General features: G+C 43.1%; 1 protein-coding gene across 1 annotated transcript; it reads left to right on the top strand.

The window, feature by feature from the left end:
• The first annotated feature begins 23885 nt into the window (after window positions 1-23885).
• Window positions 23886-143022, top strand: LOC147722999 (uncharacterized). Its single transcript, XM_086967420.1, has 2 exons — window positions 23886-25304; window positions 140878-143022. Exons 1-2 carry the CDS (start codon window positions 23886-23888, stop codon window positions 143020-143022), a joined length of 3564 nt encoding a protein of 1187 aa, XP_086823546.1.
• Window positions 143023-144179: the final 1157 nt, after the last annotated feature.

Below are 144179 nucleotides of genomic sequence, written 5' to 3'. Positions count from 1 at the left end.
ACTCCAAGCAACTCTTCAGCATCATCCAGGACTTCCCCGAGCCCTCTAGTGAAACCACAAACATTACCCCTTCCCAGGACCTCTGCCACAGGCCCTGATCCTACTTCCATATGAAAATCAAAGCACCCTATGACAACTTCAATGACCAGACACCTCACTCGGAAACCACATCCAGCAATGCCATCTAGCCCACCATCTCCTCCTGGACCCCAGTCACCACTGAAGACACCACTTTGACCATGAAAGGCATCCACTCAGGGGCCCCCATGGACCCCTGACCTCTGCACATCTTCCACAGAGCCACCACTTTCATCGCTCCCAACTATGACACACCATCAACACCACCTTCAAGACCGGCATCTTTCCTGACGACTGCAAATGCGCAGAAATCAGACACCCCTGCACAAGAAGCCCTTAGCAGACTGTGGTATCTCCCACTCATTATGCCCCCCCTTCCACAGGGATGCGCGTAGTGGAACACCCCGTGGTGACATCATTCAGAATGTCACCACTCTGAAGGTTCCAAGGCGAGCACCGTGGTGAGTTGTTGACAGGCTGTTTACCGGTACGCCCAGCGAGCTGTGGCTGAGGTAGTGCGTTGTGTTCTTTTACCTGCAAACTCATTAAATACCTTATTTACCCCTACCACCGCCTCTCTCCTCATTCGAGAACCACTACACTGGCGACGAGGGTCAACTAAGGACAACAACGACCTCAACGCGCAAGAAAAAGAAGATAAGTAATTGAAAGATACTGTCGAGCAATCAATGGACAGTAAACACAAGAAGTAATGGAAAGTGAAAGCTTGCGAATAACTGCGAGAAAGGGACAGCAGCGATGTCAAGGTGAAGAGTATGGAGTAAAATTTATGAACCAGTGAAGACATCATCGGAGAGGTCGCGAAGGAGTGTGGGGCAGAGCTCAGTACATGTGAAGAATCAGAGTCCCATGGTGAGTCGATGTGTAAAGAGATTGTCAAAAGACTGTGTTGGCGCTGTACATGGGAAAGGGGTGCGAGAGGGAGCTGCAGGCTGCGTAAAGTAAAGCAAGTGAGAAGAGAAAGTGGTTTTGGAGGACTTTGATCTGGCCGTGGCAACTGCTGACGGCTAATAAATATGCCAAAATGAGGAATGGCAATAGAGTAAAGTAAGGAAGCGGCGTAAAGCGTGACAAGGAGCAGGAGAAAGTAGTTGAGGCTTGGTGTGACAGCTGAGGAAGCCAGCAACAGAGGAAAGTGACGCGCAGCGTGAGGAGGTGTCGCACCTCATCGTTAGTGAGCAGGAGCGGGAAAGGAGGTGACCGGCATCACGGCCTCATGCGCTGTTGTGATTTGTGAAAACGAACCTCTTGCACAGACCAGCCTCGGCGAGGAGAAAACTGGAGGCGCCCTCATCTTCCTGTAGAACTCACAGTTGTCCTGTGACAAGGGAAGCACTGACGTATTTACAAGTGCATGTCCTCTGACTGAAAGCTGACTCAGGCGCCACATCGCCATCTATTGAGCTCCGGGCGTACTTTTTCAACTACCAGTCATAAGAGAAAATGTTCCTCAAGTGTAAAGAGCAGACTTTGTAGTACTGGATGCAGCTTACTCTGTGTGTTTGAGAGTGTTTTGTTAAAGTGATAACTCAGTTGAATACTCTTAGGAAGCCAAAGTTGGTGTGTGTCAGACTCAGGGAAGAGCAAACAAAACAGGTGATGGACAGAATGTGGATCAATGTCACACATTCACCCCAGTCCAAAGATCTGGGCCCAAATCCATCGTTTTTTTGCACTCCACACCACCCTGGGTTAGACAATGGCGATATGCAAATCAGCTCTGACCCTGTGCCCCATGGGAACAGTCCAGTCCGAACTACAAAAGCCATGTCCTTCCCAGAACGGAATCAAGCATCCGAGGACCGGACCGGTTTCGAGGTAACACCTCTCATCAGCCCGGCTAGCTTGCCTCCATGGCTTTTGTAGTTCGGACTGGACTGTTCCCATGGGGCATAGGGTCAGAGCTGATTTGCATATCGCCATTGTCTAACCCAGGGTGGTGTGGAGTGCAAAAAAACGATGGATTTGGGCCCAGATCTTTGGACTGGGGTGAATGTGTGACATTGATCCACATTCTGTCCATCACCTGTTTTGTTTGCAATTACCGCCATAAGTGCGCTGGGGATACTCAGACGTGGGTCCCAGGCACTCCACACCACTGGAGTCAAGCTAGCCAGGCTGATGAGAGGTGTTACCTCGAACCCGGTCCGGTCCTCGGATGCTTCATTCCGTTCTGGGAAGAACATGGCTTTTGTAGTTCAGACTGGACTGTTCCCATGGGGCACAGGGTCAGAGCTGATTTGCATATCGCCATTGTCTAACCCAGGGTGGTGTGGAGTGCCTTAAAACGATGGATTTGGGCCCAGATCTTTGGACTGGGGTGAATGTGTGACATTGATCCACATTCTGTCCATCACCTGTTTTGATTGCAAAGACTCAGGGAAGAGGCATAATCAGACAAGATGCAAAACGTGACAAGACCACCTTTCTTTCTTTCAAGCCCTGGAGAGCCTGCAATGCAGTGGAAAAAATGGAAAAAGGTGTTTTTGAACTATGCGGTCCTAATCTGGGAGTTAGAAAGGAAAGTAGCCTTATTGTTGTATTATTTAGGGGCAGAGGAGGAAGAGGTTTTGGAGCATGTTCCAGACCTAGGTGCACAAGAGGCGAGAGGTATGAATGAGTTGGAAATAAGCTTAAAGAAACTAGATTTATATTTCCTTCCTAAAACTAGCATCATTATGGAACGATACCATTTTGGGAAAAGGGGACAGAAGGAAGGGGAATCTGTAGAAGATTTTGTATCTGATTTATGAAAACTAGCTGCGACATGCAAGTTTGGAGGCGCATGCGAAGAGAGAATCAGGGACCAGTTTGTGCTGGCGTGTAGGACGGAACGTGTACATGAGTAGTTGTTGAAAGATGATCCGCCACTGAGGGAAGTACTTATAGTTGCCAAGCAAGTGGAACACATGATGCAGTGTGTTAGCAAAATTAAACAGGCCAGTGATGGCCTCTCAAAACCTGGTTATTCAGCAAAACCTCTGTTTAAAACCAAACCTAGCCTCCCTCTTCCTACCCCTCTGGATTAGCTCAAGTTCCCTACAGCGCTGGGACGCCCCTGGGTAGCCATCGCGCTCTACAAATCCTCATTCTATTCCATTCCATTCCATTCCATGGGAAGAGCAGCGAGGACAGGGTCAAAGTAAGCGACGTTGTGACTGAATGCAAAGATGTGTTAAAAGTCAAAGGTCAGAAGATGGTACACAAAGAGCAGAAAGAAAACAAAACAGGATGGGTGTTCAAAGGCAACTGCTATAGGTGCGGGAAACAAGGGCACATGGCTAATGACAAGGAGTGCCCTGCACTTAAATTCACGTGCAACAAGTGTGGCAGGAGATGTCATTTTAGGCAGTACTGTAGGAGTGGCCAGTGGTTTAGGAAGCAGGGAAAGGACAGTACCAACAGAGTGTGTGACGAAATAGTCCTCCAAGTACAGGGTGGTCAAGTCAGTAATACTAAAGATACCATAAAAATTGAAGACACAGATGTAGAAGCCATGTTTGATTCGTGTTCCAAACTGACGATCATTAACACCAAGGAATTTGCACGGGTGTCCAAGGGGAAGGTTAGATTGAATAGGATGGATGTAAGGCCCGGGGGCTATGGAGGTCGTCCTATTAGTATGAAGGGCTATTTCTAGGGCACAGTGGAGTATAGAAATAGAGTGACGGTGTCAAAAGTCTATGTGTCCACGGTGGGTGACAACATCCTGGGGTGGCAGGCACAGAAAGAGTTAGGGGTCTACCTCAATCCTAACAAAACCCCACACATTCTGATACAAGAAGTGCAAGAAACGTGGGAGGACATTGAAACAGAGTTCAAAAAGGTATTCAGTGATGAACTTGGTTGCTTGAAGAACTACTCCCACAGATCAAACTTAAAGAAAACGCAGTGCCTGTTGTAGCCAAAGTAAGGAAACTATCCATAGCAATCCAGGAGGCGGTTAAAGTTGAACTTGAGAAACTATGCAGCGCAGGGGTCATTGAACCAGTGGAAGCCACAGAATGGTTGGTGTCGATCGTAGCAGTGAGGAAAAAAGATGGGTCGGTTCGTTTGTGCATCGACCTCAGGTCTTTGAACAAGGAGGTTGTGGTTAACAGATTCCCACTGCCAACCATCACACAAATGATGAGCATGCTAGAAGGTGCAAAAGTGTTTTCAACACTCGATCTCACCTCGGCCTACTCCCAAATCAAGCTACATGAGGAGTCGCAAGACCTTACAGCGTTCGTGACACCCATGGGTGCGTTCAAATTCAAGAGGATGCCCTTCGGGCTAGTATCATCCACAGCTGTGTTCCAGAGACTGGAGGGATGAAGTATGGAAACGGCTGGAAGCCTACAGATTGACTCCTCACCAGACGACGGGAGTTAGCCCCTTTTAAATTGCTCAGAGCAAGAATACCTAACACAAAACTATCACCGAGCTGGATGGGGTGGCACAAAGGATGGTCAGACCACTCCAAGGAATCGAAAGGGCTAGTGAGACAAAACAAGGCTATATTAGAGAGAATAGAAAGGTTTGATAGACTACACTCCACACAAGAGGCTGGGTTCAAGGTAGGAGATGACATTAAAATCAAAACACCCACAGGCAGGGCGAGTTGGTCGGAGTACAGCAGGCCCACAAAGATTATCAAATTATTCAGGAATGCTGTCAAAACCCAGGAGGGGAAGATTTCAAGTGGATACTCACCGAATCAAGGAAGGCCGTCACATACACTCATAACCAGCAGGCTGGACTACGGAAACGCCCTCTATGCCGTGATCAACAAATCACTGCTCCGCAAGCTCCAGAACATTGCATCCAGACTTGTCCTTGGAATTCCTCGACATGAACACACCTCCCAACACCTATGGAACCTACACTGACTCCCCGTTGAGAAGAGAGTCACTTTTCAAGATACTCACCCACTTCTACAAATGCCTCCACAACACCGGACCCCAATACCTCAAGGTGAAAATGTCCTTCCACATCCCCTGGAGAAACCTCTGATCTGCCGACCTCGCCCTCGCCTAAACACCATGCATCCCCAGAGTCAGTACAGGTGGAAGAACCTTCTCCTACATCGCAGCCAAGTCCTAGAACTAGCTCCCACACAATATCAGACGTGCCCCCTCCCTGAACATCTTCAGGAAGACACTCAAGAACTGGCTTTATGACTGATAGGGAGCGGCTCGCCCTTCCCCCTCCAGCACCTTGAGACCCTCTTGGGTGAGTAGCACGCTTACAATAGATTGATTGATAAATTCATAGTGATGGGTGCAGCTTGAAAGAGAGGTGGTATCTTTCACCCTTTTTACAGCTGCAAACCGCCCGCTCAGGTGTGAAAAATTAACCACCATGGTTATACCGGTATTAACCTACATTGTGATTGGGCAAGTAAAGTTGGGTCAGACATGTCGCCATCAGCTGGTTTTCAACAGAAACTCTGCTGATGGAGTGGTCTGCATGCAACTGAGATTGAAGGGAATGCACAGAATTTCGTTTGTCAAACCGCCTACATATATATCAGGTGTATGACAGCTTTGATGTTTTGACAGTCCTCACGCATGTACAAACATATAAATCAGGTCCTAAATCTTCTCCAGGAAATCTTGTAAATGTTTTCTGCGTCCCAAGGTAAATGTTTAGCTGTGGCAAACTTGGTGACTGTATCCAGGACGCACAACATTGCTGTGAGCCTTAGCCTGTGAGCTTGATCCAGTCTTGTGCAGCCATATGCACTCCCGTGGAGCTTATTTTCTTTTAGAGTGTTATTTTTCAATGCTAACTTGAAAGATTGATAACTCAGGATCAAATGATGTCATTATTATAGTTTTGGTGTTATTCTATTTCTATTGGTATCGTAGCGCTGAATATCGAATTGCATTTTCTTTAATTTAGCCATTTTCAGTCATTCCTGACAAGCGCCCAGCTCCCTGCGTAGCGCTCCGCATTTGCGTAGTCAATTACAGTGATTGTATCCTACGTTCATTGCGCTGTAACTGCAGCTGTCCCTTTCAGGCTTGTTATTAATTGTTGCTGATCTGTATGTATAGCGCTGCTACTTCTAAACCTTGCATTTGTATTTAGCTTGCCCTCGCATAGTGTCCTGTTGTTTGATTGTAAGCCCACCATTTTGTTGTGCCTGCAGACCGTCCCTCCCCCTTCGCTAACGCCTCCCAGCTCACCCTCCCACGCTCCGCCCCCTCCTCTGTCCATTAATGTCAGATGGTCCCACGCGCAGCGTCCACGCGCTACGTACATGCCGAAGGTGCGCCAAAGGTAAGCCCGTCTACGCCCGTCCGCGCCTGGACCGCACCCAGCGCCAGACCCCCTGCCCCTCGCGCTGCCCAGCCCTCCCGCATTACCTACGATGCCGCCACCCTCCTAGCCCTTAACCCCGGTCGTGCCCCCAACTGCGTCCAAGCCGCTCCTGGACACACCCATGGACCTTTCTCTTGCTACTCCTGCAAATTCATCGGCACCGACAACATCTCAGCTACGACCACACCACAGATTCCCGACCCCAATCACCTACAATGCATCCTTCTCAACACCCGATCGGTCCACAGGCATGCCATCGACCTATGGAATCTACTAGACACCATCTCTCCAGACGTCGCCTTCCTAACAGAAACATGGATGAACGCTTCCTCCGCCCCAGACATCACCATTGCCATCCCTGAAGATTATAAGATCACACGCAAGGACCGTACCGGCCACACAGGAGGAGGAATCGCTATCGTCCATAAAAAATCAATCCGCATCTCAACCAGCTCTGACGCCAACCTCGCCAACTCCGAACACCTTCACTTCCAGATCCACATCGACCCCAAGACCACACTCAGAGGCACCCTCCTCTACAGACCACCAGGACCCCGCGCAAAATTCAGTGAAGACATCACGGACTTCATCACTCCACACGCGCTCCCCTCCAAAGACTACATCCTTCTGGGAGACCTCAACTTTCACCTTGAAAAGATCAACGACCGCAACACCACCACCCTCTTGGACAACCTCGCCAACCTCGGACTTAAACAACTGGTCACTTCCCCCACCCACATCACAGGTCACACACTCGACCCCATCTTCACCTCCAGCAATCATGTCTCCTTCAGCCACACTACGGATCTCCTCTGGACTGATCACAGCTGCGTTCACTTCACCTACAACAAGCCAAAACCCATCAACCACCTCCAACCAACTCTGCAAAGAAACTGGAACAAAATCACCATCGACCAGATCTCCTCATCGCTCCTTCTAAACACCCCAGCCCACTCTTCCAACCCAGACCAAGCCACCGCCAACTTCACCCTATGGTTATCCAACACCGCCGACACCTTAGCACCACTGAAAAAACGTCAAAGCAAACCTGGCAGCAAAAAGGCCTCATGGTTCAACGATGATCTTAAGAAGTCCAAGAAACTCTGCCGCTCCCTTGAAAAGGCCTGGAAAAAAGACCCAACCACTAGCACCAAGGACGCCTTCAAAAACGCCACCCGCACACACCACCAACTAATCCGAAAGGCCAAGAAAACAGCATTCAAGGATCGACTTGACAACAACGCCCACAACAGCAAGGAACTTTTCAACATCGTCAAGGAATTTACCAATCCCTCGGCCAACTCCAACGACATCACCCCCTCTCAAGCCCTCTGCGACTCCCTAGCCTCATTCTTCCACAACAAAATTGCAGACATCCACAACAGCTTCGACAACCAACCCGGAGACCAACCCACCCAACCATCTGCTGGACCTTCACCCCCCTCAAACACCCTTAACGACTGGAACCCAATCTCCACTGAGGACACCATCCGCCTGATGAACTCCATCCACTCAGGATCCCCCACAGACCCATGTCCTCACCACATCTTCAACAAAGCAGACTCCGTCATAGCACCGCACCTCCGAGACGTCATCAACTGCTCCTTCAACTCTGCCACCTTCCCGGAAAGCTGGAAACACGCTGAACTCACCGCCCTTCTGAAAAAACCCACAGCGGACCCCACCGAACTCAAAAATTACCGCCCCATTTCGCTCCTTCCATTCCCGGCCAAAGTAATCGAGAAAGCTGTCAACAACCAGCTCGCCGCTTTCCTCGAAGCCAACAAATCCCTTGACTCCTCACACTCTGGCTTCCGAGCAAAACACAGCACTGAGACCGCCCTCATCGCAGCAACAGCCGACATTCGAACTCTACTGGACAATGGAGACACAGTCGCCCTCATCCTCCTCGACCTCTCTGCAGCCTTCGACACAGTCTGCCACAGCACCCTTTTACAACATCTCAGAAACATCGGAATACAAGGAAAAGCACTTGAATGGATCACCTCGTTCCTCACCGGAAGAACCCAGAGAGTCCGCCTTCCACCATTCAAGTCCGAGGCCACTGAAGTCATCTGTGGCGTACCACAAGGATCTTCACTAAGTCCCACCCTCTTCAACATATACATGAGCCCCCTCACGGCCATCGCCCGCCAACACAACCTCAACATCATCTCTTACGCGGACGACACTCAAATGATCCTTTCTCTCACCAATGACCCCAGCACCGCCAAAACTAACCTACACGAAGGAATGAAAGAAGTTGCCGAATGGATGAAACACAGCCGTCTGAAACTGAACTCAGATAAAACAGAAGTCCTCATCCTAGGTACATCCCCCTCTGCATGGGACGACTCTTGGTGGCCGGAAGCCCTTGGAAAAGCACCCATCCCGACAGACCACGCACGGAACCTAGGCGTTATCCTGGATTCTTCACTCTCAATGAACAGACAAGTCAGCGCCGTATCCTCATCCTGCTTCAACATTCTTCGCATGCTCAAAAAAGCATTTCGCTGGATCCCCACCGAAACCAGAAAAACAGTCACCCATGCTCTGGTCACGAGCCGACTGGACTACGGAAATACCCTCTACGCAGGCACTACCGCTAAACTCCAGAAGAAACTCCAACGAATCCAAAACGCCTCAGCCAGGATCATATTAAACATCCCGCGCAACGAACACATCTCTGGTCACCTGAAAGACCTCCACTGGCTACCCGTCAATAAGAGGATCACTTTCCGACTGCTAACCCACGCACACAAATCACTCTACGACATCGGACCAGAATGCCTCAACTCACGACTGTCCTTCTACACCCCCTCCCGCCAACTACGCTCTTCCAGCCAAGCACTCGCCACTGTACCTCGCATCAACAAGACCACCATGGGAGGCAGATCCTTCTCATACCTGGCTGCTAAAACATGGAACTCACTCCCCACTTACCTTCGCCTTACCCAGAACCACCTAGCATTCAGAAAGCAACTTAAAACGTGGATATTTGACAAGTAACCCTCCTCCCCTCCCTAAGCGCCTTGAGACCCTCTGGGTATGTAGTGCGCTATATAAATTCTTTGACTTGACTTGACTTGACTATTTATTAAAATGTACTCCACTTTTCAAAAATGATGTTTCTTTTTCTAGTATTGTGTTTTCACTTTATTAATGTTTGTGTGCGTCATAAATAGTTTACACATTGGCTCTAAGTAAAGCTTTACTGCCTGTGTGTCATGGCCTCAGAGAGTTTAAGCACAGGATAATTTAGTGACATTTTGTGGTTAACCTTGATGAGGACTGTGGCTGTTATTTGAGATAGGCTTACACCCCTATCAACTAATAAACCAATTTCTTACAGGCATTAGTTACATTGAACATATTTCTTATGTCAGGCTACGTTAACAACTACTAGCATGTCCTGCAGCATGTCCAACAGCCCAGTTACAATTAGGCACACAATGGAGTATTGTCTGGGCACTGGTAAACTAATTTGTGGACACCTTGTAGATCCACCCTTTGTCCAGTACCCTTGTTGGGGGACTAAAGTTGACTACATGGGCCAACAATCCAACTTTTCCCAGCTAAAATGTGGTGTAATATTAGCATCATTAAAGTGTGCAAACCACAAACAATATTCTATATATCTTTGAAGATGAGCAATATGGATTTCTGTTCTTGTGAGATGGTGAGTGAGACAGGACACATATTTGAATGTACATAAGTCTTCAATGACATTTTAGAAATGGATTTTGAAATATTACACTTGTTAGAGTAAAGAGTACTATCTTGAGTATTAATCATATGACGCCTTTATTGTGCTTGTAAACAAATCAGTTTATTGTCACCGACAATTTTGCTTGTAATATACACTCGCCCCACTTGTTGCTGCACACTTGCCTTTAGCTCCCCATCCACTTGTGGGTAGGCCAACACCAATTGTGGGTGGGCTAGTAATGGAGTTAGAGTGCACTGCAGCTGCTTCATCTCCCGGGAGGGCTTGCTGAACTGGATCTCTGCTGGTATTTTGGTCCAGCGTTGCAGTCCTCTTAGCGTTTGTGGTTGTGCAGACTGCACCACTTGTGGACCCACAGGGTCCCACATTTTCCTACCGATGGCCCACCAGATTTGTTTTTGATGGGGCAGACCTGTTAAAAGCATGACATTAAAAAAGGGAAAAATCTTGAGTGTAAAATGTCAAGTCCTACATTGGTAATGTTATGTTCAGTACTAAGTTCTAAAAAAAATTATAGTAATATAGACTTATCATTTCTCTACTTGTATAAATATTATTGTTGCACGTTATCGTGTTTTAACACTTATGTAAATATTGTTTTAATAAATGTTAATATATTGTGGAATAATCATTCCATAATAAATATATATGTTCTGTTTTTGTTTAATGTAAAAAAAGTTATTTGTACACAATATAGTTCAGTAATGCTTTTCAAAAGAGAACTACTTGAAAAATAATAATGAAAACGAATTTGCCTAATGTGCAGTTGATAAATGTAGGTACATCTAATTGAACTCAGTTTTAACATATATGGTTCTCTATTTTCTTCTTTCTCACTCTCTCTTTCTCTGTGTCTAATGTTCTCTCTTTGTCTCTTTCTCTTGATATGAACAGAGAAAAAAAAACTATGATATGCTTTATTTATTGGTCAACATATATATAACTGTGTTATTAAATGAGTCATATATTTAATATATATGCAACGATTTATTGTTGTTTATTAGATATTAGTATATACCTATCTAATTTATTTGTATTATCCAAAAATGTACAAAGTTGATGAAATAGTATCGATATGTTTTTAAACAATATTGTTCCAAATAGAAGACACACATATTGTCCTCCATCATGTTTAGAAATGTTAAAACATTGAATGGAGTACTTCGAGAAAAAGAAATTATAATGTGCAATCACTTAAAGGCATTTCTATTTTAACATAGGATTTTTGCAAGTGTGTTGTGACAACATGTAGAAATTATGGCCCACATGCATCAAGCACTTTTTCATTCGCAAACGGTGCGATTCCTTAAAATCGGCCGTTTGCGAATGCAAAAGTGCTTTTTGGGATGCATGAAGCAATTTTAGAATTCGTAACATGTTTGCGAATTCTAAAATTGCGGGTGCTTTTAAGAAGTCGCAGATGTGCGATTTCTTAAAAGCAATGCATCATTATTTTAAAAAGTGAAAATTCGCAAATAGGGTGCCAAATTTACCGAGTGGTTGAACCACTCGGTAAATTTGGAAAAAGTGTTTAAAATGATGAAAATGCTTTTTTTTCAACATTCATGTTACGGACACACATGTCCTTAGGACATGTGTGTGTGCAACATGATGCGAAAAATACATTTCAGGGGTGCATGGGGGGGTCCCCCCCTGCACCCATGAAATTTTCTAAGTGCCACTCGCAATTTGCATTGACTCCTATGGGCCTTTTGGCACATGTTTACGTGAAGTAAAGCTTTAAAGATAAAAATATATGTGTGCTACACTTATCTAAATTTTAAATGGGATACTAACAAATGGCATTCTTACCTGCTGCTCTGGAGAGCCACATAACTGTTTATCTTGGGACAGGGCCTCTTCAGTCAACCTCTCAACTTCCTCTTTAATGAAGTTGGGCTCCCTGTCTCCAGAACTGTCAGCCATTTCAGCTTTGCAGAGGTGGTGGGACAGCAATCTCTGAGAATATGTGCACAGTTTGAAGGTTAGGAGGCAAGAAATATCTAGTTACAAATGCACGTACATCACACTGACGTATGCTTACATCAACGAATGCTTATAAAAATCCTCAAATTTTTAAAAACTAATCAGCAATGGCAACCAATTGGTGTTCATGTTGTTGATGGACGGATGTCGCAGTTTGTTCTGTTTGTCTGACTCACATGACTGAGAAGTCAGGGATCGGCCATTTTAGGAAAGCCACGTGTATTGTTCTGGAAAGTTTGATAGTGATGGATAAAGTGGTGGAATACCATCAATATGATGTGTGTACAGTGTTCCATCTGTCAAGTATAGTTTGGCAACACACAAGTTACAAATGAGAATTTTAAATAGACATTCAGATTTACATTGTAGGTAGTGTAATTTAAATCTCCATTAACGGGTGAAAAACATCTTGATAACAACTTCAGCATACACAAACCTCCTTAAACTCTCCACCCACTTCCTTGCCTCTTGCTGACATGATTCCTTATCCTCCCTGCTCACCTCGGCTCATCATGCCCCTTTGCTCTCTCGATGTGCCAGACCACTGAGCCCTTCAGCTCCATTGAACGTGTCTACCATGAGGCCATTGTACTTATGTGATGTTACCTATGCATTGTATACAACTGATGTCATGCTTCTACCTACAGACCATGGTACTTGTGTAATGTTACCTATGCATTGTATGCGACTGTTCTGCTTGACCCACAACCACCTATAACCAAACCACCATTGTTACTGCACCCATTATTGGTTTCTTGATTTGCATACTGTACTTGATTGTTTTACTTTACTTATGTTCTGTTTGGAAACAACCAATAAAAACTTTTGAAATCGAAAAACATTTTTGGGGTAAAATGAATAGAATGAAAAAGTTCTTAGAGAGTTTCCAGAAAAGTTACATATCTCTCAATATAAATTGATCAAAATCCAAATCAGGAACCTGCTAGTTTCATTTCCCTTTTATGGAGCACATTAACTACAGGCGCAACAGATGGCCCCCAGCCAGAGCCAGAAGACAGCAGTCCAGAGTTTTCAGGTCATTTCCTGACCTGGTCACCATGCAGGCAAGAGAAATCATCAAAAAGTATCGACAGGACTGGCAGACATTATTGATCTTGTCATATCACCTCTCACCCGATCTTCTGCCACTAAACAGGAACCCCACTGAAAAATCACCACCTGTGAAAACAATTGTGTGCTGCATTTCACGGAGATTGGATCCTTACAATACACCGTTGGGGATTATAAAGGAATGTCCAAGCTACATTCTTATGGGTGTGCCATAGCATTTTCTGAATGTGATGGCTAGTCAAAAAAAAAGAATTCATACAATTTCCAACTGATGCAGGTACTCTGAAAAATATTGAGGGTGTATTTTTTTATTTGGGAGCATCTCACGTGCTATTGATGCCATTGATTGGACCCCTATTGCTTTGATTCCACGACATGACCAGGAGCAAGTATACAGAAACAGAGAACATTTCCATTCAATCAATGTGCAGGTTGTCTGCTTTCTGGTACTGTACATCACCAGTGTATGTGAAAACGTCCCAGGATCCACATATGATTTGTTAGTGCTATGTAATAATATCATACAACAGAAGATGGCACACCTTTACCATATCAGGGCCTGGCTTGTTGGTAAGTGTTGTAGTAAAATGTAAAAATAAAACTATATACTTGACTACAATCATATTACATTAATGTAACATTACTTGATGTGTTTGCAATATGTAAAATAAATTCAAGAGACTCAGCTTATCACCTCTGTGCATACCAACAGCGCCTGGGGAGGTCTGATACCTTGTAGTACATGGCAGAACAAGGAGGCATGTGAAATGAGCTTTTGGCTCCTGAAAGGGGAATTCTGTTGCATGGAAAGGTCTGGCGGAGGCCTCCTCTACTCACTTGACAAGGTGTGCCAAATTATAGCTATCTGTTATGTACTGCACATTGCTTTGCCTAGGAACACACCATTTATCCCTGATAAATAGCAGGGTGATGTAGGAGAATTGCAGCATAAAGATGACAGTGGGTAAGAAGAAGGTATTGACCTGTGGTATTTGTATATCCCCAACATAGCCACAAATACAGCAGAGTGCTGTACATGGTCAAGGCAAGCATGCAATTAATAAGCAGTAGGAGTGTTAGGTTCTTACTGTTCTGATACTTATTGGGATACAGTGTTCTTTAAAGAGGTGTGTCTTCTACTCTTTCTTAAATTGGAGCAGTGATGAGGCAGTTTTTATGAACTCTTGTTCCACATCCCGGGTGCATAGATGGAAAAGGCCTGCTGTTTTGCTTTTCCTTTTTCACTTCTTAAAGTCTAATTTAAAGTATGGTGGGCATTTCCCCAACAGCCAAAGTATTGGAGGTCGTTACTGCCAACACCCTGACCATACCCCAACACATCATTTTGAGAGATCATTTCAGCCTAGCAATGATCTCTGTGCCTTCACAGGAGCACCAACATAGTGGATCCTGTGAAGGCAGAAATATTTGGTGCGTGTCTGCAACAATTCTGTTGGGAATTCGTTTCTGGCAAACAAACAGCTGATTCCCCCTTGCCCAAAGACATTTTTCCAGGGCATGGGGATCATTATTTGTTTGTTGTTCGTGACCATCAGAAGAAAAACAAATGACATCAGTCTGTCTGCTCTAAACACGATGGATAGTCTGATGCTTTTTACTCCACCGGGCCCCTACTGTATCTGGCCTCAGAGTAATTTTTATGGGAGAGAATATGGGGGCACCAATGTGGGAAATCTGATGAAATTCCTGATTCATAATTGAGCAGGTGGCTTTATTGTTTGGTGTTCAGGGTACTCCATCACATTGGTTGTTGGAGTACCGTGTTCACCAATATCTAAATCATGCCCTTAGCGGTTTTACCAATGCCCATCAAGGTACAGAGAATATTGCGCATGCACTCAACTGGACAGAGGGCTATCATATTTAGATATCACTCGTGCACCCAGGGATAATCTCTGTGCATCCACAGGAGCTGCCACCACACTGTCATGTGTGAATGCACTGACCTCTTGGTGCATGGCTGCCGTCTTTGAAGCAGCGTTGCTCCAAACCTTTTTGCTTTTCAAAAACAACACAAACTCCCATAGGGGAATTTGTTTTTGAAAAACATATAAATAATGACCCTGACACCTATGTAGGTTTTTATCATGGCATGGGAGTAATTTTTTTTCTGTTTGCGACCACCAGGTTTTCACTGGTCTATGGCAGACAAGAAAACAAGAAAACCACAACATCCTGTCTAAATGGACGCAGAATATGGAGTACAGACCAAGATTTTGATTGATAGGACACTTGGTTATGTTTGTGACAGTGTACCCTGTCCACCAAATTCTAAATCAGGCCTTAGTCTCTTGTTTGAAATGACCTATATATATAGGTGTTGTAAGAGCCACCAGAGATGGTGAGCTTCTACACAGGAAAAGTGTGGTTGCTGGTCATGATAGCTCTGTAAATGATGCAGCTGGTTTTCAAGATGTAGTGGGGTAGCAAGGAGAGACACTAGAATTTGTCAGAATGGGTGTAACATGATCATGTATCTTCCAGTCCTGGTTGAGACATGCTGGGGCATGCTAGATGCCCTTAAGGAGTGCCACTTTGAAGTCTGGTAGGCCATGAATCAAGATGTTACCACCGTCCAGATGCAAGATACAAGGGCTTAAACAGCAGTTCCAACCTTGTATTCTGGAGAAATGTTTTTTAAATTTATTTAGAAGAGAATGCTGAGGCAGGTATCTTTGTTTATTTGGCCAAGAGTTCATTGAGGGTGAGGTTTGTGTCTAAAGTAAGTCCAAGTAACTTGGCATTCAATTCAAGTTGAGGTTCGAATCTATCAAGGTTCACATCATTGAACCAGGTGTGTACTGTTTCTTTCTGGTTGTTCTTGGCTGAAACAGGAATTCTGTGTTGATTGGTCAGAGTCTCAAGTAGGTATTCTAGCCGCCAAGGTCTGTATGAGACGCAGGCAATGTTTGAAGCATTCGATGTCTGGAACAGAAGAAACATTTAGGTGGAGTTTTCTTCGGTTTTTTTTTATTCTCTTGATTGACATTTGAGATAGACATTAAAAAAACAATATGCATAGTCTCAGGATCATACAATTAGGAGCATCAAAACTTGTGTTCACAGGATTAAGAGGACAAGGTACATTTATGCACATGCATTAACCCATTAATACAGATTTAGTCCCTCCTTCATGGATTCTGCTCTTACTGCACTTCGTCTCAAAGGGTTTTATACTTTGACCTATATCTCCGAGACTTTGAAAACAAACCTATACTGAAAATCTCAACTTCCCTTACCCCCACCCACAACTAAAAAATACCCTCCTGCCATATCTGGTGTACATCTCCATACTGTAACTCCCAACTCCCCCCTGATGGTCCACGTTGGTGCACAATCTACTGTATCTTGATCAAGAGCCTTCCCCTTCTCCTTGTTATCATCTAGCCCACTACCAGTCATTGCGTTCCCCGCGACCTCTTCTCGTGTTTCAATTATCGCCCCTTCATTTGTCAACTCCCCCATCATCGCTATCCATGCCTTTAGGTCATCCTCTAACTTTTCGTCTCGTCTGGTTTGCTGCATATGAATCACTGCGGCTGTCGCCCATTCTTTCATGTCTTGGACCCATTGCAGCATTTTAGGTGGCCTGCGGCTGAGCCACAGAATGGCTATCCGGTGTTTTGCTAGTACCAATCCCAGGAGCACAAATTTCCTACTTAAATTTGTATTCTTAGGTCAAGTCAATAGAACCAGCATCACCACCCGGAGTTCCCCTTTTATGTCCCACCCCATCACTCCCCGTAAGGCATTCAAGACGTCAATCCAGTATTATTGAATTTCTGGACAGAGCCAGTCCATGTGGATAAATGTAGCCTCTGCTTCTCCGCATCTAGTGCACTGCCCTGAACTCTCCGTATAACCCCGGTGTAACATCTTGGAAGTCAGGCATATCTGGTGTACATAATTAAACTGGATCAGCTGGAATCTTGTATTTGTGCTTACCTGCTTAACCCCTTCATGGATTCTAGTCCAGTCCCTCTCTGTGATGGGATCACCCGTCAGTACCTCCCACTTTGCCTGGATTGGTTGTACCTTGACTGCCCTGTCATCCCGTTTTGCCTGGCATAAGTGTGAAATTAATCTGCGTCCCTTGGCCATCATGATCAGAGTCTGCAACACAATAGAGATAGGGGGTTCTTCTGGGAACAGGGACCACAGCTCTCTAGCCACCTGGGCTATTTTTGCGTATTGTAGGAACTGTCCAGGGACTAGTGCAACATTTTCCATTAGCTGCTGGCGCATGACACACTGCTTGTTCTCATATAAGTCCCCCATCTAGCCATTTGTGCACTGACATAGATGCGGAAATCTGGTGAAAGGATCACACCACCCACAGGGGCATATCAGGGGTGTAAGGAGATCTTCTAAGCACTCTAAGGGACTACAATTTCTCATGTCTCTGCCGCATGTCAGACAATATAGGGGCTTGTCAAGAGTATCTGCCCTCCAAGCATTCATAATTGAGGTAGTGCCCTGTCTCCAAAGGTCCCCACTAGCAGGGCCTCCTCCGTCACCATCCAGCCAATGTACCGGATGTTGAAGCTGTGAAAACGCATAATACAATTCCAGACATGGAACCTTCAACTGTCCATTCTGTCAGGTTCTCTGAAGACTGACCAATCCGAACCATTTGCGTTTGGGTCCCCATAATAAATCTGTCAATAGCCTTTCTAACGTAATAAAGAAGTATCACTGAATCCAGAAAAGGGAGTGCTGCATTGCTTAAAGGCATCTGAGTAGGACCACCATTTTAGTCAAGCAATCCTCCCCATGAGGGACAGAGGCAGCTATCGCCAGAAGCGCACCTACCCCCGTAATCCATCAATTACTTTCCGATGTTAAGCACCAGCTATTCCATGGCCGTCTCCTCCAATCTAACCCTAGATACCGCAGTGTGGTCCTTACCCCTGGGAGCCCCACCTCTGGCAATCCCAGGCCTGTGAGGGCAGCTAGTCTACCCACCTTTTAAGTAGGGTTGTATACAATTGCATTTGGGTGAATCTTGATGCTGGTATCTGAGAGCAGAGCCCAAAGTGGCTGTTTGCGCTTGTTTGGGTGTATTTTCATACCACAGCTCTGTCCATTGTGCTTCACATGGAAGGATGGTGCCCAGGGAGGTCAGGCAATTTTCTGGCACCTTATCAACAGTCATACGCTTTTCTTGACAGTTTATTTCAAAACCTAGCATGGTGTTAATCAATGTACCATTTTCAGAATGACCTGATGTGTGTTCATGTCTCAAATCTCAATCTGCAAGTGCAGAAGCCATTTTCATAAGGCTAGATTGCGAACCCTATATTTTGTAACCTGGAAATGGAAACTATCAATAAAAATGTTAACTCAGACACAAATATTACATACAAACATAACATCTGAGCTAATTATGTACAAAGCCCACCAAATGTGGGATCGGTTTTAAACCCATATATGCAAGAAATATCTTGTTTACCAGCTGCAGAACCTGAAGTTGTTACGCAAGAGAGAGAGAGAGAAGAGAGAGAGAGAGAGAGAGAGAGAGAGAGAGAGAGAGAGAGAGAGAGAGCGCGAGAGTAGTCATGGTATAAGAATATAGATTTACATATATACTTTTGCAAGTCTAATGAATTTTGCGTTTTTCCATTGATTAAGCAATAGCCCAAAGACTAATTATGATGGTTATGATCATTATGGAGTGTCTGAGTTTATCTCCTGTGTGTTACTGGACAAGTCACCAAGCGCGTAAACACCCATTGGACTCGAAGGGCTTCAGCGCCCCCTCGTGTGTGTGGTAGATAAAGTGAGCAACCCAGTAAACCTTTGGGGGCTTGGGTAAAAACGTAAGAGGATGGGTAAAATTGCCTCCAAAGGAGTTTGTTGTATTAAAGAAGTTGATTTAGTTATATAACTGAATTGAGTGCAGGTAACTTAATTATCCTGGGTAAGATTAATTATAATAGCTTCACTGAACATTTATATACTTAGCTGGACATAACAACACTTAACATTAAAGCAACAACAAATAGACATGTGTATAGACAAAAAAATGAATTTTATCAAAATTAAATCATCAAGGGAAAAATACAAAGCATAAAGAATGTGCAATACAGGAATACAGGATAAATGTCACGAAACAAATCAAGAATCACTGTAAAGCCTGTGGGCGGCCTATCCAAAAAAGATTTAAAGAAATTATCCTTTGGATAAAGCTGATAGTCGACGTTTCGGTCTTTATGGGTAACTCTTCAAGACCATCATCAGGACAGTGGATAAATAATATTGTAAATCCCTAATAAAAATAGAATAGAACAATATAACTATGACATCATAACTGAATTAGACATTCAATATTGCGCTATACACATATATAGAAACAGAAAACAACTGACCAGGCTAAAATATAGTCATTATAATATATGACCTATACTAAAATACTCAACTAAGTAGTGACAATTAGACAATGAAGACAATGATGACAAAACAGTGAGACAATTCTGTACAAAAATAGTAATGAGAATTATTTACAATGGATCCACTCATTGCGACATGTAATTTATCTTGCGCCTGGAAATAAGCTAAAATCAAAGGAATTGCCAAAAATTCATAACAATTTAACAAATCAAGCAATTCTCCACCACGCGGAGTTAAAGTTATCAATTTAAGGCACCAACTTAATCGTAGCCACTAAGATACATTCGTATGCGATAACAAGAATGCCCTATGAGTTCTAGGCACCTGGTATCTTCTCTATGTGTGTCCGCATTTTATAAATTGTTGTATCATAGGTCAATTGCTTGATTTGTTAAATTGTCTGCCCTGTTCCCATGATGCACTGGGCCAGGGACAGACTGATTTGCATATAGCCAGGTTCTGAGCTGGGATGGTGCAGTGAGATAAATAACGGTGATGGATCAAGCCCTGATCTTTGGACTGGGTAAGATTGGTCTGCTTAATTCAGACACTCTGTTCATCACCACCCCCTTTTCTGAATCGTTTTTGGCCACTATAGGTGTGGCAGGGTATACTCAGACATGAGTCCCTTTCTCACTGCACCATCAGGATTCAAGCAAGCCGGGCCGAAGACGGCTGAAATGCCAGAAACCGGTCCCCAGTAGCTTGTCTCCTTTCTGGTGAAGAATTGGCTTGGTAGTTTAGTCTGCCCTGTTCCCATGATGCACTGGGCCAGGGACAGACTGATTTGCATATAGCCAGGTTCTGAGCTGGGATGGTGCAGTGAGATAAATAACGGTGGTGGATCAAGCCCTGATCTTTGGACTGGGTAAGAGTGGTCTGCTTAATTCAGACACTCTGTTCATCACCACCCCCTTTTCTGAATCGTTTTTGGCCACTATAGGTGTGGCAGGGTATACTCAGACATGAGTCCCTTTCTCACTGCACCATCAGGATTCAAGCAAGCCGGGCCGAAGACGGCTGAAATGCCAGAAACCGGTCCCCGGTTGCTTGTCTCCTTTCTGGTGAAGAATTGGCTTGGTAGTTTAGTCTGCCCTGTTCCCATGATGCACTGGGCCAGGGACAGACTGATTTGCATATAGCCAGGTTCTGAGCTGGGATGGTGCAGTGAGATAAATAAAGGTGATGGATCAAGCCCTGATCTTTGGACTGGGTAAGAGTGGTCTGCTTAATTCAGACACTCTGTTCATCACCACCCCCTTTTCTGAATCATTTTTGGCCACTATAGGTGTGGCAGGGTATACTCGGACATGAGTCCCTTTCTCACTGCACCATCAGGATTCAAGCAAGCCGGGCCGAAAACGGCTGAAATGCCAGAAACCGGTCCCCGGTAGCTTGTCTCCTTTCTGGTGAAGAATTGGCTTGGTAGATTAGTCTGCCCTGTTCCCATGATGCACTGGGCCAGGGACAGACTGATTTGCATATAGCCAGGTTCTGAGCTGGGATGGTGCAGTGAGATAAATAACGGTGATGGATCAAGCCCTGATCTTTGGACTGGGTAAGAGTGGTCTGCTTAATTCAGACACTCTGTTCATCACCACCCCCTTTTCTGAATTGTTTTTGGCCACTATAGGTGTGGCAGGGTATACTCAGACATGAGTCCCTTTCTCACTGCATCATCAGGATTCAAGCAAGCCGGGCCGAAGACGGCTGAAATGCCAGAAACCGGTCCCCGGTAGCTTGTCTCCTTTCTGGTGAAGAATTGGCTTGGTAGTTTAGTCTGCCCTGTTCCCATGATGCACTGGGCCAGGGACAGACAGATTTGCATATAGCCAGGTTCTGAGCTAAGGTGATGGATCAAGCCCTGATCTTTGGAATGGGTAAGAGTGGTCTGCTTAATTCAGACACTCTGTTCATCACCACCCCCTTTTCTGAATAGCTCTCATTGGGAGCGTTTTTTACAGAGACAGAACTTACCCGCTACAGCTGCCATGAGGGGAACGGCTCAACAGGCCCACCTTGGGGTTGCCATTAGTCCGACCAGCAACATCGCCGCCGTGAGGGCAGGGAGCTCCAATTCCCAGGTGCCCCGGTGGTTGGGGCACGCGAAAGACACCAGCAGAGCGCCCGGAGGCGCGTTAAAAGAGTGGAACGCATCTCGCCCCGCGAGTCGCGCGCGGGAGCGCCCGGGCAAAAGCCCGGGCCAAGGGCGGGCCCGTTTAAGCCCGTTCAAGACCAGAGAAGGCCAAGTCGGGCCACCCCCTTTCCATCAACCGCTCAGCTCTTCCCTGTGAGTACCTTGCCTATGTACATTGTAGTAGCTCATTGGGAATTCTGCCATGCCTCCTAAGGAGGTTAAGGGGAGAACGGATGCTGCCAACTTCACGGGAGCAATGGACCAGTTCATAACGAGAATGAATAGCGTTGTTGATGAGGGAATTATTATAATGGAGCGACAGGTCTCTCAGGAGCTGGCTATTGCAAGAAGGTCTTCGATGGGACACATTGTCAATGTGCAGACTCCTGTTAACCTAAATGCTAATAGTGGTTTAAGTGCTTCCCCTATTTTAGAACTCCCCATCCCACAGCTCCCCACTTGCAATTTGTCACAGGCTTCACTTAGCAGTCAGTCCACGGCCTCAGAATCATTATTGTTATCCCCCCATAGGTTTCCTTCTGTGCCTTACATAGTTAAGGTGCATAATACTAGGCAACAGTGTGGGAGAGATCTGGGGGCAATCCCAAAAAACAAGCAAGGATTAGTAAATAACACTGGTGGGAGAAAAAGGAAAGCCCGAAAAGCCACGAAAGAAAATCCACTTACCCTGGAGCAGCCTGCTGCAAATCCTGTCCCAGGCTCAGTTGATTCTTCCCTGCCACGCAGGGTGAGCGAGACAACAGGTGGTTTGCTTAGCCAAGGGGAACGGGAGGGGGTGGTGGAGGTTGAGTCAAACACCATCTATGAGACTCTCAGGCTCCTCTTAGTTCCATTAGAGGAAAGGCTGAGCAAGATTTAGGTCCATTTAGAAAGGATTGAGCGTGACCTCAAGGGAATTGCAGAATCCACCATAAGGGAAAATCCCTCTACAGCCACTAAACCATTGGCTAAAACCCGCAAGGAAAAGGCACCAGCCACCCATAAAGAAGCAATAGCATCAAACACAGCCCATCTGGCTCTACCTGTACCTGCAGTCACCCCCCTTATTAACGACTCAGTCCCTGTCATTTTAAATAGTTCAAGCAAGCAAAAAGATAATTCACCACAGGATGTGACAAGTGGGGAGGTCCCTACTACTCAACCTAATATGGGGAAAAAAATCTTAAACTTACCCCCGGAGGTTTGTCCAGTCGTGGTAGTCATAGCTGGGGTACCAAAGCTGGGCAAAGATGAGGTGGAAAGTCCTACAAAACTTTGGAATAGGGTTATACATTGGCTAAATACGAACAGACCCCTGCCCCCGCACCTTGTTGGCAAAATACTTATGATTCAGAGGGTACCATGGGTTGGTCATTTGGCTAAAAATATAAGGGGCGATTGCATCTTGATCAATTTCTATAATACTAGAAATGTTGATTATATTTGCAACTGCAGATACCCTAGTACAGGTACGACTATTCATTCTCTACCACTGACCTACTTTTATCCCCCAGGTTATTTTACCCCACAGTTAGATGGTTGGACATTGGTACAGCGGAGCAGGAGGGGACCACCCCAGGGAGTATGGCTTATGCCCTCCCTTCATATGGACACTTTTTTCAACCGCAACCGCTTTGATTGTCTAGAGGCTGTTGATTGACCCGATGTTGGAGCAAGAGAACTGAATAATCCCCCTTCCCCCCGGGTGGTTGTTCTCCAGACTCACCTACATTACGACAGCCCGTGGGGCTCGAGCTCCCAAATCTAGCCCAGGACACTCTGAGTACCTCTAATATAGCCACCAGCCAGGTCTCAGGTGAAACTTCATGTGTCCCAATTTCCAACAAGGTTCATATTAACAATCTTAAACTTGTTTCATGGAATGTGGCAGGTCTGCAAAACAAGCTTTTACTACCAGATTGAAATAATTGTATTGATGGGTATGACATATGTATGTTTCAGGAGACATGGAGCCTTGAACCTCTATATAAGCAGGGATTTTCTTGTTTTCATATACCTGCTACTACGGTCGGGCGTGGTCGTCCTTCTGGAGGGCTTATGGTATGGGTACGGGTTGATCTTAATCTTAAGATTATTCACCATACTTACTCATCTCTGGATGTTATGAGACTTTCTATTGGGGGTATGAGTGGGGTCCCCACTTGGGAATTCTTTAATGTATACGCTAGAGGAACACAAGGGGGGGCAAAATCCTCTACTATTGACATTTTATCTGATCTGTTTCAATTGTGTTCTCCTGACTCTCTTATCCTGGTTGCTGGGGACCTTAACTGCTCGTTTGAACCTTTGGCAGTAGATGACATCCTTGGGGTGCACGAGGACGATGCCCAATGTGGCGTTCCGCCCCTTTCCCTCACGCCTGTGAGGAGATGGTCTCCAGTAGTCATTCAACTGAATGCTCTGATGATTGAAACAGGTTTAAGAGCTGCAAATGGCTGTACCATCTCCGATGCTCAGGGGGCAAACACATACAATAGAGTATCGTGTGAGAGTAGGATTGATTATATAATGGTAGACAGGAGAGCTTGGAAGTCAGTGGTAGATATGGTCATTATTCCATCAGTGGGGAGTGACCATAACCCCCTGTCCCTCACACTGGTGGACCCGTGGCAGAGAAGGGAACTTACTTTATCAAATAGTGAGAGGTTAATAACTAAGCAAATTATACCATCCAATTGCAATAGATTCCTCAAGTGGCCTAAGTTTAGTGTGGACGAAACCAGACTGAATACGCTGGATGGAATCCTTAGTGAGCAATCCTTAAGGCTCTCTGGAGTATGTAATGGTGAGGCTGGGCTTGCAGAGGTAGAAGCCATTTACACTGTTACTATGGATCAGATTGGCAAACTGTTCATAGTCCCAGGTAAAAAGAGTTTGGCAACTTCCAAACCAGTGCAGAAATGGTTTGATAGTAACTGCAGAAAGATGAAAAATAAATTAATTCTTGCTATTAAATCATGCAACCCAGTAATTGTTCGGCTAGCTAGAGTGCACTATAGACAAGCTATAACAACAGCTAAAAGGGAGTGGGAAGAATCCCATTGGGAAAGCCTCAGAGATGCAAGTAAAAACAAAAATGGTGACCTATTTTGGACCTTAGTCAGAAGATCGAATGGTTGTGATTCGGATCAGATCCCCAACCATATCACAGATAGTGAATGGTTTGAGCACTTTAATAAACTCTATGGTGGTAATGAACTGCCCAGAGCCCCAGGAAATTTGAGCGGTACCCTGGATGTTGGTTCTGGACAAACTCCTATCATTAGAGTTGACAAAAAAGAGGTCCTGACTGCAATAGCTAAAATTGTACCTGCTAAAGCCCCAGGGCTGGACGGTGTGCCGGGTGACCTTTTTAAAGCCAACCCCGATGGCTGGGCCATTTACATTGCTAACTTGACAAATGTACTGCTGGAAGGTTCACCTGCTCCGAATTCATGGAAGGCGGCCGAGGTGATCCCTATTTACAAGAAGGGCCCCTTGGAGGACTCTGCCAACTTTCCCCCGATTAGTCTTATAGACGCGGGGCAGAAATTGGTTGGCAGGGTACTTTTGGAGAGGATTCTTTCTTGGGCTGAGGAGAATAACATCATCTCACCCTTTCAGGCAGGCTTTAGGGCTTGCACAGGCACGGTAGACCAAGCATTTAGGCTGGTACTCCTATACTGGAAGGTGGTCACTATTGGCAAAGGCGGTCTTTATTTGGCATTTATTGACTTAAAGACCGCCTTTGACCTGGTCCCCCGAGACCGCCTCTAGCTGATCTTGGAGGAGATGGGGATTCCTTCAGCAATTTTGAATCTCCTGGCACGTATGCATGATGGTACCTATGCCCGGATTAGATGGGGATCACAAGAGCAAAAAACTGATAGAATCCCTGTGAATCAAGGGGTACGCCAGGGTTGCGTGTTAGCCCCGACACTCTTCACGTTATTCGTGAATAGTGTAGTCTCTTTCTTGCTCGAAATAAATGCTGATGCCCCGGCCCTGGTGGGTGACAAAGTCCCTGCTCTCCTCTTTGCGGACGATACATTATTAGTATCAAAAACTCCTGCAGGATTGCAGAAATTGCTGGACCGCTTTTGTCTGTTTTGTAAGCTCAGGGGCCTCGTCATAAATACCATGAAAACTAAGCTCCTTTATCTTAACCCAAGTAAGTCATCCAGATCCACCCTTTCCCTGGATGGGGTGTCACTGGAACGTGTAAAAAAATTTGAATACTTGGGAATTAGAATCTCGGATAAATTCTGCCTCACATTGATAAAATGGCACTAAACCATAAAAGGGTAGCCGGAGCACTAGGGCGAGAACATCCTACATCCATTTCTAAGCCAATTGCCCCCGCTCTGGATATTTAAGCTGCAAAAGCTGTAGGCTGCGCCCTTTATGGCGCAGAGTTGTGGGGCTTTGAGTGTGTTGATGCCCTGGTCACCTCAGAGAATAAGGTCTTTAGGGAGCTGCCATCACTTCCGAGGGGTACTCCTATCAAACCGCTACTGAGCGATCAGGGTCGCCGCTCCATTAAGGAACTAGCCAGGTTACGCCCTCTTTTATATTGGGCTCGGTTATGGCGGACCCCGGAGCTCTCAAGGTATTTAGATGGACTGAGAGAAGTTATGAATCTCCATGGTGCTCACAAAATTAGCTGGATTCGTAATATAAAGAGACTCCTCCTCGAATCTGGCTTGCCAACTGATTGGGAGCCTGGGGTCTCTTTATCCAAGGATGAAACTAAGCGAGCCTACTGGACATGGGTTGACGATCAAGAACAAAAGGACCCAAACCAAGGTAGGCTGACAGGCATTCAGAGAGCATAAATTAAAGCCTCGCTTAGAGCCCTACTTGGATTTCATTACGAAACCAAGAGACAGATCCCTCTTCATCCAGTTTAGGTTGGGAACACTCCCCCTCCGCGATTACACCTGTGAGTGGAAGCCCCCGAACCAAACCCCTTCTGACTGCCCATTCTATGAAGGTGTCACTGAAAACATCCCTCATGTCTTCTTTGTATGCCCAGCCTATGGAAAACCCAGACAGAAATGGCTCAAACCTGTGTGTCTGTTGCTTGGAACCAGGGACCATTCCTCTGCACTCAGAATCCTTAGGGCTGACACTAGCACAACCTTAGTGTTTGGGGTGGCCAAATTTCTTAATTGGGCCTGGCTGATTAGATTGAAGGCTACTAGATGACTGTAGTTTTAGCTGAATCCTTTTAAAATATTCACAAAGCTGCTAAAGATTAATATGTTTTTTAAAATATTTATTGAAATATGAATGGTCTTATACTGTAACCTATTTTAAAAATTGTAATGCTAATGAATTGCGTTTTTTATACTTTTTATGTGCTTTTATGATATTCTGTATATCGAAATAAAGCTTTGATGATGATGATTAAAGAATAAGCCCCCCCCCAAATTTTTTCTCAACCCCCCCCCCCTCGAAATTTTACTCTAGTTGCGCCTCTGCAAGTCACCCAGCTCTTGAAAAGTACTACCAGTGGCATATAAATACAAAACAACTGTGGTGTTTCACTTAAGGTGTGTGTCTTTAAAAAAATCCGTTCTTAGATGTTTCTCTAATCATGGAAGAAGTAAGTAACGAAACCGGGTGGCAAGGTAGAAAATGGACGTATAGCTGTAAGACGTGGAGGAAAAGAGAACAGAAATGTGAGAATGAAGAAAAAGACCAGGAGGGGAGCTTTCAGCAGCACAATGGGGAAGGGTCAGGGAGCAGGCCGAACAAAGAGAATCAAACACAGACCTTATTGGGGATTATTTGTACACAGGGGAAGAGGGAAGGGAGCAACCAAGGAGAAAAGAAAAGACCACACACTCCTCTTGAGTGCTGATAATCAAATGCTATAAAACATATTTAAAAAAAAGGAAAAATAGGCAAATGGGGCCCGGTTTTTAACGATTTGTTCTGGATAGGCGTGACTTTGTCGTGAATTGCTCCAAGGATTTCTCCTGTAATTCATGAATAAGCGAGGCGTACCAGTAGAGGAAGTCGCAGAACGCTTTTTGTGAATTAGGCGCTTGGTCATGCAGGTGTACACCAAGAAGTGCAGATAAGTATCTGGAAGATAATTCAAATGTTTGTGAATGTGCGCAACGTTAGGAGTGCGCGGGTGGTCGCGTCATTTGCATTGGAATTTGTTGACCACCCACTGGCGCTCTTGCCCCCCCCACTACACCACCCCCCCCCCCCCCCCAACAACACACACACACACAACTAGTATTCAAAGTGTCAGACATCCACTCATCCAGTAAACAAACTTTTTCTATGCGTGACACCGCCGAATTCATTCCTGACATGGCAAATCTCGTGTCAGGTTTTCAGGCAGAATTGTATTCTTTGTTCGCATGAAACTTCTGCCTTTCTCTCAGTAAAGCTCAGTGACAAAGGCTCTCGCTGTGCAGTTTGACAGATTCGCTCAAATTTGTTGAAATGGTAACGAAAGGCGACTTTTGAGATGCGAGGGGCATTTGTTTTGCACGGAAAGACTTCCGCACGAAAGTAGCTGTAAAATTAGACATACATTATCTCTTATGACAACAGTTGTAAAATAAGTTTTTGATGCACGGAGCACGGTGTGATTTCAGAAAGGGCGGCTTGGTAAATCGGAAAGAAACAATGATGCATTACGACATGGAAATAATACAAGGTCACGCACTGCTATGAATCAGAGCGCTGAGGAGAAATCTTTCAGACTGGGATGACAGATGATCAGCATAAAGCGTTGCATGGCTGACTTGAAATGAAGCAGCTGGAAATGCCTCCTGGAGGAGCGAGGGATTCGGCAACCTATGCATATTTAAAGTGGCCTTCCAGCCATTTTAATCTGGGAGAACGGGAGATTTGCAGCAGTGGTTCTCTTGTGCTAAAACGCGATTAAAAAATGTGTGTTACCAAACAGATTGGGGAACAGGGATGAAGTGATCATTAGTAAAGCAGGTGCAGTGGCACCGGAACCCAGTGCTAAGTTATTGCTGTCTTGAACTCACCTTATCAGAATACCGTGGAGATAGAGTGACCAGAATTTTAAGGCAAAAAAACTAAAATGTTACCACAAGCGATGAGAGTGCTCCTCAGCAGAGAATGAAGGCGAACCCGGCGCATAGCAGAGGTGCTCCTTTAGTCGCAATACGGGCAGGAGCAGCCAAGGGTGGAGAGTCGTCCTTCTTTGGTGTCCCCACAACAGAAGGGTCGCACCATGACGTCATCGGAGGGCGCCATAGCGGGGGCAGCAGCTTTTAAGGCCCCGCAAGCGTGGGATCGGCCTCTTTTTCCCTTCACTGAGCACCGGAACCTTCACACCGGATTCGCACAAGGGTCGGATTTGTGCGCATGGGGCACAAAAGGTGAGCCTGGTAGATGGGGGGGCACAGTGGGGGGAACGAACAATAGCGTAGCCACGTAGACAATGCGTAATATAGCTCTAGTATTATCATGTTGTTGTTTCGGTGAAAAAACAGCGTTGCCAAGAATAATTCCTACTTTATTCTGTTTCATGTCGGGACCCCCTCGGGATATAGCAATAGCATCATTCCAAAAAGTCGACCGACTGATCTGGAGGATGTCTCCCGGCAAGAAGCGCGAGGCAAGCGAGCTGAAGAGCGTCATGGCACCCAGATCCCTCTTTGTCCTCTCCCTCGGATGCCGAAACGTCGGACAAGCAGCAAGTAATCTCCGTCACGCATGATGCAGGGGCGGCTCTAGGCTCATGGTGGCCCTGGGCAGGGAGCGTAGGTAGGGGCCCCAGAAGAGGGTGTCCGGGTGGGGCGGAGCACGGAGGCCAGTGAAGAGGGGGGGGTTCAGGTAGTTTGGAAGTGGAACAGAGCCGGAGGCTGCCAAATCCCTGCCAGGGGCCGCCACGCAAATATGTATCAAGCCTCAGAGGATTACTATATTAAGGATATATATTGGCATGGTGACCCCTGGGGTTTGGTGGCCCTCTGCAGGTGCACAGCTTGCACATGCCTAAGGCCGCCCCTGCATGATGCCACGGTGTCTGGCCGTTGAGGCGGCAGGGCGCGAGGGTGTATCCGCAAGGATGCAGGCTAATAAGCTGGTTCACGGCATCAGAGTAGTGTAGTTCTGAAAATTCTGGACTCGTGCAACAAACTTTGTCGCAGCATGACGATTTTGGTGTCAAAAGACCGATAATGGCTAGTACACTATGCACAAGCATTTTCGTCATAATCGAGTAACGATTTCACCTCTAAATCGTCATTTTCGTTCTGAACCCTTGGCTTCCATTTTACGCTTGGCAGCCATTTTGTGAGTTGCCCTTCACATAGGCTTGTAACTACAGCTGAATTCGATATCAAAGGACACATACACCTTAATTGACTTTTCTGTGACCTGGGCAAGCTGGAACCATTTCCCCAAGCCAAACCTGTTTGGTCAGTTCCTCTCCCAGTGGCCGAACGAGATAGCATCAAAGCACAACAGGCCATAAACTGTTCCAATCGCACACACCCCCGCCCAAATCTTGTCTCTCTCTGTCCAACTTGCTGACTCGAGGAAACTCGATAACAGTGGAACTAAAGCTGCAAAAGGGGGACCGGAACCAAAGTCCAACAAGGTTAACGGACCACCCACAGTCACAAATAATAAGCTACCACCCACAAACCTCAAAACTCCACAAGTCATACCAAACATCACTCCGCAACCCCCAAATGCCAACAAGGCCCCAACTCCAATCCAGCATACAGTAACTGCCACTCCTAAAATAATCCCCCCTCCCAAAGATACTGCTCTGCCTCCGACTAATTCCAAGGGCGATCCACCATTTACTGGAGAGAAACCAAACCCCAACTGTAAACAAAAGTCTGTTAACCTCCCCCCAGAAGCAGCACCCTACACCTTAGTTCTGGCTGGGGTTCCGGAATTAAAACCCTCAACTTTCGAATCAACAACCTCACTTAGGAACAAAGTCATTAGCTGGCTCTCCATAAATAAACCACTTCTGAGAGGAATAACCAGTGATATCTCCATGGCCAGGAGGGCCACGTGGGTGGGTTATACCAGGAAATCTATCAGGGGAGACTGCATTCTGGTCACCTTCAGAGAGCCGAACACAGCTGCATATATCTGCACCTGGGTTTCTGATGATGATTTTGGCAGTAATATTCAACCACTTCCTCCCTCATTTTTTTACCCTTCAAGCCTTTATAACTTAGAGGACCAGAGATGGGGGCACCACCAAGAGCTGTTGGAGGATTGGGAAAACTGCCATAGGGAGAGTAATGTTCTCCAACACCACAGGGGACGACCAATAGAGCATTTCCTTCCGTATGGGGAGGAGGCTGGCTGGGAAACAGTCACAAGGAGGAGGGGCGGGGGTGGAGGATACAGGAGAGGAATCCCAGGGCCCCATAGAACACACTATCCAGCCTATCTACCCACTCATAATAGATATAGTAGTCTGGAAATGGTAGATTGACAGGCGGATGAAGAGGGGGGTGAACTCCCAGCATCTCCCAGGACTGAGAATAACACACTCCCAGTGCCGGTTATACAGACAAGGGCAATTAACATAGCTGAACTTAGTTTGGCTTCTGAACCAAGTATGAAGGATCCTATTGTGACCCCCATTAATATAACACCTGACATGAACTATTCCCCCATAAGCCAATTGGCGCCCACGGAGCATAACCCTAACAACTCTGTCACCATAGGTCCAGCCACTACCAAATTGTATCCTATAACCGTGATCTCTTGGAATGTGGCAGGCCTAGCTAATAAAATAGACTCCACAGAGTGGGGCTCTTACATCAGCTCCAAAAACGTACTTCTCTTCCAGGAGACTTGGGCGCGTGAGGAATTATCTTTTCTGGGCTATGCATCTTTTTCCAAACCCGCTAAGTGGGGGGGAAGGGGTAGGCCATCGGGAGGACTCACGACCTGGGTAGCAACGGACCTAGGCTGTCACGCTACCTGCCTAGAGACCGCCTCGGATGATATATTGGCTGTCTTACTTGAGTGGCCAGACTCCTCAAAGCTGTTAGTTATTAACATATATTCAAGGCCGGTATCCATGCTAAAAGAATCTGGCACCATAGATGAATTATCTGCGTTCCTAGAAGGCATTCCATGTGAACTCGCTTGCTTGGTGGGAGGTGATTTTAATTCACAGTACGAACCACTACCTGGACTACGTGATGGCCCCTCTTACGAGGAAAATTCATGTTGGTTTGTTCCAGAGACGGTGGCCCCTCCCCTCAGGGCCTGGACTCCCTTGGCCTTGCAGATAACTGCCCTCACTCTAAATCAAGGCCTAAGGGCCTGTAATGGCCGCTGCAAATCAGACATCCCTAGCATCCATACCTACAATAAAATAGGCAGCGAATCTAGACTGGACTACATCCTGGTTAAATTGTTCATGTGGCCACTAATAGTTGACTTCAAAGTCACCGAAAGAATGGATAGTGACCATAACGCCTTGGAATTGACCTATTCCTTGCCAGGGCATGAGGCCACATCCTATGGAACGGATAAAGATAAGGCGGGGCTACTACTTGAAAATAATCGGAGGAAAGTCAAGTGGGAGAAACTAGCCAATAGTCTAGATAGAATACCGCAGTTATATGCAAGGATTATCCCGTTTTTGGAGAGGGCCTTTCAGATAGGGAAGAAGTGCAAGATGACGATAACAGAGAAAAGCTTGCACAAACACATGCAGACATAATTAATACCTTAGAGCTGGATTTGTTCTCATCCTCAGGGAAAAGGAAAGGTCCCCCGGGTAAGACGTCCTGGTATAACGCAACCTGTAGGGAATCCAAGGCCCAATTGCTACTTGCTATAAAAGGACGCCATAGTAAGGAAGAAATACAAGCCAGGAGAAGATCCTATAAAAAGCTCCTGGAGAATGCGCTGGCGGAATGGGACCAAGACTATTGGGAAAACCTTGTTAGATCACTAACCAATAGAGATTCCCGCAAATTTTGGCGCTTAGTCACCAATGGCACAGAGGATTTATCTTCAGCAATTGAGCCCAATATAGCCCCTACGATATGGCAGCACCATTTTGAGGCGTTGTATTCTGAAGAAGTTGGGGATCCTAATAGAGTTGGTAGCATAAAGACATCTGGTCCAACGGGGGCTCCTTTTACTGAAAAAGAGGTGAGGGAGGCCATTACAGGTCTAGCTGCTGGGAAAGCCTCAATGGGGTGCCCGGGGATTTGTTCAAGCAGGAACCAGGGATATGGGCTCCATATCTTACATTGATATTCAACGCCATTCTGGGGGGAATGGAGGTTCCTGATACTTGGCTGGGAGCAGAGGTGGTTCCAATTTATAAAAAGGGATCCCCGCTGCTCCCAGCCAACTATCGTCCAATCAGTCTTATTGATATATCCCAAAAGCTTTTCGGAAGACTGATTTTGGACAGGCTACAGGCCTGGATTGATGAGATGGGTATCTTGTCCCCCTACCAGGCGGGCTTTAGACAGGGTGTATCGACAATAAACTAAATTTTTAGGCTGAATCTCCTTTATTGGAGAACAGCTGTAATTGAGGGCGGTACTTTGTATACTGTTTTTGTAGACTTACGTGCCGCCTTCGATCTGGTACCTAGAGCGAGGTTGTGGAGAGTTATGGAAGAGCTGAACGTCCCTGGAGACATCCTGGCAATCCTGATGAGACTACATCATAACAACTATGCCCGCGTGAGGTGTGGCAAAGGTGGCAAGCTAACCGAAAGGTTCCCCGTTCGCAGAGGGGTAAGACAGTGTTGTGTGCTTGCACCAACCCTGTTTTGCCTCTTTGTGAACGGGGTTGTTGCCCACCTGAACAGGATTGCCAACACCGATGCCCCTAAATTGACAGGCAGCAGGGTGCCTGCAATCATGTTTGCAGATGACACCCTGCTGCTGTCTAAATCCCCTATGGGCATTCAACGTGTCCTGGACGGTTTTTTACAGTTCTGCTCTGAGCGGGGACTTGAAATTAACCCACAGAAAACTAAATTCATGATTCTGAATCCCAACCCCCATAACCGAGCCCCACCTAGGCTAGGCACAGTCCAATTAGAACGTGTGCATACTATTGAATACTTGGGGATCACTCTTAATGAACATTTAACGTGGACGTTTCACCAGACAAAAGTGACCATCAAACTGGCTCAGTTAGCGGGTGGCACAATGCGACTGGCGAATAAATCTTCCTACCGCCCACTAACCCCAATTATTCATATTTACAAAACTCAAGCCCGGGCGGGTGTCACATACGGGGGTGAGCTGTGGGGACATACTCAATTCTCTAAATTACAGTCAACTGAAAACAAATTTCTGAGACAGATTGTTGCCCTCCCCCAGAGCACTCCACTACTTCCTCTTAGATTGGATTTGGGAATCCGACCAATAACGGAGGAGCTGGGTCTTAAACCCCTGACATTCTGGAGCCGTCTATGGTGTAGCCCAGATCTTCTAAACTATAGAGCGGAGCTACAGGAATTCCTGCAGTTACGCAATGCCAGGAGAATTCCGTGGATGACTTATGTCAAGGGAATGCTGGAGGATATTGGTTACCCGGAACTATGGATGGACCCTTTAAACACCTGTCCAAAGACCCCAAAAAAGGTACTTGTGAGAGCCTACCAAGATCTGAAGCTCACCAGAGCTATCGATGCTATTCGAGAAGGATCTTTGACCCACTTGTTCTTACAAGCTAAAGACTCCTATCATCTTGAAAGCACTTTAGATGCCATGTCTCCTGTACTAACGAGGAAATTATTCTTTCAATGGAGATATGGAATTCTTCCCTTAGCATCATTCACTGCGTCCTGGTCATGCCGCTCCTCCATAGAAACTTGTCCAGTATGTGCACATCCGAAGGAGAATGATGCTCATGTGGTTTTTTTCTGCAAGGGCTATGAGAGGAGCAGGAAACACTGGCTAGTCCCTCTACTCAGGAACCTGGGATTCAGATCTTTTCAACCTGCCTACAGAGTTTTAAAGACAGACCTCTCCCCTATTGTAGTCTTCGCTCTGTCGAAATTTTTAACCTCCATGCGGTACACTCGAAGCCGATGGGTAAAAAGACTTGTATAAAAAGACTCCTCGATTTGATATAGACTGAAATCCCGGCACCTTGTTTTAACATTGTTTTAATTACTGGATCACACTGTTGTTTAATACGTTTTAAATTTTGTATAAATGTAATGCATCTTTTATGATCTGTGATCGAAATAAAGATTTTTGGAAATGGAAATACAGCTGAATTCGATATCAAAGAACTCATACACCTTAATTGACTTTTCTGTGACCTGGGCAAGCTGGAACCATTGCCCCAAGCCAAACCTGTTTGGTCAGTTCCTTTCCCAGTGGCCGAACGAGATAGCATCAAAGCACAACAGGCACACATGTTCCCATCGCACACACCCCCGCCCAAATCTTGCTCACACCTGTCCCTGCTCTTTTCACCGGTATCTGATGAAAATGTTGGGCCTTGCCGGGTAATTGATCACGAACTGGACACACTAAATGTATACTTGTCATCATGACTCTGCTTTTTCTTTTGTAATGAAAATATGTGAATAGCTCACTGTAAATCCAAGAATGTTTGCACTGTAAATCTAAGAATGCTTGCCTGAAGCTTAAAAATCTGTATAAAAGAAGAAGCCAGGCTTTGTAAATTTGAGCAGTCTCCTGAGAACATACATGCTGTTGTACTTCTAGGACACTTGTTACTTGGTTGCAGCCAATAAATTCGATCTTTGATTTCACCTAGAAGACTTGTGTTTCTGTGGTCTGAATCAGGAAAGTACTCGAGGTCTTTGGGTGTTGCCCTGACACCGCTGGGTTACCGGATCAGTACCGGTTCTGAAAAACCCAGTACCTCAGTTGGCGCCCACGTGGGGCGGTATCAGCGGTACCGGTCCAAGCCAGTTGTTCGTGAGGAGCTTCGTGTGAAAATTCTGGAGGACGGCCGGCCACTTCAGTGACCCCTGTATGTCGACGTGGTTCCGAAGGTCTTTGCTGTGAGGTTCCCCGCGTCCCGACGGCTACGAAGGACTGCTGCTCTGACTATCGCCCTGATTTAAACCCTTGATGTTTGGTAGAGCGAAACGTTAGACAAGTCTTCTGGTGACGTCATCGATACCTCAGTTAAGTATAAGTTGAGCGTCTCCCAGTCCTTAGTTTGTTTGGTGTCCCCTTTTGGGACCTCTTTGATTTGGAACTTGCAAGCGCCAAAGCCGAAGGACTCGTGTATTCACGAGAAATATCGTAATCGATAATCCTTTGAAGTTTGAAGCTAGACTAGAGACGAAGAGGCCTGGTCTTAGCAGACTTGGAAACTTGTTTTGTCTTGGTTGTAATAATAGGGACTCCCGACTGGAGGACTCGTGTACGGTTACTCCGATTGGAACTCCAACCTATGAATTATATGTAAAACATGGGGTAGGCCCCATCACATACAATGAAGTATGGATAAAATATACCAGAAAAGACGGTGTTTTAAAATGGCCCCAATATGGTAGCTTTGATGCTGAAATCCTAGATAATCTCGAAGTTAAACTATTTAAGAAGAAAGCCCGGACGGCAATGTTTGACTCTTTCCGCCTGTGGCGTAAGGAGGCCAAACAGAAGGAAATTAAACTAGGGAAGAAAGATAAGAGAGAAGGGGTATCTCTGTAATGAAAGCTGCTATGCAGTATAAAGACAATAAAGAAGAACAGATGAGTGAGCAGTTGCACAGGCAACGTTAAATGGTAATAGATAAATGCTACCCGGTTTTGCCGCCTCTTCAGCAAGAAGCAGCAAAAGAGCTTGTAAAAGATGCCCTAATGTCACATTTGTTAAGTTCACCACCGCCCTACGCGCAAAATGCTACAGCACCTCCACAACCTTTAGTTGTGCAACCCATGGTTGTTATACCCCCTGGTCCTCCACAGCACCCACCAGCTACTCTTCAGCTGGCTCCTATTCCTCCGGTGCAGCCTTCCCAAGGGTCACCAGACTTTACACCTGCTCTCCCTATACTTCCTGCAACTTTACCTACTGTATCGACTACCACTCCTGGTACTCCTCCTGACACTGCTTCTGCATCTGCCTCATCTCACCCTGCTCTCCCACTTGTCTTTTCCTCGACTTCTCCGTCTGTCCGCCAGAGAGTGGCAAGCACTGTTTCTAGTATTCTATATCCGTTGTTTGGAGCGGCATGTCCGGTTCCTGCCTCTGGGCACACACAGTTGCGTAGCCACCTGCCTGATTCTAGGGAGAAAGAAGTATTGGATCGTTTGGCACATAGATGGGTGACTAACCCTACAATATATGATCTAGAATCTGTTATGGATGTTTTCCATCAGTGGAAAGCTTCAAAACAGAGGTACGTTTTTGAGAAAATGTGTGTTTTTCTATGCGAAGATTTAGAAGAGAATGATTTGGACTCTAGTCCGCCTGAGTTGAGCCATGTACGGTTTGAATTTTCAAAAGGTACAATTGTGGGTTCAGATGTTCAGATGTTGGGAAAGCTGTTGCGACGTTGTTATCCCTTAGAACTGAAGGTGTTTCCAAGTCGTTGTTCGATCATGATTCTTCTACCAAGAAGAAAGGAAGACAATATCCCATGAGAGATGTTCCCCCAGTATGGAGAGAGGGAGACGCCGCAGCTAACCCACCTATTTAGCCTCATTTTCAGCATGTGTGGGTACATGTCCCATGGAAACGAGCTGAAGTATTGGCCCTTAAGCAGAAGTTGCCCGATCCCCGCAAAAATCCTGCAGGATATTACAAAGAATTATCACAGACTGCAGGCTCCTGTATCATGAATTTAGCTGATATCGATATGTTATTTGGGAATGTTGTTCCACAGCCTTTATGGGGAAAGATTCGTCATGCAGATCATGATCAAGAGCTAGGCGACACATGGGCGAATATTAATGCTGCTGATACTAGACAAGTTGGTGGTGCTAAACCTGAGCCTTTAGTAGCAGAACTCCCTGGTAGAATTATTACATATATGAAGACTTTGATGCCCGAATTGCGTGTAAATTGGGATAAGTTGTCTGCATGTAAGCAGAAGAAAGATGAAACGGTGTCTGATTTCTTCACCAGGTTTGAAGAAACGTTTGTCGACCACAGAAGGTGGTCAGCGACTGTTTGTTAATAAATTTGTACACAACCTACTTCCGGAGTTGTGCAAAAAGTTGAAGGATTCAGAGAGTTCGTGGGCAGTCTCTTCTTCAGCACAGATATTGGCTACTGCACAATATTATGAAAATAGAGACAAAGATGAGAAAGAAAGAGCAGAAAAGAAAAATAGAGTTAAAAACGAAGGTCCTGTTATAGCAAGCATACCCGCCACGTGGTGGTAGTAGTCAGAATAATGGTGGTCAGAATAACTATCAGAATAATTATCAGCAACCTCAATAGTTTCAAAAGCCAAGAGTAGAGTATACTCAGCCACGCGTTCCTGTAGGTCCCAATCAGTGTTCGTATTGCAAGGAAGAAGGTCATTTTAAATATAGTTGCCCTATCTTGTTACAGCGCGCAAATGGTATGTCAAACACAAGAGGTAGAGGTGTTCAGCAAACACCTAGAGGTAGAGGGCGTGGAAACGCCCCTCAGAATACACGCTCCTTTCCACCTCAAAATTCCATGAATAGGTTTGATCAGCAGAACAACGCATCTGGTAGGACAGCTCAGTACTAAGCTGATGATTACTATGCAGAAGATGAGTATATGGAAGGTAATGATTGCTAGGACAGCCATAGACAAAGAGAGGGAGTTGTTTCAGTTCCAGTAGATCAGAGTGGACCATACGTTGAGGTGATTACATCAGGTCTGTCAGAACCTTTTCTGTTGGAAACTGGTGCTGCAAAGAGTTCTATGATGCACTCAAAACTCCCTGGCGCACCTTTGTCTGGCAAAATGAATGTTTCTGTAGGTTTTTCTGGCGCCCCAGTTAGGAATCCGATTTCATGTCCTATGTCCCTGTCTGTTGGCCCTTGTGAATTTGAAGCACCCCTTATTCTGACAACAGGTTGTGGTGAAAACTTGTTGGGATTGGACCTGTTAAAAAGATTGTATGCGACTTTGTATTGTTCTCCTTCGGGAGAACAACTTACACTAGGAAAGAAAGTGGTTTCTCCAATGTATTTGTCGAGGGATAAAATTCCGAGAGAATTGCTGTCTCTACCTGATATTCTTTGGGCTACTGGCCCCAACGATGTGGGTCTCTTAGAAATACCACCATATGTTGTGACATTAAAAGCTAATGTTAGGATGCCACGAATTCCCCAATACAAAATTTCTAGTGAAGGTGAAAAAGCGTTGTTAGCGATCATTTATGATCTGATCGAAAAGATGTGATTGAAGAGACCAGAGGAAATGTTTGCAATAGTCCTGTTCTGTCTGTCTTGAAAAGAACTGATCCTTCTCAGCCACCTGTGTACAGATTTGTGATTGACCTTAGAGAGGTGAATAACATAGTAGTCAACCTTATCTTAAGTGTAAATGACACTTAACCTTAGCGCACTGTTGCTCAAGCGCTGGGCGCGCTACAAATTAAATATACACTCTTCAATACTTTTTCAAATTTGGTTTTAGTGTTTTTTCAACAATGATTTCAAAACATTACAAATAAACACAACGTATTTTCGTTTTGTATCAAACACAAATATGACTATAACGCAATATTAAAAAAAACTTCAAAATCAGTTTCTTTTTCGATTATATCATTTCATCTGTATATGCCCAATGCATTTCGAGCTGTGGGCAGCTCTTCGTCGGGGGCCTGTAAAAATATAATGCGGAAAACAATACTATCACTCAAGAGTCTTAAGGCACAAAAAATGTTGAAGAATAGCAAAGTGGAGCTTATCACTCCAATCAAAGAAAAAACCTTCACCACCACCTAAGTGCACGTGTGGAAAAAAACCTTAAAATGCAACTTACTACGCTCGCGCTCCTCAAGCGCTATATCATTCTGTGAAAACAAAACCAGGACATATCCTCTAACTCATGTATCTACCAAGATAGCCATAGCGTGATCTAAACTCCAAATCATCAGCCCAATTTACTTGTGCAACACGTTACCTTGTCTTGAACTCCACTAATCAAAATACTGTATTCCCAGTGCTCCTGTTTTCAACCTGCAAAATAACAGAGAAACCCATATCTATCAGTCGGGAGACTGGCTAACCCTGACCGATGTCGATGACACCGCTGCTGTAGCGCAGCACGCTCACCTCGTCAAACTTCCTCTGTGCGTCTATCAAACTCCTCTCAGTTGAATCCCTCACACGTTCTTCTCTCGAAACAGTGGATGCGAGAAAACAAACCTCGCCGGTTCTAAACACAAGCTGCGTCCAACAACATGGAAGACGGACTAGCGTCTCAAAGATTCCAAAAGCTAAACCGCGCCATCTTGTAATGGCTAAAAATGACCATAGAAGTAAAAGGTTGTGAAAGAAAAATATATAGTGATAGGTGATAAATAATAACTGAAAACAAAAACAGTGTGCCTCAAGATGCATGAAATTCAATACAAATACAATATGACAATGCAAGTCACAAACAGCATACTCAGGTACATGGACAAAGTCAAGAGTGATCATAGAAAACATGAAAAGTCTATTTTTTCATTGAGGCCTTTAGGTTCTTGTGTCAATAGAAATTTAATCCAGTGAATTTCTCTCTGGAGGAGGGATCTGGTGAGATCAACCCCCTCGTGTGTTTTAACTACCTCTAGGATGGAATACCTTATCTGAGCAATGCTATGGTTATTATCATTCCAATGTCTAGCTAAGTTGCTTTTGGTGTTTTTGTTTCTGATCGTGCTCTTGTGTTCTGAAATTCTAGTTTTCAGTTTCCTTTCGGTTTTTCCTGTGTAGATTTTACCACACGGGCATTTAATGTAGTAAATCACATTTTTTGTGTTACAATCTCCGTTGTAATGTAGTTTTATTTCTTTGCCAGTTTGCGGATGGTTTAGCGTGTTTCCTACAATAACATTGGAGCAATGTACGCAGTTTTGGCACTTCTTCATGCCTCTGTTGATTTCTTCAATTGCCCTAATTGGGGTCATAAGTAACTCTTTCAGATTTTTTGAGCGCTTGTAAGCAAAGATGGGTGTGTTGTTGTATATTCCATTAAAATCAACTTCATTTCTCAGGAGAGTCCAATGTTTATTTATTATTGTTTTCAGTTTGTTTGATGTTGTAGAAAATTTAGATACAAACACCTGTCTGTCTTGAAGTTTCTTGGGTTTATTGAATGAGCAAATTCTCTCTGCTGCAAGCTTTGATGCGGTCTTCAGCTTTCTTCAATACTTCCTCTGGATATCCTCTATCTTTGTAGCGTTGGTGTTGCGAGTCTAGATTCTTTTTACATTCATCCTCTTCAGAACAAATCCTCTTGATTCTCATGTATTGAGATACCGGGAGGTTATCCTTCAAGTGTTGGGTGTGAAAACTTTGGTATAGTAGTGAGTTGTTAACGTCAGTCTGTTTTCTGTATATGGTGGTGGAAATTTGTTGATCATCAATTTTAACTAATACATCCAAGAAAGGGAGTTCTTTTTCACTTATGGCATGCGTAAATTCAATGTGTTCTGAGCATGAGTTTAACCTTTCTATCTCCAGTTCCAAGCTTTGTCTCATTCCTGACCACATCAGAAAAATGTCGTCGATAAACCTCCTGTACAAGGTTGTGTGATCATTCCAACTTTTGTTATTGTACATGTGATCTGCCTCAAATTTTGCCATAAAAGTATTGGCATATGCCGGAGCCCCGGCAAATCCCATGGATGTTCCATGCTGTTGAAGAAAATAATCAGAGGACCATTTGAAATAGCTGTGATGTAAACAAAAATGTAATAACTCTAGAATAAACACTTTGTTGGCTCTTATTGAATTCTGTTGTAGCAAAGCCCATTCCACGGCTTCCAACCCAGCAAGGTGGGGAATCCAAGTGTACAATGACTTGACGTCAATGGTACACAATAGTATAGGACTTGTTATGATGACATTTTTTAACGTCAAAAGAAAGTCATTGGTATCTTTGGTATACGATGGCCATTGTTGAACGAATGGTTGTAAAAATGTGTCGATATACTGACCGAGTGGTTCAAAAATGGTGCCACACCCGGTCACAATCGGACGCATGGGGGGGTCTAAGAGATTCTTATGCACCTTGGGGAGCATACAGAGTGATGGTCTCCTGGGATTAGTCACAGTTAGAAATTGTTTGGTTGTGGCGGTTATATGGCCTTGGTCCAAAGCTTTGGTTAGGATTTCAGTGAGAGTTTGTTGCAATTCATCTGTAGGATCTCTGTCCAATTTCAGATATGTCATAGTGTCTTCTACATGTTCGTTCACTTTTCTGTAGTACATTGACTTGTCCATAATAACTATGGCGCCTCCTTTGTCAGCCTTTTGTATATGGATGTTTGGATTCTCCTGCAGGCCTTTTATAATGGATCTGTCATAGATCGAAATGTTTTTCCTTTTTGACTTTTTCAAATTCATACTCTCCATTTCATTGAGGACAGAATTTTCAAAAGCATCCAAGATCTTATGGGTTACTGGGGCTTGGAATTTAGATTTCGGCTTGAACTCAAGGAGTTCTGGTTCTTCTTTCGCCATTTGTTCCGGTACCACATTAGTGAAGAAATGTCTGAGTTTAAGGACCCTCATGAATTTAAAAAACGCAATCTCGTTTTCCAAGTTATTGGTATCATATGTTGGAACGAATCCTAACCCTTTGTTCAGCATTCTCATTTCATCCTTTGTCAATTCGGTCTTTGAAATGTTTAAAACCAGGTTCACCTCGTGCTTCTTGTTCGGACTCCTTCTCCCTCCTCTCCTTGTTTTGATTGTTTTTTCGGTTGCTTCCCTGGTGGTTGGCTTGTGTCCCCTACCTGGGATAAAAAAGGCTGACTTGTGGTGGTGGATTTGGTGACTTCAGTTGATGTTTGACCAGTACTTGTTTCTGCAATTTGGGTTTGAGCTGCCGGTCTGCTTGTACTCAATTCACTTTCAGAGACTAAACTTTCTTCTGAGGTCACGACAGTCTTTTTCTTCTGGAATGTTCTACGCTGGGCATTCTATTGACACAAGAACCTAAAGGCCTCAATGAAAAAGTCAAAAAGGAAAAACATTTCGATCTATGACAGATCCATTATAAAAGGCCTGCAGGAGAATCCAAACATCCATATACAAAAGGCTGACAAAGGAGGCGCCATAGTTATTATGGACAAGTCAATGTACTACAGAAAAGTGAACGAACATGTAGAAGACACTATGACATATCTGAAATTGGACAGAGATCCTACAGATGAATTGCAACAAACTCTCACTGAAATCCTAACCAAAGCTTTGGACCAAGGCCATATAACCGCCACAACCAAACAATTTCTAACTGTGACTAATCCCAGGAGACCATCACTCTATATGCTCCCCAAGGTGCATAAGAATCTCTTAGACCCCCCCATGCGTCCGATGGTGACCGGGTGTGGCACCATTTTTGAACCACTCGGTCAGTATATCGACACATTTTTACAACCATTCGTTCAACAATGGCCATCGTATACCAAAGATACCAATGACTTTCTTTTGACGTTAAAAAATGTCATCATAACAAGTCCTATACTATTGTGTACCATTGACGTCAAGTCATTGTACACTTCGATTCCCCACCTTGCTGGGTTGGAAGCCGTGGAATGGGCTTTGCTACAACAGAATTCAATAAGAGCCAACAAAGTGTTTATTCTAGAGTTATTACATTTTTGTTTACATCACAGCTATTTCAAATGGTCCTCTGATTATTTTCTTCAACAGCATGGAACATCCATGGGATTTGCCGGGGCTCCGGCATATGCCAATACTTTTATGGCAAAATTTGAGGCAGATCACATGTACAATAACAAAAGTTGGAATGATCACACAACCTTGTACAGGAGGTTTATCGACGACATTTTTCTGATGTGGTCAGGAACGAGACAAAGCTTGGAACTGGAGATAGAAAGGTTAAACTCATGCTCAGAACACATTGAATTTACGCATGCCATAAGTGAAAAAGAACTCCCTTTCTTGGATGTATTAGTTAAAATTGATGATCAACAAATTTCCACCACCATATACAGAAAACAGACTGACGTTAACAACTCACTACTATACCAAAGTTTTCACACCCAACACTTGAAGGATAACCTCCCGGTATCTCAATACATGAGAATCAAGAGGATTTGTTCTGAAGAGGATGAATGTAAAAAGAATCTAGACTCGCAACACCAACGCTACAAAGATAGAGGATATCCAGAGGAAGTATTGAAGAAAGCTGAAGACCGCATCAAAGCTTGCAGCAGAGAGAATTTGCTCATTCAAAAACCCAAGAAACTTCAAGACAGACAGGTGTTTGTATCTAAATTTTCTACAACATCAAACAAACTGAAAACAATAATAAATAAACATTGGACTCTCCTGAGAAATGAAGTTGATTTTAATGGAATATACAACAACACACCCATCTTTGCTTACAAGCGCTCAAAAAATCTGAAAGAGTTACTTATGACCCCAATTAGGGCAATTGAAGAAATCAACAGAGGCATGAAGAAGTGCCAAAACTGCGTACATTGCTCCAATGTTATTGTAGGTAATACGCTAAACCATCCGCAAACTGGCAAAGAAATAAAACTACATTACAACGGAGATTGTAACACAAAAAATGTGATTTACTACATTAAATGCCCGTGTGGTAAAATCTACACAGGAAAAACCGAAAGGAAACTGAAAACTAGAATTTCAGAACACAAGAGCACGATCAGAAACAAAAACACCAAAAGCAACTTAGCTAAACATTGGAATGATAATAACCATAGCATTGCTCAGATAAGGTATTCCATCCTAGAGGTAGTTAAAACACACGAGGGGGTTGATCTCACCAGATCCCTCCTCCAGAGAGAAATTCACTGGATTAAATTTCTATTGACACAAGAACCTAAAGGCCTCAATGAAAAAATAGACTTTTCATGTTTTCTATGATCACTCTTGACTTTGTCCATGTACCTGAGTATGCTGTTTGTGACTTGCATTGTCATATTGTATTTGTATTGAATTTCATGCATCTTGAGGCACACTGTTTTTGTTTTCAGTTATTATTTATCACCTATCACTATATATTTTTCTTTCACAACCTTTTACTTCTATGGTCATTTTTAGCCATTACAAGATGGCGCGGTTTAGCTTTTGGAATCTTTGAGACGCTAGTCCGTCTTCCATGTTGTTGGACGCAGCTTGTGTTTAGAACCGGCGAGGTTTGTTTTCTCGCATCCACTGTTTCGAGAGAAGAACGTGTGAGGGATTCAACTGAGAGGAGTTTGATAGACGCACAGAGGAAGTTTGACGAGGTGAGCGTGCTGCGCTACAGCAGCGGTGTCATCGACATCGGTCAGGGTTAGCCAGTCTCCCGACTGATAGATATGGGTTTCTCTGTTATTTTGCAGGTTGAAAACAGGAGCACTGGGAATACAGTATTTTGATTAGTGGAGTTCAAGACAAGGTAACGTGTTGCACAAGTAAATTGGGCTGATGATTTGGAGTTTAGATCACGCTATGGCTATCTTGGTAGATACATGAGTTAGAGGATATGTCCTGGTTTTGTTTTCACAGAATGATATAGCGCTTGAGGAGCGCGAGCGTAGTAAGTTGCATTTTAAGGTTTTTTTCCACACGTGCACTTAGGTGGTGGTGAAGGTTTTTTCTTTGATTGGAGTGATAAGCTCCACTTTGCTATTCTTCAACATTTTTTGTGCCTTAAGACTCTTGAGTGATAGTATTGTTTTCCGCATTATATTTTTACAGGCCCCCGACGAAGAGCTGCCCACAGCTCGAAATGCATTGGGCATATACAGATGAAATGATATAATCGAAAAAGAAACTGATTTTGAAGTTTTTTTGAATATTGGGTTATAATCATATTTGTGTTTGATACAAAACGAAAATACGTTGTGTTTATTTGTAATGTTTTGAAATCATTGTTGAAAAAACACTAAAACCAAATTTGAAAAAGTATTGAAGAGTGTATATTTAATTTGTAGCGCGCCCAGCGCTTGAGCAACAGTGCGCTAAGGTTAAGTGTCATTTACACTTAAGATAAGGTTGTCTAAGTTTTGGCACGTGATAGGGCAGACGTGCTACCTTAGCTGCACGCTTTGAGGTGAACAAAGTTTAAACAGTAATCAAAGTATAATTAAGAATAATAAATAAAGTGAGTGCTCCTCTAATCACACGGAATAACATAGTAGTGCCACAATTTCCAGTTGTTCCTGACATTACTGCCCTGTTGACTATGATCCCAGCCTCTGCTACCTGGTTTTCGGTGATTGACTTGAAGAATGCTTTCTTCAGCATCTCAATTGCTGAGGAAAGCAGGGATATTTTTGGCTTCAGTTTAGGAGGACGAAGCTTCCGCTTTAAACGCGCTCCCCAGGGCTACTGTGAAAGTCTTTCAATATATAGTCAAGCTCTAAAAACACAGCTTGATACGATTGCTTTACCTGAAGGCTCTACACTCATTCAGTATGTTGATGACTTGCTTATTGCTGCAGATTCTGAGGAAATATGTAAAGAAGCCACGTTGTCATTGTTGCACCATTTGTGTAATCTGCATCACAAAGTGTCCCTGTCTAAACTACAATATTGTCGACAAGAAGTGAATTACTTAGGACATCTCTTATCGAAGGAGGGAAGGAAACTGACCCCAGAAAGAATCCAGGCAATAGCAAAATTAAGTGTGCCAAAAACTCAGAGAGAAGTGCATGCTTTCTTGGGTATTACATCGTACTGTAGACAGTGGATTCCAAATGTTTCTTTACTGGCCAAACCATTGGTGGCATTAACATGTAAAGATACACCCAATCCCGTGCCTTGGTTTGAAGAGTGTCAGAAAAGTTTCTCTGAATTGCGCACAGCATTATGTTCGGCCCCTGTGTTGGGTACCCCCAACTACAGTAAGCCCTTTACATTGTATGTCCATGAGCAGGAAGGTTGTGCATTATCAGTGTTGACACAATTGTTTGGAGACAAGCAGCGTCCATGTGCATATTTTTCGTCGACTTTGGATCCAGTAGCTAAAGCATTGCCAAGTTGTTTAAGAGCGACAGCAGCAGCAGCTGTTTCTATTCGACAGTCTGCTGGTTTAGTGATGAATAACACATTAGTGGTCATGGTTCCACATGCAGTGGACACATTATTGAGCAGAACCAAGACACAGCACTTAACTAGTGCTCGATTGTCAGGTTACAAACTAACTTTGTTAGCGAGCCATGTGCACATCAGAAGATGCAACACACTAAACCCAGCCACGTTGTTGCCAATTTCAGTTGAGACAGAGAGTGCTGAAGAGCAGCACAATTGTTTTCTTAGAACAGAAGAAGAAACAAAAGGGAGAATAGACTTCCTAGATACTACTCTTTCTGAATGTGATGGGTGGATGGTTCATGCTTCAAGCTTCCGAATGGTGGCATATGCTGTCACCACTTTGCATACAGTCATTGAAACTGCACGTATTCCACATAACTTCGCTCAAGCAGCAGAATTGATTGCACTTACAAGAGCGTGTGTGTTGTCAAAAGGAATGAAAGTAAATGTGTACACTGACAGTCAGTATGCCTTCGGTGTGGCTCATAGTTTTGGACGTTTGTGGCGTGAACGTGGTATTTTAACTTCGCATGGAGCAAATATTGAACATGGTCAGTTGGTGAATGAGCTTCTTGAATCACTGACTTTGCCTGTACAAGTTGCAATTGTAAAATGTAGTGCCCACAAGAAGGTGACTGATGATGTTGGTCGTGGGAATGCATTTGCTGATGAAGTTGCGAAAGAAACCGCCAGGAATGTAATGAGCCGAATGTATGTTGCAGGTCCTGCGAGATGGGTTGGTGATGTTGGAATGTGTGAGGACACGATAGAGAGTGTGAAATCGATACAAACTGAGGCTACAGAGAAAGAGATGAGCATGTGGAGAGAAAGTACGGGCAGAATGGATGCAAATGGCTGTTGGGTCGAATTGTCAGAGCATCAGAGATGGTTGCTGCCCGATGCGTACGTGCTTGCAGTGGTGACAATGGCTCATGGAATGGCTCATATCAGCGTGAAAGGGATTTGCAAAGTTGTTGGCGCCAGTATGGCAAAATGCTGGAATCCCTAAGTGTGCAGAGAAAGTGGTTAAAAATTGCATGGTATGTCTGAAACACAATCCTGGTAAGGGAACCCCAACTCCAGCTGTTCATTTTGCACCTCCTACGTATCCATTTGAAGTTTTGCAGCTTGATTTCATACACATGGAGAGGTGCAACAATATAAAATACGTACTCGTTGTTGGCTGTGCCTTCTCCAGGTGGGTAAAAGCATATCCCCTGAAGGACAACACTGCCTTGTCCACAGCGAAAGCCCTTGTGAAAGAGTTGTTCCCTAGATTCGAAATGCCTAGAATGGTCTGGAGTGATAATGGGATTGAATTTGTGGGACGAGTGATGAAAGAAGTGTGTGAAGGGCTAGGCATCAGACAAAAATTCCACGCTGCAAATCACCCCCAATCAGCTGGATTAGTAGAATGCTACAATGGCACCCTAAAGTTAAAACTAGCCAAGATTCAAGCAAGCACTGGTCTTAAATGGCCTGACGCTCTGCCTTTAGCACTCCTATCCACCAGAATGACAGTGCATTCCAGAGTAAAACTCAGTCCCTATGAAATTGTTTTCAGCTGTCCGGCCAACATATGGGGGGTGCCCAGACCCACAAAGTTTAGTGAAATAGAGCACCCTGTTTTGCTGGACTATTTGTATGATTTGACGGCTAAATTGCGTGTTTTACACCAACAGGTCCATGACTCTCTGCCTCTGGTCTCTGAAGCTCTAGGCCATCAAATCGATCCTGGATCCTGGGTATTGGTGAAAAACTTCCAGCGAACAAAGAACGAACAGCCCAGGTGGACCGGCCCACAACTCGTTCTTCTTTCCACAAGATCAGCCATTCGTGTGGAGGGAAAGAAAAACTGGATCCAGGGGATCCATTGTAAACGGATCCCCCTGCCTCTGCACTATGACCGGTGGGTCCATGAGGGTGTCGCCGACTCAGAGACTGAATCTGTGCCAAGGATCATCCCTTTCAGAGATGCTCGTGTGAAAGGAACAATTACAGAACAAGAGAGTGACAATATTCTGCAACCAGCCGTACCATCATCAGCCCAATTGGACACTACAGAACCTGAAGCCTTGTTTCAAGACCATACAATACCGGGAAAACAACGGTATAATCTGAGGCCGAGAAATACGAACTAATAAAATCGGACTAATACATTTTTTTTTCCCCTAAGTACTATTTTTGAAAGCGCAGCTCTCCCACCTGAGAAACTAGCTCATTTTTGTTTTTTCGAACCGCCATCCGGGTTCCGCTGCTAGGGTCGCGGTTGCCACAGTCTTTGGAGTGCAGCTGGAGACGGTTAGGTCGACAGTTCTGGTTGGTCTAAGGGAGTTACCCTGGACTGAACAGAAGCACTCCTTAGCAGAATCAATCTCCCACCGCGGGCAGCATCATAGAGAGGATGGAGTTTTTCAAAATGGAGAGACCTGCCAAAGCTGTGAATTTTAAAACAAGAATATGTGGATTGATGACAAAAAAAACGTTTTTTATTATTATGCGTTTTCCTGTTATTAAGTGCAATGATGTTTTTAATAGGATATGTACTGTTTTCTTTACAAGTGACCTTTGCACCGACTACATCGCCCATACCTCATCCTACTATTTTTGCACATTCTTCTCAACCCCTTCCTGAACATGAGTCAGCAAGGAGATTAGAGTTTATTAATACCTCCTTCATCCAGCTCTTGCACCAACACCAACTAGTAATGAACACGACTAACTGCTGGGTGTGTGGTCTTATGCCTCACACAACGGATAAAGGCACCCCTTACCTTGTCCTGCCATTCAGTCACAATGGCTCTGTGTGGGCATTCAGGACAATGTTCATTTATGCACATGAAGTCTACCCCCTACGTTCTGTAACAGACAATCCTAAGAATAGTGCTCTAGTTAAGGGTATAGTAGATATGATTAAGGAAGATATTTCCTATGAGACTATCCCGAGAGATGAGACACTAGTATACATAGGATGGAACGTGACCGGATATGGAGCTACCCTGAGTGAGAAACAGCAAGCTAAGAGATCTTCCCCAATTTGGATTGTACCCCATCAGGGTCATCTATGTCTGCAAGGTACTGGCAAGAATCCCAGAGCTCAGTTAGGGAAGAGTGTCTGTACTGAAACATATGTTTTTGCATCTCAGACTTCCCCTTTGTTTCTAGCAGCTAAGGGTACCTATTTCATCTGCCATGATAGAGCCTATACATGGTTGCCCCCTGACTTTTCGGGTGCATGTTTTGTTTCGTTCCTGTTGCCTCCCACCTACACGGCCGCGGCAGATTACCATCGGACAAGGACAGTTAGGGGTGTTGTGAGTAAAGACGACACCGCGCGACAACAGGAATTTGGGGATTTCGCAAAAGGTTTTCTGCCGTTTTGGGGGCCCATGGTTAACAGTAGAAACATAAGGTAATTAGCAAGGGTGGTTGAATCCACCGTAATTGAAACTGCTGGTGCCCTTAGTAACTTGACTGCTGAGCTCCAATCGGATCGTTTTATGACCCTTCAGAACAGGGTCGCATTAGATGTCACACTTGCAGACCGAGGTGGGGTATGTAAACTGATCCAATCGAGTTGCTGTGTATTCATTCCAGATAACGCCCCAACAGTGTACCAGGCCATCTCCAAACTGCATAAAATTTCCGAATCTATTCATATGGATAAAGGGGATTGGTCTTTTATGGAATGGTTCTGGGAACTGATATCCGGCTAGGGATGGAAAATTCTAATGGTCATTGGGATGGTTTTATCCATTCATTTCCTGTTCTGTCTATGCGTACAGTGCGCTCCTGCAATATGTGGCCTCTGTGCTACATCATGTGTAAGGAAGCCTGTGTTAAAAGACGAACTAAGTACCAGAATGATGTTGCAGCAACATCTCAATGACTTTAGGAATATAGACCTGGACTCAGACTAGCATGAGATTAGGTTAAATTGCCTATGTAAGGGCAAAAGGAGGGTGTGTAGTTCTGAAAATTCTGGACTCGTGCAACAAACTTTGTCGCAGCATGACAATTTTGGTGTCAAAAGACCGGTAATGGCTAGTACACTATGCACAAGCATTTTCGTCATAATCGAGTAACGATTTCACCTCTAAATCGTCATTTTCGTCCAGAACCCTTGGCTTCCATTTTACGCTTGGCAGCCATTTTGTGAGTTGCCCTTCACATAGGCTTGTAACTACAGCTGAATTTGATATCAAAGGACACATACACCTTAATTGACTTTTCTGTGACCTGGGCAAGCTGGAACCATTTCCCCAAGCCAAACCTGTTTGGTCAGTTCCTCTCCCAGTGGCCGAACGAGATAGCATCAAAGCACAACAGGCCATAAACTGTTCCAATCGCACACACCCCCGCCCAAATCTTGCTCACACCTGTCCCTGCTCTTTTCTCTTCTTTTGCTTTATGATGAGGAGGAGCCCGGTTTTATTGAGGGTACACCGGTATCTTATGAAAATGTTGGGCCTTGCCGGTTAATTGATCACGAACTGGACACACTAAATGTATACTTGTCATCATGACTCTGCTTTTTCTTTTGTAATGAAAATATGTGAATAGCTCACTGTAAATCCAAGAATGTTTGCACTGTAAATCTAAGAATGCTTGCCTGAAGCTTAAAAATCTGTATAAAAGAAGAAGCCAGGCTTTGTAAATTTGAACAGTCTCCTGAGAACATACATGCTGTTGTACTTCTAGGACGCTTGTAACTTGGTTGCAGCCAATAAAGTCGATCTTTGATTTCACCTAGAAGACTCTTGTTTCTGTGGTCTGAATCAGGAAAGTACTCGAGGTCTTTGGGTGTTGCCCTGACACCGCTGGGTTACCGGATCAGTACCGGTTCTGAAAAACCCAGTACCTCAGTAGGGTAAGAGGGCCTCGCTGGATTTTTAATCTATGTTTAAACTACCAATTGAAGCGGCAAACAAATGCGTTTCTTTAATTCAAGTGATTCAGTGGCAATGTTCAAGTCCGGGTGTTTAGGGGCTTGGCTTTGTGCATTAGAGGGTACTTATCGACAAGGGTCATGGGAGGCGTTATCATGGTTTCCTGGTATGTCGAGAGGGAAAGGTCTTGGAAAAGGTATTTAATTGTTTTTTGCAGGGCTGAATTGAATAGATGGAGTCCTTCTGGCCAGTAGAGGGAGCTGTGAGCCTAAAAGTGAGGTCGAGCACGTGCCCTCTGAGAAGATGAGAACGGTTTAACGAAGCATCTTCCACTCATCTGGCTCGAGAGGGGAGAGTTGAGGCCCTTGAGCCGCCGCCTTTGAAACCAGGGAACCGGGTAGGAGCATGGGCACATGCTCGGCTTGATTTAATTATGGGCAAACCACTCAATCTGTGGCGCCTTCCATGAAATGGAAATGTTCTGGTAACCGGTGTGCATGTAAAACATTCAAGTCCTTCGAGGTTGTGCCATCTAAATACGATATTTTGGCCGCTTGACTCACGAACCTCGACCCCGACCAGGTCGGTCATGATGATTCTGCTCCGGTGTACCGACCTTAAGCTCGAGTCCCAGCGTCTGTGTGACAGCTTGAGATTCCGGGCAAATCACTGGGAGACCTATTTACAAGCTGCACCTGGAGATTTACTAAAGGTAAATTTACTACAGAAATAACTTGTAGGTTTCTCAAAATGATTCACCATTGCCCTTGGGTATTGCAATGTTTCCTGGCATCTATCTCACATAAAATCGTGCAATCTATGATTCGTTTTCTGTTTCGTTCACATTTAGCTCGGCCATGAGCCTTCTTAGTCATGTTGCCGTAGACCAAAATAGGAGAGCACGCCACTGGTGCACTCTCAGGTAAAAATGTTCAACCATTCAAAGCGTGAGTTTAAGAGAAGGTACATTGCAACGCTTTCCCAGGGGTCTTATGTGCTATAATGTAAACTGGAGGAATTGCTGCGGTGTTCTTTCCGATTGACACAGTGGCGGATGAGTTACGACCTGTGATTAGCAGGAGGGAGAATTGCGCTATTGTCAGGTTTATTTCTCCCCTATGAGTCCTTGCTCAAAGCTCTCCTGCGTGGCCTCCTTATGTTTTGAAACAATAAATGAAGTCTGGAAATGAAACGCCTGAACCATATCGTAGTTAACGGCATGATATAGCGAGCCACATAAGACAATTGACCCGGACACAGGCATATATCAGTGATGAGGGGTCTGACGCAATAAATAGGAATAATTTGGGTGACCTGGTAATTGGCACAAAACTCTCATTTAATTTAAGATAATGCTTCTAAGTGATGGCCTATTGGGACAGGCGGTACTATGGCAATTGTTGGGTTTGGCCATGTCTCTTTTATTTTAGTCACAGCCTGGGCTGGGCCTTGTCAGTGCCTTCAACATCCTTTTAGGAAAGCAGGTCCATCATAGGCGACATCTGCAGCCCTATCTGTAGACCACCTTGATTCGGCCATTTTGAGAGGGCATGGGCAAGGGACTGTGGGAATAGGCTGCCAAGGTGCTAGTAACTCTGTGCAAAGTAAACATAACACGTTGCATTGCTTATTTATGGAAAGGCTTGTATGTCAATAGACAGAATATAGCCCTTGGCCCTGTAATTTCAGAGGCCTGTTTATGTAGTCAAGGAGGTTCACTCGAAAAGACAGGAGGATTTTTAATTTGAAGCATACGAATCCAGAGTATGAACCGATTGGCAAAACTGAAGCTGTATTAATGCTGGACGGATTTTTTGAATTCTAACCAGTTATATTCTCGTTGTTATCACATGTTTCTCATAGTTGCATCAAGTTATGGGGCGACTAGGCATGAAGGCCGAGTTCCAGATCTGCAATCATCAGCTACATTTGCAGTGGCCAAGAAGGTGGGTATTAAGAGAGCCATCCGCAATGCCGGCAGCCATGCACAGAGATGCCGCGGGTATCTAAGATGCTGCCGGTACGGCAGAGAGGGATCGAAGTGCACCGGTCGCTGCTACCAGGTTTGTTCAAGCATTGGGGCGCGCAGGTATGTGCGTTGTAAGTAAATCAGAGAGTCTTGAGGGCGAAAGGTTTAATCGGGCCCAAAGCAAGTTGGCATTAAGAGAGCAATGGTAACCCCCTGAACATTAAGGGACATGGGGGCGAGGTAAGGGTGCGGCAGGTTGGCCTCTGTGCCTAAGAATGAGGAGTGAGGTGTTGTAGTGCTACGGCAACACTGCACAAGGGACTTTGACTAGACAACATCCATGTTTTGGCTTCACAGGACTTAGTCGTTTAGCACTGTGTGGAATGGGATACGAGCCATTCAATAGGGTTGGTTCAGTTGTCTGCCCATGACTTGACATTTCACACCCTAATAAATTATCGGGTGTACACAGTGCATTAGGGGACACATTTATTGCTATCGCGGGTGATCAGGGTACGTGGACAGGGGTACAGCTTCACTAAGATCAACCCAGTAAATCTTATAGCCCTCAAGGTGGTGCTACTGCAGACGGTTGGCGCTTGATGTGCCAGGGCAGCAGTGAATATGCTAGGCCATAAGCAGTGACAGTGCATGACAGAGACACAAGTATACTCAGCTCTGGAGATTGATTAGGCTTAAAGGGGGATACAGCATCACAGTTTATTTTTAGCACGCATGGCAGAGGCCCGCACAGGGCCGCTATTTAGCAATGCACTAAGTAAGCAGGAGTCAGAACAAGGCTAATGTAAACAGCGGCCTCCGGCAGGCCAGGTTTGATGTAAGATGGGTAAGCATCTATAGGCAAGGGATAATTTAAAGACGCAGAGACAGGGTAGCATCCTTGTGTGGATGGCCGCAGCATAGTGTTTCTGCATTGGGGCTCTAATAGCAATCTGGTTTGGAGAGATACGGTTCACTTCTAGTACAACACCCTTCTGGTCTGTTAAGGCCCCCCCCTTTTTATATGAATCAGGGCATTTGGAGCTTCATAGTGGTATGATGAATGTATAGTTCTGTGCACTGCAGCACTGGGATGCAGGTGATCACTGTAGGGAAGAGAGCGGGTCCTCCCCATTTAGCACAAAGGGTAGGCCCAAAGCACTGTTGTGGTGACTCTGGTGTTAACCCCGTCCATAGGTAAACCAGTAATTCTCAAGGGTGTTTAGTCCGGGTAGGTGGAATAGGAATTATATCACCTTGAAACATGTGGCTCAATGATTAGAGCTGCAGACCCTGATGCAGAGGTCTAGCCCGGGACCAGGGTTCAATTCCCCGCCTCGGCGGGTCTTGGGCTCAAAATTCTACGGACCTGATAATTCTCGCCTCGATGCCTATTCCAATCATGGAGTCCCACTCTGCAACTCTGGGCAATAGCTTGCTTAATCCCCACAACGGCCCCCACAACGCTAAGGATGCCTGGCCTCCACCTTGGGGGTGCCCAGGATGGACGCCTCACAGGGAAAGCCAGGATGGGTTCCACAGCGGTATTCGTACAAGCGCCTTGAGACCCTTGCGGGTGAGTAGTGCGCTATAGAAGTATCAATTTACAATTACAATTATTATTACAAAAATGGCATGGGGAGCAGTCCGGCGGCCCTCTTCAGCCTGCTAGGTTGGGGGGGGGGGGGTTTGCCGGAAAGCCAAGATTGCATGAATTTGGTGCAATGAAGTAGTACCCTTAGCCCGAGGTGCCTCCCCCCCCCCCCTCAGAACAAGGTCACTGCAGGGCAGCTGCCGTGGCAATCGAGTGTCTAAAACAGAGGACAGCATAGGTTGTCCAGGCTCCAGTTTTAATTTACTCACTTGGCACTGGCGTGCTATTCACTTTAGGCAGTGTGGGAGCTCTGTTACAGTAAGGAGTTGGCATGTTTCATCATTCGGAGTCCACACTGGTCTTAGAGTCTACATCTTGCAGACATCTGGGTACAAAGTCAGAGGCGCCTTAAGTTTGAATGGGGAGTGGGAGGGTTCCTTACCTCCTTATTGAACACTAAGTAGGCTGGCCCACAATCCCCCTATAAAGGAAAGACGGTACTAACAGAGTGACACTAGGGTTGCAGTAGAATCCGGCTTCCTTACTGCAGCGCTCCGCTGGAGTTCAAGGTCATTGGTATTCCTGGAGGGTGAACCACTCGGGATCTAGGGGTGGAGCAATTGATTCTGGGGTAGGGGAAGGGTGCTGCTGAGGCACTAAAGAAATTTGGTGAATCAACCCCGAATGAGTAAGTGTTATCGCCTGGATCTGTTTTTCAAGGGATTCCGGACGCAAGTGCGAGGTCACTCAATAAGTATTCAGTATTCCGCAGCCTGCACCCTTCTCACAACTCACAGGTCCAACTGTGTCTGCAGCTAGGTTTCCGGCAGGCAAGGTATGGACTCCAGGTCAGGTAAGCTGAGCATATTAGCCAGTGGCGGGGACACATCCTTAGTATTCGAAACCTTAGGTAAGATATGAGGATGGCATGAGGACGCAGAAGAGTTTATCTACCCGTAGACACCAGGGGCTCAACAGGTGTAGAATTTTATTAACCCCCTAATTTGGAGGAAGCCGAGCTTGGGGAGGGAGGAATTCTTACAATATCGTAATGGAAAGAACTACGTGGCTAGGAGGGTCCATAGCCAGATAATAAGGTTGATATGGCTTCCAGTGTACAAGGTGTAGTCGTAACCAGGTAGTAAATGGGTACCCATGGGAGATCTGAGGCAGAGGCATATCTTTAAGCACCCATAAAGTGAGGGTGTGGGGAATGGAGAGAGGCCTTAGGGAGGGGGCGCTTTTGGCCATATGAAGACCAACAGCTCTGTATTGGGCAACAGCACAATCGTAGTGATATTAAAGAGGCCCATCAGTGGTAGCGGGGGGAGGGCGAGTTTGACAGTGACCGACTCACCCTGTGGTGGAATTTCTTGCAGCAGAAATGCGAGCTACCCCAAATGTGGACTGATTTACTGGACATTTCCCTTGGAAGGGGGTTTAATAATGTCGGCACTGGGCAGGCAGGGGGGGGGGATTGACCTGTGGGTGGTCCTGGACCTTTCTGCCCTTCCCCGGGATGCCAGAAATGGAACATTTTGGTGGGATTTTGCATAGTGGTAGGTATCACCTGGCAGGGATGGACCGTGATGCGGTGCCCTGGAAGTTACTAATAAATGTATGACCTTGGTTGAAGGTGAGGGAGATGGATAAGTTAAGGTAAAGGGGCCTGCTGGCACTTGGCATTAACCTTTCATAAATGTTCCTTTGTAGAGGAAGGTCGAGATACTGATGTGTTGCTTGCACAAACGATGAGCTGTTCATCTGCCCTATGTTCTGCTTCGCGAAACAATTATGTATGATCTGGCTAATCTTATGAACGGTGTTCTCATAACAATGTTTGCTTAACTATGACGAAGGTTGTCACTTATCATTTCACAATGAGTTGTGTCTATGTGATTAAAAGGCTACGACCTTTGTTAAACCACAGTAATGACTATTGTTCATCTTCTTGGGAGTTAAGCAGTGAGGCGCAGCAAGTGGCACGTGTGAGCGCACTATGAAGGCGCACCCGGTGCATAGCAGAGGGGCGCCCTTAGTTGCGATACGGGCAGGAGCAGCCAAGGGTGGAGAGTCGTCCTTCTTTGGTGTCGCCACAATGGGGGGGTCGCACCATGACATCATCAGAGGGCGCCCAAAGGGGGCAGCAGCTTATAAGGCCCAGCAAGAGTGAGATTGGCCTCTTTTCCCCTTCACTGAGCACCGGGAACCATCACACCGGATTCGCACAACCAACCACCCACCCTGGCAAGAAGGCAGAATGTGGCGGAATTTCTTGCAGCAGAAATGGGGGCTACCCAAATGTCGACTGATTTACTGGACTTTCCCCTTGGAAGAGGGTTTATTAATGTAGGCACTGGGCAGGGAGGAGAGGGGATTGACCTGCTGGTGGTCCTGGACCTTTCTGCCCTACACCAGGATGCCAGAAAGTGAACATTTTGGGGGGATCTTGCCTAGTGGTAGACATCCCCTGGCAGGGATGGATTGTGATGCACTGCCCTGGAAGTTACTAATAAATGCATGCCCTTGGTTGAAGGTGAGGGCGATTAATAAGGTAAGGTAAAGGGGCCTGACGGCACTTGCCATTAACCTTTCGGAAATGTTCCTTTGTAGAGGAAGGTCGAGATACTGATGTGTTGCTTGCACAACCAATGAGCTGTTCATCTGCCCTATGTCCTGCTTGGCAAAACAACTATGTATGATCTGGCTGATCTTATAAACTGTGTTCTCATAACAATGTTTGCTTAACTATGATGAAGGTTGTCACTTATCATTTCACAATGAGTTGTGTCTGTGTGATTAAAAGGCTACACCCTTGGTTAAACCACAGTAATGACTATTGTCCATCTTCTTGGGAGTGATGCAGTGGGTCGCAGCGAGTGGTAAGTGTGAGCGAACTATTACAGACCAGGCAGTAAGAACATACATAAAATGCAATTTTTAAACCCAGTAGCTTGCCCCTTAATTAAATTGCTTTCTTGAAACAATTGCTAACTATCCCTGCTTTGTAAAACATAAAAAACACCTCCCACCGTTTTCAGTCAACCCTCTTTAAAAACGGGGACATGAGCTAAATTTCTTGAAATTTGCTGGGACAGCTGGGTAAAAACTGGGACTGTCCTGGCAAAATGAGGACGCCTGGTCACCCTACGTGGAGGGGCATTTTCCTTGCTTCAAGTAGAGCCCCTCACACTATCGCTACACCAATTGCTATGGTGGCACCATCAACATTTTCTGTGTCTGCATCAACTAAACTATGGGCCTGTGTTAGTGACTGGTAAAAGGTTACTCGATCACAAATGAATGGATATCCCACCCGCCTTCCTACAAGTGCATTGCATCCAAATTGCAATAAAGTGGGATATCCGTTACATTTTTGATACAGTACCTATCAACCGAACTCTAAACCAGGCTCAGTGTATCTTAAGTACAGCACATGTACCTAATTAGCAACATAATGCCAGATCCACGCCAGATGTTCAGGGTATACACAAAGAAAACATTTGAATGAATCTATATGACAATCATTTAGATGGTTTAGGTATCATGTAACTTTCCCATGGATTCAGCCCTCACACACTTCTGATAATCTCTTTATAGAGACCATTCCGAGCACTAAATTCCTAATTAGCAATCATTAGCTTTGACCTGGCAAGTCATACAAGGAGCTCACATGCTCCTCAGTTTCTTACCATGCAGCATTACTTAGTCCTCGTACAACATGATGATTGATGCATTTTATTCTCCAGCTATGAAAAATGTATTAGCCCTTGTTTTGGAAGCGGCAGGAATACGATCCTGTTATCACATCTATTCATGCTTGTGCTTCGAAGACCTTTTGAGCCTGAAGATGACACGTGAATCTATAACATGTTGAAACGCGGTCACCACTATGAAGTTAAGGTTAGGACTGTGTTTTCATAGAAAAATTTTGGTTTGCTAATACCTTTGTTTATTTTTTTTAAGTATAACCTTATTTAGATATAAAATATCTATAAAAGTACAGGTCAGAAGATACCAACGACAGTACAAATTATTAAAATAGCAAAGCATAAAAACAGTAAGTACATTAAAACGTTCAAATTCTATTTGCGGACTTCAGTAACGTTATAAAAAAAGGCAAAATATACACAGCAACTGTAACCACAATGGCATTTGGGCAAAAAAGAAGTTTGAAGACTTAACAGTAGCGGTGTTATGCTGATGGGTACAGCAAAAAAACAACTACTAGCAGCAGGTTGTCAGAAAATGCAGTAAAATATAACCAATTATAGCAGCATTTAAAAAAATGTGGTTTAGAGTAGACTGTATACCTTTAAAATAGAAACGTTAACCAGTACTGCCCGTTATTGAGTAAAATTACGGTATGCGTAGCGTATAAGAGTTATGAGGCCTACATTTAAAACTGTGTTCTCTGGATTCAGAGCTGCAATTACTGCCTGCCTGCAGGTCCGGGTTCCCAGCCTATTCCATCCGGCTTTCAATTTTCGTCAGCGCTGTAGCGCAATTGCAGGACAAAGACAGACCACATGCTCAAAAGTCTCAGCCACCTTACCACACCCCCTGCACGCTTACACCTCTGACGCACGACACCAGTGAGGTAAATCCGTTAGAAATTGCCAGTCACCCAGTCTAATAGCCAAAAAGCTAAGCTTTAAATACAAGGGATAGGTGCAAGACAGATAGGGGAGGGGAGTGGCCAGCCCATAAGAATTCTTTATTACCCAGGCATGCTTGCGTTTAGCAAAATGAGCTTTGTCAGCCATTCGGGACCGCAGTCAGGTACATTTCTTGATACTGGTTTTAAAAACGGCCTTACTAGGGTTGAGTCCCATAATTCGCCCACAGATAATTGGTTAACTGCATCCCTGAAAAAACAGCCATATAACCCCTCTGGGTTTTTCTGAGAAATGTCTGACCAGAGTATTGACTCCAGGGTACCTGGCTCTGCTTGTCTTAGTTTGTGGCACAGATTTAAATAGGAGCCAGAATTCAAAAATTTGTAGTTTAAAAGACCCAGTTTGTTGTTTTTTGACGAATCTTCATTAAACTTTCAACAAAACAGGTTACATCAACTCAACTTCATCCTGGAAAGTTCAGGGGTGATCTGTCAAGCGGCGGCTCAGACAAAAGGGTTTCCCTGACTATGATTTCCTCATGATATGATTTCTAATAGAAAAATTTATCAGGGCTACAGCCAAAACAGTTGATCTGAATAACACCAAATTTGGCCAGAAATCTAGCTCTTGACCAAGAAACTGTGCTTTTTGTGAGCTGGTGTACATTCATTCTTTCGTTTTGACAAATTAAGGTTCAAAATCTATTTATATATAGAGATGCTGTAGTACCATGGGTCTGTCAGAAAGAAAGATTAGATCTGATTTTAGGACTTGCGGACTAAATTCTAATCACCTGGATAAAAAAACTACATACATAATGGTGTCTATGTAGGGATACCATTATCAATTAGACCTTGTTGGGGGGTGGTAACAGGAGGACCCCCTCTAGAGCCAAAAACATTTTCTTGTCAAACAGTACCAAGGTTTTGTGGCACTGCTGTAGAACTTGTCTAGAAAAAGAAGGGCACCAGGGGGTGGCTCAGGGTCATAGAGGGTCGACACCTAAAAAAACAGGGCACTTGTGCCCCCATTTCAAGAGCCATTTCATGGCCCTGGGGACCTCTTCCCTTAGGGCCTTCATAATTCTTTTTGTTTTTAAGTAAAGCAGAATCACTTATTGGCCCAGGTATCCAATCCCCCAGGGCCTGAAATCTAAATGATTAGGGAATGGGGGCATGAGGCCTCCATCCTAAGGCATATAATGGGCCTAGGGAACCCAGTGGCTGGGGCTCAATGGCAGGCAGTGTGAGCCCATTCTCCAGTATACTGTGTTGTTCCATGCCTGCGAGGAAGAAGGTAAGTGATGAAGCAAGGTTTCACACAATGCAGCAAATTGCTTGTATTCAACACTCTTGAAATAACTTATAACATATTAACCAACATATTTATCTATTAATATTTGCATTACACAACATATTTAGTATCTAGAGGAAGCTCACCTATGTGCTTTTACTAACAGTAACTTGAGTGTCTTAATATGGCCGTCCAAAACTCGGGAACTTTACTGCACATGCGTCCACCACATCTACGTGGTGTGACGTATCTCTGCCTTTGGTGGGAAATCTTTGCTTCTGCGCACTAGTGCCAAAAATGGCTGCTTCAAATCTCACATGCTAATGCTTATGCTGCTGCTTATATTAAGCTTGTTCATTCTGCTTAACTATTAATGCAAAAGTTAAAATAAAGTAATGGGTTTAGAGTAGAGATAGGTGGTATACAGTGCATTCATTTATTTTTGTAGTCTAATATGTTTCTATTTCACTTTGTTTATAGCTCGTTCTTGGGCCAGAATACTGATGCGAACTCCATCTTGGACGAAGCCAAGCATGCGCACTCTAGCTCCTATAAGTTGCTGAACCATTGGCATTGATTCCCAGCCAAGAATCATCTTACCCATGATGTCTTGGAGAAAATGCACTTCTGACCTCAGGAGGAACTGAAGCTGTATAGATTGTATCAAACTTATTGAACAGTATTGCTGGGCGGAATAAAGTCATGGGAAAATAAATTGTGGGTGGAGAGTTGAACAATAGAAAGTCAATTGAAATGATCTCATCTTAGTATGGTGTGATGACCTCTCCTCGTCGTTCTGGCCAATCACTGCAGGGGAACACATAGATTTGCAACATTTTGGGGTGGTACATCTCCCTCGAAATGGTATAACTAAGGTAGGTTTAAATAGAGAAATTGTCTGACTTGTCCGAATAGCTGACCTGTCACTGACCCAACGTATGCTATAGGAGATCGAGAGCAGAGGTGCTGGCGGAGCATTCTGTCAGAAGAATCGAGGTGTTGGGGGAAATTATCGATTACCCAGTCTGGGTACTAATTGGCTTGCTGAGAGAGAGGGGTGTGATGCTGGCGTTGCACTTAGACAAGGCCACCTGTACTGATCTGCCCCTGATTAGTTGGGAGCCTGGCCTTCTGCCCCAGGCTGTGACCGGGATTGGTCATTGCACCACTCTAGGTACATGTAATCCATGTGGTATGTCCTTGTGCTATCCCCCTTCCCAGGTACAGATTTTTAAAGGTGTTGCTGTGATTTCTTACAAACTTTATGTCCTACTGATTATATTCCTGCTTGTAAAATTTATGGTCACAGTATTGTGGCCTTTTTCATCTTGACTCCGAAAATCATCACAGATAAAGCTTTTTAAAACTTTCCTGAGTCTGTGGTTATTATTGGAAAATGTAAATGTGTTTAAATATTGCCTGTTTATTCAAACTCCCTTTTCGATCCCTAGGACTTATAGCAAAGGTGACATGGATTGGTAAGTCATGGTTTGTAGGTATAGGTCCAAAAAGGAATCATAGTACTGATAGGTGATTAGTTAGTAAATCACAAGCAGGACTGCTAGTTCGAAGTGTGAATGTTTTATGGGCCAGGTGAGTATGGTAAACTGAGCTAGTGGTCCCGCGTGCTATCAATATACTTTTGTGGTAGCAGTTTGATGGTTAGGGATTACTTAAAAATAGGTAGTTAGTTGCATATTGATTATTGATTACTGATTGTTATTGATTTTATGTACTAACCAAAATCCACTTGTATTATTATTTGTTGTCTGGAATATCCCGGGATAAGGAAAGCGGTTGGTGAATAGAATCCATACTGCTGTGAAGTTCTTTCCGAGTTGAAAAAGGGGCATAAAGTTAGGTAAAACTTGAAGCACTAGTTAGGGATCATTTTTCTAGTATAAATGTGAGAGTGATTGGTAGCAAAGGAGTTCGCTGGTGAAACTTTGGTCTTATATCACCTAGAAAGGGTAATTCTGAAGGATTAACAGGTACTTTTTGCTTAAGTGAAGAGTAAGTGGAAGGTTGTTTTACTCGCAGTGCATTAAAGGTAGACGGAAAAAGGTTTACTCGCTGTAAAATAAATCATTTCTTTGAATTTAGTCAATCAGGCACAGTAGCAAATGTTTTCATGTTGTTAATTAATGAAATGCATAAGTGAATTTGAAAACAAATTCGAATTGTCGTATTACCTTGCAAAAGAGGGAGTCAGTCCTGCTTGCTGCACTGACATCATAGAGAGCCGCACTGGGATTGGTAGAAACAGAGGGTGTGTAACCGTGAGAAAGTTGTAAAGAGGGGTGAGTGCAGAGAGTGAGATTCACGTCACAGAAAAGCCACGCAATCATTGGTTAACGCTGCTTGTAAGTTTAAACCACATTGGTTATTTAAATTGAGAAACAAGCTGGTATTGGAGAAATATTTCTGCAAAATAAACAAACAGAATGAATTTAATTTATTGACATTTCGTACAAAATTAAATAACGATATATGTGGCATTTAGATTCAGCATTTTTAGGAAACCGTTCTGATAGAAAATATTTAGGATTTGCTCGAGAACAACAAATTAAAGGAAACCCTTACATCATGTACCTAGAAAAGAGAAAAATGTCGCTTTCCAAGAAAATAAAGAATTACTCTAAAAAGGACAAAGTAATTAAAAGAAGAGAAGGGATTATCATTCCACCACCTAATATGCCTGCATCATACATGATGGTAGAAAGAAGCTACCACACGTGGGTGATAACAAAACTGGATAGAGTATTTTAAGGAAGATGGTATTTTGGCATTTCAGGAACATGACAACTTTAATGGTAGAATTTTGTATAACTTAAAAAATCGTATGAATAAATTAGATCCCAGACCCAGATTAACGCAATATGAAGCTCTAGAAGAATGGGAGACAGAGGCAATTGAGCGAGATAGGTTCAGAAGTGACAGAAATTGGAGTAAGTTTTATCCCAGATTTCTGAAAGAGACAAGAGATAAGAAAAAGAAAAGATGGAGACAATCTATGCTAGTAGAAGGATTATATCCTGTTTTTACAACAGAAGAACTGTCAGGAAGTAAAAGAGAAAACGAGAAATGTAACGACTAGTGGTGATACAGATGATGATCATTTAGATGATTTGTTAATGAAAAAATCCGCCACCTTACCAAGAAGAAACTCATAGAGTGACTCCCAGTGCTCCATTTTTACAACCACTTTTAGCTCCGCAGATTATACATGAAACCTCATTGGAAAAGACTCCAAGAAAGAGAGAAAAAAGCATTAAACAAGCAGCGTAGTGAGTTAATTCAGAAAATTACTCAATTGAATACGAGTCCTGAAGCCCTGACAATACCAGTAACAATAGGTTTGGTAGTTCCTTTATATAGAGACAAACAAAATGTCCTAAAACTCCCGTACTCACTACACCAATAGTAAAGCCCAGGAAGGAAAATCTAATAGTCGCTGACTCGGTCAGGAAAATTACTCCCCGATATTCAAGGGAAGTTCAGATTGAGACAGTCTCATGAACAAGAAATGCAACTGTGGTAAGTCCAGAAGAAATAGATAGATGGACTCGAGATATAGAGAAACCAAAATCACAGCCTAAAATATTAGACATATTCAAATTAAGGGTAGAACTGGAAGAAAAGGTAGCTGGAAATGTGGGATTGGAAAGGTTAAATTATTTTGATGAAAATGAATTATTGTTTATATGCAGAAGTATTACCCGAAATACTAAAATATACCGTGAAAAATTAATGGATTTGGCTTCTGAAATGGGAATTGACATTGGCAAATCAAAAGTACTACAGAAGCCATATACAGCTGAATTTTCTGATAAAGATTTGGAAAACATGAATGTGTCAGGATGTAAATTGCAGATAAAGGAATTGTTGTTGTTGCAAAAATGGGGAGATCTAGACAAATGGAAAGCTAGATGGACAAAGAAAAAGGAAGAGGCACAGGAAAATAAAACCACATCCTGGTATTTATTAAAAGAAGCACAAAAAGTAGAGAGATTGTGTCCAATGAGAGAAGTGCCAGGAGGAGATTATGTGCATGTCCCATGCTCCCTGCAGGATATTTTATCATTTGCATATGACTTCCCAAAACTCAGAGAAAAATCTGTACATTGGTACCTGTAAGTTGAAAGGTTTGTGAAAGTGTTGAAAGTGCTGTTAAAGGATTTAAATGGGTTGTTTGACATTATTGTTCTGGCTGACTTGTGGACCGAGTGTAAAATAACAGTAGATTGGCCAAATGATGAGTACCCAAGAGATCCTTAAACAGGAGCCCCATCAGAAGATGTCATGAAAAAATATAATCAGGTAATCACTTACTTAAAGGGAAATATTCCTCCAAAAGAAACCGATTGGACTAAAATAGACAGAACCACTCAAAATAAAGATGAATCTGTGCATGCATATTATGAATGTCTCTTGCAGGTATTTAAATAGTACAGTGGTTTAGAAAATATTGACAATAAGGAAATGACACATTTTATTAATCCGTTTGTGTAAGGACTAAAACCAGAAATCTCCCAAACGAATAAAGAGCATAAACTGTGTTGGCAAGCATAGCCTGTCGATGAAATTCTTAAATGTGCAAAATACTGTGAGGATGAAATTGATAATGAACGAAAGAAATTAGAAGAAAAGGTCATGTGGGCTCAAGTAAAAATGGCAGAGCAGCAGGAACTTCAGTTAAGTTGACAAGCAAATACTCAGAAAAAGGGGGAAGGCCAGGGTGAAAATAGTGGAGGCAACCCCAGAGGGAAAATGTGTAAGGAAGAAGAGAAGAAAAAGTTTCCTTGTCATGGGTGCGGAAAATTAGGGCATTGGAGAAACTAGTGTAAATTAATACAGAATAATAATGTCCAAAATCAAAATTTAAATCCACAGACGCTGAATGAGGTGTCAATGAGACAGCCGCAACAGGTAATACAGAATCAGTTGCCTCAAGCCCCTATGCCAGTCAACACAAATACAGTGTGGACACCGGATTTCGGGAGGGAAGTGGTAAGAAAAATACGGTAACACCAGAGTTTCTTTTACAGGACACATTTTTCGAGGACGAGTCCTATTGATGGTGCCTGAGAGGGGGGGAAGAAAATTGCGTACTTGGCACATCCTTACCGGTAGATCAGTCAGGTCCTTACATTGAAAGGAAAGTGGAGGGAAATGTGGTTACCTGTTTGTTGGACACTGGTGCTACCCGTTCTACTGTGAGAAGAGCAGACATCCTAAACCTACCTCTCTCTAAAGAAGCGATCCAAGTAGTGGGCGTTTCTAATAAACACATTAGGACCCCAGCCACAGAACCTATGGAAGTTTGTAGTGGCAACTTCCGAGAAATGCACAAATTCGTAGAGTGCTATTCTAGCCCTGTAAACCCTCTAGGAAGAGATCTACTGTGCAAAATGAACTGCACAATCTTTTTTACACCAAATGGTGTTTAAATTCAGAATCCAGACGAAGAACGGAATATATAAAATTATGCTAGCCAGACAAGAAACTGAAGTTAAAAAGATTTCCTTAGAAGAGTTACCAGGAGACCTGAAAACCTTTGTGAATCCTGATGTGTGGTATTTTTCAGAAAAAAAAGCAGGTCTAATGGCAGATGTCGATTGCATAAAAGTGACTGTAAAGGAAGGTGCAGTTTACCGAAATATTCTACAGTACAAAATGAGTCACGAAATAAAAGCAGGTGTTGCAAAAGAAATAGAGCGTTTGGTTGAACAAGGCATTCTAGAAGAAATAATGAGCAGTCCTTGCAATTCACCCATAATTGGCATAAAGAAACCAAACAGAAATTACAGGGTGGTCCAAGACCTCCGGAAAATAAATGAAATTGTCATCCCATGTTGCCCAGTAGTACCAAAACCAGCATTAATTATGTATCAAACACTATGGGGAGCAGGATGGTTCACTGTAATTGATTTATGCCATGCCTTCTTTTCCATCCCACTGCATCCAGACAGCAAGTTTTTATTTTCGTTCAAATTTGACAAACATGTTTATGTATGGAATCATGTTCCTCAAGGGTACACAGAAAGTCCATCTATCTTTAATCAGATTCTGAAAAAGTGCTTTAAATCCTTGGTGCTGCCTGGACAATCTGTCTTAGTGGAGTATATCTAGGACCTATTATTGACATTGAGAACAAGAAATGACTGCGTGATTGATTCCATTGCATTGTTGAACCATTTAGCAAAAGTTGGACATAAAGTATCCCAGGAGAAATTGCAATACTGTACAACCTCAGTCAAGTATCTGGGACACCAGATAGAAAGAGGGGTCAGAGGAGTGACATATGAAAGAATGAAAATCATTTAAAACATGAAATTACCCCAAACTCAGAAAGAAATCAGAATGTTTCTCAGAGTTGTAGGTTATTGTGGGATTTGCAGTGCTCGCAAAGCCATTGATTCAAATGACAAAGAAACAAGCAAAAGTTTAATCGGACAATGAAAGCATGACAGCTTTCCTAAAATTGCGTAACAGTCTGTGTGAAGCTCCAGCATTAGGGATGCCTGACTATTCAAAAGAATTTGCACTATTTGTGACACAAGGGGCAGTTGTGCTCTTTCAGTCCTAACCCAGACCCATGGGTTAATGCGTCGACCTGTGGCATATTTCTCTGCTACATTGGACCCAGTGGCATCAGCACTGCCAGGTTGTTTGAAAGCGTTAGCTGCCACTTGCATGAGTCTTGAGCAAAGGGAATCCATTATCATGGGACACCCTGTAACAGTGTATGTCCCACACTCAATTGTGATTCCGTTAACCAGAACACGTACTCAGCATTTAACTCCCAGTCGGATGACTAAATATGAAATAATTATCATTGGTTCAGAAAACATGACAATAGTAAGGTGCACTGTTCTAAATTCAGCAACCTTATTGCCAAATTCTCACTTTGAAGAAGTCGAACATGACTGTATCGACTTAACTGAATTCAGTACTAAACCTCGTGCAGACATACAGGAAGAACCTTTAAAAACCCAGAGCATGAGTTATTTGTAGATAGCTGGTGTATGCGCCATGAGGAAGGAGGACTAAGCGCTGCTTATGCTGTGTGCACAGTATCTAACATAGTCGAAGCATCCTATTTACCAGGAGTCAAGTCTGCACAAGTAGACAAATTGATTGCTTTAATAAAAGCTTGCAAAAATTGGGAAGAATTGGAGAGTAACCATTTACACTGATAGTCAGTATGGTTACGGGGTTGTTCATGACTTTGGCCAACTCTGGATGCAAAGGGAGTTCATGACTTAGGAAACACCTATTAAATATTGGACAATATGTAAAAGAATTACTTAAAGCAATTCAATTGCCCAAAGAATTTGCTGTGGTCAAGTGTGCTGCTCACCAATTTGGACCTGACAGAGTGACAGCCGGTAACCGATATGCTGACCAGTTGGCTCAACATTGTGCCAAATATAAACTGGCAATAAATAAGAAAATCGAAGCATGTGGAAACAGCTGCGAACCATGCTATTGAGAGGTGTGAATACATTTAAAGAAGTAAAATATTTACAAGGTGAAGCAAAGTCCAAAGAAAGGGAAGACTGGCAGAAAATAGGGTGTCGGGCAAGACCTGAAGATGGGGTGATAGTCTACCTAGATGGGAGACCAGTGTTACCTGACTGTATGCTTGCACCAATGGCTAGGATGTACCATGGGGACACACACATAAGTAGAGTTGCTATAGTCCGCTTGTTTATAGAGGACTGGTTCAATGAGAAGTTTAGAAACATAGCAGAGAGTTTTTTTGGCAGAGATGCTTAACATGTCAACGATTAAACCCTGGTAAGAAAACTGTAGTGTGTCCTTCGAAAAGTGGAAAAGCAGATGGTCCATTTATCAGACTCCAAAATGACTTCATTCGGTTACCTGCTTGTCGAGGATTAAAGTATGTCTTGGTCATTGTCTGCTGATTTTCAAAATGGGTGGAAGCATACCCTACCCGTAGGAATGACAGCTTAACTGTAGCCAAACTCTTTTTGAGAGAGCTCATTCCTCAGTTCGGTTTTCCAGTAACTAATTAGTCAGACCGAGGGAAACATTTTAATAATGAAATCATTGCTCTAATCTGTGAAGCATTTAAAATTGAGCAAAAGTTGCATTGTGCATACCGTCTAGAGGCTTCTGGAGTGGTAGAACAATTAAATGGCACAATCAAAGCAAGATTGGGAAAGATGTGTGAATCTACCCAATTAAAATGGCCTGATGCTTTACCTCTTGTCCTGATGGGACTCAGAAGCATTCCAGACAAGACAACAGGCTTGAGTCCCCATGAAATACTCATGGGAAGGGCAATGAGGCAAGCATGTGTACCAGGATATCAGCTGTTATCTATATCTGATGATTTAGTGTTGGAGTACTGCAAAGAGTTGGCTGATCAAGTGCATTCTATCTCTCACCAGGTTGGGGAAGACACTGAAGCCAGGCATTCAACTCCAGCACATGAGTTGAACCCTGCAGATTGGGTAGTGATAAAAAATCACAACCGGGAATCTTGCCTAGCACCAAGGTGGGGAGAGACACATCAAGTGATATTGGTCACCACCACAGCGGTAAAGTGCAAGGGAATCCCCAACTGGATCCATGCAAGCCACACTAAAAGGGTAACAGAACCTCACGAAGTTGAGGCTGAAGGTTGTGCAGCTGAAGGGTCTCAAGAACTTGATCCTGAAATAGTTGACGAAGAGCCACCAAGCTCCAGTCAGGATAAATGGATCCCAGTGGTTGACATACCTGAAATAAGAGTATGAACAAGAAGCCAGACATTCTTAGTCAGACTGATAGTGAGGATGAGATAGGTGTAAAAGAACATACTCAGATTACAGACATACAAGCTAATGGTAATCGTGAGGAGGACCAGTTAAGGAAAGAACAATATACTCAGACCAACGAATCCCCCACCAGAACTCCATTGTCTGAGGAGGGACAGATAGGTACTAGACAACGCGCACAGGCGGAAGATAATCAAGAATCTGCAAGACCTGTACAGGACCAGACAGGATTAGTAAAACAGGTTCAGGACAAGGATAAAATTCCAGGCCCAACAAAGTCATATCCTGAATCAGGTCAGATTAGTCTAGAAGAATCCATCCAGGCAGAAAAGTCAACAGCAATAAGCCCTGGACAAGGACAGATAGAGAGCATACCTGAAGTTGACGAAAATCAAGTTTTGCCACAACTTAAAGAAAATAAAAGAACATTTGAAGAATTAGAAAGCACAGTGCCAGCTAAAAGAGTCAGAAAATGTGATAAATGGCCTGGTGTTGTTAAGAAACTGAAATATTGCCTAGTCACAATAGATGAAGAACCTGAACGAGTAGATGAAGTGACAAAGTTCAAAGCACTCTGTGTAGGCCATCGAATCTTACAGAGAAAGGGCCCCACGTACTTGCACAATCTGCTTGACCCATACCTCCCTACTCGACAGCTGAGATCAAGTGGGACCGGACTAGTCCAGGTCCCAAAATTCAACAGAGTGAGAATGGGAGGGCGCTCTTTCAGAGTCATGACCTCCACTCAGTGGAACAGACTGCCTCAAAGGTTACGACTTGAAACATTAGAAGCCGCTTTCCGCAAAGAGCTAAAAACCATCCTGTTCCCCAAAGTCTAACTGAGGAACCATGGGCTGCCTAGAATATATGATCACTAGGTCTGTCATTCAGTTCTATCCAGCGTGGGGACACACTAGCTAGTGTAACCAGGCGCTTTATAAGCTTCATATAAATAAAGTCAAACTGAACCATCTACAAGCAATCTAAAAAGGAGAAGTCCACGCCTGAAAAAGCTGAACCGAAAATTCAAAGGCCCTGAATGGACATATGTTATCCTTGAAGATTTCGAAAATTTGGAAATCAGTGATGACAGTGATGAAGAATTGATTACTGATCACTCTATTGGAGAAGTGAGACCAACTTGAGATAAATCACAGGCGTATTCTGTGCAAAATTCTCAAAGAAGGGTTAAGCCTCCTTAGTTAAAATGGCTGATAAAATAGTTACTGGAAACCCGAAAGCAACTTGTATAAAGACATGCTGTAGAATATGCATATGTAGTGTGTTCATAGTACTTATAGTATGGCTCGGACTGACAATAGCAATACCGTACTTGTTGGCTGCTAAGCAAAATGACACTAGCATACACGGAAAGATAGCGCACCACAAACAAGATAGGGTAGATTTAGAAACACCAGATGAAATGGAACTACATCACTTTAGAAATAGAAATGAAACTGATATGAATGTATTCGCTTATCTATTAGTACACTATGTAGAAACAATGCAAATTAGTGATTGTTATGTCTGTATGAAATTTCCAACCTCAGTAGCTGAAGGTGTCACTTACCACCATTTACCCCGGCTCTATGGCATTTCCTGTAGTATATTAACTAGTTTGTTTTATAGAACAGGAAGGTTACAGTATTTCTATTCTAACATAGATGTCACTTTTTCCGAAATTCCTATACGTAGAAGAATGAATGTTATGTTATGTTAAATGTTTTTTACAGCGCGCAGCTGCCCCTGCAAAGAGGCGTCCCAGCGCTAATTAATCTAACTGGAACAGGATCCCGTGAGACAATATCCACAAGACTATGTTAAAGGGAAAAGGAGGGTTTTAATTGCTTTCCTGAAGACTAACATGTCCTCCATTCCACGGATATGGGCCGGCATGGAGTTCCATAGCTTAGCTGCCATGAACCGAAATGAACAACCACCAATGCGGCAGAGTTTAATCCGTGGTACAGTCACCAGGTGTTGTCCTAGCGAGTGCAGGCTACGGTGAGGGACATATGGGGTCAGAAGGGTACATAGAAGTTCCAGGCTCCCAAATTTAATGATCTTAAACACCAGACACAGAGCTTTGAACTGAATCCGGGCATAAATTGGGAGCTAATATAACCCTTTGATCGTAGCTCTGACCAAACATCGGCGGGGAAGTCCCACCAAAATCCTGGCTGCCAAATTTTGGACTCTTTGGAGTCGTTGAATCTCGGCTTTATTGGCCCCCAGGAGTAGCACACTAGCATAGTCCAATCAGGATAAGATGGTAGACTGAACAATGAACTGTCGAACTGCTGGTTCAAAGAACTTCAGAAGAGGATTAAGGCCTCTTAGCAAGCTAATACATGTGGAAGCCACTCGCTTAGTATGTTATGTTAATAACAATTTCTTGAGCGCACATACACCCTTGGGTTTCTTGGCGCTATAGGATCAAGACAATCAACACCACTCTTAAGCATAAGCCTGTTGGAACAGCCACGTTTTTAAAGATTTTCGAAATGCCAGTAAGTCGTTGCTCTGTCTCATCGAAAGGGGAAGAGCGTTCCAAAAGGAGGCAGCCAGATGGTGAAAGCAGCTGCCACCCTGGCGTTTTTTCTTGAATGAGGAAACATTTGAAAGATGTTTAGAGCGTAAGTTGCGCGAAGGTGTATAGTTGGTAATAGACTGCCTGATAAATCTAGGGCCAATATCATGAAGCGCTCTAAAGGTAATGCACCCTGTTTTAAAGGCGATTCGCTGGGCCACTGGCAACCAGTGAAGTTTTTCCAACCCAGCTCTGATTGATTGCCACTTTGGTTGTTTCCAAATCAGTCTTGCCGCCTGGTTTTGGACCATCTGTAGACGTTTTAATAGGCCCATCAGGAGACCCAAGTAAAGGCTGTTTGAAAAATCTAGCCAGGAGAGAACGAGGGCAATCACCACTTGAATGAGTGCCGAGTGTGTTAGGAGATGGGCAATTTTCCTGATCTTCCTAAGTGGGAAAAAGCTAGAGGAAACCACCGTTCCCACCTGTCCTTTAAGGGATAGGTCCTCGTTAAGTGTAATCCCCAGGCTTTTAACCAATTGGGTCTTTGTAGGAGGGATTCCCATGTCTGTTGGCCAGCACCGGTGCCCCCAGCTCAGTCCACTTTCCCCAGGCAAAATCAGTTCTGTCTTGCCTGGGTTCAGTTTAAGATGGTTTAAGGTCATCCAGTTCTGTATATGCGACATTACGGCTGAGCATTCGGCGGCAGAATTCGAAGAATTTAAAGGAATAATTAGCTGAAGATTGTCAGCATAATTAAATAAGGTTATTTTGTAATTTTTTAAAGAGTGAATCAATGGGCGAAGATAAAGGTTAAATAATAAAGGGGAAAGTGACGAACCTTGGGGAACACCACAAGTCGATGACATCTTGGGGGCTGTGAAAGATCCCAAACGCACTGATTGTGTGCGATTTGTAATGAAAGAGGCTATCCAATTCAGAGCAGGGCCCCTGAGGCCGGCCTGCTCGACACAGTTGATCAAGATATTATAGTCAACCGCGTCGAACGCGGCCGACAGATCAAGGAGCACCAAAGCCTGATGGATGCCTTTGTCGGCATTAGATCTTAATGTGTCTTGAACGGCCAGAATGACGGTTTCCGTTGAATGACATGGACGGAATCCCGCGTGGTTTGGTTCCAAGTATTCAGAACTTTCAATAAAGTTGGATAAACATCTGGAAACATGTGCCTCCAGAAGTTTAGAAAAGAGAGGGAGGAGGGAAATAGGTCTATAATTGACCAAGATTAAGGGATCAGCTTCCGTTTTTTTTAGTAGTGGGATCACGGTGGCATTTTTAAACCCATCAGGGACTTTGCCCTGATTGAGTGATTCATTCAAAAGTATGGGGCTGGAAGCTGAGCGAGGAGTCCATCCAAACTTCCAAGTTCTTAACCAAGGTCTTAGATGTTGGCATAGTCCCTAGGGATGCCGCCCACCAATGCTCATTCCAAAGGGCGGTATTTTTCCCCACCTGCAGGACCTCAGTCTTGGTTGCATTAAGCTGAAGACAATTATCTGCCATCCATTGGACCACTGATGCCGTCCCGTCTCTGAACATAGTGGCCGATGTAGATGGCCCCTCAGCTGGAGTGATCACAAGCTGGGTATCATCAGCATATGATACCATCGTTAGGTCCCAGTTCTTTGCCACAGCCGACAATGGCTGGACATAAAGATTGAACAGAGACGGGCTTAGTGCTAAGCCTTGAAGAACCCCCTGGCCTATAGAATGGGCTTGGGAAAGAAACCGCGGGCCGATACCCGGAAGGATCTGTCCCTCAGAAATGACCTGAACCATTCTAAGGCGGTTTCGGTAATCCCTATGGCCTCTAAGCGATGTAAAAGAATGGCATGTGATACCGTATCAAAGGCAGCGCTGAGATCCAACAGGATCAGCGCTGCACTCTGACCGGCATCTAAGATCGATCGCAGATGTTCAGACATGGCTAGCAAGGCAGATTCGGTGCTATGGCCAGGTCTAAAGCCATTCTGGGATGGGTCCAGGATATTATGGAGGCTCATGTATTGGGAAAGAACATTATTCACATGGGCCTCAGCAATCTTCGACACCCACGGGAGGAGAGAGACGGGTCTAAAATTCTCTGGTTTTGAAGGGTCCAACGTGGGTTTCTTAATGATAGGGGAGGCCCAGGCCTGCTTCCAGGTCTCCAGAACAATGGCCATGGAGAAGGACAGGTTGATTATCTCGCCTAGCGGCTTTTGGAAGAGCATAAATGACTCAATGAATTGTGCCGATCTCATAGGATCTAACGGGGACCCTGATTTAATTTTGCCACATAACCTAATGAGGTCTTAGCTAGACATCTCCGGGATTAAAGCCAGAATGGGGCCCTCAGCCTTTTCCCCATCAGAGGTAAATGAAGATTGGGGAAGCTGCGGGAAAGATTGATACATTGTTTGTACTTTTCAATGAAAAAGGTAGCAACTTCCTCGCACTGCTGTGCAGATGTTATAATAGTAGAGGTGGCTCTATCACTCTTAAGTTCATTTACAATTTTAAAAATACATTTGGTAGGGTTAGAGCAGTTTTTAATTTCTTCCGCGTAAAATGCAGCACGTGCAGAAGAAATAGCTTTATGGTACTGCTTTATTTTAGTCAAGTATATTATTTTGTCTCCACCATTGTATTCCCTTCTCCATATCCACTCTGCCCTCTTACAATCTTTCCTCAGGGCTCTCAATGACTCACTATACTATGGGCTTGAGTTAGACGTATGCCCCTTTTTCTATTTGGCCGGAATGAGAGTATTCAGACCTCCCAAAATCAATTTAAAAAAGGCTGTGTAGGCCAACTCAGGATCAATCAGATTTATTAAGGGGAAAGCGCCCAGGGCCGCTTGAAGATCTTCTGGTTTAAGTTTGTGCCAGGGCCTCTTTAGGACCAGGCTCTCCCTATCTGGCCTGAAAGGCTCAATGATGTCCAGCTTAATTTCAATTAAATAATGATCTGTCCATCCCATGGGCTTAGGCGGAGTTATACTCACAGCCGGGATATTGGAAAAGACCGGATCTAGTATATTTCCGGCAATATGAATCCTGTCCTTAGTAGTAAAGACTCACAATCATGTGTGAATATTTCTTAACAATGACAGAAATAGATAAAGCTAATGCACACAAAGATAATTTAACTTGTAGACTACACGAAGAAGAAAATATATTTTTGAATTTAGTATAGAAAAGGAGACAGGATTACCATAGAAAGGCCACTGAAGCAAAAGCCAAGATACCCAAATGGGCTGAAAGGGTGGAATTTATGGAAACTGGCAGGACTCATGCTGCTATGTCTTTGGACTTTGAAAAGAAGGGGAAAATCTGTCTCCATAGAAAGGAAACTGAATATAACAATGTATTCATCGGTTCCAGTGAATGTGAACACAATTTCCTAATAATTGAGGGTTGGGGACTAAAAGGGGGAACTGATCCAGTATTTCTTGGAATCTATTATATTTGTGGGAATAAGGCTTACTTTAAGTTGCCTGATCATTGGTATGGGAGTTGATCTTTTGGAATAGTATTCCCAAAGTATACCATGTGAAAAGAATCACTGGAAGCAATGAAAACGAAAATGAACTAGAACGATATAAAAGAGCTAGTTTTGCAGAAATTGTAGGTGATATATTTAGTGCATTGATACCTTCATTGGGAGTAATTCTGAATACTCAAATAACCTGTAACTTGTCTACAGTGGTGGATCGCTTATCAACTGACACTGCTGGAGGATTTTTATTGATCAATACTGAATTGGTTGCGATCAGATCAATGGTTTTACAAAATCGACTTGCTCTTGACATATTATTGGCAAAAGAGAGCGGAGTCTGTAAAATGTTGAAGGCACAACATTGTTGCACTTACATACCTGATAAAAGTGTTGAAATTGGATGGTATGTAAGAAATATTACACATTTGGAATAAGAATTGAAACCACTGAAGGTTGATAGTGCATGGAAGAGACTTACGGATGGTCTCTCCTCTGTTGGTAATTGGATTTATAATGTAGGTAGAGTTATTGTAGGAAAGTTCTGATGCCAATAATGGGAATATCACTGATCATTTTGGTGATAATGATTTGGTGTAAATGCTGCAGAAATAGAAAAAGATATACAGTAAATGAGAAAAAGAAGAAAAGAAAAATAGATGAAATTCAGAGGTAAGAACTAAAAGGGGACATATATAAGAAAATGAAAGTTTACCAGAACGAGAGTGGGAAAATAGCTCCCAAAGTAATTGAAAAAATTGAACTGGGAGAATGTTAAAGTTGGCATCTGGTTCCTTAATTTGTGATGATATAAAATATCATCAAAGAGGGGATTGATGAAGCAAGGTTTCACACGTACAGAAACTTGCTTGTATTCAACACTTTCAAAATAACTTATAATCTATTAACCAACATGTTTTGTCTATTAATATTTGCATTACACTGCATATTTAGTATCTAAGGGAAGCTTGCCTATGTGCTTTTACTAACAGTAAACCGAGTGTATTAATATGACTGCTGAAAACGCGGGAATTTTACTGCGCATGCGTCCGCCACATCTACGTGGTGTGACGTATCTCTGCCTCTGGTGGGAAATCCTTGCTTCTGCGCACTAGTGCCAACGATGTCTGCTTCAAATCACACATGCTAATGCTTATGTTGCTGCTTATATTAAGCTTGTTCGTTCTGCTTAACTATTAATGCAAAAGTTAAAATCAAGTAATGGGGTTAGAGTAGAGATAGGTGGTATGCAGTGCATTCATTTATTTTTGTATTCTAATATGTTTCTATTTGACTTTGCTTATAGCTCGTACTTGGGCCTGAATACTGATGGAAACTCCATCTTGGTCAGAGACATGAATGTGCAATTTAGCTCCGAAGTTGCTGAAGCATTGGCATTGAATCCCAGCCAAGAATCATCTTACCAATGGTACCTATGAGAAAATGCCCTTCTGACCTCAGGACGAACTGAAGCTGTATACATTGTATCAAATTTGTTGAACAGTTTTGCTGAGCGGAATAAAGTCATGGGAAAATAAATATGTGGGTGTAGATTTGATCAATACAAAGTCAATTGAAATGATCTCATCTTAGTATGGTGTGATGACCTCTCCTTGTCTTTCTGACTAATCAGTGAAGGGGAACACATAGATTTGTAAAATTTAGGGGCGGTACATTGCCCTTGAAATGGTATAACTAAGGTTGGTTTAGATAGAGAAATTGTCCGACTTGTCCGAATAGCTGACCTGTCACTGACCCAACGCATGCTATAGGAGATCGAGAGCAGAGGTGCTGGTGCAGCATTTTGTAAGAAGAATCGAGGTGTTGGGGGAAATTATCGATTAACCAATTGGCTAACTGAGAGAGTGGTGTGTCGCCGGCGTTGCACTTAGAGGAGGCCACCTGTCCTGATCTGCACCTGTCTTGTCCCGTGGGCACCTGATTAGTCGGGAGCCTGGCCCTGGTCTCTTTGCCCCAGTCTGTGACCAGGATTGGTCATTGCACCATTCTAAGAAAATATATTCCATGTGGTATGTCGTTGTGCTATTTCCCTTTCTCACCCTTCCCAGGTTCCGACGTTAAAAGGTGTTGCTGTGATTTCTTACAAACTTTATGTCCTACTGATTATATTCCTGCTTGTAAAATTTATGGTCAAGGTATTGTGGCCTTTTTCATCTTGACTCCGAACATCTCTCATAGATAAAGCTGTTTAAAACGTTGCTGGGTCTGTGGTTATTATAGGAAAAAGTAAATGTTTTTAAATACTGCCTGTTTATTCTAACTCCCTTTTCGATCCCTAGGACTTATAGCAAAGGTGACAAGGATTGGTAAGTCATGGTTTGCAGGTATAGGTCCTAAAATGACTCAAACTACTCATAGATGATGAGTTAGTAAATCACAGGCAGGATTGCTAGTTCAAAGTGTGAATCTTTTGTGGGCCCAGCTAAGTATGGTAAACTGAGTTAGTGGTCCTGCACGCTATCATAAGGAACAGAAATCCCAAGTCCCTGCCCTTAGATGGTGCAAGTTATAGTTGCCTTAGGGCACAAGTTATAGTTGCTTAAGATAACTTGGAGAACTTAAGTGTGTGTGTGCGTAGATATATATATATATATATATATATATATATTCACTGAAAAAACCATAGGTTATAGACCATATATAGTTAGGGATTAGCATTTACAAAACCTTATTTTACTCGCACAAAACCATTGAAATTCCATATATAGTTAGTTGCACTAACTATATATCGCGCACCCGCAATCCACTGCTAATGATGTCACATATTACATCATTCATGACATGGTCAGTGACATCACTGATGACATCACTGATGACATCTCAAATGACATCACTGATGACATCACTGATGACAACACCCAGTGACTGTATGTTTCTGTAAAGTTAAAATATGTCTTAAATATTGAAGAATGAGTGGATGTATAAGTGTCTGGATGAAGGATTTAGTAGGTGCATGACTGACTGTATGAGAGAATGATTAAATGTGTCTCACTGAGTGCATGGGTTAGTGACTAAACTGTCTTAATTTGGCAATCATTATATATGTTGTTCTGTAAACTGCTGCATGTTTAAATCAGTAGCTATATGAGTAACTATATGGGTTATTGAATGGTTGCCCAAGTATTTGTATGGGAGACTGAGTATGTGTGTGGGTGGCTGGGAGGTGTATGACTCTGTGCATAGATGTGTGAGCAGTTGATTCACTAAATGTATGGGTTCAAAAGTGCATGTGGAAACAGCTGTATGGACAGTTGACTGTGTGCATGAGTGTATTGGTGAGTGAATGGATATCTCAGTGCTACATGTCAAAGTAAGTACATATGTAAAACACAGTACATGTGAGAGTTGACATATATAAATAACTGAACATAAGAGCCAGTGAATGTGAGAGTGGCTGTATGGATCATTGTGAACTTGTATCAGGGAATGTACAAGAGAGTAAATATGTGTTAGTATATGTTTGAATAAGTAAGGTGTGTATAACTGTATAGTTGAGGAAATGGAGGTGTGATTGATTTTTTGCATGACTGACTAGGTGTGTGAGTAACTCCATGGATAAGTGACAGTCTGTGAGTGTCTGTTTATACTGATTGTATCTAAGGTTATATTAGAGTCTGAAGATGTTCATTGTATTATCACATAAATGATATCATCAATGATGTGATCAGTAATGTCAAATGAGATGTCAGTGATGTCATCAGTGATGTCATTTGAGATGTCATCAGTGATGTCATTTGAGATGTCATCAGTGATGTCATCAGTGATGTCACTGACCATGTCATGAATGATGTAATATGTGACATCATTAGCAGTGGATTGCGGGTGCGCGATATATAGTTAGTGCAACTAACTATATATGGAATTTCAATGGTTTTGTGCGAGTAAAATAAGGTTTTGTAAATGCTAATCCCTAACTATATATGGTCTATAACCTATGGTTTTTTCAGTGAATTTTCAAGGTTTTGTAAATGCAAATTCCTAACTATATAATCTATAACCTATGGTTTTTTCAGTGAATTTCATTGGCTTTTTAAAAGCTAATATCTATAGCTGTAAAATCTATTCTTTATTACGTGACGTATCACGTAGCCCGTGAGACGCCTCATGATGCATCGCATAACCGTGACGTATCGTCTCTGCAGCGCAAACAAAACCCGTAACGTAAGCGCGCCAGAGCACGCTTAAAGATATATATATTTTTTTAACCTTAATTAGACAAAATCCACACATGCACATATCACAAACGTTCCAAAAACACAATATGTCGGACTCCCGTTACGCTGCCGGTTAGCTGCCCGGTTAACGTACCGGGAAGCACCTCTACCGCGAAAAATCGCAATTTTTTTTTCTTTTGCCCCAAGGGGAACTTTAATAGCCCCCTCATCAATCCTAGGGGTTCAGGAGGGGTCTACCTTACCCCTTTCCTTCATTTACACCTTTTTTTTCCACCTCTTGTCTCTCGATCCCACGAGAGACAAGATGGCGGCCGCTCCAGACTGTTTACAATGTTAACAGCCAATCAGCTTCTCCTCAGACTCCCGTTACGCTGCCGGTTAGCTGCCCAGTTAGCTGCCCGGTTTGCGTACCGGGACGGGCCTCTACGGCGAAAAATCGCATTTTTTTTTTTGCCCCGCGTGGCTCTATAATATCCCCCTCATCAATCCTAGGGGGTCAGAAGGGGTCTACCTTGCCCCCTTTCCTTCATTTCCCCCTTTGTTTTGGCCTCCTCTTGTCTCTCGATCCTACCGAGAGACAAGATGGCGGCCGCTCCGGACTGTTTACAATGTTGACAGCCAATCAGCTACTCCTCAGACTCCTGTTACACTGCCGGTTAGCTGCCCGGTTAACTGCCCGGTTAGCTGCCCGGTTCGCGTACCGAGACGCGTCTCTACGGCGAAAAAAATCGGATTTTTTTTTTTTTGCCCCGCGTGGCTCTATAATATCCCCCTCATCAATCCTAGGGGGTCAGAAGGGGTCTACCTTTCCCCCTTTCCTTCATTTCCCCCTTTGTTTTGGCCTCCTCTTGTCTCTCGATCCTACCGAGAGACAAGATGGCGGCCGCTCCGGACTGTTTAGAATGTTAACAGACACCGGAGAGCCAATCAGCTTCGCTTCGCAAAGTTCCGTTACGCGAAAAGTACGCGAACCGGAGCGCTGCCCGGAGCGCTGTCACAGATATATATCTTATTTTGAACGTTAATTTCTCAAAATCCACTGGAGCACATATATTGAGACCTAGCAAAGGCACATCGGGCTAACAGTCCCTACAATTTTGCCAAGTTTCGTGCAAATCCATTCAGAGATTTAGAGAGTTCATCCTTATGCAGTTACCTCTTTCAGTGGTGTGTGGCTCCTTGGTGAGGGAGAAGATGAATTGGGTGTTGTTGTCTTAGCAGATAATGTTGAGGTTGTGATGATGGGCTACTTGTGTAAGGATGCGATGTAGATGTTGAATAGCGTCAAGTTGAGGGATGAGCCCTGGGGGACGTTGCAAATGATGTCAGTGGTTTTGGATCAGAAAGGTGGGAGACGGATGCTGAGGATTACTATTGAAGAACTTCTTTACTAAGAATTTGAGATATGCCATTTGGCCATGAGGAAAAGTATATAAAACTATTAAGGACTATGTGTTGTATATTTTGTCAGCATATATTTAAAAGTAACTTTGTTTACAGTGTATGAAAATAATAACGGTGTTTTGGTATTTTAAGATTCTTTGAGATATCTCATTGATACGTAAGAAATTGCTGTTTGAAAAAAACATTTAACATATGTTTTATTTCTATTTTTTAGATTATTATTGAAAATGTTGAATGTTTTTTTAAGATAATCTTATTGATTGTCTTTTTTTTGCCCACTGTTATGTGATGAGCACTATTGAACTCACTAGTGAAATTCAATATATTCTGAGAACAGCAAAAAAGGCAAATGAAATGCTTTACAAATTATTTGGTGTTGTAAAGGATGTATTGTAACAGTTTTTTGTCTTCCACAGATGCTAATTTTATAATATATAACTTTTTTATTATTTATTGTGTTTAAGATAAGCATAAGTAACTGTTAAAAATGGCCAATGGAGTGTGCTTCTATAGAGCTGAAATAACAAAACATGGATGGAGTACATAAGTGTGCAAAGATGGTTTGTATCTTTAATATACATTTGAAAAACGTAAAATATATATATACACTGAGTGTACCAGTATTCTTTGCATTTTACTACAACACATCTACTAGTTTGGAACAGGTAAAGTGAACAGGTAAAGTGAATAGACATATTGTACTTTTTTTAGTACAGCATTTTATTATAACAGCCTGAGCTTTTTCCGATAGTGATAAGGAGTGACTGGTTTGATAATCTAAGAAATTTTAAAAACTGAACATTCATATAAATAATTATATTTATATAATGTTATAAAGTAGTTGAGAATGGTATTTGTATAATATTTTGTAAAGGGCAAATTAGTTGATAAAGCTAGTTTTGTGTTCTGTATTATGAAAAATGATAAAATCAAGTGTTTATGTTTCTGTACAAGGACCTACAACATAATAAATTTACTATGGAAACTCAACAAAACAATATGGAAGATGGTTTCGAAATCAGTAACAGTGTCATAGAAGAGCTGAAATACCTTTTACGAGCAGCGAGAATGAAGGGGAAGAAATGAATGCTGCAGATATCAGCTGTGATTTTCTAGATGAAACCTTGGATGCTGATTTTGTGTAAGCATTAGATGAAATTGAGTTTGATCATATGACTTTTGAAATTGATAACCAATAAAATGAAATAGTTGATGAAATTATTTTAGAAGCTCTATTAAATTAGGAAATGTTACAAGAATACATTTATTATTATATAATAATAATGGTTTGAGACACTGTCCTTGCAGAATTGTAATCATTCAGCTAGTACCCAAGTACTCATGGTGCAAAGTGGGCCTTAGAGCATGGACTGCTTCGAACCCCTATAGACTATGCATGTACTGTTCTATGCTCCGGCAAACTTGTGTTTTATACCTTCTATTCCCCAGTCTGTATCCTTACACTTCAAGCAAACACTCTGTGATTACTGATTCAGTATTGTACTAAGCTATTCAGCAGAATGTCCTTATCTATACACTGTTCTAAAAGTGAAGCTGCTATACATTCTGCCAGACACTCTCCTTGCCGAATTGTAATAATTCAGCCAGCACCCAAGTAGTCATGGTGCAAAGTGGGCCTCAGGGCATGGACTGCTTCAAACCCCTACAGACTATGTGTGCACTGTTCTATGTACCGTCAAACTTGTGTTTTATACCTTCAATTCCCCAGTCTGTATTCCTACACTTCCAACAAACTCTCTCTGATTGCTGATTCATTTTTGTACTGAGCTATTCAGTAGAATGTCCTTATGCACTGTGGAAAAAATTAAGCTCTTATAGATTCAATCATGCACTCTCCTTGCAGAACTGTAATCCTGCAGTCAGTACCCAAGTTATTATGGAGCAAAGTAGGCCTTAGGCCATGGAATGTTTTAAACCACTATAGACTATGCTTTCAGTCTTCTATGCACCTGCAAACTTGCCTTTTATACCTTCAATTTCCCCAGTCTGTATTCTTACACTTTCACCAAACACTCTCACACTGCTGTTTCAGTATTGTAGTGAACCATACAGCAGTATGTGCTTATGTATACACTGTTCTAAAAGTGAAGAAGTTACACATTCAGCTTGCCACTGCTTGCAGAACCCTTATCATCCAGTCAGTACCTAAATATTCATGTAGTAAAGTAAGCCTTAGTATTTGGACTGCTTCAAACTCCTATTTAGTATGCATGTACTCTTCTATGCACCTGAAAACTTGTCTTTTAAACTTTTAATTACCCAGTCTCTATCCTTATACTCCCTCCAAACACTTTTCAACAACTGTTTCAATATTGTAGTGAGCCATATACCAATATATGCTTATCAATACACTGTACAAACAGTGTAGCAGTTATACATTCAGCTCCACACTCTCCTTGGAGAAGTGTAATCATTCTGCCACAGTAGTCATGCAACAAATTAGGCCTAAGGACATGGACTGCTTCAAACACCTATAGATAATAAATGCACTTTTCTAAACATCTGCAAACTTGGCTTTTAAACTTTGAATTGCCCAGTCTGTATCCTGACACTTCCTCCAAACATTCTGCTACTGCTATTTTAATTTTGTAGTGAGTTATACATCAGTATGTTCTTATGTATGCACTGTTCTAAAAGTGAAGGTGCTATATATTCAGCTAGACAATCTCTTTGTAGAAGTGTAAGCATTCAGTTGGTTTCTAAATAGTCATGCACCAAAGTAGACTTTAGGGTGTGGACTGCTTCAAATACCTATAGACTATGCATTCACTGTTCTATACACCAGCAACCTTGTATTTTATACCTTCAAATGCCCTGTCTGTATCGTTACACTTTTACCAAACACTCTCACACTACTGTTTCAGTATTGTAGTGAACCATACAGCAGTATGTGCTTATCTATACAATGTTGTAAAAGTGAAGCTGCTATACATTCAGTCACACACTCTCCTTGGAGAATTGTAATCATTCAGCCAGTACTCAAGTACTCATGGTGCAAAGTGGGCCTTAGGGCATGGACTGCTTCAAACTCCTATACACTATGCATGCACTGTTCTATGCACCTGCAATTTACCTTTTATATGTTCAATTCCCCAGTCTCTATTCTTATACTTCCACCAAACACTCTGTCATTCCTGTTATAGTTTTGTAGTGACTCATTGATCAGTGTGTAGTTATCCATTCACTACATCCAAACAGTAATCAGCAGATGTATAATAAGTGGTACATCCCCAGAGATATGCCAGTTATTGTGCACTGTGACATCACCTCAATGGATGCACCGTATTTACAATGTGGTGTATTATGGGGCAAAAACGGCACAGATATGTAATGTATTTGTGTTGTGAAGGTGGTGCATTGCTTGACTTGTGTTGCAAGCACAATGCAGCTCCAGCAATGCTCTTGGGGCCCTATGCTTACAATGCTGTGTCAATCCTTACACCTGTTTCAAGCAGATGCAGGGTTTGACGCAGCATAAGCCCAAAAGTGACTGAACGAAATTTTATAGTTTTCACTCAGTCACTTTTAGGAGGCGTTCCTGCGCCCCCCCCCCCCCCCCCCGCGCAGGAAAGCCTCCTTTTGGTGCAGGGCTTTACAATGTGATGCATTGTAAATACCACTTATCATGACACATCTTTTGCACCACAGCTGCATCACAAAAGTGATGCAACACATGTGTAAAAGATGCACAAGGGGGTTGTAAATCCGCTCCTAACACATCCAAATTCACCCAGGCAGTTTCACAAGCAGTGCAAAATGAAGCATAGACTTGTAACATATTTATATGCATATGTTATAATCAAGTTCTTCGGCAGTACTACAGTAAACACCTTATAGGTTTATACTGTAGTACTTCCTTATAGTTCTGCACTTTCACATTCACCATACACTAGTAATATATTCATTCATTCATTCATTCATTCATGCACTACACATTCATTCAGACAAAGTTTTACACACTATCATAGAAATATAGCTCTTTCTTTGACCAGTGGAGGTAGTTCTGGGAACAACTGTTTTTTTTGTCTTTGTAGTTTTCTATTTGTTTTGTATTTTTTTAACAAGTTTTTTGTAAACAAAAAAATGAAACTAGGACCCAAAAAAGTGTGGATTATCAATAAAACAGTAAAAAAAAAATTATTGACGAGAACAACCGTGGTTCCATTTCTTGTAGGGAATGAGTTCATTGGATTGTTCTCCATAGCTCAGTAGTTCATTGCAAAACTTACAACGAACAATCAGGTCTCCAAATTCAGGTTGTATCTTTGTGACCATACTAATCGGTGGTGGTAGTGGTTCTGGACTGGATATAATGGGAAGAGCAGATCCCTGGTCCTCCTGCAACCTTTGAGTTTGAACTCTGGCATAATTGTTTGGAAGTAGATTCTTGACATGGGCACCATGCTCGCAGTGCCGGAAGAGTACTTCTTGGTCGGATCACCCCTTGAAAGAGTAACCTGACAAATTTTGCAGGCCACCTTGGGAGCATTGACCTTTTTTTGTTCTTGGGGACATGTAAAACATTTCCAGATTATTGCTTCCTTGCACTTTTTCTGAGGCTCCTCAGGTACAAAATGTTCCTCAGAGGAATATTGTGAAGAAGAGTCATCCCGTGCAGTCATGGTGGTTAATTCCTCCAAATGGCTTGAGATCTACAGAAGAGATGCTTCTCCTGTGGCAGTCAAAGTAGAATAATTAAAATGGGAGGGGTCTTTCAACAGTTGGAATAGGAAGTGTTATGAACCAATCAAATCTCTTCTTTTAAAGTCACATGAATTTGCGTACGCTTACGGTGCGCTTACGGTGCTCTTATGCTGCGAGTACCTACAACGTACCACCGCAATTTGCGTAATTGCTTTAAAAAGTAATATACGCTTATTAAAAGTTTTACAAAACAATTTTCATGATTATCCCAGATGTCTTCCCTTAGTATGTACATTAAATACATAAATATATGTTTTTAAACAATTAGTTTAGAAATGCTCAAAACAATGTGCACATTAATTTAATTCTTGTTCATCTCGGCACAACGTGCATTTCATTTGAATTTGAATGCACGTGCTCATATAGTGGCAGCGCAGTAAACCTTGAGGTATATATTCCAACTACCCCCGTTTTTTTAAATAGGTAGCCCCTCGAGCTCATTGTCCATGATTGGCGTGCTTTACCTACGCGTATATACCATTCCCCATGTGCTAAATCTAAATGGTGGTTTTTTAACATATTTCCCACACAGCGCGCTGAACGTTTGGAAACCTCAGGATTAATCCGGGATATGAGTCACAGACTCCAATAAGGACCAGTCCTCAAGTAAGTTCCCCTTTCAACACTAATATATTGCTTCTAGCAGCTTTGTCTAGCTAGTTATTGAGCCCCACTCTCCAATTATTTTGTCTCATACAGAATACCAAGGAGCCAGCTCTGGCCCACCCCAAGATGGTAAAGACTCCAACCGTCTTTTTATGTATGTAAATTCCTTCTTTATTATCATTTACTTCACTCACCCTCTGCTTAAGATAACTACAGCCTCCACATTATTCTTGTAGGCTCTCCCTTCTCACTGTCCTGAGGAAGACCCCAACATGAGGCAACAATTACCCTTCTAGCGTACTTCAGGGGTCGAAACGTAGACTACGCCATCTCAAGCACAACATAGGACACAAAGAGATATATAAACTTGACCTATGTGTGATGCATTTTTGGAACCTTGTACACTTTGATTGTAAAGGCGTGTTTTGATTTCAACGTGATGTTTTTAAAAAGTCACACCACCTTTACCCGGTCCCTCACAACCTTCACACTGTGTTTTGAAGACAGCATGTGTGCAGGACTGTATGGGTGGATGAGTGTGTATATAGGTGTGTTAGTGAGTGAATGGCTGTCTCAATACTGTCTTTATGACTAAGTACATATGTTTTAAACTACTATATGTGAGTATTGGTGTATATAAGTGAGTATATATGAGAGTGAGAGATTGGAAGAGTTCCTGTATAACTAAGTATGTGTTTCTATAAGTGATTGTTTAAGAGAGTAAGTATGTGTACATTTCTGTACACATAAGTGTAGTGGTGTGTGTATAGCTATATATGCAAGCAAATTGATGTTTGAAAGTTTATTTGCATGTGTGAGCATGTGTGTGAGTAACTCTATGTATGAGTGTAGGTGTGTAACAGGATGCATAGGTGTATGAGTACATACCATGAGTGAGTACATGTATGAGTGACTATATAGAACTGTTGGTGAATGAGTGGATGTGTATGTAGATTTTGGAATTGAAGAATAGGTGGTTCTAACTAGTATTGGTATGTCCATTGATTTGAAAATGTTAGTTTCTGTTTTTGAATGTGTGTAACAAAGGTTGATTTAGGGTAAGAGGAGGTGTGCCACTCTTTCACCAGGATGATGTCATTAGGGATGTCATCAGTGATGTCTTTTGAGATGTCATCAGTGATGTCATGAGTGATGTCACTGACCATGTCACGAGTGATGTAGTATTTGACGTCATCAGCAGTGCAGTTATAGTTAGCTGAACTAACTATAACGGGGGAATTTCAATGGTTTTGTATGAGTGAAATGTCCGGCTATCTATAACGCCCCTGAAACCTATGGTTTTTTCCAGTGAATATATATATATATATATATATACATATATATAGAAACTAAAAGTTCCGGTAAATCACCAGTCACACTCGCGGGTGGGTCGGAGTAGGGCTCCTGGTCACCCACTCAATTATCAAACGTCTTCCATTCATTCGAATAGACGTCTCCGACACTCAGAAGTTGCTGTGCACGCAATTTTAATCAGCACAAAAACAATACAAAGAAGAGAAATGTATCTGTTGAAACTATTGTTTTGAGTTTGGGACTGTCACATGTTAACCCTTTGTTTGTATATATCCATCAATTCACAAATCAAAACACTTGTCACTTTTCACTAGAACACAACTTGTCACAGATATACTTTTATGCCAATTTTGTTTTGTTTAGGACAGCCATTTTAAATGTGTATATTTGATATATTGATGTTAAAATTCCAAAAATAAGATACATTTTGATACAATCCTCTAAAATAGGTGTGTGTGGTCCCTTCCTATAGGGTGTTTTTCTTTTCAAATGTGTTGTCATTATTGGATGAAATAACTTGTCTAATAACAATGTAGAAAAATTAAGACATTTAAATACATATGAGGTTCATGAAAGAGATTGTATTCCGACAGAACCGTTGTCTTTATATAAAATTAAGGATTTTAAGGGCATTTGTTCTGTGCTCACACCCTCTGCTATCATGTCTTCTCCAGAAGACCATTTTTACTCCTCTTACCAGGAAGTGGAGGAGGAATGGCCTCCCAACATCTCCCTCCAGCAGTGGACCAAGCCCTCTCTCTGGTTATTTCTAGGGCGCTGGTTTCTCTTAGGGATCAGGTTAATAAGCTGGAAAAAAGCATCCCTGGGGTATTCAGTGACCCAGATCTGGGGTTGACGGGTCCCAGTAGCGCCCAGATGGGGAATTAATGGGCTGTTAAGCATAACACGGGGTAATTGCAAGGATTTCATAAGACCTTCCTCAAGAGTGCGCAAACGCTAAAACATGCACCCTGTCGGGAGGAGCCCGGAGAAAATTGCAACACTGTCATCACCATTGTAGACCCGATGGCGGGTTTCCCTTAGAGGGAGAGGGTGTATCGGTGGACGATGTCTCCTCCGATGAGGATAAGGACTCGGGCGTCTCTGGCATCCAGAGTTCCACTCCTCTCAGTCCCCAGTTGTGGACGGAGTCCACTCGGACATGTTGGAGCCAACCCAAATGTACCATCCTAGGTTGGCAGAGTGGACCCCTGACCCCAAAGTGGCAGAGTATGTGGTGGGGAAAATCCATCAACCCCTTGAAAGGGAGGTCAGGAATAGCATGAGGGAATAATGCCCCAGGCCCTCACTGAAGGGGAAGGTGGCACACACGCCTGAAATTGATGAGAAACCTTTTGTCTCCAAGTATATGAGGGATCCCAAGAAAGGAATTGATAGGTCTTGGATGTGGTAGGACCCTTGATCCAAATTATTCACTTGGCGTAGCGTTCAAAAGAGTCCGGATTCCCTTTTTTCCAGGGATGTTGTGGCTGGTTGGGCGCGCTACCCTAAACCCTAAAACACTACTCCTTCCACTACCCAAACAGCACTGCACTACCCTAAACCCAAAAACACTACCCCCAGCACGACACCCTACACTACACAAACACCACTGCACTACCCTAAACTCAAAATCAATCCCCAGCATGACCCCCTAAACTGCACAAATACCACTGCACTACCCTAAACCCTAAAATACTAGAATCCAGCATGACCCCCTACAGTACACAAACACCACTGCACTACCCTAAACCCTAAATCTACAGCCAGAATAACCCACTACACTACACAAACCCCACCGCACTACCCTAAACCCTGAAATACTACCCCCAGCATGACCCCCTCCACTACAAAAACACCACTGCACTGCCTTAACCCCTAAAACACTACCCCAAGTACTACACAAACACCACTGCACTACCCTAAACTCTAAATCTATCCCCAGCATGACCCCCTAAACTACACAAACACCACTGCAGTACCCTAAACCCTAAAATACTATAACCCAGCATGACCCCCTACAGTACACAAACACCACTGCACTACCCTAAACCCTAAAACACTACCCCCAGCATGACCCCCTACACTACACAAACACCACTGCACTACTGTAAACCCAATACACTACTCCAGCATTATCCACTCTACCCAAACACCACTCTACTACCCTAAACTATAAATTACTACCCCCAGCAAGACCCCCTACACTACACAAACACCACTGCACTACCCTAAACCCTACAACACGACCCCCTACACTACCCAAATACCACTGCACTACCCTAAACCCTAAATCTACCCCAGCACGACCACCTACACTACCCAAACACCACTGCACTACCCTAAACCATAAAACACTACCCCGCATGACCCCTACACTACACAAACACCACTGCACTACCCTAAACCCTAAAACACTACCACCAGCATGACCCCCTATACTACCCATACACCACTGGACTACCCTAAACCCTAAAACACTAATCCCAGCATGACCCCCTACACTAACCAAACACCACTGCACTACACTAAAGCCTAAATTTACCCCAGCATGACCTCCCACGCAATACAAACACCACTGCACTACCATAAAGCCTAAAACATTAACCCCAGCATGCCCCCTATACTACCCAAACACCACTGCACTACCCTAAACCCTAAAACACTAATCCCAGCATGACCCCCTACACTAACCAAACACCACTGCACTACCCTTTACCCTAAACCACACCCCTACACCACACAAACACAACTGCACTACCCTGAACCCTAAAATACTACCCTCAACATGACCCCCTACACTACACAAACACCACTGCACTACCCTAACCCCTAAAACACTACCCCTACACTACACAAACACCACTGGACTACCCTAAACCCCTCTACACTATACAAACATCACTGCACTACTCTAAACCCTAAAACAATACCCCCAGCACGACCCCCTCAAAAGACAAACACCACTGCACTACCCCAAACCCTAAAACACTACCCCCAGCATGAACCCCTACACTACCCAAACACCACTGCACTACACTGAACCCTTAAAACACTACCACCAGCATGACCCCCTATACTACTTAAACACCACTGCACTACCCTAAACCCTAAAACACTACCCTAGCACGACCCCCTATACTACCCATACACCACTGCACTACCCTAAACCCTAAATCTACCCCAGCACGATCCCCTACACCACCCAAGCACCACTGCACTACCCTAAACCATAAAACACTACCCCGCATGACCGCTACACTACACAAACACCACTGCACTACCCTAAACTCTTAAACACTACCATCAGCATGACCCCCTATACTACTTAAACACCACTTCACTACCCTAAACCCTAAAACACTACCCCAGCACGACCCCCTACACTACCCATACACCACTGCACTACCCTAAACCCTAAAACACTACCCCCAGCATGAAACCTATGTTTTTTTCAGTGAATTTCTAAGGTTTTTTAAGTGCTAAATTCAAACTATATTGTGCCTGAAACCTATGGTTTTTTCAGTGGAAAAAAATAAAACTATATATATATTCACTGAAAAAACCATAGGTTTCACACCAGTTATAGTTAGGAATTAGCATTTAAAAAACCTATTAAATTCACTGACAAAACCAGTTATAGTTAGCTGGAAATTTTACTGATATAAAACCAATGAAATTCCACGTTATAGTTAGTTGGACTCACTATAACTTGCGCGTGCAATGCACTGCTGATGACGTCACATATTACATCACTCATGACATGGTCAGTGACATCACTCATGACATCACTGATGACACCATCCAGTGAATATGTGTCTTTCTGAAAAATAAATATTAGTGAGTAATGTTTAAATATTTAAATATATATATTATTGTTTCACTTTGTGTATAAGTGGCTACATGTGTTGGTAAGTAGCTACATGCGTATGTATATGGGTTATTAGATGTTTCTCTTAGTATCAGTATGAGTGTCTATATGGTTTGGTGGGGGTATTACTTAGCACATAGATGCATGAGTGACTGACTCGCTGTTTGTATGTGTTTTGAAGACAGCATATGTGCAGGACTGTATGGATGGATGAGTGTGTATATGTGTTTGTTAGTGAGTGAATGACTGTCTCACTAGTGTCTTTATCAGTAACTACATATGTTTTAATCTAGTATATGTGAATATTGATGTATATAAGTGAGTATATGTGAGAGTAAGAGATTGTAAGAGTTCCTGTTTAAATAAGTATGTGTTTCTATAAGTGATTGTTTAAGAGAATAAATATGTGTAATTTTCAATACAAGTAAGGTGGAAGTGTGTGTATAACTCTATATTCAAATAAATGGATGTTCAATAGTTTATTTGCACGTGTGAGTATGTGTGTGAGTAACTTTTGGATGACTGTCGGTGTGTAACAGGATGTATAGGTGTATCACTTCATATGATAAGTGAGTATATGTATGAGTGACTATATAGAACTGTTGGTGAATGACTGGATGTGCATATAGATGGTGGAATTACTGAATTGCTTGTTGTAACTGATATGGGTATCTCCATTTTTTTTTAAATTTCAGTTTCTATTTTTGAATATGTGTTTCAAGGGTTACATTACAGTGAAAGGAGGTCTGTCACTATGTCACAAGGATGGTGTCATCAGTGATGTCATGAGTGATGTCACTGACCATGTCATGAGTGATGTAATATGTGACGTCATCAGCAGTGCATTGCACGCGCAAGTTATAGTGAGTCCAACTAACTATAACGTGGAATTTCATTGGTTTTATATCAGTAAAATTTCCAGCTAACTATAACTGGTTTTGTCAGTGAATTTAATAGGTTTTTTAAATGCTAATTCCTAACTATAACTGGTGTGAAACCTATGGTTTTTTCAGTGAATTTCAAAGGTTTTTTAAATGCTAATTCCTAACTATAACTGGTGTGAAACCTGTGGTTTTTTCAGTGAATTTCAAAGGTTTTTTTAATGCTAATTCCTAACTATATAAGACCTGAAAGCCCACCAGGAATCTCCAGTATGCGCCAGGGGACTGCATTGCAGAGAGGTGTAATGAAGCCACAACCCTTTTTACACCTCTCTGCAACGCAGCCCCCGTGCATGTTTGAAGAGGGGAAACTAATTCCCCTTGCATACTGGGAGCCCCTGGGGGCCTATTAGCCCACCTGGAACCTCCAGTATGCGCCAGGGGCTGCATTGCAGAGGTGTAATGAGACTATGCCCCTTGTTACACCTCTCTGCAACGCAGCCCACTGCCGCGTTTGCAGAGGGGGAACTAATTCCCCTTGCATACTGGGGGTCCCTGGGGTCAACTAGTCCACCAGGAGCCTCCAGTATGCGCGAGGGAGCTGCATTGCAGAGAAGTGTAATGAGGCCACACCCTTGTTACACCTCTCTGCAATGCAGGCCACTGGCGCCTTTGCAGAGGGGGGACTAATTCCCCTTGCATACTGGGGGTCCCTGGATCATATCTGCCCAAACACCGATATTCCGAACGATTGTAAATGACTTTTCTTGAGAAACATTTGGATTTGGATTATCATGTCCTATACTTTGGAATTTTTGAAAGACTGACTTTGAGGATGCTATAAATTACTCAAGTCTGCCCGAATTGTGTGGGTAAAATTGATACCTAGTCACTTTTAATAAGAATATACTTATGTCTCGTCTAACATTTGGAAGAAATATCTAGTTATATGACAACGGGATACCGACATAACTTGAAGGAAATAAGAACGCCCTGAAGAAGTTCTGTTGTACAGAACGAAACGTTTCGGCTGGCTGTGGTACATAAACTTAAGGAAAATAAAAGCATTTGAATATACACCAAGATTCAGCGCTTCAATAAGTACTCTAAGTGATATGATTTGATTGGACTCATTGTGAAAGTGGTGCTGTGCCAAACTTTGGAATATTCTCCACTACTCTCTACTACTTACTCTCTCCCACTCTCTACTACTCACTCTCTACTGCTCTCTACTACTCACTCTACTACTTACTCTCTACTACTCTCTACTACTCAGTCTCTACTACTCACTCTCTACTACTCTCTACTACTCACTCTACTATTCACTCTACTACTCTCTACTACTCACTCTGCTACTCTCTCTACTGCTCTCTACTACTCTCTACTACTCACTCTCTACTCTCTATTACTCACTCTCTACTCTCTACCTCTCTTCCTCTCTACCTCTACACCTCTACCTCTCTACCTCTCTCTACACGCACACATATAGACATATATGCATATATATATGTGCATATGCATTTATATATATGTATGTGTATATATAAAAAAACAACTAAACATTTTTTTTTCTAATCAGCTACTTTTAAAACTGTCATTCTTTTTCCCCATGGTACACTCCCCGGTACGCTTACCGGTGCGCGTACCGGGCGCTCACCCCGCGAAAATAAAAAAAAAATTTTATTTTTTTTTTGCCCCGTGGGGCCCTTTTATGGCCCCCACATCAAACCTAGGGGGTCAAGGGGGGTCTACTCTGCCCCCTTATGGTCATTTCCCCCTTTGTTTTGGCCACCTCTTGTGTCTCGATCCTACCGAGACACAAGATGGCGGCCGCTCCGGACTGTTTAGAATGTTTACAGACACCCCAGAGCCAATCAGCTTTCTCCGCGCAAGTCGCGTGACGCGCCCGGTGCGCGTACCGGTGCGCTTACCGGAGCGCTGCTATAGATATATATATTTTTTTGAACCTTAATTACTCAAAATCCACTGGAGCACATATCTTGAGACATAGCAAAGGCACATCGGGCTACCAGTCCCTACAATTTTGCCAAGTTTGGTGGAAATCCATTCAGCCGTTCGGGCTAAAAGTGAAATCGACCGCCCTATGGAAATTAACATGGGGAAAACGCGTTTTGGGACCCCCCTTTTATCTCGGCCCCCGCTTGACGAATCCCCCCCAAACTTTCAGGGAAGGACCGGACCGCCATGAGACCATTTTCCTGAAAATTTCAGGCAGATTCGTCAACCGGCGCCAAAGTTATTCAAAATAGAATGTTGAGATTTAACATTGAAAATTATCCTAACTATAACTACCTACTGGCGACCGCCAGTAGGTAATATATATATATATATATATATATATATATATATATATATATATATATATATTCACTGAAAAAACCATAGGTTTCACACCAGTTATAGTTAGGAATTAGCATTTAAAAAACCTATTAAATTCACTGACAAAACCAGTTATAGTTAGCTGGAAATTTTACTGATATAAAACCAATGAAATTCCACGTTATAGTTAGTTGGACTCACTATAACTTGCGCGTGCAATGCACTGCTGATGACGTCACATATTACATCACTCATGACATGGTCAGTGACATCACTCATGACATCACTGATGACACCATCCAGTGAATATGTGTCTTTCTGAAAAATAAATATTAGTGAGTAATGTTTAAATATTTAAATATATATATTAGTGTTTCACTTTGTGTATAAGTGGCTACATGTGTTGGTAAGTAGCTACATGCGTATGTATATGGGTTATTAGGTGTTTCTCTTAGTATCAGTATGAGTGTCTATATGGTTTGGTGGGGGTATTACTTAGCACATAGATGCATGAGTGACTGACTCTCTGTTTGTATGTGTTTTGAAGACAGCATATGTGCAGGACTGTATGGGTGGATGAGTGTGTATATGTGTTTGTTAGTGAGTGAATGACTGTCTCACTAGTGTCTTTATCAGTAACTACATATGTTTTAATCTAGTATATGTGAATATTGATGTATATAAGTGAGTATATGTGAGAGTAATAGATTGTAAGAGTTCCTGTTTAAATAAATATGTGTTTCTATAAGTGATTGTTTAAGAGAATAAATATGTGTAATTTTCAATACAAGTAAGGTGGAAGTGTGTGTATAACTCTATATTCAAATAAATGGATGTTCAATAGTTTATTTGCACGTGTGAGTATGTGTGTGAGTAACTTTTGGATGACTGTCGGTGTGTAACAGGATGTATAGGTGTATCACTTCATATGATGAGTGAGTATATGTATGAGTGACTATATAGAACTGTTGGTGAATGACTGGATGTGCATATAGATGGTGGAATTACTGAATTGCTTGTTGTAACTGATATGGGTATCTCAATTTTTTTTTAAATTTCAGTTTCTATTTTTGAATATGTGTTTCAAGGGTTACATTACAGTGAAAGGAGGTCTGTCACTATGTCACAAGGATGGTGTCATCAGTGATGTCATGAGTGATGTCACTGACCATGTCATGAGTGATGTAATATGTGACGTCATCAGCAGTGCATTGCACGCGCAAGTTATAGTGAGTCCAACTAACTATAACGTGGAATTTCATTGGTTTTATATCAGTAAAATTTCCAGCTAACTATAACTGGTTTTGTCAGTGAATTTAATAGGTTTTTTAAATGCTAATTCCTAACTATTACTGGTGTGAAACCTATGGTTTTTTCAGTGAATTTCAAAGGTTTTTTAAATGCTAATTCCTAACTATAACTGGTGTGAAACCTGTGGTTTTTTCAGTGAATTTCAAAGGTTTTTTTAATGCTAATTCCTAACTATATAAGACCTGAAAGCCCACCAGGAATCTCCAGTATGCACCAGGGGACTGCATTGCAGAGAGGTGTAATGAAGCCACAACCCTTTTTACACCTCTCTGCAACGCAGCCCCCGTGCATGTTTGAAGAGGGGAAACTAATTCCCCTTGCATACTGGGGGCCCCTGGGGGCCAATTAGCCCACCTGGAACCTCCAGTATGCGCCTGGGGCTGCATTGCAGAGGTGTAATGAGACTATGCCCCTTGTTACACCTCTCTGCAACGCAGCCCACTGCCGCGTTTGCAGAGGGGGAACTAATTCCCCTTGCATACTGGGGGTCCCTGGGGTCAACTAGTCCACCAGGAGCCTCCAGTATGCGCGAGGGAGCTGCATTGCAGAGAAGTGTAATGAGGCCACACCCTTGTTACACCTCTCTGCAATGCAGGCCACTGGCGCCTTTGCAGAGGGGGGACTAATTCCCCTTGCATACTGGGGGTCCCTGGATCATATCTGCCCAAACACCGATATTCCGAACGATTGTAAATGACTTTTCTTGAGAAACATTTGGATTTGGATTATCATGTCCTATACTTTGGAATTTTTGAAAGACTGACTTTGAGGATGCTATAAATTACTCAAGTCTGCCCGAATTGTGTGGGTAAAATTGATACCTAGTCACTTTTAATAAGAATATACTTATGTCTCGTCTAACATTTGGAAGAAATATCTAGTTATATGACAACGGGATACCGACATAACTTGAAGGAAATAAGATCGCCCTGAAGAAGTTCTGTTGTACAGAACGAAACCTTTCGGCTGGCTGTGGTACATAAACTTAAGGAAAATAAAAGCATTTGAATATACACCAAGATTCAGCGCTTCAATAAGGACTCTAAGTGATATGATTTCATTGGACTCATTGTGAAAGTGGTGCTGTGCCAAACTTTGGAATATTCTCCACTACTCTCTACTACTTACTCTCTCCGACTCCACTACTCTCAAATACTCACTGTCTACTACTCATTCTCTACTACTCTACTACTCTCTACTACTCTCTCTCTACTACTCACTCCCTACTACTCGCTACTCGCTACTCCCTACTACTCACTATCTACTACTCTCTACTACTCACTCTCTACTACTCTCTCCCTACTACTCACTCTTTACTACTCACTACTACTCTCTACTACTCACTCTCTACTACTCACTCTCTATTACTCTCTACTACTCACTCTACTCTTCACTCTACTACTCTCTACTACTCACTCTCTGCTACTCTCTCTACTGCTCTCTACTACTCTCTACTACTCACTCTCTACTCTCTATTACTCACTCTCTACTCTCTACCTCTCTACCTCTCTCTTCTTCTCTCTCTACTAATCTCTACCTCTCTACCGCTACCTCTCTACCTCTCTACCTCTACACCTCTACCTCTCTACCTCTCTCTACACGCACACATATACACATATATGCATATATATATATGCATATGCATTTATATATGTATGTGTATGTATAAAAAAACAACAAAACATTTTTTTTTTAAACAGCTACTTATAAAACTGTCATTCTTTTTCCCCATGGTACACTCCCCGGTACGCGCACCGGTGCGTGTACCGGGCGCTCCCCCCGCGAAAATCAAAATTTTTTTTTTTTTTTTTTTTGCCCCTTGGGGCCCTTTTATGGCCCCCACATCAAACCTAGGGGGTCAAGGGGGGGTCTACTCTGCCCCCTTATGGTCATTTCCCTCTTTGTTTTGGCCACCTCTTGTGTCTCGATTTTACCGAGACACAAGATGGCGGCCGCTCCGGACTGTTTAGAATGTTTACAGACACCCGAGAGCCAATCAGCTTTCCTCACGCAAGTCGCGTGGCGTGCACGGTACGCGCACCGGTGCGCGTACCGGTGCGCTGCTATAGATATATATATTTTTGGGAACGTAAATTACTCAAAATCCAGTGGAGCACATATCTTGAGACATAGCAAAGGCACATCGGGCTACCAGTCCCTACAATTTTGCCAAGTTTGGTGGAAATCCATTCAGCCGTTCGGGCTAAAAGTGAAATCGACCGCCCTATGGAAATTAACATGGGGAAAACGCGTTTTGGGACCCCCCTTTTATCTTGGCCCCCGCTTGACGAATCCCCCCCAAACTTTCAGGGAGGGACCGGGGCGCCGCGAGGCCATTTTCAGGAAATTTTCAGGCAGATTCGTCAACCGGTGCCAAAGTTATTCCAAATAGAATTTTGAGATTTAACATTGAAAAAAATCCTAACTATAACTACCTACTGGCGACCGCCAGTAGGTAATATATATATATATATATATATATATATATATATATATATATATATATATATATGTACGCTCACGTGCAGAACACGACCAAACTCACGGGGAGGTTGTTTCAAACGCCTTTATTGCACAGCGTGCTTAAATAGCAAAGAGGCTCAGGAAAAGTTAATTAGACCCGGTTCGCCGTTTGGATCCTGACGCGTTTCGAAGGCTCCCGCCTTCTTCTTCAGAGGAAAGGCGAACAATTACCGGAATGCAGGTTCCAGCCCTCCATATGACCATGGCACGCCCCTGGATGGGCAGTCCAAATGTTACAGTGCCTGCTGGGACTGGAAGTCCTGTGTTTTCAAGGCGCCCCTCCTGTGGTTGAAGGCGCTTGGACAGTCTCCCCTCGCCTGCCAGGCGATGTCACGGTGGTGGAGTAGGGGACGGATGAATATCCGTATCGCTAGCAGGCTGGATGCCTGCCCTTGACGGCTCCTTCCGTGAGGCTGCGTGGCGGTGCTCAGCGTTACATGCAGGGTTACCGCTACGCTCAAATCCATCAGGACGCTGCTGCACTCTTCTGGCGGGTGTGGTTAGAATGGTGATGGATCCATTCAGGAAATGTACGCTCACGTGCAGAACACGACCAAACTCACGGGGAGGTTGTTTCAAACGCCTTTATTGCACAGCGTGCTTAAATAGCAAAGAGGCTCAGGAAAAGTTAATTAGACCCGGTTCGCCGTTTGGATCCTGACGCGTTTCGAAGGCTCCCGCCTTCTTCTTCAGAGGAAAGGCGAACAATTACCGGAATGCAGGTTCCAGCCCTCCATATGACCATGGCACGCCCCTGGATGGGCAGTCCAAATGTTACAGTGCCTGCTGGGACTGGAAGTCCTGTGTTTTCAAGGCGCCCCTCCTGTGGTTGAAGGCGCTTGGACAGTCTCCCCTCGCCTGCCAGGCGATGTCACGGTGGTGGAGTAGGGGACGGATGAATATCCGTATCGCTAGCAGGCTGGATGCCTGCCCTTGACGGCTCCTTCCGTGAGGCTGCGTGGCGGTGCTCAGCGTTACATGCAGGGTTACCGCTACGCTCAAATCCATCAGGACGCTGCTGCACTCTTCTGGCGGGTGTGGTTAGAATGGTGATGGATCCATTCAGGAAATGTACGCTCACGTGCAGAACACGACCAAACTCACGGGGAGGTTGTTTCAAACGCCTTTATTGCACAGCGTGCTTAAATAGCAAAGAGGCTCAGGAAAAGTTAATTAGACCCGGTTCGCCGTTTGGATCCTGACGCGTTTCGAAGGCTCCCGCCTTCTTCTTCAGAGGAAAGGCGAACAATTACCGGAATGCAGGTTCCAGCCCTCCATATGACCATGGCACGCCCCTGGATGGGCAGTCCAAATGTTACAGTGCCTGCTGGGACTGGAAGTCCTGTGTTTTCAAGGCGCCCCTCCTGTGGTTGAAGGCGCTTGGACAGTCTCCCCTCGCCTGCCAGGCGATGTCACGGTGGTGGAGTAGGGGACGGATGAATATCCGTATCGCTAGCAGGCTGGATGCCTGCCCTTGACGGCTCCTTCCGTGAGGCTGCGTGGCGGTGCTCAGCGTTACATGCAGGGTTACCGCTACGCTCAAATCCATCAGGACGCTGCTGCACTCTTCTGGCGGGTGTGGTTAGAATGGTGATGGATCCATTCAGGAAATGTACGCTCACGTGCAGAACACGACCAAACTCACGGGGAGGTTGTTTCAAACGCCTTTATTGCACAGCGTGCTTAAATAGCAAAGAGGCTCAGGAAAAGTTAATTAGACCCGGTTCGCCGTTTGGATCCTGACGCGTTTCGAAGGCTCCCGCCTTCTTCTTCAGAGGAAAGGCGAACAATTACCGGAATGCAGGTTCCAGCCCTCCATATGACCATGGCACGCCCCTGGATGGGCAGTCCAAATGTTACAGTGCCTGCTGGGACTGGAAGTCCTGTGTTTTCAAGGCGCCCCTCCTGTGGTTGAAGGCGCTTGGACAGTCTCCCCTCGCCTGCCAGGCGATGTCACGGTGGTGGAGTAGGGGACGGATGAATATCCGTATCGCTAGCAGGCTGGATGCCTGCCCTTGACGGCTCCTTCCGTGAGGCTGCGTGGCGGTGCTCAGCGTTACATGCAGGGTTACCGCTACGCTCAAATCCATCAGGACGCTGCTGCACTCTTCTGGCGGGTGTGGTTAGAATGGTGATGGATCCATTCAGGAAATGTACGCTCACGTGCAGAACACGACCAAACTCACGGGGAGGTTGTTTCAAACGCCTTTATTGCACAGCGTGCTTAAATAGCAAAGAGGCTCAGGAAAAGTTAATTAGACCCGGTTCGCCGTTTGGATCCTGACGCGTTTCGAAGGCTCCCGCCTTCTTCTTCAGAGGAAAGGCGAACAATTACCGGAATGCAGGTTCCAGCCCTCCATATGACCATGGCACGCCCCTGGATGGGCAGTCCAAATGTTACAGTGCCTGCTGGGACTGGAAGTCCTGTGTTTTCAAGGCGCCCCTCCTGTGGTTGAAGGCGCTTGGACAGTCTCCCCTCGCCTGCCAGGCGATGTCACGGTGGTGGAGTAGGGGACGGATGAATATCCGTATCGCTAGCAGGCTGGATGCCTGCCCTTGACGGCTCCTTCCGTGAGGCTGCGTGGCGGTGCTCAGCGTTACATGCAGGGTTACCGCTACGCTCAAATCCATCAGGACGCTGCTGCACTCTTCTGGCGGGTGTGGTTAGAATGGTGATGGATCCATTCAGGAAATGTACGCTCACGTGCAGAACACGACCAAACTCACGGGGAGGTTGTTTCAAACGCCTTTATTGCACAGCGTGCTTAAATAGCAAAGAGGCTCAGGAAAAGTTAATTAGACCCGGTTCGCCGTTTGGATCCTGACGCGTTTCGAAGGCTCCCGCCTTCTTCTTCAGAGGAAAGGCGAACAATTACCGGAATGCAGGTTCCAGCCCTCCATATGACCATGGCACGCCCCTGGATGGGCAGTCCAAATGTTACTTTTATGGCCCCCACATCAAACCTAGGGGGTCAAGGGGGGGTCTACTCTGCCCCCTTATGGTCATTTCCCTCTTTGTTTTGGCCACCTCTTGTGTCTCGATTTTACCGAGACACAAGATGGCGGCCGCTCCGGACTGTTTAGAATGTTTACAGACACCCGAGAGCCAATCAGCTTTCCTCACGCAAGTCGCGTGGCGTGCACGGTACGCGCACCGGTGCGCGTACCGGTGCGCTGCTATAGATATATATATTTTTGGGAACGTAAATTACTCAAAATCCAGTGGAGCACATATCTTGAGACATAGCAAAGGCACATCGGGCTACCAGTCCCTACAATTTTGCCAAGTTTGGTGGAAATCCATTCAGCCGTTCGGGCTAAAAGTGAAATCGACCGCCCTATGGAAATTAACATGGGGAAAACGCGTTTTGGGACCCCCCTTTTATCTTGGCCCCCGCTTGACGAATCCCCCCCAAACTTTCAGGGAGGGACCGGGGCGCCGCGAGGCCATTTTCAGGAAATTTTCAGGCAGATTCGTCAACCGGTGCCAAAGTTATTCCAAATAGAATTTTGAGATTTAACATTGAAAAAAATCCTAACTATAACTACCTACTGGCGACCGCCAGTAGGTAATATATATATATATATATATATATATATATATATATATATATATATATATATATATATATATATATTCCAAATGCTCGATGCGCCAAAGTTGAGAAGCCACCACACACGAGCGTGTTTACAAGCCTTCTTTAATGGTGAGTAGCAGGGAAAAACAGCATCACTCCCACAACGCAGTTTTCTCCTAACATGTTTCGGGCATCCTAGCCCTTGTTCACTGGTATCCCATGGAGTCACTATTGCAATCTCACGCCGCATTAGTAGGTAGTTATAGTTAGAACCTTGTTTCTATTCAAAAAGCATTTTTTTCTTTTTCCCATATCTTTGGCGCCAGTTGACGAATCTTCGGGAACTTTTCAAAACTAGGGGGGTGCTCCAGTCAGCTCCTGTCTTGAAAGTTTCGGGGTGAATCATCAAATGGGGGTTGAAAAAAAAGGGGGGCCCTAAGCACGTTTTCCCTATGTTATTTTCCATAGGAAACTTTAGAATTGCTAAACGGAATTACACCATATTTGGCAAAAAGGTAGCCCTTGGTTCACAAAGAGCCCTTTTTTTGTTAAATGGTGTAAATCCTTTCAGTAGTTCCTGAGAAATTAGAAAAAGGAAGCATTTTGATATCTGTGGCTGCGGTGGGTTTTGTGAACCCTCCCGAGCATGAGCTTCACTCTGATTGGCTGCCAACACTCCAAACCAGGCAGTGTTGGCAGCCATCTTGTGACTCAGTAGAACTGAGTCACACGAAAGCAGTAAAACAAAGATTAAAAAATAAGAAAAGGGAGCAGGGTAAAAACACCCTGATCCCCTAGGCCTGCTCAGGAGATCCCACATGGACCCCAGGGCCGAAAAAAGCATTTTTTTTAAACAGCAGAATTCACACCCTACAGGGGGTGGATTTGGAGAACCTATTAGCAAACCAAAATTTGTACGAGGCACACGGGACATGGGAGGATGTAAGAACACCGACCTTTGTTGGCAGGGATGCCAGCACGGTCATCGATTATATTTTTATTACACCAGGGTTAATCGACATAGTAGTATCTTACGAAGTGATTTTATCCCCCTTTAGTGATCACAACCCAGTGGTTCTGCTCCTGAACATGGGCCGAAATAGCGTCACCCAGGTTGAGCGTCTGGGGGGACGTGGCGACACCCTTGTTCCTAAGGACCAGGGCCGCAGACTTAAATGGACAAAGGTGGTGCCGGATTCTTTTATGATTAACCTTGTGCATAATTCTCAAGACGATATATCAATATGCATGGATAGTACATCTGAGGGTATTGCCATTATTAGTTCTTTTTCTACTATCTGTTCTAATATTAATAAGGACTTAACTTGCACTAAGAAGCAGGTTGATCTCTCCACTCCAAGATGGTTTGACAAAGAATGCTCTAGGTTACATAAAGACCTACTTCTAGCCCTAAAACAACAACCAAGAAATAAAGACCTTGTGGCAGGGCTTAGGAAAAAATATAGACAGGCAACTGAAAAGCGGAAAAAGCTAATCAAAAGCGAGACTTGGGATAGCCTAATATCGGCCAATGTCTTGAAGGATAGCTCCAAATTTTGGATGGTCATTAATCACCCCTATTTCTCTACATCAAACAATAGTGTTATGGACTGTGTAATTTCTGAAGACCAATGGGTTGAACATTTTAGTAAAATCTATAAGAGTGATATGCTTCCAACAACCAGTAGGTCCTACCAGCCTACGATAGAAACCCCCCCTGTTGTTTTTAATGAACTGGAGGTCAACAGGGCAATAGTTGTGATGACCAAACACAAGGCTCCAGGACCCGACGGTGTCCCGGCAGATTTATACAGCTCAAGTCCACTCTTTTGGGCCAAAATGCTCACTAACGTTTTTAATGCAACGGTCACAGCGGGGTTCCCTGAATCTTGGGCCACCTCAACTATTGTCCCTATATATAAAAAGGGGCCAAGAAACGATCCGGCCTGCTACAGGCCGATATCGTTAATTGACTCCGCTGTCAAGATTCTCGGTAGAGTTATCTTGACTAGACTGAACAACATTGCGAAAGAGAAGGGGGTGCTCTCGGAACTCCAGTATGGTTTCCGTGAGAAACGGGGCACAATTGACCAGTGCCTGAATTTACATATGCTGGTTAGCAAATATACTGTGGCAAAAGAGGGTCACTTATACCTTGCATTTATGGACCTTTCTTCGGCCTTTGACTTGGTCAATAGGACCAAGTTATGGGCCATTTTAGCTGGGATAGGGTTTGATCCGCCTCTTATAGACTTCTTGGCGGCCCTTCATGAAGATTTATCAGCATCCATAAGAATAACTCAGGAAGGCAACACCACCAGACCCTTTAAATCCAGAAGAGGAGTGAGGCAAGGTTGTATTTTAGCCCCCCTCTTGTTCACCTTATACATCAACTCTTTGGACAAAGCACTGGAGGGGTCCACACTTGACATCCCGTATGTGGGGGGATCCGCAGTGCCCGTTCTGCTTTACGCAGATGATGCGGTCCTCCTTGCCCGCACGGGAGTGGGGCTACAAAAACTTCTGGATGCCTTTGGCGATTTTATGGCGAAGCTCGACCTCCTGATTAATAACAAAAAATCGCACGTCATGGTGGCCGGGAGGCGGCAAAGGCCAAAAAAATTAAAAAGTTTTAGTTGTTGTGGTGAGGGGGTCTCAAGGGTACAGGTCTTCACTTATCTGGGTGTGATCTTTGAGGAGAAGGGCTCATGGAAACCGCAGGTGTGTGCCAAGTCACTTGCTGTAACCCGTTCAACCTCAGCCCTGCTAAGATTTGCAAAGCGACTAGGCTCACGTCCATTGGAGGCACTATTGAAAGTGTACAAAACAAAATGCCTTTCCATGGCTACCTATGGCGCAGCGCTGTGGGGTTACCACTCAACCGGGGACTTGCAGATTGTGGAAAATCAGTTTCTTAGAACGCTACTTAGTGTCCCACAATCCACCCCAGTTTTCTCCTTACACACAGAGTTAGGTTTGGGTTTCATTACTGATCAGCTTCTCTTGGAACCATTGGTGTGTTGGGCCAAAACCTGGTTGAACAATGAAATTAGGATCAACCACATTATTCTTAGGGATTGCATGGCACTGGATGGTGCTTTAAAGATCCCGTGGATGGCTTATGTCAAGGGCGCCCTGGAAAGTCTTGGCAGGCCCAATCTTTTTAGCCACCCTAATACAATTTGCAAGGGGGACGTGAAATGGATTAAGGATAATTTCCTGAGGATGGCAGCGTTAAAGCGGGAGAGTGAGGAGCTGACTAAACCCAGAGCCAGAGTAAACTTCCTCCTCTTGACTACACCCTCGATTGAACCTTATCTAACAATTGTAAGCCGCCCATACCATCGACACCTTCTTGTTAGATTTAGGTTCAACATCATACAGTACTCATTGGGAGTTTTTCCTGTATGGTGGGTGCCAGATGAGTCAATTCCTTGTAGCTGCGATAACTTCTCAGAGCAGTCCCTTATACATTTCGTAATGTTTTGTGAGCACTTCAAGAAGAGTAGAAAATTATACCTGGTCCCTATTTTAAGGGAAGCAGGTTTTATGCAGGTGCGCCCAGCGTTACTTCATTTACAGTTATTAGGGAGTACCAAGATAATCTTCGGGGTTGCTAGCTTTCTGGTCGCAGCTATGCGCACTAAAACCAGGAAGCTATCCCCGAAGGACTTGGAAGGGCGACCTCATTATCCTGCAGACTTAGCTAATATTTTTTAAATTAACTATTCTTCTTATGATTACACTGTGAATGTATTGCTTTTGTATTAACATCTAAATTATTGAACGGACCTACATATCACTGACTGATTTTTTAACTGTTTTATCCATATGAAATATACGATATGTAAAACAATTTCTTATTTTAACAATTGTTTTTATAAATTGTATTGTATTGTTGCTTTTATGATTTTAACTAATCGAATAAAGCTGGCTTTTGACTTTGACTTTGACACACTGGGTGCGCGATTCCTGCAGAGAAAATAGAAAAACGAAGCACGGGCTTCGCACTTCGTTATATTTAAGCCTCCAGGTGGGCCATGTCTCAGGGGTATGAGTAAAAATGTTGCCGGGGACCGCCACCTCCCTTCTGCTTCATTTATGAATTGAAGGGGCACGCAGCCCCCCCCCCGCAGCCCCAGGACCACCACCTTCCCAGTGTTCTTAATTTAATTTAAAAAAATGTGTGGTGGGGCTGGTTCCCCCACACATGCCCCAGGGACCACCACTTCCCAGGGGCTTTTCAAATTTAACCCTGAGTCACGCGGCCCCCTCACAGCCCCAGGGACTGCTACCTCCCCGGGGCTCAGTTAAAAAAAAATAAACAAATGCGTGAGGAGGGAACAAGCCCCCTCCACACGTCTTGGGGCCACCACCTCCCGGGGTACTGTATATTTAAATTCAGGGGTCTGTTACGGACCCCCAAGCCCCAGGACCACCACCTCTCAGGGGCTTCAAACATGTTGGGAGGGGGCCATGCAGCACTCCTCCTGGAGCTCTTGATGGCCCTGTGGACCACCAACCCCTAGGGCCAGTTCCTGCAGTGTCCCAGGGTGCCCACCCCCAGGGCACTACTGTTTGCTATGCCCAGCCATAGCAAACTCTCCTTTGCTTCATTGAAGCGAGAGCAGGGAAGCCTTCTCTTGCTTCAATGAAGCAAAGCAGGATTGTTTTTCCAGAAAGGGAGCTGCATAATAGCCGCTCCCCTCGTGGAAAAGCAATGCCGAATCCTGCAGGAGGTGGGCAGCCTGAGGGACCGTGGGTGCATTGGGGCTCCCCCCATAGTCCCCAGCGGAGAGGCCAGGCCCTGGGGGATGGGGTCCCGGGGGCCAGAAGTGGCCCATAGATGTCAGGCACGTTATAGTTTGAATTTAGCATTTAAAAAACCTTAGAAATTCAGTGAAAAAAACATAGGTTTTAGGGATGTTATAGTTGGTCGGACATTTCGCTCTTACAAAACCATAGAAATTCCGCTGTTATGATTAGTTCAGCTAACTATAACTTGCGCCCCCACAACAAACTGCTGATGATGTCACATATTACAGCATTCATGAAATGGTCAGTGACATCACTGATGACACCTCATTTGCAGAATGGTGGAGAAAGGGGTCATGGCCTTGAACAACCTCCTAGCAATTCAGCTGTGTGTGAGTTACTGGAGGTAACAGGAGGGGAAGTTGCCCCCCAATAACCCTTAGGAGTAAAATACACTTAATCACACAACTAGTATTGTGCCAGGAGGCACATTTGCCGATTGGAGGGGAAAGGGGAGCTGGCCTCCAAAGTCCTCTTAGCAATCCAGCTATGTGGGACTTACTGGAGGTAAAAGGAGGGTTAGTTAGCCCCCAATGACCCTCAAGAGCCAAGGGGACTTCATCCCCCAACTAGTAGTGCACCAGGAGGTGCGTTTGCAGAGTTTTGAAGAAAAGGGGAGTGCTGCCAAAAACCTCTCAGCATTCTCACTTTGTGGCACTTAGTGGAGGTAACAGACGGGGCAGTTGTCACTGACCAAGTCATAAGTTATGTAATATGTGAGGTCATAAGCAGTGCATTGCGTGGGTGCAAGTTATAGTTAGCTCACTAACTATAACAGCTAAATTTCCCTGGTTTTGTATGAGTGAACTGTCAGCCTACTAAAATGTCCCAGTAACCTTTGTTTTTTTTCAGCGAAGTTTTTTTTACCCCATTTCCTAACTATATTATCCCTGTAACCCTTGTTTCTATTAGTGAATTTATAAGGTTTTGTAAATGCTAATTCCTAACTATAACATCCCTGTAACCTTTTTATATACCTGTCGCTGTTTGAAAAATCTTCACAACATTATTCAAAATTGGTGTACAGGTAAGTCTTATTGTGCATGTAAAGTTTCAGGGTGGTCCATCAGGCAAGGATTGAAAAAAAGAGGGGGGTTATAAAAAGTGTGTTTTCCGAATAAATTACCATAGGAATTTTTAACCCGCCTACAGCTCGAACTGCTGGACGGATTTTCACCATATTTGGAAGAAATGTATTTCTTGTTCCAGAAGCATGCTTTCTGTTATTTGGTGTAAATCTGTGCAGTAGTTTTTGAGATACTAAAGGAATTCCAAATTTGTATATCTAAGGTTGCAGCTATTTCACAACGAATTGCGAATGCGCTTACCAAAAGGAATATTTTGATTTGCTGGCCGCAACTTGAGCAGAAAGTTGTGCTTGCCATTTTAAGTAATGGGACACAAGGGGGCATATTATCAAGGGGGTTTATCTCAGCTTTTTTGGCTTTAAAAGCCAAGAAAGCGGAGATAAAATTATCACCCTATTACCAAGCTGTCGCTAACACCAGTTAGCGACAGCTAGTAGGAGATAGCGACCATCTTGGGCCCCACTTAGCATGTCAGTGATATTTATCACTAATGAGATGCAAAGTGGGCGTGCCAAGATGTTAGAGACTGAAAACAGTCGCTAACATCGCTATCTCCTATTACCAACTTTTGGAGATATTCGCGCTAAGCGGGAATATCTCCAAAAGCTAACACCTGCCCTGAGCAGTTCTTAGCCATGTTATCCAATGGGAGGTGGATAACATGGCTAAGAGCATTTGCTCGATAATGCATGAATATCGCTGACTTTTCAGCGATATTCATGCATTTCGGCCGTTTTTTATCGCATTTGCGATAAACCTTGTTAATAGCAAGGTTTATCTGCGATAAAAATCGCCGATGTGCGGCGATAATTTTTGTCTCTAAACAAGTTAGAGACAAAAATTATCGCTAGTTGTTGGTAATATGCCCCTAAGTCCCTGGGGCTGACCATGAAGAACAGAAGTGGAATAGGGAATCAGGGTAGAACTACACTGATCCCATGGCTGAAATATGACACCTTATGCATTCATAACATCAGAAAATGATCTTAACAAATGAGGTGCAGGAGCTCAGCACAGCCCCTGTGTAATGTTGTGATGATTTTGTGAATACACCCAAAAGGTCCACTACATTGGGCTTTTTTAATGGATTGCAAGAAAGGGTTAAGAACCACTGACCATTTAGAAGTGGGTTAGGCAAAGTAAAATATGAAAGGGATTGTTTGGTTTGCTTTCTTTGACAGTATTATTGAAAGCAAAGTTGCAAAGGTAGCCATTAATGGTTGCTAAGCATGTGAGTGGTGTGCCATTCTTATGGTTAGATTTTACATTCACAGTATAACTAAGAGCATAAAAAAAACAGATAACAACTCAATGTATAGGTATGTGAATTACATTATAGTTTAAAAAACATATGAATTTAAAGGTATGTGTGTGGATGAAGCTAATAAGAGAGTGCATGATGTATTTAGTTTTGTGATAGTATGGGAGAATCAGTGAGTGGGTGTTTGAGTTTATTTGTGCATTTATTAAGGTAGAGTGTGTCTCTATAGGCGTGTGAGTGAGTATGTGAGTGTTTGCCTTGGTCTGATAATAGGTGTGTGAGTAGTCCTTTAATAATGTGATGTCCTGAAATTGTAGAGTGTGTGTGTCGAGTTTGCATTAAAAACTCTTTGCTGAGCTTTTTTTTTCAGTTTCACTATGTACTACTTAACTCCAAAGGTAGGGTGTAGGTAATTGATAGGGCAGGGTGGTATGTGCTTAGAGAGTTAGATGTGCACTTTAAAGTCTCACTGTCTCACATTTGTAGTTTCAGACACTAAGACACAGTCAAATATACAGTCTTTCACCCATAATGCAAGTTATATCCATATTTACAAAAGCAAAGTTACTTAACTTGCTTGTAAGAGAGAGACAGAGGCATGGAAATATGCAGTTACATACCCATATAACACTTATGTAGGCAGCAATAACAGAGACAGTTGCATACAAATTCATAAAACCCAACAGTCATAAATAGAGGCAAGTAAGTAATATGAATGTCTGACAAAATATCGAAATGCACAATATCGACATACAAAAATATCGGAACAAATATATCGAAATCAAAAATATCGGCTCCCTATACTTAACTAGATATATACACAAATATCGATTTTTTAATATCGATATACAAAAACATCGTTTACTTTGATATCGACTACTTTAACATCGGAAAACAAAAATATCGCTTTCTACAAAAAATAATGACATTAACTATAATATCGACTTCAAAAATATCGTGCACCACAATATCGGATTATAAGCTATATCGACTTTTTATATGCATCTGTTAGCATAATTAATTAACGTTTTATATGTTTTCACATCTAAATAAACGCACAATACTTACATTAATGCTATAGACACACTATCAATTCATCAAAAATATCCTATTGGTATAAATATATCACCTACACATATAAAAATATTCTATGCTAGTTTGTATAATTTTATAATTTTTTTTTATTTTTCACTTCTATTACAAAGTAATCACAACTGAAATTCAAATATACTAACTAACCAATCACAACCCTAATTTTTTTAATGAAACAATAGCAAAGTAATTACTACTGACACTCCCCTATATAAACAATTAAAATCTAAGCACAAACTACTTGCCAAAAGTCACTGAAGGAGATTCATCTCTATCCGAATTGCTGCACAACAACTAGAAGAACCAGACTATCAACCTACTATTACATCTTCTAAGTAAGTAAATAAAATAGAAACAGCATTATTTGCTACTACTACTTACTTACCTGCTAAATACCCAGTGCCCCTTTGCTATTCATACTACTTAACATGCTAAATAATTATATAAAACTATTTTTTTTAGATACTAGTACTACTGAATATTCTACTCAAAATAACTGTGAACAAAGCATAGGAATACAGATTCTAAAAACTATGTAAGTTATTTCACATTATTTCAAGTCAAGTCAAAACAAGCTTTATTCGATTACATTTAAAATCATAAAAGCAACAAACAACATATATTTAAAAAAAATTGATTACAATTGGATAAAATTCGTTACAATTTGCTAAAGTCATGTGGGTTAAAAAACATTACAATTCAGTAAAATTCATGAAGGTTAAGCAAGCCGGGAATTATAATAATAAAATCACCCTTCCAGTTGTCTCGGGGATAGCATCCTGGACCTAGTACGCATGGCGGCGACCAGGAAGCTAGCAACCCCGAGAATTGTCCTGGTGCTGCCTAATAACTGTAGGTAAAGTAGAGCAGGCCGTACCTGGACAAAGCCTGCATCTCTTAAAATGGGTGCCAAGAACCTCAACCTACTCGCTTTGTAGTGACTACAAAACATGATGAAATGCATGAGGGTTTGGTCGGAGAAATTATCACAGCTACACGGGGTAGATTCATCAGGAACGCCCCACACGGGAAGATCGCCCAGGGAATATTGAATTAAATTGAACCTAAATCTGATAAGCAGGTGACGATGGTAAGGTCTGCTCACAATTTTTAAATAGGGTTCAATTTGGGGCGAGGTTAGGAGTAGGAAGTTGGCTCTGACTCTTGGTTTTGTTAATTCTTTCTCCTCCCGTGTTTGGACTGCCCTCCTCATGAAGTTTTCTTTGATCCATTTCAGATCTCCCTTGAGTATAGTATTTGGGTGGCTATATAGGTTTGGTCTGCCGAGTCTACCCATCTCCCCCTTTATGTATTCGAGCCATGGGATTTTTGAGGCGTTGTCCAAGGTCATGCAGTCCCTGAGGATTTTGTGATTCAGAGCAATGTCCTTGTTCAGCCAAGTTTTGGTCCAACACATTAGGGGCGCTAGTTTGAGCGAGTCAGTAAGATAACCCAGCCACATTATTTCATTATGTGCACATTAATCTAAACACACAGAAATAATGACTTTTGCCCAACATATTTCTTTTTTTCTGTAGATTCTACTACTGAAAACTGCACTACTAATGAACTAAGGACATCAGTACTATGTCTACATTACATTTTACTGAGTAAATAAATAAAATAGAAACTGCATAATTTGCTACTACTACTTATTTACCTGCTAAATACCCAGTGCCCCTTTGCTATTCATACTACTTAACATGCTAAATAATTATATAAAACTATTTTTTTTAGATACTACGACTACTGAATATTCTACTCAAAATAACTGTGAACAAAGCATAGGAATACAGATTCTAATAACTATGTAAGTAATTTCACATTGTTTCATTATGTGCACATAAATCTAAACACACAGAAATAATGACTTTTGCCCCACATATTTCTTATTTTCTGTAGATTCTACTACTGAAAACTGCACTACTAATGAACTAAGGACATCAGTACTATTTCTACAATACATTTTACTAAGTAAGTATTATGCAACTGAAATAAATGTGGAAAAACCATACAAACATTTAGAACTGTTCTAATTATTTTCTATTATATATTGTTTATTTACAGAGCAAACACGACGAATAGATATACAGACATAATACAGAACTCCACATTCTGAATACTACAGATACTAACCACAAAGTAAGTATATTAAAGAACATAATTACAAGATAATGTATTAAAAAACGTACCAACATGGTGATTATTCTAACACATATGTTTTTTTTTTTAAGATAACACTACAAACTACTCTCCAGAAGCTGAAGAAACAACTATACTGCCAAATACCAACCCAAAAAAATATGTAAGTATCTTCACAATGTGAATCATGAAGATACACTTTTGTAGTAGAAATGAGCTCTAACATTGCAAATGTACCGAAAAATTATTTAATAATATACAACTTTCATGTTTTTCATAACAGCTACAACAACATCAGAAACAATTATCCCCAACTAAAGAAGCAAGCAACTCCTAATTTTGCTGTAAATTCTAAAACACGTAAGTATAAACATTCCTACTTATCACTAACATAGATTATTTATCACATTTAATTTGACATTAACTATTATATATATATTTTATAGATATACAAAGTACAAAATGACCGAAGGAGCCGAATTTGTGATCAGCCAGAAAGGAAAACTATTACTATGCTACATGGGTTACACGTATACACAAGAAAAGCAATATGGCATGAAAGTTAATTGGAAATGTTGTAAATATTATTCTAACAAGTGCTATGGAAGAGCAACAACTAGAGAAGCTACAGTACTGTATACTAGGGAACACAATCATCCACCTAATGTTACTGAAATAGAAGTTAGAACAGCTTTGGAAAATATAAAAGAAGCTAGTACAGGTTCCCAAAAGCAAACAAATGTCATTTTAAAAGAAGCCATTCCTAAAATCCCAAAAACAGCCACAACCCAAATGCCAAATATCCTCTCCTTAAAAAGAACTATAGCACGAACTAAAAAAGCTACTACTGCTACAACACCATCTCCCAGAACATATCAGGATATAAATTTAACTGCAAACCAAATAATAACTTTAAATAAACAACCATTTATAGTTTACGACAACGAAAACAATGACAAAAGGCTTATAATTTTTGGTACCAATATGAATTTAGTTAAACTGCAGCAAAGCCAATATTGGATGATGGATGGAACATTTAACATCTGTCCCAAACCATTTTTCCAATTATACACAATACATGGCCTCTACCACAACTGCAACATCCCTTTGCTATATGCACTATTGCCAAACAAAAATAATTCCACATATATGGAATTATTAAATATAATAATACAAAAAACTAATGATTTTTCTCCAGAAAAAATCATTCTTGATTTTGAGCATGCAATGCTCTCAACTATCCTAAAAATCCACCCCCATACCTGCATTCAAGGCTGCTATTATCATTTCAACCAGTGTTTATGGAGACACCTTCAAAAAACTACCCTAAGTGTCGAATATGCTACAAACTCATCTTTTGCTTTCCAAATAAAAAAACTAATTGCACTTGATTATGTCCCTGAAACAGATGTAGCTGAACACTACAACATTATTATAGACAGCCCATTCTACAAACAAAATGAAGCTAAATTAAGTCCATTTCTCGATTACTTTGAAGACACCTGGGTAGGCAGACTCCACAGATCTGGCCACAGACGAAATCCAAAATTCCTCATACCCTGGTGGAACGTTTACAAAAGTACCCTTAACGGAGAATCAAAAACTAACAATGCAGTGGAAGGTTGGCACAATGCATTTGTACAATCAACTGGCAGAACCAAACCTACTCTAGAAAATTTCATTAAATGCCTACAGAAAGAACAGAGCTACCAAGAATTTAGAATGGACCAATCTGTAACTGAACTTGTCCCTAAAACATCAAAGCAAAATAAACAAATGCACAAGTACCTGGAAGAACAAGTAAAACTTTACCCTAGTACAAAAGGCATAGAATACCTAAACATCATAGCCAAAACACTACTGTAATTAATTCCAAAAATGTTATAAAACACTAAAATTATCACCTAAGTATGGAAAAAAATGTAACGTGAGCTTCTAAAGTATTTAATGTATGCAATATATAGAGATATAATTATAATATATGCACACATTAAAACTAAATAACAAGTAAAAAACAATTCCATAATAAAAATAACATTACCCACCCACACAAAATTAGAAAGCAAGGACTTACCAATTATGTTGTCAATCCAATAACGTCCTTCTCCACCAAAGTAATCCATGTAGTGCAAAATTAACCCAAAAAAAATGTAAAAATACAACTGTTCCAAAATTAAGAAATCCACGTTGTCCAGAGCCATCGAATAACCATAAAAAACCCGAAAAAGTTGAAAAATAGAAAGAATCGCTCCTGGAAACCCAAAAAATGTAAAGAAGTGTTTGTAAAGCAGTGTTGAATTAAACAAACAAACACTTCCTTAAAAAAAAACGGAACTTCCGATGTAGCGTACACCTATGACAAAAACATAGAAAACAGACATTCCCACCCACATTAATTAGCTAGTAATTAGGTACAAACATATTAACATTGATGATTTCACTTGTAGATATACCCTAAAAGACTAAAATGCACTCTATAAATAAAGAGTTAACTAACTAACACTACGTGTATATACCATAAGTAATTATCTGTTTTCGAAATCTAAAACATAACTCCCTCACATTCAACAACACTAAATATAAGGTCACTAGTCTCAAAACATCATAAAAATACACATAAAACATATAAAATCAACCTTACCTGAAGCGACGTGAAGTGTCTCCCAACCGCGATCAGCCCTTCTTCCAAATAACCCAAAACGACCTAACCCGGTTACAAAATAAAGCACCCAAATGCAATAAAATAGTCCCAAGTATAAAATATAATATCTATACTTAACTAAATAGGGAAAAATAAACATTAATTTTCTATTATTGTAAAAAAATATTTCCTTTAATCCTACAATGATTTCATTAACAAATATGTAAATGAATGTAATAAATAAATATTATGAAAACAATAATGTTTATGTTAACAATGTCTAGAAATATAACTACATTGTCACAAATTATAATAATTAAAAAATGTGTTAAAAATGTGTGACTTATATTATAAATATGTGATCTTTACAAATGAAGCTGAAAAAATCTTAATACAAAAATACTTGTAATATTTCTACATTTGTTTCTGAAATTACAATATGTAAAAGAGATAATTAAGAATTTTCATTTTTGTACAAAAATGTACAAAATAATAATGCTTCTGTATAGTTGGTTATCATTGTGTTAATAAAATATGTTTTTCAAACCAAATTTAATAAAAAAAAATTGTTATGAAATAACATTTTATTTGTGAAACATAAATAAAAAAAATGTTTCTACAATCATGTTGAACTATTTGTATCATTATCTTACTATAAAGTAACAATCTTATTAGAAATTTTGCACTTTATATTAAATGTGAGTATATGTTGGACTCTAATATTGTAATTATTCATAGACCAAATCCAGTGTACATTAAATTAGAGTAGGTGCTGGACAATAATTGTATAATAATTAATATTCCTACTCCAGTCTACATTAAATTGTAGTAGGTGCTGGACACTAATTAATTATTGAATAATATATCAAATCCAGTCTACATAAAATTAGAGTAGGTGTAATTTTTTTTTTGTAATGTCCTTTAATTGATTGAATTTAAAATAATTTTATTTTTACCCTGTACGACTGTACCCAAAAAACCCAAAACTGACCCTGAACCCTACAAATACCCCTTTACCCAAAAACATAAAACTGACCCTGAACCCAAGAAATACCCCTTTACCCAAAAACTGAAAACTGACCCTGAACCCTAAAAATACCCACCCCTTTACCCAAAAACTGAAAACTGACCCTGAACCCAAGAAATCCCCCTTTACCCAAAAACATAAAACTGACCCTGAACCCTAAAAATACCCCTTTACCCAAAAACGGAAAACTGACCCTGAACCCTAAAAATACCCTTTTACCCAAAAACTGAAAACTGTCCCAGAACCCAAAAAATACCCCTTTACCCAAAAACTGAAAACTGACCCTGAACCCAACAAATACCCCTTTACCCAAAAACTGAAAACTGACCCTGAACCCTAAAAATACCCCTTTACCCAAAAAATGAAAACTGACCCTGAACCCAAAAAATACCCCTTTACTCAAAAACTGAAAACTGACCCTGAACTCAACAAATACCCCTTTACCCAAAAACTGAAAACTGACCCTGAACCCTAAAAATACCCCTTTACCCAAAAACTGAAAACTGACCCTGAACAATAAAAATACCCCTTTACCCAAAAACTGAAAACTGACCCTGAACCCTAAAAATACCCCTTTACCCAAAAACGGAAAACTGACCCTGAACCCAACACATACCCCTTTACCCAAAAACTGAAAACTGACCCTGAACCCTAAAATTACCCCTTGACCCAAAAACTGAAAACTGACCCTGAACCCAATAAATACCCCTTTATCCAAAAACTGAAAACTGACCCAGAACCCTAAAATAACTCCTTTACCCAAAATTTATTTTTATTTTTTAATTACCAATTAATTAATAATTAACAATAAAGTAAATATATTATCACATTAGATGTAATTAATTAATTTTAATAATTAATATTATTTTTTCCACATTAATTAACAAAAAAAGTAAAATATATAATTAAAAAAAATAACCTAATTAATATAATTAACTAATTAATATTAATTAATTACCAATTAATTAATAATTAAAAATATGTACAATATGATATTAATTAATTAACTAATTAATTTTAATTAATTACCAATTATTTATAAATTAGAAATATTTACTAACATATATTAATTAATTAATTATTATTAAATGACTTCCCACCGTTATCCCCTATAAACCCAATAACCTGCTCCTAAAACTAAATATCTATTATTATTTTTTTATATTATTTTTTTTTTAAATATTTTTTTATTTAAATATTTATTTATAATTTTTATTATTTTAGGTTTTTTTACATACATTTGAATACACTCCCCACCCTTATCCCCTATAAACCCAATTACCCGATCCTAAACCTAGATATGTTTTTTAAAAAAAAAAATGTATTTAACATATTTAATTTTTTGAAGATAGACCTTTTTAACAAAATTTTATGTACAATTATTTTATTTTTTCCTATACTATTGATTTTTTCCATTACTACACGATATTTTGTATTGTCGATATTTTGTCAAACGATATTATTGTTTTCGATATTTATACTTACTTACCTATTACGATATTTTTGTATCCGATATTTTTGCTTCCCAATATTTTTGACCTTCGATATTTTTTCTTCGATATTTTGTCTTTACGATATTTTATTTTCGATATTTTGTCTGATTACCGTTTTCCCTAAAGGAAAGCGGGATGCTTTTAAAAAAACGAAAATGAAATAATTTTGTTTAATTTTTTAAGGGCAGGTAGTGGTCCCTGGGTCCACTGCCTGCCACAAAACAAATTGTCCCCTGCATTTGAAAAGGGAAAGGGGTCCCCTGGGACACTTTCCCATTTGCAAGTGTATTACCACCCTCTTGCAGAAGGTGGTAAATTGCGAGAGCTTGCAGTCGCAAAACATTCATACATGGAGTCGAGAGTCGCTATTAGGAAGGTACGCCAAAAATGCCCCTCCCTAATAGTGAGTTGTAATTCCTATTTAGCGCACATAATTTCAAGTCAAGGAGGTAGGCAAGTAATAAGGTAAGTAGCGTAATTGGGGGAGGATACCAGGCAGTTACTTAAGAAGCAGTGGGGCACCGCAAGAGGTGGAGCGCCTCAATGAATAGGGAGGGCTGGGTGTCAACCCGTAATATGGGTAGGCAGTGCTCACAATTAATACAGGGCTTGAAGCTCGAGATGCCACAGCCCAGATGTAAAAGGTAATCTATAGGGCGACCTGCTCAACAAGGGTCCCAGCAGACATTGTCTGCAATACCGATTCTCAAGCGTTAAAGGAGCGTTATAATAACAACCTAAATATACTGACCCCCAGGGCAAGGAAACTGCCAAGAGCTTTCTAACTGCAGATGACAGACCCAGTATAACCTTGGGCATTTAATGGGGGAGTAATGTGACAAGCAACTGCCTAATGGCAAGTAAACAAACAGACCCGGGTCAGGGGTGTTTGAGCAGGCAAGACCAGGAAACCTGAGGCGATGCGGCTCGGGACTGTGCAGCGCGCTGAATGGGCTGAGACTGGCACACACACTGCGGGCAGGGGTGCACACCAGCACCCTCTGGCGGTTGACAGAAGACACCGTGGCACCAAATACACAGCCGTTAGGGAGCTTTGGCGCTCCCACGGCTGGAAGCCGGACGCCGAGTAGCCATGGACCCACCTTGAAAGAAAACCTGTAGGGAATGCAAAGACAACCCAACAAACAATAAATTGGGAAGTTCGGCATGAATTCCGGCGCGCGCGCTTCCACAAATGATCAGTGGTGCTCATGCGCGGACATGCGACCTGTGAGGGGAACGGCACTAAGGCAAAACCCAGAGAATACAAGAGCAAGCTCTACGTGAGACACAACAAAGCCACTTAAAACACTGGTGGAACCGCCGTTAGACACAACCAAGTCAATAACTAAATAGCAAAGTAGTTAAGCGCAAACAGGGAGAACAACAGACTATGACTTATCTTGGCTGCAAACAGCAAAGAAAGAGGAGTAGTAGACAGGGACAGAGGACTATCAGCACCCTGGAGACCTGTGATTTGTGCAGAAGATGGGACACTCTAGCTATGGACACTCTCTAATATTTTACTTGTTTATTCCCTATGGGTCATGGGTATAATAGTTTGTTTTACTTCCCTAAAAATGGCTGCTCTTCAATAAAGTGAAGAAAGAATAGCATTATCCTCACCTCCGGTCCTCACATAGAATTGAAATAACTTGTGTATAATCTGTGCTTACATTGTGCACTTAACAAATTGTTGATACACCTATGATGTGTGCTCAGGATGTCTTTGTATATTTTGACGGCTTTGGCCGCTACTTTGGGGAGGCTGGTGGTTCTTCCCACCTTACAGCACCATCTTCCAAATAAGTGGTTTTATGTACAAATACATGTGTTATTCTCCTGAGTGCCGCCAATATACCTAAGCATTATACCACTGTTCATTAGTAGTTGTATGTCTTTAGATCTTCTAACATTCTCATTGTGTTACATGAATATTTATAAGACCCAGCACCCAGCCTTGGAGATGGTCTTGTCCAATATACAGCACATGACATACTTTGCCACCACTTTCTTTTGCCATGAGGAGATGGAGAAAAACTCCTATGCAATTGATTGCCTCTTTGCTGGGGGCTGCTCCTCCAAAGAACTGTGTTTGGCAGAGTGTGAGGACTAATCTTCACTGCCACCAGATGTCATTTTATTGGCAAATGGAGGAAAAGGCAGCAAAATTTAATTTAGAAAAGAAAGAGAGCAGGGCCTCAAATGAGAAAGAGGTTTTTTATATTCTTTATCATTGTATTTTTCGCACTGATAAAGGATAAAACGTTATACAGTTCATTGATTTTGGTGTACAAATGCATGGGTTAGAAGGTTTTGTCCGTACTTTGCTACATATGTAAATAAGAGTAGCAGCACACCTCCATGAATTAGATAAGATGTCTAAGTAAATATACTGGTATCTGTCTGTGTTTTAGTAGCTCTATGGCTCTCTAAATGTGTATTTAGTTGGCTGCACAAATACTTCAGTGCCTCAGTAAGGGACTAGAGAGCTATGAACATTTGACTGCAACTACCTTTTAATTTGCTGCAGGCATAAGTAGGGTCTAGTAAGCGACTGGATGTGTATGTTCTTCTGTAGCTTTCTGAATAGATTGCATAGATGGTCTATGCTTTTGTGAACATGTATTTCAGTTGCTTTAGGGGTGCATACTCTGTGTAGTACTTTCCATAAGGGCCTACAAGTGCTGAAGTAATAATTGATCTGAAAATGCCATCTGTCAATCCCTTAAACACAAAACAGCATCCGTTATGGCATACACATAGCATATCTTAGAATTGTGTTATGTGCACTAAAACATGGGTTTGACAATTCAGAAACACCTATACCATGCCAAGTGAAGCTTGCAGTGACAGTGCACAGACTGAGTCTGCACTAGTAGCCATCAATCATTTTGAAATACTATTTCTCTGCATGGTTGAGAAGATTGTGTCAGTACTTGTCTACATATCTGAGAGAGTGTAGAAGCACAACTCTATCAGTGCCATGAGATGTTTAAGTAAATGTGCTTGTATGTAACTGCCTGCTATAATAAATCTATGGCTGTCTAAATGTGCTTGTAAAAATGTGTAAGTGGCTGCAGAAATACTTTAGTGCCTGTATTCGGGAATGCAGAGCTACATAGGTGAGATTGTAACCACATTTGAGTCCTCTGCATGTAAGAGTTTCTGGTGAGTGAAACGTACATCTGTAGCTGTCTCAATACCTGAAGCAGATGCTTTATGTTTTTCTGAACATATTTGTCAGTGGCTTTAGGAATTACATACACTATTTAGTGCTTGACATAGGGGATGCATGTGCACAAGAACCATAGTGAACTGAAAAGAACATCTCTCATCTTTTAAGCACAAGCCAGAATGCTTATAGCACACCTACAGTATCTCTCACATGTGACTTGTGCATACTGGAGCTTGGATTTAAGACTTGACAAACAGCTTTAAATGGAAAATCAAGCTTCAAGTAAACGTACATACACAGGACCTGTACTACCAAGCATCATCCATGTTTGAAAGTGTATTTATCTACATGAATGAGAAGGTTGTGTCAGTACTTGGCAACATATCTGAAAAATTGTAGGAGTACACCTGTGGCAGTGACATGAGACGTTTAACAAAATATGTTGGTATGTGACTGTACATTTTTGCCTCTCTATGACTCTAAATATCTATGTAAGTGACTATAATCAAACACCTGACTGCCTGTGTTACTGAAAAGGGAGCAATATAGATGTGAGTACAACTATATTTGAATCTGATGCATGCACAAGTAGTTTCTGGGTGAGTGGCTGAATGTATATGCGCTTCCTTAGCTGTCTGGCAAAGCAGTGGAACAGAACCACAGTACCCAGGATTCAAAGAAAAACAGTCTTTGAGAACAGTACATCACATATACAGAATCAAATATTTCCACATCTTCTAATGAGTTGCTAACTAAAAGTTTAACTATTATTCTACAGGTTTTTTTTACCATCAATTACACCATGTGGTAATTAGCAAATGAGCAACATACTAATTCAAAGCAACAGGTTGTGAGCCATCGTTTCACACACCTATTCTGCAATTCAGACAAATTGTCACATTCTCATACACTCATACAGCATCTTATGCACCTGTTATAAAACATACAAAGTCACTCACAAAACCACTCCCACATTACCTCATACACTTACAATATTTTCTCAAAAATATTTAACACTCTTTTATAACATTCTCACATATACCTTTCCAATCATTTTTTCTCCAAATTAATTGTAATTTACGCACCTGAAAATTTATTTTGTTGATCAAATATTATTTTCTGGTCTTCTCAGATGGATACAATACTTTCAGGAAATATAAAAACTAAACATTAGAATGGCAGACCTTTCTCAGACAAAGCAACCATTAATGGCAGTAGTTACAACTTACACCCTCTGATAGTGTGGAACGCAGCATATAAAAACATATGTTTAATTTTTTCATCTTGTCATTCATTTCTTCAGTGGCTAATAGTTGTTAACCATTCCATGCACTGTTAGAAATGGGGGTCTCTAGTTGGCAATGGTTTGCACCTTTCCAAGTAGGGATCTTTCTTCCTAATCAGGGTAACGGGGTGCACTCCTAGAATAACCCCTGCTCACCCCCTTGGTAGCTTGGCACGAGCAGTCAGGCTTATCTCAGAAGCAGTGTGTAAAGCATTTGCACATAACCAACAGTAATACAGTGAAGGCATAACAAAAGGACACCACACCACTTTAGAAAAATATCCAATATTTTTATACATCCAAAACAAGAACAAAAACTATAAATATCCACTATACAGTTCTCAGAAATCTACAAAAATCAAAATAGACTTAAAATACGGCTCCTTGAAGTCAATAGCTCCATCTGGAGCTATCACAGCGTCATAAAAAATGAATCCAAACAGCTCCGGCTGACAGCGGTGTCACGCTAGCTATGGTGTCCGGAAATACAGGTCATCGTCAACCTCTCGATGAGCCCCGGAGAGCTGGGGTCTGCAGGGTTCAGTTCCAGAGGTCGGTGCAGGAGTCGTCGGGCCCTTGAAGTCACACACATTGCAGATAAAATTCCTCGCAGTCAAAGTCGAGAGTGCCAGCCTCAGCAGGCGTCGGGGCTGTGGTGTGTAGTGCAGCAGTGTGGCATGTGGTGCCCTCAGGTCGCGGTGCAGGCAGCGACTCGGGAATAGTCTTTCAGCGGCATCAGTGAGACCAGGGATAAGGTACGAAGTGGTGCGGTGCTCTTCACAGTGCTGGCAGGTCATGGTGCAAGGATGAGGACGATGTATTGTGTAACTTACGAGCGCTGCCCTCAAAACACGGTGGAGGCAGTGGCGTCAATATCGGTGTGTAGTGCGGGCATCGGTGATACAAGGGCGGTGGCGTGATGCGAGGTAGTACGGAGTGCGATGCTGACAGGTTGCAATGCAAGCAGCGGCTCGGTGGCAGAGTTGAGCGGCATAGTCAGTGACAACAGGGTTGCGGTGCAAAGTGCGGCGGTGCCCTCTACGGTGCCTTCAGGAGACGAAGTCGGCAATGGCGTTGTTGATGGCATCGGGTTGCTTTTTCTTCTGTTGCAGCACAAAACACACACGCTCCTAGCAGGCAACAGATGAACTTGAAGTATTTCCTGTTCCTGAGACTTCTTGAACATGGGGCAAGCTCTACCTCAAGTCCTTGGAGAAACTCACAAAAAGAAGTTGCAGAAAGTTCAGTCCAGTCCTTTCACTGCCAAAGACAGAAGCAGCCACTGCGGGCCAACACAGCAAAGCACACAGCAAAGTGGTAGTCTCTCTTCACAGCTTCTCCAGCTCTTCTTCTTGGAAGTCTTCTTGATTCCAAAAGATTTCTAAAATTCTGAGGTCTGGGCCCCAATATTTGCACCCCAAATTGCTTTGTTCTCTCAGGCAGAGAGTGTCTGTGCTTAGTCCAAACCAGTTTGGTACTCTCTGGCCCAGCTTCCCAGCAGGAAGAGGATACAGCATTGTCTACAGCAGACCAGGTCCATTCAGGTACAAGGAAATCTCCTCTGAGTACTCTAAATGCAGCCCAAGTCTATTAAGCCCAGCCCTGCCTCATCCAGGAAAGGCAGGACACACCTTGGCCTCCCCACTGGCTGCCTGAAGATAATGCACATCCACAGCCACTGTCACTCCAAAGCCAGACAGTCAATCCACACATCACAACATGTCCTACTTTTAACGTACACAGCAGCCTGTCCACAAGGGAACCTTGGGCCTAGCTTAGGGGTGACTTATACATAATAAAAAGAAATATTAGGGCCTTGCAAGTGGGGGCACTTGCCAGGTCGACATGGCAGTTACAAACTGTGCGCAGACTCTGCAGTGGCAGGTCTGAGTTACCTTTACTGGGCTACTTCTGTGAGTGGCACAATCAGTGCTGCAAGACCACTAGTAGCATTTGATTTACAGGCCTGTGCACTCTCAGTGCACTGTACTAGGGACTTACTAGTAAGCCAAATATGCCAATTAAGGAAACTATCCAAAACCTAATTTACAACAGGAGCACTTGTACTTTAGCACTGAACAGCAGTGATAAGGTGTGCAGAGACACGAAACTAGCAAAAACAGAGTAAAAACTGGGAGGTTAGAAAGCAAAAAGATAGGGGGAAACATACTAAAAAATGCCAATTCTAACATGCACTTTTATAAAGAAGCCCATATATTTAGGTCGTTTGCACACTTCTGACATTGGGCTATACTTGGGCTACATTTGGGTGATATGTGTGCTACATTTGGGCTAGTGTCTCTATGGTGGCCATCTTTTGAGACTTATTTGTTATGAAGCTCCCTAACCTCCTCATTTACAGTAATATCCTGAGTAGAAAATGCTTTCAGATACCCACTTCGATTCCATCAGATGTGCCACACTTTTGACATGAATTCAGAATGTCTACATGTCAGAATGTTTTAATAAAATAGAAGAGGAAGATATTTGAGAAGTGACTTAAAATGTGTCCTATTTTTTCTTTCAACAGCACTAATCATAATTTCTATGACAAAATGAAGCCCCTCGTTTTGTTTCTTTCTAAATTAAATGTTTTACGTTTTACCAGTTTGATTCAATCAAGATAGCTTCAGGTGTGCTATACCTTTGACATAAGTAAGACAGTTAGCGCTGTAGTTGTTCTTTAGAACAATCTGGGAGGCTGCAGTAGAACACACATGAATCAACTGACAGGCTGCTTCCGTTGGAAGTACATGTTTTACTAAAAATGTCTGATTTCATTCTCATTTGACTAAGAAACATAGTGTGAATCTACAGAAAATATGCTCTAATTGTTGCTTCTGTAGCAACTTCTATAATAGCTATGGGAAAATCATGAGAAAACTATTTTCTCTCAAACGTGATTGATATACTCCCAGTAGAAGGCTTGTTCATGCTGTAAAATCACCCTGGAACACACCACAGTTACTAAAATTAGTGTGAAACCATCAACGTATGATTTCTCCTTTTTGTGACCCTCAAAACCTGCCATTCTCTAGAATACTTTACAATGAGGTGCCATCATGTACATGTGTTCCAAGATGGCTGCCAGCACTTTCTGGCTGAAGTGCTGACAGCCAATTAGATCTCACCATGGGATCTCTGCTTAGGCTCCACCCAGATATCCTTATTTGCTTTTTCAAAAATGTCTCAACAACTGCTTCATGGATTTACACCAAATAACTATAATCATGATTTGCAGACCAAAATCTACCTTTCTGCCAAATTTGGTGTAATTCTGTACAGCGGTTTGGGCTGTACTTTTGTTTAGAGCTTCCTTGAGCATTAACAGGGGAAATCATTTTCTTTCAACTACCTTTTGCTTGGCCCCCGCTTGACAGATCACCAGGAAACTTTCAAGACAAAGATATAGTCAAGTCAAAAAAATGCTTTTTCAATAGAAACATGGTCCTATCTGTAACTATCTACTGGCAACCGCAAGTAGGTAATCAGCGAATATAAAGAAATAAATATTCACTGCAAAGACAAAAGGTTGCAGGGACGTTATAGTTAGGCTGACATTTCATTCATACAAACCCAGAGCAATTCAGCAGTTGTAGTTAGCTGAGCTAACTATAACTCGCGCCCCCGCAATGCACTGCTTATGACCTCACATATTACATCACTGATGACATGGTCAGTGACATCACTGATGACATTACTGATGACATAAAGCAAACACAAAGAGATGATGGACGGAGTGCTGAAACTTTTCAGACACTCACCCCCAGTCACAGATTTGGGTTGAATCCATCATAGTTCTTTAGCTCACTTTGCCATCCTGGTTCAGACTCAGTTATTTGCAAATTAGTCTTGACCCTGTGCCTCATGGGAATAGTCCAGCCCGAACTGCCAAGTCATATCTTCCCTGGATCCGAAACAAGCATACTGGGACCAGTTTTGGACTAACAGCCCTCATCAGCCAGGCTAACTTGAATCCAGTGGCAAAGTAAGCAAGAGGCCCACGTCTGGGCATACCCTGCCAAATTAGGGCAAACAAAACAAACACAAGGAGATGATGGATGGAGCGCTGAAACTTTTCAGACACTCATCCTCAGTCCCAGATCCGGGTTGAATCCATCATTGTTCTTTAGTTAAATTTTCTACCCATATTCAGACACAGCTATATGCAAATCAGACTTTGCCCTGTGCCTCATGGGAACAGTCTAGTCCGAACTGCCAATTCATGTCTTCCCTGGGCCGGAAACAAGCATCCTGGGACCGGTTTCCAGCTAACAGCCCTCATCAGCCAGGCTAGCTTGAATCCAGTGGCAAAGTGAGCAAAGGACCCACGCCTGGGCATACCCTGCCAACTTAGGGCATACAAAGCAAACACAAGGAAATGATAGACGGAGCACTCATACTTTTCAGATGCTCAGGCACAGTCACAGATCTGGTTTTAATCCATCATTGTTCTTTAGCTCACTTTGCCACCCCAGTTCAGACACAGCTATCTGCAAATTCATCTTGACCCTGTGCCTCATGGGAACAGTGCAGCCGAAACTGCCAAGCCATGTCTTCCCTGGACCGGAAACAAGCATCCTGAGACCGGTTTCGAGCTAACAGCCCTAATCAGCCAGGCTAGCTTAAATCCAGTGGCAAAGTGAACAAGAGACCCACGTCTGGGCATACCCTACCAACTTAGGGCCAACGAAGCAAACTCAAGGAGATGATGGTCGGAGTGCTGAAACTTTTCAGACACTCTGAAGTAATCAGGGTTCCCAAGGCCTACATGCTCCGAAGATAACCCACTTACACTCAAGAACTGTTGGCACGGAAACTGTAAAAGGCAAAGAACAAGTTTATTAAGACCCCATGGGGTGGTGGTACACTCAAACAGCACCCTTCGGTAATGCAAGAGGTATCACACCGAACACCGGTGTGACCCCGATTTATATACAGTTTTGGGGCACAAAAAGATAGGCGGCACAAGTTAGAACACATTTTAGGGACATATATGGTCATGTTTTGGAATACAGCCAGCTCATTGGAGGGGGTACAACTCCGCTGGTCAGTTTGACGCACATTCCTAAAGGCTCACTGGTCAGTCGGGACTGCGCATGTGCAAGCTTGACCAGTACTAAAAATAACCTGTTGCTGGGCAGACTGAAGTGGTCAGTGAAACGGACAATGGACTAAAGGGCACGCCCGCCACGAGGCCGCTTATGGTCTAAGATGGCCGCCGCAACATTCAAAATGGCGTTTTCGTATATAGCCAAGTTAAGGAGGACAACGTGTAGTTTCAGCTAATCGCTAACGCGGCCATGCCAATTACGACAACTCAACCCCAGTCACAGATCTGGGTTGGATCCATCATTATTCTTCAGATCACTTTGCCACCCCAGTTCAGACACAGCTATCTGCAGATCAGTCTCAACCCTATGCCTAATGGGAACAGTCCAGCCCGATCTGCCAAGTCATATCTTCCCTGGACCGGAAACTAGTCTCCTTGGACAGTCATGCCCACACGTGGGTCCTGTGGGTGCACAGATATAATATTGAGTCCAAAATATTGTTTGGACATAATATCCAGTATATACTATAGACTGGACAAAATATGGACAGGACAGAATATAGACAACAAAAATATCGTTTTTAAGATAAGTGAAGTAATATCGACTGTATAAAATATAGATAGTTAAAATATCGATTTTTTAATAATATATAATATTTTATAGTGTAGTTTTATGTAATAATATTTGTGAAAAGTGTGTATTTATGTTATAAATAATTTTATTAAACGATTGTTGTTTTTATAATTATTGCGTAATGTAATTCTGTAGCGGGTTGTGGGTTTATAGGGGAATAGGGTGGGAAGTAATTTAATTATAATTAATTAAATATGTAAATGTATTAATTTATATTAATTGGTAATTAATTGTTAATTAATTTATATGTGTCAATTAATGTAATAGTAATTGAAAAATAATTATTATTAATTGATTAATTGGTAATTATGTAAATTTTACTAATTTAATGCAGTAGCGGGTTGTGGGATTATAGGGGAATAGGGTGGGAAGTAATTTAAAAAAAATTATTAAATATGTAAATATATTTATTGATAGTAATTAGTAATTAATTGTTAATTAATTTATATGTGTTAATTAATTTAATTATAATTGTTAATTAATTTATATTAATTGATTAATTGGTTATTATGTGAATTTTACTAATTTAATTTCTGTAGCGGGTTGTGGGTTTATAGGGGCATAGGGTGGAAAGTAATATATTAATAATGAATTAAATAATAAAATAAAATACACGTTATTTATTTGGAAATAATAGTGAAATAATTTTTAATTATTAAATAATTAATTGTTTATGTTTAATTAATTTGTATTAATAGGTGAATAATTACAATATGTATTGTTAATTAGTAAATGTTAAATATTATTTATTCTATTACATAACATTTTTATTTACTTTTTATTAATTATTAATAGATATTTCTAGTTAGATTTTTGATTTTTATATGAAAGATTTACTTTCCCTAATGTTGTATTCTCTGGAGTGGGAATAGTAATTTTTACCCCTACGCTTTCCAACGCTTTCCCTACTGTTGCACTCTTTGGAGTGGGAATAGTAATTTTAACCCCTACGCTATCCAACGCTTCCCTACTGTTGCACTCTTTGGAGTGGGAATAGTAATTGTAACCCCTACGCTATCCAACGCTTTCCCTACTGTTGCACTCTTTGGAGTGGGAATAGTAATTTTAACCCCTACGCTATCCAACGCTTTCCCTACTGTTGCACCCACTGGAGTGGGAATAGTAATTTTAACCCGTACGCTATCCAACGCTTTCCCTACTGTTGCACTCTTTGGAGTGGGAATAGTTATTTTAATCCCTACGCTATCCAACGCTTTCCCTACTGTTGCACCCACTGGAGTGGGAATAGTAGTTTTAACCCCTACGCTGTCCAACGCTTTCCCTACTGTTGCACCCACTGGAGTGGGAATAGTAATTTTAACCCGTACGCTATCCAACGCTTTCCCTACTGTTGCACTCTTTGGAGTGGGAATAGTTATTTTAATCCCTACGCTATCCAACGCTTTCCCTACTGTTGCACCCACTGGAGTGGGAATAGTAATTTTAACCCCTACGCTATCCAACGCTTTCCCTACTGTAGCACCCACTGGAGTGGGAATAGTAATTTTAACCCCTACGCTATCCAACGCTTACCCTATGCTTGCACTCTTTGGAGTGGGAATAGTAATTTTTACACTATTTTTATTATTGTACGTTAATAAGATTGGCCATTATTTAATTAAATTTTGTTACTATATATATATATGTTTTAAGAAATATGATTACATTTTTTTTTTACTTTCAATAATTATTTTATTATTATAAGTTAATTTAAGTATTTATTAGTATATTTTAGTTATTATTTTTTAATATTAATTTAATTTAACATTGTTTTTAAAAAAGTCGATATTTTTTACAACTATATTTTTGTAAACGATATTTTAAACTCGATATTTTTGTACTTACCTGTTTGTACATAGAAAGTCGATATTTTGACTGTCTATATTTTGTCAACGATATTTTTGCAGGTCGATATTTTGTCATTCGATATTATTTCAGTGATCCGGTCCTGTGCACTCCATGCCACTGGAGTCAAGCTATCCTGGCTGATGAGGGGTGAAACCCCGAAACCGGTCCTAGAATGCTTGTTTCGAGTCCAGGGAGGACCTGGCCTGGCAGTTCGAGCTGGACTATTCCCATTGGGCGCAGGGTCAAGACTTATTTACATATGGCTGGATTCAAACTGGAATGGCATGGGGATCCGAAAAACGATGGATGTAGGCCCAGATCTCTGTGCTGGGGTGAATATATGACATTGTTCTGCATTCTGTTCATCAATTGTTCTTTTTGCATCACTGATGACGTATCAACTGATATCACTGATGACATCATCCACTGACTGTGTGTTTTTTAAAAAGTTCTTGAGTCTTAATTATACATACCACGAGCCCTGATCAAAATGGTGGTCCTGCCTAGATGTCTCTACGTCATGCCGGGTTCCTTCTACAAAATAGCACGTAAAGTGTTTAAGGAGCTGGATGCTCTGTTCATACTGTTGTTGTGGAATGGGAAACGTTCTAGAGTAGGATTAGAGGTAATGAAATGGCAGTGGTTTAGAGGGGGATTGGAGATCCCGGACCTGGGTCTATATTACATCACATCACAGTTGCAGCGTGCAATACAGTGGCTAGACACACATCCCTCCTCAGAGAGAACATTGCTCATCGGCAGCTAAGGCAGACAGCAAGTGGGGGCCCTGTTAAGGAAAGGACTGGGTATCAAAGGAAGGGTTTCTACCACTAATACAGCTAACAGCCAAGATATGGGTCAGGGCGGTAAGAACAGTCATTAAAAGGGTCTTCCCTATGTACCAGACGCCGATATCTGGAACATCCCAAAGTTTGCCCAAGAAGCACAGACAATGTCGGTGGAGAAATAGAAAGAAGCGGGCTGCTGAATCCTGGCAGACCTATGCCCAGAGGGCAGGTTCACAGCGTACCAAGACGCAATGGAGACATTTGTGCTAGGTGAAGGGCAATTTTTGCAGTATGCAAAGATGGCAGTTACTGCCATCAGCTTTGGTCGACATTCCCAGAGGCTTCAGAACACTCACAAATGCTAACTACTATATTCACAATGGTGGGGGCGGAAATTTGTCACTCACTCTAAATGAGCATTATGGGTGGAAAAGCAATGTAAGCCACTTAGGGTAGAGGAGAGGTAGCAAACAGCCAGCGTGGAGCCACTCGCGCTGGCAGACTGGGCAAAAATACTCAAGGAAATCTGTAAATTTTCAATATGGGCCAGATTTAAGGAGATACAATACAATATTGTACACATGATGTACCTCTCCCTTAGGCAACTACATACCATAAACACAATGCCGGATCCAAGATGTCCCAGGTGCCGGCACTTGGAGGCCGATTTCGTACATCTGGTCTGGCACTGCCCCACAATACAAGAATACTGGATGAAAATAACAGAGCAGCTTAGCAAGGTGATTGATTGGAAGGTTATGTTAGAAATATGGAGCTGTCTCTGGGACGAATACTCAGAAGCCCAAAGCATAAAGTTAGCAAATGTTTCCTAATGCTAGGGCTCATGGTAGCCAAGAGACAAATAGCAATACACTAGCTAACAACACAGGGCCAAATGGTGGGCAGGGCTTAAGGAATGGGCAACGGCAGAGGAGGAACACATGAGGAAAACTAGGCGGAATTAAAAACTACCAGTGGTGCTGCAGGTCTGGGGGATGATGATTTAATAGGTAGTAGATCTAACCCCACATACACAACAAGATTCAGTTGGGGAGGAGAGACAGGAATAGGATAATACCCAAAGAAATAATATAAATGCTAATGACAGTAAGAAGCTGAATACAGGGCTGGAGTCTGAGTTGTAACAGAAAGATGACTATCAAGAAGACACCTAATGAACCTAACAAAACAGTGAATAGAGGAAGAAGGTTTGGGGGTGAGAGGGGAGGTGGGAGGTGGGAGTTTAGAATCATGATCTCTGCAACAATGGAGCAATGTATCTGATGTCATGAGTGATGTAATACTTTAGGACATAAACAGTGCATTGTTGGGGGTGACATCACTAATGACATCCGCCACAAAATCATGAACACATCCACTCACAACCCTTTATAACCTTTCACACAGCCACTTTCACACTCATACAACCATTCACAAACCCATACCAATACTTATACACCCACTCACTAATTCATAGATCTACACACATATCCACTAATTCACTATACAGCCACACATATACCCACTCACTCACTGATACAGCCACTGAAATATCCACCTATACACCCATACAGCCACTCACACACTGAGCCGGTTATCCATAGAGCTACTCACACACCCATTCTTACTAACACAAACAGTCAATCAAAGAGAGGAATAGAATACAGCCTGTCTGAGCTACGCATGCCACCTCAATAGCTGAAACTGCTCTCTGACTCCTCACTCCCTGAGTTGCAGCACCTGAACTGGAGATCTCATATTAGGGGAAGTCAGCTGGCACTATTTGTACGTGGGATTCTTCTCAAAGGTGACACTAAAAATACCATTTATTTTTTATTAACCGGTGAAGCAGCCAAGCAGCAGTACCTAGCAATTGGAGCATCCCTGAGTAAACACAACCACTCCAGATAATACTTATCTCAGGAACAACAAATACTGAATGGCTGCAACCACAAGACAAACAAACTGATGGTGCAGTATCAAAGGGTGAAAAGGGAAAAGAGAAGGCAGTGCATTGGGAGAAATGGATGAAAGTGGGAGGAGAGGGAAAACCAGGTATAAGGAGGTGGCAAGGAAAGATAGCTGAAAGCAACAAGGAGCTGAAACACTAAAGGCAGAGAAACAGACTAGAGATAGACACATGTACTCACATAGAGTGCTAAATGCAAAAGAATAAAGCATTGGAAAAGAAATAGTTCTGAAAATGCATGATTTTTGTCTCCCTGTTTATCAAGAAATCCAGTGTTTGCAATAGCTACATCAAAGTGAGAAGCTTGGTACCTTTTCACATTAATGCTTAGCCTAATTGATTTTTTTAAAAACTTTATTAACATTTTCTTGGTAACAAAGAAACATAAATCCATTCAGTACATTTGCAGGTTCGTACAGATATCAAGCATTGAGTACAACATCACAGTCTGTCGCGTCAGCTTATATCCTGCAGTGTCTTCTTTTCATCATTACAAACCAATTTCACAACATTATTTTGTATTCATTTCAACAATGCTTATAGCTTTTCCATATCACGTGTCCGCTTTGTGCCTCCTCAGCCTGCTATCTCAGCAGTAACTGGCAATCGAGCAGCCTGACCTCAATGTTCTGGTCAAGTAACACTCCCCTGTTACTACTACCCTCTTTCTCCCTCACCCTCCTCTACATATGCAGGTGTGTCAGTTCTCACAGTCTCATTATCCTTAGTCCCTAGGTATGTCTTGTACAGTGCCTAAAAGGTTTTAGGGTGGCTGCATGGAGGGAGAAGCTCGCTATAGTTCTCAGTCTGTGTGCTGCAATACATCATGTCCCTTGACCAACTAGCAATAGTAGAACCAACTAATCTCTACTCTGCGTCTGGCTATCAACAGACCCATATCTACCAACCTCCTGATTGCCCTTGGTAGGGGCTTGGAAAAACCCAATAAAGCCAATATGGGATCTGGTGTGAGCGTTGTGTCTATAATGTCACCCCAGCTCTTTAAAACCCAAGGCCCAGAATTTGGCAATTCCTGGAAATATCCAGGCTAAATGACAAAAATCTGCAAGGTTTTTCCCGCAGCCTTCACACTCCACTGTTGCCCTCAGCCCATATCTTCATAACTGCTCAATATTATAGTAAACCCTATTCAAGAATTTGAAATGAATCAACCTATGCCTGCCATTTAGGGAAATATGTTTTGTGCTTTCACAACAGTTTTTCCACGTTGTCTCATCTCGATCTCTGCCCAAGTCAGCTTGCCATGCAAGTCGAGCCTTAGTGTAGTAGTTTTCCCGATAACCTGTGACAATTTATAAATATCAGACACGATTTGAGTTGGGGAGTCAGCTTTTATTACGTATGTGAGGGGAGCCGGTTATGGCAGCCCTGCTCGATCACTGCCTAACATTCCTGTCAGGGCTTGTCTAGTTCTGTGAAACTGGAATCTGTGGAGCAGTGTGTCATTTTGGTCAGTTACCCCTACCTCATCCCATTTCCTTGCCACACCCTCGGTGAACATATCCCCTATTGTCTGCACATCAAGAGATCTGAGTGCCTGTGTTACCTCCTTCTCTCTGCATGGGGGCAGCCAGTGGCACCATTCTAACATAGTCAACGGGGAGTGTAATATAACCCCAGCTTGCAATTTCAGTAGGTGTTGCCAGGCATGTTTAGTAGCATTATTAGAATCTAGGATCACAGTTCTGCGGTCCAACAGAGTAAACAACAGTGTCGGCAACGGGAGTGACATCTCCACTACCTTCTCTATCTGTATATGAGGTGTGTCAGATAAACCATGCATCCTGTGATAGGTATGGGCACTTTGTGCCGCTCTGTAATATAATTTGAGATCTGGGGCACCTAGCCCCTCAGGTCGATAAAGAAGTGTGAGGATATCCCACCTGACCCGTGCCTGCTTCCCCACCCAAGCTAGCTTTATCAGTAACAAAGTGAGTGTGCAAAAAAAAAGAGCCAGGAAGTGCCATTGGGATGTTGGCATAGAGAAACAGGAAACAGGAGAGTATTAACATTTTCATAATCAAAACCCTGCCTGCTAATGACAGCTGCAGCCGCATCCATTTGTCAATCTCGTCCTCCAACCTGCTAATTGCAACCCTGTAATTCGTTCTGAACACCACTTCTGAGTCAATGTGTATTTTGATTCCTAGGTACCCTACTGGTTCCTTCGTCCACTGTAGTGGATAATCATGTGTGAAGGACATGGTAGCAGGAGTAAGGGGAAACATTACTGATTGTGTCCAATTAACCTTTAGGCCCGACACTGTGCCGAACTTCACTACTTCCCTCAATGTTGGAGACAGATTATGATCTGGATCTCTTACATAAAGCAGCATATCGTATGTGTATGTAGATACAAGCAATTCATAACCCGGAAATTGTTTACCTCTATGTCTTTGGTACTCTTGGAGTGCACAAGCCAACGGCTCCGCCACCAGCACATATAGTATTGGGGATAGAGGACACCCTTGTTGTGTGCCTCTAGTTATATGTATTGGGGTAGTGACTAAGTTTCCTATCTTTATTCTGGCAGCGGGGGAGTTCTATAAAACCCCCAACATTTGTAGAAAGATGTCTCCCAGTCCCAGTCTCGTCAAAACCTGCTTCATGAAAGGTCACTCTACCAAATCAAATGCTTTCTCCATATCAAGGAATATGGCCACTGCTTGAACATCTTGTTGAGAGTGCTGTATCGCCCCGAGAACGGTTCTCAAGATATATGACAACTTTCTGCAGGGGACAGATCCCACTTGTTCTGGGGCTACTCGTATTGGGACCAGTGGAGCTAGTCGGGTCGCCAAGATCTTGGCGTATATCTTAGTATTGATGTTCAATAGTGACAGTAGTTGGTACAAGGATCAGCCATCTAGAGGCTTATGCATCTTCAGGATAGCTATGATGACCATGTCTCTCATCGAAGGAGGCATGACACCGTCACCGTACATCTCTTCAAATAGCATAGCTAAGTGTAGGACCAGCAGGTCTTTAAATTCTTTAGAAAAGTTGACTGTGAGACCATCAACACCCGGAGCACTGCCAGATTTCATCCCGTCAGTGCTGAGGATATTCCCTCCAGCTCCAATGGCCTCATTAGGTACTCTCTGTGTTCATTTGTTAGCCAGGGCAGTTTAATATGAGTCAAATAATCTAAAATATCAGCCTCAGTACCAGCACTTTGTGTGCTGTATAATGTCGAATAATACTGTCTGAACCATTCCGTAATCACTGCTTCATCCGTTACAGCCTCCCCCTCTGCTTTACTAACCTTTGCCACCACCGTTGTCTTCCTGCCTTTCTTCAGGAGCAAGGCCCGGATTGCGCCCAGGTGCTCACCCTCTCTGAACATGTGAGCTGTCACGTTTTTGCCCAAATGTTTCATCTCAGAGTCTGCCTCATTGTGGTAGTCTTCTATCAGTGTTTGGAACTCCGCAGTGATGGTGTAATCAGCGCTGTTGGACTTGGCCCTTAAGGCAGGTTCACCCCTAATCTTTTTGCTTTTAATCTGTGATATGCGTGGATGATTTTCTGGTCTGTGCGCAGTTTTTCTCTGTGTCCCAGAGTAAAGTGCGTGTGTGTAGTTAGGCTGGCCTGCTCTCCCATAGGGATGCATCGGGAATGTCTGTGTCCCTAGTAGTTCCTGATGTGTGGGGAGTGCATGTTCGAATTTGGTATGTGCGAGTTCTTGAGAATGAATGCTTCGCAATGGTGCATGTGGTATGTGTGTGTCATGAGTAGAAATGCCATTTCTGGGACTTGGCATATTACTATAAAATATGCCTGCAGTGTGATTGGCTGGAGCTGGCTGGTGAGCCTGGCTCCAGGAAGGCTGGATGGGTCTGCCCGGTGGTGAGTGTGAGATCAGCATGCTTGATGGCTTGGGAGGAGTGCCCCTGGTCCCTTATGGGCCTGGACTTTCCCCGGACAATGCTGGCTCCACCCCCTGTAGTGCGACTGATGGCCCTAGCCCTGCCAGTAAATAGAGAGGGTGGTTGAGGTAAACAGAGTACTTCAAAACCAGCTGCGACTGGTTTTCCCCCCACCCTGCACCCTTGAGACAAAGGGGTTTTTCCGTATAAGAAGGGGCTGTGTCCCCATACAATTTGTCCTGTCTTTGGTTTTCTTCCAGGATCTTGCCAGAGGGGGCTGCTGCTGCTGCAGGGGCCAAGAGGACCGCCACTTGGCTGTCTCCCTGCCTGGAGACCCAGTGTGCTGGCTCTGGCCCTGCCTTGCCCCTCTGCCTGCCTCCAGACCCTGCTGGAGCTTTCCTGTGCCTGGAGGCGCCCTGATCTTGATTTATAGCGCTAGGCGCGCTTTATTTCCCCTGAAGCGCCGAGCACGCTTCCCTTGGCGCTTGAGAGCGCTGTGCCTCGACCTTCAGCGCTTGGGAGCGCTTTTATTTGCATTGCCGGTGCCACCCGGCATTGGAACCAAATTGCCGCTTTTTGGGCGAGCGAGAGCCCGAAAGAAACGTCTCCTTGGATACCACGTCCTACAAACCACGTGATAACAAACACGGAAGCGACCATCGAAGAAGACGAGGACGCCGAGAAGCGGAAAGGAGACGGACAGTGCCGGTAACACGCCGAGGGAAAGGAGACGGAGCCCCGGTCGATGAAACAAAGCGGAGATTCGTAGCTACGATGCGCACATAAGCTTAAAAGACAGAAAACAAGCTTAAGACTTTCACGCTAAAGGCCCCTGAAAGAAACTGAAATATTGGACATATCGCTGCCAGAAGCAAACCTTAAAAAGGGTTACAATAGAGAAACACGTCCCCTAACAACAAGAAGGAGGATATAAAGTTGTCCTACGCCATACAAAAATTCAGCCCTGAGGAAGACCTTAATATAATGCTAAAATGAAGGTCCAACACTAATAAGGTCGAAACGCGTCGGCGAGACTTTAAATGTGTATATGATCACAAGTGAATGTGAACAAATTTTCTAATACCTGGTGAATAAAAGACTAATTCCCAGTGACATGCACTATTACTGTAAACTCCAAAGTGGTGATTATAACGTTAATAGGACCGTTAGAAATATATGAGACCTTGATCAAGTAAGGAGTCACTCTTGACAAGATTTAAAAAGTAGGACTTTCTTTGATTGTAACATTGAAATCAAATATGAACTAAGAAAATGTATAACCTTATAATTTGCATGTAAAGCAACATTTCATTTGAGTTGACATATTTGTTGTTTATTTGCTCCGACGAACGGATGTAAATATATGTACAGTATGATGAATAAGGTGTAAATATTGTAGATGTATGATATAGAAACAAATGTGCAGTACTAACAAAAAAATATATATAAAATAAGAAGAAAAATAGTTTTGGATAAACACAGAGTCAATTAAAAAGACTTCTGTTTGAAAATCAATTGTGTGATTTATGGTGTCAGGGGTACTCCTTTTTGTATTACTGATCTTGATTTATAGCGCTAGGCGCGCTTTATTTCCCTTGAAGCGCCGAGCGCGCTTCCCTTGGCGCTTGAGAGCGCTGTGCCTCGACCTTCAGCGCTTGGGAGCGCTTTTATTTGCATTGCCGGTGCCACCCGGCATTGGAACCGAATTGCCGATTTTTGGGCGAGCGAGTGCCACCTCGCTTTATCTTTTAATTTGAGGCCGGTGCCCACCCGGCATTGCCCCGTGGTATTTTATTTATTTTTGAGCCGGTGCCCTCCCTGCGTTGCCCAGGAAATCACCGCCGCAGCCCGGGAGCACTGGAAGCTGTTGCTGGGCCGCCGCGCTGCCTGCAGCGACCCAGAAGTCCCGCCTCCTGACCCCCAGGGCCGCGCTGCCATTGGCGGCCCCGGCGGAAGTCAGGCAGCGTGCAGCGAGACAGGTCCAGGCGGGAACGCGAGAGGAGCAGCCGGCTCCCGTGTTCGCGAGGCTCCCCGTCGGAAGAGGAGCCCCGCCCGCCACAGGAGACCCGGTGAGTGCAGCGGGGCCGAGTGAGAGCGAGGGAAGGGAGGAGGGCGTCGGGGCACGTTGTCGTGCCGCCCCTCCCCTTCCGTGTGCGGACCAAGCGAGGTCCTCGTTGTCTTCGAGCCCGAGAGGCTCAGGGGCATTACCTGATTCCAGAGTCCCCCGTGAGGGACTCCAACGAAGCCGGGCAGTTTGTGTTTGCGAGCCTGCAAGGCTCTGAGGGGCCATTCTGTTCTTCGAGCCCAGTGAGGCTCATTGGCCCCAGTTAATCCACGAGCCCAGCGAGGCTCATTGCCCACATCGTAGTGAGAGCCCTGAGAGAGGCTCTGGGGGCATTTTCCATGAGTTAGAAGGCTGAGCTCTACTTTGTACATTTGTTCAGCGAGCCCTAAGAGGCTCTAGGGGGACATAGGCAGCTAGTTGGTTGTAGCCCCGAGGCTCCCACACTGTGTCTCCCCACCTTGTTTTTGAGCCCTCCTGGCTCCAACGTTGCCCTAACTTTTCCTGCATCAGTTGCCCAGCACTTTGTGGGCAACTGCTACGTTTAGGTTTGTGTGCTGTGCTGCCTGCGCAGCTTCCCTGACACTGAGACTCAGGGCATTCCGCCCCTTTCGAGGCCAGTTGGCCTGGGGACCCTTGTGAGTGTTGTGCTATGTGCACCCCGCGCATTGTAATTTCTTGCTATGTGATTCTTGCACATATGTTCTAATCTGCACCTCTGCGTCTATTACCTCATGTGCAATTGTTGACGTCCCTCTTCATGTTTATCCCCTTTGCTAAATGTGACCTGCATAGAGGATTGTTGATGTCCCACTTCATGTTTATCCCCTTTGCTAAATGTGACCTGCATAGAGGATTGTTGATGTCCCATTTTATGTTTATCCACTTTGCTAAGAGTGACCTGCCTAGTGAATTGTTGACGTCCCATTTTATGTTTAGGTTTCCTTCCCTTTGCTAAGAGTGAATTGCTTAGGTGTTGGTATTCCTTCCTTAGGTCCTGCTGAGAAGGTCCTAGTTACCTGCGTGATTTCCTACAGTGATTTAGGGTTGCGTAGGAGGTCTGGACTCTGTTCCAGTGATTACTGGATGAGTGTTGCATTTATAATTTTGGTGCTAATCATTCAATGTTTATGTCCTAAGTGTGTACCTACCAGTATTACTTTTTAAACAAGTGCCTACCCCTGACAGTGGTCCATGTGGCCCTGTCCTGTACATAATTCCCCTTGTAAATTTTGCCCGTGCCCCTGGCACATTGTAAAGTTTGTGTGTTATCTAATATGTTTTGTTTATTATAATACAAAGGCTATTTTTTATATATATCCTTGTGTGGAGTTTTCCTTTGTGGTGGGCCTTGGGTGTTGTTGCTGGGGTGCGTGCGCAAATACTTAACTCATACCGCCTCCAAGTTTAGCCTAGACTGCTCGCGCCATGTTACCTAGAGGGTGAGCGGGGGTTACCTTGGTGTGTGACTCCCTTGCCCTGACCTTAGAAATGGTGATCCCTGACTGACCTCGACGCGAGTCTTGGCCGGCCAGGGTCCCGTTTCTAACATTGGCGGCAAGCGGTGAGGATAAGGATTTGTGTTTGCGCTGTACCACAGTGGCGACAGGCCACACTTCAAAGCTCTGCATTTTTTAGATAACCGCATTTTGGGGATTATTGTTTTTTAGGTGAAGTTCAGTTTTGCTTCTCCTGAAAGGTGTCATTTGTATTTTGTCCAGTACCTTGTTCCCCGCCCTGCTCCCAGAGTTTGGTACCTGTGTCGCTAGTGGTCAGGTTGAGAAAATCAGGGGTGGTAGAAACTGCCTTACCAGTCCGAGGGGAGGGTTGTGTGTGAATGAGTGTGTGTTACGCTGGACAGTGGAGTGCAAGTTCTCTGATTGGAATCTTGCTGAATTTTGTGATTGTATTCTCCTGTTTAGCTCAGACCCCCAGGTTCCCTGTGTCAAACTTTTCCCGAGAACGTCCGCCAAAATTGAGCCAGTTTTTGATCTCTGTAGTCTGTTTAGGTACAGTAGATTAGAGCTGGTCAGATTCTGCGAAAAGGGAGGCATAGAGGTGAGTGAGTTGGTTACTCAGTCCCAGCTTAGGGACAGCCTGATCCAATGGCAAAAGGATCAGTGGGAGCTGGAGCACAGTGAGAGAGATAGGGCCCGGGCCGCACGCCATGAGGGTGGTGAGTCTGTGGGGAGCCCTGAAGATTCTGTTGATGAATGTGAGTTGGGTGGTGATGACAGTGGATGGATGTCAGCAGAGAGTGAGGACCCCATAGATAGGGAGTCCCTTGCTGGGTCCAGTGTCAGTACCAGCGCCCCATCCCTTTCCCTGTCCCCAGAGGAGTGGTTGGATAGGAAGGAAGAGAGGGAGTATCAGCTAGCGTTGGAACAGCTCAGGTTGGAGCATGCCAAGCTAAAGGCTGAGAGGGCCTTGTTCAGGGAGAAGGTAGCCCAAGAGAGTAGGTTACCCCCTGAGTGCATTTGTAATTGTCTGGATTCCCCAGGGAGGGTGGAGTCCAGTGGTGGCAGCTTTTTAAGTGTTAATGTAGACAGTCCCACTCCCAGTTCCCCGAGTATGGTTCCTGTTTCTCCAGGGGAGGAGAATAGGTTGAGGTTTAGGAACCTTAGGAAACTGTCTCACCAGTCCTGGGAGGACTTTGTGGATGAATGTCAAGGTGCACTGTCTGATTGGCTAGAGGTTCACATGGGAACTGAGTTTGCCAAGCTTTTTGATCTGGTTCTAAGGGAGCAGGTGCTCCATAGTTGTTTGCCAGAGTTGCGCCAACACCTGTTGGAATTTGGGTTGACTGATCCAGACCCCCTGGCAGAGGAAGCAGACCGATGGGAAGGTGCAAGAGGTTCCTTAGCGCCGCTAGCGAGTGTTTCCAATAATAGTGGGTCAGGTTTTCTCCAACCCAGCCTGGTGGAGGAGGGTGAGAGTAGCCCAGCTAGGTCTCAGTATAGTGAGGAGGGTGTAGGGGCTTGCTGTCTGTCTCAGTGGAGCGGAAGTGAGTGTGAGACCGAGAGTCCCCAGATGCCCGAAGCCCTGCCTCAGAGCCTGGATGGTTTCTTTAGGGAACACCAGGGTGGGGACCTATGCTTACCTGTTAGTCCACTTGAGGGAGATCTCCTAGTGTGTGGAGGACCTGGAGCATCTGTGAGCGGAGCTTCTGTAGTTGTGGAGTCTGGCAGTACTGCTCCAGGAGGGAGAGTACAGAAGTCCAGTGAAAGGAGTGATTGGGGAGTGACCTGTGAGTCCTCAGAAGTCCTGGAGTGCCAGGCAGTGATTCCACCAAAGGTTTTAGACCGGGGGTTGGAGGTCCAGGTTCAGGGTTTGCCTGACCTGAAGGGTGGGAGCACTGTAAGCAGTGTCCTAACCAGTTCTTTCTCCAGAGGTACCGCCCCGGTTGGGAGGGAGCAGGACTCTGGAAGGGGGTGCAGAGGGTGGGAAAGCCCACCTCTGACCCCGGTACCACCTGAGGGGTTAAACCCTAGGTTGGGAGAGTGGTGTTTAGAGGGTACCCCTCGCAGGAGGCGGAGGAACCCTAGGAGAAGAGGTAAGGGGAGGAGAGCCTTCCCTGAGACTCCTGGTCCACCTAAGGTTGTAGACCCTAGGCTGGAGAACCAGTGGCAGTCTAGCCCTGTCTTGCAGACAGGAAGAGTGGAGCATGGCTGTTATGTGCCAGGGGTTACTACCCCCCACTTGGTGAGTTGGCAGGAACCAGTGGCACCTGGGTGGCCTAGGGCCTGGTCCTTGCCGAGGGCAGCTGGAGAGTACCAGTGGGGTAATCTAGTGAGTCCCTACCGTAGTTTTAGAAAGAACCCCAGGGGTTCACAGTGGCGTAAAACGGGAGGGTGTCCCTGCAGTTGCGGGCCCGCGTCCGTGTTTTATCGCCCCAAGCAGGGAAGTCCATCATGGTGGTGATTAGTCTGCCCTGCGTTTTGGCTGGAAGGGGGTTGTGTTGGACTTGGCCCTTAAGGCAGGTTCATCCCTAATCTTTTTGCTTTTAATCTGTGATATGCGTGGATGATTTTCTGGTCTGTGCGCACTTTTTCTCTGTGTCCCAGAGTAAAGTGCGTGCGTGTAGTTAGGCTGGCCTGCTCTCCCATAGGGATGCATGGGGAATGTCTGTGTCCCTAGTAGTTCCTGATGTGTGGGGAGTGCATGTTCAAATTTGGTATGTGCGAGTTCGTGAGAATGAATGCTTCGCAATGGTGTATGTGGTATGTGTGTGTCATGAGTAGAAATGCCATTTCTGGGACTTGGCATATTACTGTAACATATGCCTGCAGTGTGGTTGGCTGGAGCTGGCTGGTGAGCCTGGCTCCAGGAAGGCTGGATGGGTCTGCCCGGTGGTGAGTGTGAGATCAGCATGCTTGATGGCTTGGGAGGAGTGCCCCTGGTCCCTGATGGGCCTGGACTTTCCCCGGACAATGCTGGCTCCACCCCCTGTAGTGCGACTGATGGCCCTAGCCCTGCCAGTGAATAGAGAGGGTGGTTGAGGTAAACAGAGTACTTCAAAACCAGCTGCGACTGCTTTTCCCCCCACCCTGCACCCTTGAGACAAAGGGGTTTTTCCGTATAAGAAGGGGCTGTGTCCCCATACAATTTGTCCTGTCTTTGGTTTTCTTCCAGTATCTTGCCAGAGGGGGCTGCTGCTGCTGCAGGGGCCAAGAGGACCGCCACTTGGCTGTCTCCCTGCCTGGAGACCCAGTGTGCTGGCTCTGGTCCTGCCTTGCCCCTCTGCCTGCCTCCAGACCCTGCTGGAGCTGTCCTGTGCCTGGAGGCACCCTGATCTTGATTTATAGCGCTAGGCGCGCTTTATTTCCCCTGAAGCGCCGAGCACGCTTCCCTTGGCGCTTGAGAGCGCTGTGCCTCGACCATCAGCGCTTGGGAGCGCTTTTATTTGCATTGCCGGTGCCACCCGGCATTGGAACCAAATTGCCGCTTTTTGGGTGAGCGAGTGCCACCTCGCTTTATCTTTTAATTTGAGGCCGGTGCCCACCCGGCATTGCCCCGTGGTATTTTATTTATTTTCGAGCCGGTGCCCACCCGGCATTGCCCAGGAAATCACCGCCGCA

This window comes from Lissotriton vulgaris, chromosome 4_1, assembly GCF_964263255.1.
Source record: "Lissotriton vulgaris chromosome 4_1, aLisVul1.2, whole genome shotgun sequence".
Classification (NCBI taxonomy): Eukaryota; Metazoa; Chordata; class Amphibia; order Caudata; family Salamandridae; genus Lissotriton; species Lissotriton vulgaris.
This window is presented reverse-complemented; position numbering and strand designations above follow the sequence as displayed.

Coding starts and splice junctions, on each gene's coding strand:
- LOC147722999 (XM_086967420.1), top strand. CDS start 23,886: ATGAGTGGGGTCCCCACTTGGGAATTCTTTAATGTATACGCTAGAGGA. Junction 25,305..140,877: donor GGCAGAAATTGGTTGGCAGG/GTACTTTTGGAG, acceptor GCTAGTGGTCAG/GTTGAGAAAATCAGGGGTGG.